General features: G+C 42.6%; 1 protein-coding gene and 2 long non-coding RNA genes across 3 annotated transcripts; 1 reads left to right on the top strand and 2 right to left on the bottom strand.

The window, feature by feature from the left end:
* The first annotated feature begins 68,947 nt into the window (after positions 1-68,947).
* LOC144586427 (uncharacterized) lies at positions 68,948-77,336 on the top strand. Its single transcript, XR_013541248.1, has 3 exons — positions 68,948-70,601; positions 76,838-76,902; positions 77,216-77,336. It is a non-coding gene; the product is annotated as an uncharacterized LOC144586427 (long non-coding RNA).
* BARX1 (BARX homeobox 1) lies at positions 73,018-87,232 on the bottom strand. Its single transcript, XM_072989663.2, has 4 exons — positions 86,621-87,232; positions 78,235-78,523; positions 76,801-76,885; positions 73,018-73,875 (listed from the first exon to the last, which is right to left on the bottom strand). The coding sequence occupies exons 1-4, from the start codon at positions 86,841-86,843 to the stop codon at positions 73,711-73,713; spliced, it is 762 nt and encodes a 253-aa protein (XP_072845764.1). The 5' UTR covers positions 86,844-87,232; the 3' UTR covers positions 73,018-73,710.
* Positions 87,233-103,729: 16,497 nt separating this feature from the next.
* On the bottom strand, positions 103,730-119,815 carry LOC140704117 (uncharacterized). The gene is made up of 2 exons (XR_012083241.2): positions 119,670-119,815; positions 103,730-105,221 (listed from the first exon to the last, which is right to left on the bottom strand). It is a non-coding gene; the product is annotated as an uncharacterized LOC140704117 (long non-coding RNA).
* Between the last annotated feature and the right edge of the window lie 2,081 nt (positions 119,816-121,896).

Consider the following 121,896-nt stretch of genomic DNA (forward strand, 5'->3'; position numbering starts at 1 on the left):
AACTGACTTTCATCCCAAATAGCATAAAAATCATAGGATGGCTGAATAAAATACATTCTCTGGAGATTAAATTGTACTATTATCCATCCATCCATCCATCCATCCAATGTATTTCTTCCCCATTGTTTCACTAGTAAATTTTATAAATATTTGGTATTTTGTGTGTGGAGAGGACAGTGATGTTGTCAACCCTTTTAGAGGGCCACTCCCCTCCCATCTAGGCCTGAAGAACAGACCAGTATAACTTATAGGAGACAATATTCAATAAAAATAATGTATTGTATAAAAGGCAGTACATTTATGAAGAATGCAAGAAGGAAGAAAAAAACTATGTGTACAGAGTTGGCTTCCTTGCTTCCATTCTGAGAAGGTCCTTTGAGTCTCTATGGGAAAACCACACAAATGACCCCAGGGAAAGAAGGAGGAACGAGTGAAATCTAAGAATCCCAGTTTACATATAAATTTTGAAAATGGAGAAAAGACAAAGGGGAAGAAAAAAGTCAGAGCAAAACCTGACTACTCTACCTGCCTAATGCCTCCGTCTGCATAATGATTCAAAACCCTTGTTGCGTATGTTGGTGTTCTTTTCCAACAACAGCAGTCCTATGAGGTAGGTCAGGCAAAGAAACAACAACTACCTCAAATTCACCCAATGCATTTTATGGTTCAGTGTGGACTTGGCCACGCATTTCCAAAGTCCCAGCAATACATTTTAATCACTACACCACCCTAGCAATTAGCCAAGAAGTATTTCACTTTACTTTTAGAAACTAAAACAAATTGGTAAGGTTTTCTTGATTGTGGTTTGCTGGACTCTTATTCTGAGAAACTGCCAACCTAAGTGCTGTGTAATCTCAACAGTAAAATAACTATTTCATAAATACAGAAATTCTACCTTTTCAACTCCCCCACACTCCTGGCCCTATAAAATGAAGTGCAACCTGATGCCTGGAAGTTTCAAGTGGTATAATAATTGCATTACAATTACTCAGTATAAGCCTAATTACTTTGTTGATTATAGCAAAACACTGTAATGGCATGATGACTAAATACTATAATGACTTGTAAGTTAAACTGCACAGTAATTGCTGTACTAAGTCAAATGTTAGGTAAGAGTGGTAATAAGAGGCCAACTGGGTAAAGTGCAGTTACAATCCATGAAAGCATCCAAGATGTTGCAGCTGGTAAAGTGGTGTTGTCCAGACTTTTGAGAAAAGTGAGGGCAAAGGCCAATTTAAGTTGCTTTCTGTTGTGGTTTTCACAATGCAGGGCATTAGTCATCATGAGCTATCTTGGAAGAAACCAGAAAATCTTGGACAAGAAGCCAGACCTTCTCAGCAGTGGCACCAATCTTTGGGAACCATCATCTGACCAAACTACATCTGCCCCCCTCCCTCTCTAATTTTAAGAGGCTTCTGCTGAAGACTCATCTCTTCCAAGAATCTTTTGGTGGCAGCCTCCCCTGATCTTGCCCATCATCTATTCCTCCTCAGTTTCACCGCGACATCTGGGTGTAAAACACCTCATATGTTTTTTCTTGTTTGGTTGGTTGATATTGTGTTTATGTCATTTTGTTTTTCTGTTCAAGTTTTTACATGTACACCAGCAGAATAGTGCTGTACGCTAATAGGAGTGGTATAGAAATCTCAGAAATAAAATAAATAATAATAAATAATATTAAATAATGTATTTTTAAAAATGCAGTTCTAAGATGCTTGCTTTGAAATATGTCTCAGTATGCCTAATCATGTACTTTACTAACAACATATCTAGAACTTATCTACATATCTAGAATTTAGTTTAGAATTTACTTTGTCATTTTGTAGTTTCTTAATTCCTCTTAAATTATTACCAATTAATTTGCTGCTATTCTGCTAATTTAATGGAGCAGTACTCAGTAATTTTAAAAGAAGTAAATTAACAAATGCTGACTAGTGACAGAATCACGACCAACACTTTTAAAAAGTCAAAATAATAACTATTGAACATAGCCACTTACCTGCCTGGGGCATGCATTTGGAGAATATTGTAACCACTGTGTGATCTTAGTTAAATTGAGAAACCCGAGTCTTCTTTTAATTGGCTCCATTTAATATACAATTCCAGCAGAGCTTAAGTGTTATTTAGAATGTCCTCCCCAGTCAATGACCACGACTATAACAATGATGTTACAGTTGAACTTAATGTGTTTTATTTGGACTCTGTCTTACATTTAAGGTTGTTAATGTTGACATGGGAATATGGGCTCAGTAGAGCAATTCACAGAGGATTCGGTTTCCTTAGCAGGCCAGTGGTACATGTGGATTTAATTTACGAGGAAGTATCTGCAAAACATGGGCAGAAGATACTGGAATTATTATTGCAGCAATTTGGGAAGTCATCTGTCCCACTTTAATTCAGTCCAACATGCACCCGTATATGCAGTCAACTTGAGGATTAGAACAGAGGTGAGATGCAGTTTTGTTTTTTAGATGATAGTAGACTCTATTATGTCTAATCACAGGGCCTGCGCCTGACCTGGGGTTACAAAACCAAAATGAGTTTGGACAAGCAAGTTTTCTCCCTGTGGGAGCCTATTGACTATATTTATAAATTTAGTTAAATATTAATCCATTTCAGTCTGATCAACATCAGTGTTGCAAGCTGCTCTCCATAAATCCAGCTGCCCAACAAAAATGTTTCAACCCCCCCTAGACTCCAGTTGGGAGAGAAAGAGAGCTTTAAAAGCTGTCAACATCTATTTCTTGGTGTTTTCCTACTTCACTGCCTTATTGTGTGGAACATTCTTTTCTTAAGCACATTTATTATTTATTATTAATCTATTTATTAAAAGAAACAGAAACAAAGGCATTGTGGCACCATTGAGACTAACAAATTTATTTCAGTATGAGCTTCTGTAGATTAAAGTCCACTTCTCTAGACACATTGCAATCCAGAAAGCTCACACTGAAATAAATTTGTTGGTCTCAGAGGTATCACAATACTTGTGTGTTTTGTTTTTTCTTTTGTGGCTGCTGAAACAGAGTAGCACAGCTGCCCCTCTGAAAATTAAATAAAGGTTTATCACTTCTCAGCTCTTGAGGGCCCCCAAAGCAATGCACACCAAAAGATTAAAAAAGATTCTTTCAAAACAACCATTAAAAAACATTTATAAAGGGATTTTAACTTCTTTACAAACAGATCAGCAATCTAATGACCAGCTTTAAAACTACTTTTACATTCCAAAAGCTGTATGAAACAATGCATGCCAAATCTAGCTATCACAATATGCTTAGAGAAGAACTACCGTATTTGCCGGCATATAAGATGACTTTTTTTGCCCTGAAAAACATGCCTCCAAGTGGGGGGGTCGTCTTATACTTTGGGTGCACTTCAGTTGGGCCAGGAGGGCAGCAGCCGGAGCACTGCCACCGCCATTGAGTGAGTGATGCAGGGCCATGCCAGCCGGGGAGGAAGGCAGGCAGGCGGTCAGTGCAGACGTAGGGAGGGAAGCAGAGCTGGCCATGCCTGAGTGGCCAGAGCCCGCTGCTAGTCTGTCTGCCGCCCCGTGCTGCTGAGCCAGCTGTCCGCTCACCCACCCGCCACCGGAGAGCCACTTTACCTCCTCCGCCTCCTCTGCTGCCGCTGCCTGCCCGGCTGCTTCCCCTCCTCTTCGCCCTCCTTGGGCCTCGTCGCCAGCCATGAACTTCCAGGGCGGGCCCGGGCAGAGCCTGGCCACCCCAGGGGGCCCATTGGGGCCATTGCCAGGTGTGGCGCCGCAGCCACATTTCAGCCTCCCCAACTCGGCGGCCATCTGGGCCAAGATCGGGCGCTTTGAGTCGGTGCACCCCAACATCTATGCCATCTACGACCTGATCGAGTGCGTGGAGGACCTGGCGCTCCAGAACCAGATCCACAAGCACATCATCTCCACCGAAGGTGGTATTTTGAGTGGAAATGTTGGCGAGTCGTCTTATACGCCCAGTTGTCTTATACACCGGCAAATATGGTACTTAGACCCTCCTTTCTCTCTCCGCTTGCATGTAAGCTCTACACATGAGGAAGAACCCTAATATTCCAGGGTTCTTGATCACATGGGGTTTCTTCTCTTCCATGTGAATAAAGCAACAATGGAGAAGATAGGGAGTTAGAATGTAAAAAATATTTTAAAAACAAAGCCAGGTAAAACAAGGATGGAGGAAAAGAGAGAATGGAGTAGGTAAGAGACGACGATGGGCAAAAGGAAATAAAAGGGACTTGATCACTGTCTCCCACCCCAGTCAGCTCTTGGGTTTATTCCATGGAACCAACCAAGGGAATAAGGTAGCAATGCAGCAGATAGTGATGTCTGCAGTTCCCCCAGGATCACATATGGAGGTGGAAGAGCCAGGGGTCATTGGGAAGAACCAGTCCAGAAAATGCAGGGCTTTTGGGGTAGTGGCAGATGGGACAGGATAGGGGAGGACACAGAGGTTGGAAGAGTCAGGACAGGGGAAAGGAGGTATAAACAGTAGGAAAGATGAACCAAAGAGAGGGGAGATAAAGGATGAAGGCACATGATGGCAGAGGATTGTAGAGGCAGAAGAAGAAAATGGAGGAAAGACCTGGGTGGTAGCACCAGGGTGGCTCCAGCAGAAATCACCCAAACAGGTCCTGCAAACCTCATATTTTACTTGGTCAATGGATGCCATAGCATAGTGGCAGTACAACCACCTTCTGAACAGCCCTAATCTGAAACAGCTACTGAGGTGGAGAGAGCAAGGGCAATTGGGATGCCTCCAACACTAAGAAGCAGAGGTGCTTGCCATCTAGCATCTGCTGACCATACTGTGGTCAAGAAGAGCGATGGGACATTATTAAGACTCGGTCTCTTCATAAATATTAGAAGAGGGCGAAGTAGCCACTCACCAACCGGGAACCAGGGAGTGAGTTTGAACTCACGTGCAAGGTTCATGAGCAGCTAAAGCAGTGTTACATTTTAGTATTGGTTTGGTTAATAAAGGGTGCAATAAGGTGGGCATTTTTATCTGCTGCAGATAAATGTTGATTCACTCCTTTTTCTGGTGATCAAACAATGTAATTGCTGGTGCAAACCAAACTGCGTTCATAGCATTCTCCCTCACACCTTTCTACGACCCTGTCAGGGGCTTCTACTTTTTTTTAGTGCAGGTAGAACTGCTCTGTTTTGGTTCATTTCCAGTGTGTGCAATCACTGGGAATGAAGCAATGCAAGTTTAGGGCTATCAAGACTCGTTCTGCTGTAACTTTGCCATATTATGAAGCGGCTTAGGAAGACAGCCACTTCAGGATATTATGAAATTAAACACTTTCTCTGCTCTGTGAAGGGGCAGAGGAGTGAAAAAAAATGCAGTCTATTGGGGCATTTCACTTATTTTAAAAACTGAAAATTTCTTCCCAGAAGTGGGAGGAGACAAGAGGGATGACAAGCAGCACTTTTTCTTTTCTTTGAGCTGTCTTAAAGGTCTAGTTGAGAACCTGCTTGTAGTCAAATCCACTGCTGGCTGGTACCATGTGTGGTTTTGTTCTAATCTCCAACAACAACAAATCATAAAATAACCTAGGATAACCACAGAGTGACCAGAGACACCACAATGAGACCCCAGCATATTGATAACAACTTGATGGATAAAGACACTACAGTCTTGGTTGTTCACTGGAACCTCCTAAAGTATGGCAGAAACCAACTACCCTTAGGATGGAGTCATACGAGGAGCCTGAGACAAGTTCAGTAGTGGAAATCTTTGTGACTAGTAAGACCAGGGTCCTTTTTGGCCCTGAAAGGAAGGAAGGAGGAAGAAACAGAAGCAAGCATTAGGGAAAGACGTAGAAATGCAAATGAGAGAAACAAGTAATGAGGTAATAGTGGCCTCATGACAGGACAGATAGATGCATTATATAACATTACCTCTTTGCAATAAAGACAGTGACATTTAAAGGGCGCAAATAAAATAGAAAATGCACAGGTAGGTAATAAATTTGTAAATTGTGCAAGTGTTCCAGCATTCTAGAATTCTTCATAGGGTGGGACAGTTAAAAAATGGAAGAGGGGCAGGAAAGAGGCATAGACACCCAAAGATTTGACTACGCGTTTTAAGCCATGGAGATCTGCAATTAAACTTAGTCCCAAGGTGGAAAGTAGGAACTAGTAAATCAGAACTACTCTGCTGGCTAACATCTGTCAGGAGAACCACCAAAAAAGAGGCAGAGAAGGGACACCCCTACAGTCCAATTTCCTCATCAATTGGCATTTCTAGTCTCAATAACCAGCTTTGAGACATTAGTTGGGAAAAGAATAAAAAGGTTTTGTTTACTTACATTTGAACATAGGTAAAGGTTCCCCTTGACAAATGTCCAGTCATGTCTGACTCTAGGGAGCGGTGCTCATCCCTGTTTCCAAGCCGTAGAGCCAGCGTTTGTCCAAAGACAATTTCCGTGGTCACGTGGCCAGCGCGACTAGACACGGAATGTTGTTACCTTCCCACCGAGGTGGTACCTATTTATCTACTTGCATTTTTACCTGCTAGGTTGGCAGGAGCTGGGACAAGCGATGGGAGCTCACTCTGTCGCATGGATTCAATCTTATGACTGCTGGACCTCTGACCTTGCAGCACAGAGGCTTCGGCAGTTTAACCCGCAGCGCCACCACGTCCCTACACGTTTGAACATATCAAACAGCAAACTGAGAACAAACATGACTGCCTGAACAATAGGCTGACTCCTTCCAAAAGAGTGACTGATTTCAACCAACAAAGGGGGGGGGGTAGGTCTTGGCAGGGAGGCATGGCTCTCTTTGGATTCAGAGGGAAGGAATGATTGGTTAGTGCTGAATAGACTCATAGTCATCCCAGCCCAGAAATGTCCCTCCCAGTCACACCTACTAGAAACAGCATGTGAGGCTGCAATAACTCCAAAACAAATTGGAAGCTAAATGCTGGTCTGAATGTACCTTTAAGTCTGTCTTTCCACATCACTTTGTGTGTCTTATGTCTGAAAAAGGGACACTTGTCAAGCAATGACGGTTCTCCATATGAGACGGAAAATGTGGAAATAAAGGTTTTGACTTATGTGGACAGTTTTCATAGATTGACAAGTCTTCCTTCTCCAGACTTCACATTACCAAAATGATGACAGAGGAGGCGAGCCAAGCTTACCCTCTCTCTTTGTGCATTTAACTCATGCAGATACTGAATGACTGAAAGAGGGACAAGGAGAAAGGAGTGGTGGAAGAGAAAGAGAGACAGAATTGAGCCAGAATCTAAAATGGAGTCTGGCTCTCTGTTGACCTGTACCACCATTTCTTCTTATGACTTAACTGCACTTTTACACTATTCCATTTTATTCCAGTAAATTGAGGGGCATTTTAAGAAGAGTCTTAAGAACTTTCCAGATAGCATATGTATGTGTGTGTGTGTGTGTGTGTGTGTGTGTGTGTAAGTATGAACATATTTTTCCTATGGAGAAAAAAAATCCCACAGTTAATTAAAAAGCCTATGTTTATTAGATGTGTATTTCAGTGCAGACTGAAATTATATTTGAAGGACACTTTTATTCCAACATACATATTTTTCTGAGAGTAAACTCCTTTGAGTCCATTTTAAATGGTAGCATTTCTGTCATTGCTGCTTCTTCTCCATGAATTAAAGATTAAAACCATTCACATTTCTGTCATTGCCTTAATTAATTAGTGCAATTTGCTTGCCACCAAGCTGATTGTTCAGCTCCCTCTACTGGATCCCTGGGTAACAACTGTGTTTTCATCCTATGTAGTGCATTTGTGCAGGAGCTCCATATAGCCTTGGACAACATTACCTTAGAAGCATCTGCAGTCCAAACATCAGTGCAAACAATCATTTTGCATCGGGTCTTGTTTATTGCCATTTTAGGTACAGATCAGAGTAAAGGAAAAACTATGACTTGGAGGACAAGCTCATACTCATCTACCAAAAAGGCCAGTGAGGCCTACTCTTGGATAAGTCTGTCTAGTAAATCCAAATCCAACTGCTCAATCGATCCACTTATGTGTCTTGCACAAAGATTAATAAATAACCATAACAAGCCCTTTTAAGAAGAAGGCTGGGGTAAAACATTTTAAATAAATAATAAATAGATTATTCCTTATTACAAGAGTATGTGCCCATCATATGATGTTATATACAGTGTAACACTGAAATAATAAAGTTTTGTGTGTGTGCGTGTATGTGTGTGCGTGCATGTGTGCGTGCGTATCTTTGTGTGTGTGTGATTAAGCTTAGAACATGCCAGTAATCAAGGAGCACACTGATTCAGAAGACTTTCTTGTAATAAGATTCACATTAAGGGAAAAGGTCCTCAAAAGAAGTCCAGAGAAACTGCTATATAATAAACACAGGATGGAAAAGGTAGTTCTGTTGTTGCCAAATGTCTTAGTACACTAGCCAGGATGATTAATGTTGATAATTCCTCTCCTGTGGACTCATTAAATCTGGACTTATTTTTATTACATGCCTTTGACATTTCCTACTTTCTTAATATCAGAGGTAATGACAGTGGTGTGATTATATACTTATTCCTTTCCACCTTCAAGGAGTTTTCTTTGGCATGAGCTGCTCTCTCTTTCTCTCTTGTTTTTTAGCTGAAAATCTGCACACGGGGACTCATTCTTTCCTGAAAACTGTTAAAGCTCCATTAGCAAAACTAAATGGTGGTGTATTTTAAACGAAGGCACAACAGCCCCCTTACTTTAGATGACCTTCAAGAATAAAAGATTTTAAAAGGCAGCATAAGAAAGACATTTACATAGGAGTATAATTTGTAATGAGGGGTGTGCGTTTTGGGATACTTTTTAAAAACCCTGTCAAAAAAATGTCCAAGTTAAACAAAGGAGAAATTACAGAATGAATCTGGAGCTCAGCCTTGAAGAATAAGGTTTCAGTCTAATTGAGATCATACGCCGCATGTGCAGTTTTGGCACATAAGTCATATTAATCAGAAACTCTTTAATCGTGGATAATTTCTCTTGTGTGTGCCAGATTGGGCATTCTGCTGCTGGGCCAGCTTTTGAGTCTGTTTAAGAGTGCACCTTTGACTTCATAAACACCCGCTTACAAAATTGGGGTCAACTTCCTTCTAGGAAAGCATGCTGGGCTGGCTTTGCAGAAACTTTCCCTAATGATTAAATTGCATCTCAGATGGAAACCTATAAACTGCAGATTCCATTGGAGTGACTCTTGCTTGTGATTGCAATTTGCTTTGAAAGCAGGCCTTGGACTCAGAGCACAGGAGAGATGGAACGGCAGGGAAGATGATCCCAGCGCTGCTGCTGCTGCTGTGTCAATTTTACCATGATTGAACCAAGCGTTGTTCAAACTACTGTTGTTACATTTCTGCAGAGAGAAACACATGTCTCCTAGGGATAAATCAGAGAAAATCACTCTTTCTTGTCTACCAAGCTGTCTTTTGAGTTTGATGAGATAGTAGTTAAATAGGAGTATGCCAGACAGAGGTAGGATCGCTTTTGAGGAAATATTTGGCACATCCGTACTCAGACGGATGCAGAAGTGATTTTAAAAATCAATGTAAATGGAGAGAAAAATTGCTATCAAATAATTTTTTTTTAAGACACTTCTATTGGGGCAGGTCACCTTCCTGTTTCGAGAATCCCTAAAGACTGCGGCTTCCTGTTTGATCAGTGTGGAAATCAGGTTCAAGAAGGACCAATGCCTTTTCAGTAGCAGGCCTAGAGTTGTGTAATGATCTCTTTCAAAGATACATCTCTGAGTGTCTCCCTCTAGAGTCAGTTAGGTACAGTTCATTTATTTAGGAACTCTTGTTTTGCTCCTTTATTGCTGCAAGAGGTAGATGGTCGAAGAGTAGGAAATGGTCAACTTTTTAACTATGATATGTTTGTGGTTTTCATCTTTATTTCTATCTTTGGTTTTAATGTTGGATTTTAAATTTTGGCTTTGGGGAGAGGAAGACTGAAAATGATTGGAATCAAACAGAAAAAAAAATAGTTGCCTTACCCAAAACACAGCCAGATACACAATTTCTGGCCCCCAAATTTGCTTTTTCAGATTATTTTCTAGATGTGTTCAGTGTATTTTCCCGCCAGTTCATTCCAGGGCATTACAATTCAGCAAGAATCTTGTACCATTTATTTAGGATTAGGTTCCTCTGCACCCACTGTAGATGTATAGATTGCACTGTTAGTCAGTTAGTCAAATGAGTTGTAACTGATCTGTCATTCAATTCCCTGATCAACTCTACATGCGCTTGCATATCATTAAATCAGGTTTTGGTTTTAAGCAAAAACAAGAGCTTTTTAAAATTTCAGATGGAATATATGTCTGTCATAGTGATAGGGCAAATCTTAAAAAAGGAGACATGGTAAGGCATCTTCTAAGACTGTATCTGAAGTACACATTTGCTGTTAAGCACTTGTGTTAAAATAATTATAGTACTTATGCAACTAATCTAATATTTTTAGTTGGAGAAAAAAAGCTTAGATTAATTGTTCTAACCAATTCATCACTTAAGGCTTCCAGCTCTGACTCATTTTCTGATTCTCGCCAGTATTTCAGTGTAACTGAGCACATGCTTATACCTCTCCAGCATGTTCGATGTTGGAGGAAAAAAAGAAGGTTCATGATGTGGAAGGACATTTGGCCATATCAGGTACCACGTGAGGGACCCTAACTCAAGAAACATTTTGGCATTAAGACTCACAGTTTTTAGTTTCAGAGAAATTATATTGCACAAAACTAATGCTTGGGACATGGTCCATGACAGAGTTGACAACAGAGAATATCTTTTTCACCAAGAATACCATCTTTAACCAGATTGCGCATACTCGCCAGGATTCAAGAGAGTCCTTCCCTAATGGGACTGCTTCCATCAGGAGACCTGGGAGCAGCAGCATCTCCACCTAGTGCCTTCCGAACCTGTTCTGGAGTGCGGAAAATTCCTCAGGAATAGGTTTTTGACTGGCTCAAACAACTGCAAGAAGGAGAAGGGGGAAATCCCATGGCATTAGTGGTCAGTTACTAGCAGAATTGAATTCAGACAGATATTTGGATGGACCAACGTCAGTCCAGTAGATTTCATTTTATAGAGCTAAAAATATAAGCAGACTTCAAAGAAAAACAGCCTTCAAAACAAAAGCAATTGTTTCAGCACTGTTTCATTAATTTTCTGGTACTAAAGATTATATGACAGTGTCATAATTATTAATTGTGTATACACTCATACTGATATCACTTCGGGTTTGCTGGCTTTTTAGAATTTTGCAGCTCTTCCAAAATGTAATTTAATTCTTTAGTGTTCACTTTATGTTATTTCCTGTGTTGAAGATTAAACAATGCCTATACAAATTAGATGTTTATGTAATAGTTACATTATTCATTGATATAAGAGCTAGGCAAAATAAAGTGGTCCTACAATTATTCCCATATATGATTCTTAAGCCAAAATCCTATCGGGTGGCAGCAATCTGCACAGCAGGAATGATGTCATCAGCAGTAGCAAATTGCCACTGGTGGAAGGCTTCCTTTCATGATTTTGGGATGTGCACACCTCATAGAATGAATGCAAGGAAGCCACATACATCCTGAAATCACAAAAGGAGGTAATCAGTAATCTGCCACTACTAATGACATCATTCTCATTGCACAAGTGTAGATATGCAACAGGATTTCAGCCTGAATTTAGTAAATATGAAACAATTCTGCTATAGAATAATGTGCTAGTAAATACGTAGAGAAAGCAACCAAAACTTCAAAGCATACTGTAGTCATATACAGTAGTGCCCTGCATAACGAGCGCTTCGTTTAATGACGAATCCGCATAGCGATGTGTTTTTTGCAATCGTTTTTGTGATCGCATTGCAATGTTTTAAATGGTAAAACATCGCTTTGCGATGATCGGGTAAGCGTTTCACTTACCGATTTTCGCATAGCGATGTTTTACGAACAGCTGATTGGTGGTTCCAAACTGGCCACCGGGTAAATAAAATGACCGCCCGCTGTGTTTTTGCCCGGATTCCTCGCTTACCGGACAGCGAAAATGGCAGCCGCATGGAGGATTTTCGCAGAACAGTGAGTTTTTTTGCCCATAGGCAAAAAACGTGTTTTAATGCATTCCTGCGGGCTTTTTTGTTCCGCATAGCGACGATTTTTCTGGAACGGAATATCGGCGCTATGCGGGGCACCACTGTATACTGCAATAAGTTATATAATTTATTGTAGTGAACCTTTAGAGAATATCTATTATATACTTTACTGCTTCAAAAGGCATTTTTCATTTCTAACACTCTCTGTGGCTCTGCTCCAAATTCACTTATGAATCTCAGCTCTTTCTCAGCTGCTCATACTTTCTTCTTTCCTGTCCATATAAAACTGCTTCGTATCTTAATCTTTAGTGCCTGATTCCCATCTGAGCACAATCAAGTTTATGTAGCTATCATGAGACAACCCCATTCCTTCACAGGTTTTCTGATTCTAGCAATTAACTATAAACTGAACCAAGCACAAGAAAAACTTGAATACATGGAGAGAAGGTGCCTCTATTTTATATCAGGATAAGTAGACTAGTAGAAAGTGGAATTGTTTCTAATTGAAGAAATGGGTGCAGGCAAACTTACTTTGAAAGGAGAACTTAATGATCACTCCGCCAGGCGCACGGCTGCCATGGCGGGGATGCTTTGCTCACCTGCTCGGAGATTGGCATTGCAGGCAATGACACTGCTTTCTCTCAGGGGAGGAGGGACGGAGCCTTTAAGACTCAGAGTCTCTCCTGCTGGGCCTCTTTCTTCAATCGGCCAAGCAGGGAAAGGCGAGCAGCTCCATTTAAGCGCTTTTGTTTTCCCTGCATGCGACTGCTCCAGGAAGATCGGATCTTTGAGTTGCGCAGTGGCACAATCTGCAGTTAGGTTTTTTTTCTCCTTGTCTAGGATATTTATTGGGACCCCCTCCTCCTCCTTTGCACTTGGTTTAATTTGATTTTTTTTGAAATTAATTAATTAATTAATTAAGCAGGCAGGCAGCATTTAGTGCTAGGGGCTTCGAGTTCAAATCCTCCCTGAGCCAGGATATTTTGTAGCATAATCTCCTTTTGGAGAGATGAAGTGCACTTGGGAGAGAAGTTCCAGTTCCAATCTGATGCTGCCGGCTCAAGGGGATATGGCATTTACTTTAGGGGCCAATGGTATGCTGGCCTTTGGCCAATGGCATGGTGTGACTCTGAAGGCATCCGTGATTTAATGTTTTTGGAGTTTTTTCCAATTGTGGTAGCCTTATCACTTTGGGTAAACATTTGGGCCAATTCTGCCATCACATTTTGGTGCGACCACATGTTGTGAACACTGTTTCATCCCAGTCACAGAGGGCGATGAGATTGGTGAGAGTGTTTATCTTGCGTTTTCTGAACTATAACATTGTGTTCCAGGCTTGCTGTGTGTCTGGTGTTAACAATGAGCTGGCTGACACCCTGTCCTGTCAACAGATGGATCGTTTCAGGGCATTGTCTCAGGCTCATCCAGAGACATTACTGCAAGAGGTATGGAGGATTGGAGCTAACAGGCAATCAGCTTAGCAATCACTCCTAGCACCAGGCGCAGGTACGCAGCTGCTTGTGAGGAATTTTTAAATTTTTGTAATAATGAAGGTCTGGGAAGACCTTGGCCTATGACGGTCAATCATTTGCAACATTTTGGAGTTTATCTTCACCATAAAGGTTTGGCTCCTTGCACAATTCAAAGTAAAACTATATGCCCTGCCATTTTATGCTAAGGCTCAAGGGTGTCCAGATCCAGCAAGCGATTTCCTTTTTCCGAGCCACCTGTACCAAATTTCTGAGTCTCCCCATTGGGAGTGGTCTCCAAAAAGGCCCAGGGTGAGTTTAGGGAAAATGATTGAAGGATGGAACAAGGAAAGGGGTTGCCAGGAAGATAGGTGCACTCCTATGTCACCAAAAATATTATCTCAACTGAGTCAGGTTTGGTCTGCTGTGTGCAGTGACCAATACGGGGCTGTACTGCTTAGGGCAGTGACGTTGTGTGCATTTTTGGGGGCCTTATTGGTATCCAAAGACAGAGTCTTGTTTCATCTTCATCTGTCCAAAACAGATCAGTTGAGTAAAGGCCAGGTTATAAGTTTAGGCCGTCGTTCTGTGGGTGAGTTATGCCCAGTTAGGGCTGTTTCTGATTATGTAGAGTTAAGGGGGACCTTTAATGGAGATTTATTTTGCCATAGTGATCAATCACCCCTCACAAGATACCAGTTTTGGACAATCACATCCCGAGGGCTTAACAAGGCTGGTGTACTGGGATGGAAATTTGGCACGCATTCCCTTTGCATGGGGGCAGCGTTTACAGCTGCTGCCTTGGGATATGGGGATGAGCAGATAAAGAAGATGGGGCGGTGCTCTTCCTACAGGTTCACTTCCACAATAGATGCTGGTTTTTTGTTTTCTCTTTCAGGCTTCCAGTTGAGAGAGGACCGGTTGAGAGTGGTTTTGTATGGCCACAGTTACATATATTGAGTGGAGGAGTATGCTTTGCGGTCCAGTTGGGACCATAATTTAGGCCTGGACATACAGGCCACTTTTGAATGGAGGGGCCGGAGAGGTGTGCTCTGGATCGAGTTCATAGAACTGGCATCCCAGGGTCCTCTGAGGGTACCTCCAGATGTAATAGTTGTTCACCTGGATGGAAATGACTTGGCTCAAAGCAAGTCACTTATTTTGCAGGTGATCAATGATTTCCAAGTTATAAAGGCCAAATTTCCAGTAGTGAAGTTGGTTTGATCAAATATTATATCAAGGCTGGTATGGTGGGCAAGTTGTGACCCGAGGTGCATTGATCGGGCACAGTGTGGTGTTAACCGAGAGGTGTCCAAGAGCTATGTTGTCAGCCTTGAGATGCCCTGACATAAGAGTCTGTCACCCAGATCTATATAGGAGTGACGGGGTCCACTTATCCAATGCAGGTTTATACCTTTTCTTGCATGATCTACAAGGGGGCCTTGGGGCCAATGTTTTCAGCTGTGTTGGTGGGCTTGGGGCATATAAATAGCCCCATGCCATGGCAGGTAGTGAGAGGGGATGAGCTTTTGGGGGGTTCCTGGTAGGTCACATGGTGCCAAACATCGTATCCCCCTTTTTGGTAGACAACAGGTCTCCAATGAGAGCTGGACTTTTATTAAGGGGATCTCACAGGCTGCAGTTCACCTAGGGTCACGAGGCTCGGTGGGCTGCTGTGGCACTGGGGATACCCCTATCAAGGGGCACTTGAACACCGTGCTGGTTAGAACACAGCACAATTCAGAAATGGGAACTTGCCCTGCTTTTGAATCTGGAGCTAAAAAATACACCGGATTTCTAGATAGATCGCACTACGGTAGGCCCCCTTGTTGAACAGGGTTTTGGTTTAAATAGTTAATAAAGTTGTGGCCCAAGTTTAACCCAACAACTTGTGTCATCTCTTTATTTCCGGGCTGGGTGAGCAATGATCAAACATCATTGATGATAGGTCTGTCTGGTTGTGAGCTGGGTGCTTTTATATTTATGCTCTATGTATATAAGCTGCCCAGAGTAGGGACGCATCACTAGATGAGTGAGGTAAAAGTCAAACAAACAAACATAAATTATATTCAAAATACTTCTCATAAAACACTTTTGAAGATCCTTCTTTAAAAGGGTCACACTCTAATTTGCCTTTTATTTTGTATTTGTTGTATTTGTTTTGTTTTGTTGGCTAGTCATGACTGGCTTTCCATTTTTGTAGCCAATCATTATTTTTGAAAGACTGCCCTATAATTTTTGCTTTGATTTATGTATGATTAAAATTGGAAAATCTCAGACTGCCCACATATTTTTTTATTTCTAAGTGAAAATGTGGACCAAGAAAAAATTGATTTGGCACATTGACTGAAATTTCAGTAAACTAATAAAATGTTTAAAAACAGAGGCAATGTCTATCTTTTCCCTTCAGTTTTCATTAGATTTCCTCATATCTGAAAACTTGGCAATGGCTCTTTTAAAGTCAATCCATTACTCCATTAATTCATTGTTTGTCTTTACTGATTTAATATGGTATTAACAATAAAACCCAATGATAAACACCGATGATAGCTGAATGTCCTTACTTTTCACATAGAGCATCCAGGCAAGCTGGAGGCAAACAACAAAAATGAAGAGAAGTCTAGAATTTAAGGTAATGAACTCAGGTGAGAGTGGACTCCTATATTTATTATTTTTTATTTTAACTAAAACATAAACATAAACATAAAATACACAAACCAAAATACAATTTAACTGTGTTCCCCACCACCGTAGATGGGACCTCTTGCAATAATCTTCTTCCTCCTCCATCTATATTCTTCCTCTTTTATTGTTCTCTTCTCCAGAACTGCATTGATTCTTGATTTGGAGTTTTCCCCTTTCCTCTTGCTAGTACATATTCCAAGAATCTGCCCCATATTTCATAAAAATATTCTTTTTCAACTCTCCTTTCTTAACCTTTAGATTACAAGTTAATTTATCATTTATAGCTATATTCCATATTTCATTATATTACAAGTTAATTTATCATTTATAGCTATATTCCATATTTCATTATGCCATTCATCCATTTGAAATTCAGATTTTGATTTCCATTGCCTAGCTATTATTAATCTTGATGCTGTTAATAAATTAGTTATCAATTCTTTGATCATCTTATCATGTTCCACATTCCCAAATATTGATAGCAAAACAATCTCAGGATTCAATTCTATGTCTTTTTCACATATATCATTTAATTCTTTAAAAATTTGTTTCCAAAATCTTTGTACTTTTTCACATTCACACCACATATGTACCAATTTCCTTCTCACATTTCCAACAAACATTCAGATAACTAGCATTAATTTTATTTAATTTTGTTAGTGTTAAACACCATCTTAGACACAGTTAAAAAAATTTTTCTCTTATTCTCACTGACATAAATCTTAAAACCCTCATATTCCACATCTTCCTCCATTTTTCCTCGTTTATCCTTTTTCCAAAGTCTTATTCCCACACTAGCTTCACCCCTTCTTAATTGCTTTGTTCTTCTTCTAGATCAAGCAGGAATCTGTAAATTTTACTCACTGTGCCCTTTACTGAATCAATCATCTGAATGTCTTCATATGATAATAGAAATTGTTTATACTTCGTGTAATCTCTACCTTTGTTATATCTTTACCCATTCATTAGTCCATCTTTCTAATTGTATATAATTCAACCCTGAGATATTCTTACTCTGAAGAATTTGTTTCATTTGCTCTATTGATCTCATTTTATACAACTAATCTTTCAATCTAATCACTTTTTTCTTTAAATAATTCCACATATACTTTCATATTGACCGGAAAATCATCTATTTCTGTCACTAATCCAAATGGAGAGTTAGATGAGCAAAAAATCTTTCTATATTTATACCATATGTTTAACATTGTCTTTAAGAACGAGTTTTTAATTTCACTTATTTTATATTTCTTAACCATACCAAATAAATATTTTTCAGTATCTACTTGTATGATTCCGTTTTCCACCAAATTAAGCTTTCTGGGTTATATATAATTTCTCCAGGTGAGAATGGACTCCTAGAGACCAGTTATCCACAGATGTAGAATTATAGCCTTCTAGAATGCACTCTGGCCATTCAGTCCTAGTCTGCAGTGGCTGATATTTTCTGCCTGTAGTGTACTGTTATGTAAGGCACAAAATTCCTGTTTTATCTTTCACTGTCCTATTTTGATGTTCTTGTTATTCATATTTCCTCTTGCCTCTTTGTCTCTCTCCCCCCCCCCCCCATCATCATGTCCTCTTTGAATCTCTTCAGCCAATACTTCTTGGACTTCTTCCACAGTTTCTTCAGGAGAAAAAATAATAATTTTTACTCTGGAAGGACAACTTCTAATGGCACAAACAGTCAGTGTTCCAAGCTTGTTGCAGGAAACTTAACAGAACAGTTACTATCACAATTTTTGCATACTGCAAAGAGGCTTGGGATCGCAACCTTAAAAAGGGCTGACATTGACTCTCACAGACATGTACTACCATTGAATTCTTGTCTACAGTTTTTAATACACTATCTATGAAGGGGCTGTGCTAAGCCTGAAGAAGTGGAACTTCTCCATGAAAGCTTGCAATTTGTTTGATTTTCAGTGGTCAAATAAAGGTATTCTATTAGCATATCTCAAGCCGTGGCAGAGATGTTCCGGTAGATCTATTTCTTTACAGTCATAAGAGAGGCAAATGCTACTGTTAAAAAGCTTGGAAATAATCAGTGAAAAAATAGAGTAAGTAAATCCACATGAAATAACATTCTTCTCAAATAAAGAGCATTGGTCAGAATCATATTCTGGATTTATGATGATGCAATTAAAATTATGTAAATTGTGGTAGCAAATTGCTGCTAATTAACAAGTTGCTGTCTGCATTTTTGGTTATGTGCCAAATTGCATGACTACCACACAACAAGGAATGTGAGCACCAACTCACTAATTAATAGCAAATACCTACACACACAATTTACACAGCTACACTTAAAGATAAAGGTAAAGGTTCCCTTTGACATTTAGTCCAGTCATATCCGACTCTAGGGGGCCGTGCTTATCCCCATTTCCAAGCCATAGAGCTAGCTTTTGTCCCTAGACAGTTTTTCCATGGTCACGTGGCCAGCGCAATTAGACACAGAATGCTGCTACCTTCCCACCATGGCGGTACCTATTTATCTACTCACATTTTACATGCTTTCGAACTGCTAGGTTGGCAGGAGCTGGAACAAGCGATGGGAGCTCACTCCATCACATGGATTCGATCTTACGACTACTGGTCTTCCAACCTTGCAGCACAGAGGCTTCTGTGGTTTAACCCGCAGTGCCACCACATCCCTTCCACAGTTACACTTACTTCAGTTTAAATATCCATTGGGTTTCTGTCCATTACAGCTTGAAATGAAGTAATGCAAATTTTGGGAAATGGCTGAAAATAACAGAGAACAGGTTTGTACATTATCATCATTTATTATTTTAAAATAAAACTTTCCCTCCCCCGCAAAGCCATTCCTCAAGGAATGTGTCATGTTTTGTTCTAGCTAAAACTGAATAGGAAGCTTTAAAAAAGAGATAAGCTTAGAGGTTTGATGATAAAGAAATGAGAAGACATTCTTATTTAAATAAGCATTTGGTACTTGATCATAGCTTTTTAGCCCAAAGCAACGGTTTAAACGATATTCTATGAAATCACATGCCAAATATTTTCTTCTTGTTTTTAAGGAGATGTGAAGAGGAAGGGAAGAATGCCTTTTGTGTCATCCTAGTTTTTCAGAATACAATCCAAATCAAATGAAATTATTGGGGTTGGGATCTTCTATGATAACAAGAACTATACAGTATTTAGAAACATTTTGGCTTTCTCAACAATGTGGAGGAGGAATTCCCATAAATGTGTTTTACTATTTTAGCTACTTTGCATCAGATTCCACAATCCAATGTTCATACTAATGGGGCTTTGAGCCAGGCTGCTAGACTGGCTCAAAGCCCCATTGAGTTCAACAAGGCATCTTCCTAGGTAGAAGAGTAAGCAAGGGTGCAAAACATGAATTTTCCCACTCATGTTTATAAACAGCCTGTTTTGTAAAGAGTACTGTTTTGTTGTTGCTACTCCTTCACTCATACGCACTGATCCCAAAAACACATGCTTATTCAGTAACTTCAGCCCTGGAATCAATCCAGCCTTTTGCATAGCCTTTACTCTCCCTTTTCCATTTTGCCCATGCTGTAAAAGCATCAGGAGGCAAAGGCAAGGGTGGACAATATGTGACCCTCCAGACATTGCTGGACTCCACTTTCCCTCCTTTCTTGCCAATCTGGCCAATGGTAAAGGATGATAAGAGTTTTAGTGAGGCCAGTTCTGGAGGCTATAGGTTACACAACCCTGACTTAAAGTGAAAAGTAAAGAAGCCGGGAATGCCTAGGATTTGCAGATTGGGGTGAACTTTTCATTCAGGATGTTCCCTTGTGTTCTCTAAGGGCCCCCCAGTTTTTTCCTTATTTTAAAGGGTCCCAGAACTTCTATTCTGCTTGATCTCACACAGAAAAAAATTAAAGAGAAATTGGCTTGACTTCCCCTTTTTTATATTCATTTTTCTTTAGTCAAACAACTATCTCACTGCACTAATTTTTAAAAAATATGCAGATTAGTCTGTTAGACCACTCTTCTTCCTTTTAACCCTACCACCTTGGGAATGCAGCCCTCAAGCTGCTAGAAAATATGAAAAGTGGTTCTGGGCCTTGCCAAAATCACCCACTCCTTCCCTAGAGCATGCCAGAAGTTGAGCATGTTGAGAACTGACTTGTTATAGACCTCCCCTGATAACAGTCAACTCACTGATGCTTGTAAACGGCCTGGGGCCCGGAGAACTGAAAGAACATCGTCAATACACACCTCCTATTGTGTCAGGATTTTCTCTGAAGGTCGTCCTTCAGGGGCCTGTGGTGAGTTGATGGGGGAGGCTTCTGATGTCATTTCAGAGCCAGGTGTAAATTCTCTTTATTTTTCCACACTTTTTCATTCTTAATCCTTGATTTTATCCATGCTCCTTTACCTTTTAATCGCCTGCTGTTTTATTGTGGCTTTACTGTGTGCCTGTGTAGTTTTCTCCATAAGCAGCTCTGGAAATACTTAAATCAAAGAGCACCACAGACCTCTTTAGAAATAAAAAGAAAACCATTTTCTCTTCTAAGGTTGCCACTACATTTTTCAGCTGTCTTGCCCCTGTTCTTGGTGTCTTGGATTCTGGCTCAATGTACAGAAATTTGCTGTCCATTTATAGCCATGCCAAGAAAAAAAACTTCCAGTGATATTTAACTTTTCAGGCGGCTCTTGAAACACAGGTATCAGACTAGTAAAAAAAGGGTGAAAAGCTTATTCCCTCCTGTGAGTGCACGATGGGTTATAATAACGGATTTATATTGCATTAAGTTGAGCTTCCGTATTTTGTGTTATTTTTAATCAGAATCAAGATCAAAGTCTGGTCAGATTTCCAAGCGATGGTTAACCAGGCTTTTTTGTACTATCTTGCTGCTATTGCTTAGCCTATGTTTTCTCCTATTTGGGAGGGTACCACGCAGAGCCCTTGAAACAGATGTGGTTAGGCTTGTCTTCAGAAATAACAATTTAGTCTAATGACGATTCCCTACATTTTAAAGCCAACTCTACTGAGAAGCCAAAAATTTGTATTTCAAAAGCGGGCTGTGTTTGCAAAATTTCAACCAGATATCATGTCATTTATGGAATTCTACCACTTAAAAAGAAGAAAGTGGTTAACAGCACCACAAGTATTGCGCTACCCACAGAGACTATACATCTCATTATCAAACATAAAGGAAATAACTACTTCATCACATGTAACCATTTTTTATTCTTGTATATAAGTTGCTTGAGATATTTGATTTACTATTTGGTTTTGCTTTGCTTCCACTGCCCGTTCAGAGAAACATTGTTTTGTGTAAATCTTCAGCGCCATCAGGGTATTGGGATTAAAGCACTGGACTAGATCCAGGCAAAACTAGGACCAAATCCTTTACTCAGCTGTGAAACGCATTGAACGTGCCTTATTCTTTTGGACTAACCTACTTCACAGGGTTGGTGTAAGATGTCTCTATTCATGTCAAAGCCTTGCAATATACAGAAAGATTATATTAATATTCACTTATAAGACATTAAAAACCTTACAGCTTTAAAAGAAAGGATACATATAAAGTACAACTATGTATGATTAATTGGTTGAAATCTAGTAGTAAGTCACAACTATGGTAGGCCGATTGGGGATTTGGTGAGTCAACACCTAAGTTCCACTAAATGGACCTATTTCACTAATTGTTTATTGGGTTTCCACCAGTATCTACTAAAAGAAAATGAATTAAATAATTTGTGACCATCATTGTCGAGATCTTCATCCATGCATGTTGTAAGATATAATATTGATATATATGTAGGTCACATGGTCTGGTCTTCTTAACATTCTCATGGTGTTAGTCCAGCAGATAGCCCCATTTCTCATCCAGCCTCACTCTGTAATCTGTTCAGAGACTTCCATACTTCCTATCCAGTATTAGATCCCTGGTACTCTCTCCTCATCTAGTCCCACCCATTTCAATAAATAGGTGGTTCTAGTCTCCATAGACTCAGTCTGGACTCTTCTGATCAAGTTAGTGTTGTAGTGATATTTAAGTAGTTCTTATAAGGTTAAGGGACAATATGGCAAGACTATTGAGGTTCTCTTGAGCTGCTTAGAGGAAAAGAGTAAGAAAAAATGATGCACATGAACAATTATTCTCACAAGCAGGTACATGCAAGCCCACTGAAATCAATAGTTCAGGCATGTGTATTTTTTGATGGATGGTAGCAATGATATTATAACTGATAATACAGTTTTTGGTGAATTGTGTATAGCTTATATTCCCTTACCTGCTTCCAGTGAGCCCAGTACAATGATTGGGCCCCAGCATGCTTTCTAAAGAGAAAAAGGGAAATGCTACATATTTAAAATTGCATGTAGTTTAATACTTGGACAGAAACAGAATGAGCTGGACCGAGTTGGCAGTGGTGCTCTCTAAACTAACAAAATCTGCAGACCTGAAATGTCTCTCTCTCTCCAACATCTGATGCAGAGGAAGGGACTGTTCGAATCATAAACTGTGTGCTGCAAGTTTGTAAATAAACTCAAAAGTTACAACAGACTGTAAGCTTTCGGTGTATTCCTGCCAAAGGAAATCAAATCCAGGTAAGTGCTGGTGGAGACCATGTAACAATAGTATTCCTCTTCTGCCATTTGAAATGGCACAGTCTGTTCTGCCAGTTCATTCTGCATTGGATTTAGATTAAGCAGATTTAGCAAATTATTTTAAGACTAGCATGCCACTTTCATTAAAATAAGAATGAGCTGGGTTCATTTGTTGAGCACCTGGATTGGCCACAGTGCCTCCAGGTGACAGTGTAAGTGACTGATCTTCTTCATTCAAATAGAAATTGTCCAAAGTTTCTTCATTATTTCAAAAGTACATTGTTGTAGTTTTAGCTGTACACACATTTATCAGATCAGTCATTGATTGATTGGTTATACAGAGGACTATTAGTCAACAAGACAGATTTTTTTAGGCCAGCAGCCCTGATCAAAAAACAATAGACTTAAGCAAACATACGCTTATAATAACACCAACTGACTTTAATCAGGGACCCAGTTGTTTACTGCCCTCTAGAACTGTGTCCAATAATATTACAGATTAAACAATAGGGTTGTACTACCTCAAGTATAATTGTACATTAAAAACAATTAAGGTTTTAGCATACTTTTGAATATAGCAGAATCAGTGTCTTAATAAATCAAGGTATGGCAGACTTAAGAGAATCTGACTTTATTTCACTTGGAACAATTTGCTACTTTATATAGTACGTACTTTTTATGAAAAATAATTAAGCAGTACTCCCCTTTCCAGTGACATCAAGCAAGCACTGTGTGGTAGCTCAGCATCTAATGAAGACTGTAGCCCTTATTGCCAGGGGAAATATTGTTCGTAGTAACACAACCCAACAAAATTCCTTCATCTCATCACCGTAGCTTTCTGGCACAGGAACAAGTGGGAGAGATGCTATGACTGATGCAAATTATTTGCTAGTTAAGCGGTTGTCGTTTCAGTGTAAAGTTCATATCCTCCTGACACAATCATTTTATACAGGCTAAGAAAGCTAACAAAGAGTTCAGTTCCTTCAGGCATTTCCTGTAGAAAGAGGGAAATAGAATGAGAGAGGTACTTCGAAACTGATATTATTGAAAAGCAAATTGTTTGAGGGAATGGGATGAAGGAGAAAATTAACTTTTTTTAAAAAAAACTACTTTTTGTGGTTTTCTTTTTAAAAAATCCTTGGAAAATGTACAGGCTTCTCAACATATTGTATTGATTTTGGAGACCATTCAATTGTGTCTTTGTGGGGTAGGATAGATTAACCAAAGATTTCCTCTTCAGTGTTCCTTGCAGTTATATTTTTGGTGATAAAATTATCAGTCTGAACGGCATTTAGATGAAGACTCATTTGATGTACATTTTCATGATTATGATAGTAATAAGATGGAATTACTTCTGAAGGGATAGTAGAAATTCCATGACTCTAAAGCAGGAACCTTGGAGTTCAAGAGTTGTCCAGTAATACCAGCAAAGCTGCTTGCCACAGACATGAAACACAGATGGTTCCATCTAAGGGACTCAACCGTTCCTGTTGGCTTGAGACATTAAGTGATATAGAAGGCCAAGCCAATGTCACCAGCTTCTGCCCCAGCCTGAGCAGTGTCACTCTGGCAAGCTTCTTTTGCGCACTAGGCAACTGGTCTAACCCTCAGAAACCAGCCTTTGGCCTGCCCACTTCCAAGGCATCTTAGTAGTGCCTGTTTTAAAGTTATCATGACAAATGAGAACAGCTGTATTGAGGGCTTATAACACCACCAACCGGCTTTATTTTCCTGCCTTCTTAGAGATGAAGAAGACTAGTCAAAATTTTGTTTATACACAACTGTGTCCAGAGAGCCTGTGTGGCCAACTGCAGAATGTATGGGATGTGCTTTTTGTTTGTTCAGTCGTTTAGTCGTGTCCGACTCTTCATGACCCCATGGACCAGAGCACGCCAGGCCCTCCTATCTTCCACCGCCTCCCGGAGTTGTGTCAAATTCATGTTGGTTGCTTCGATGACACTGTCCAACCATCTCATCCTCGGTCGTCCCCTTCTCCTCTTGCCTTCACACTTTCCTAACATCAAAGTCTTTTCCAAGGAGTCTTCTCTTCTCATGAGATGGCCAAAGTACTGGAGCCTCAGCTTCAGGATCTGTCCTTCCAATGAGCACTCAGGGTTGATTTCCTTTAGAATTGATAGGTTTGTTCTCTTTGCAGTCCAGGGAACTCTCAAGAGTCTCCTCCAGCACCACAATTCAAAGGCATCAATTCTTCGGCGGTCAGCCTTCTTTATGGTCCAGCTCTCACTTCCATACAACACTACAGGAAAAACCATAGCTTTGACTATTCGGACTTTTGTTGGCAAGGTGATGTGTCTGCTTTTTAAGATGCTGTCAAGGTTTGTCATTGCTTTCCTCCCAAGAAGCAGGCGTCTTTTAATTTCGGGGCTGCTGTCTCCATCTGCAGTGATCATGGAGCCCAAGAAAGTAAAATCTGTCACTGCCTCCATATCTTCCCCTTCTATTTCCCAGGAGGTGATGGGACCAGTGGCCATGATCTTAGTTTTTTTGATGTTGAGCTTCAGACCGTTTTTTGCACTCTCGTCTTTCACCCTCATTACAAGGTTCTTTAGTTCCTCCTCACTTTCCGCCATCAGAGTGGTATCATCTGCATATCGGAGGTTGTTGATATTTCTTCCTGCAATCTTAATTCCAGCTTGGGATTCCTCCAGTCCAGCCTTCCGCATGATGTATTCTGCATATAAGTTAAATAAGCAGGGTGACAATATACAGCCTTGTCCTACTCCTTTCCCAATTTTGAACCAATCCGTTGTTCCATATCCAGTTCTAACTGTTGCTTCCTGTCCCACATATAGGTTTCTCAGGAGATGGATAAGGTGGTCAGGCACGCCCATTTCTTTTAGGACTTGCCATAGTTTGCTGTAGTCCACACAGTCAAAGGCTTTTGCATAGTCAATGAAGCAGAAGTAGATGTTTTTCTGGAACTCTCTGGCTTTCTCCATAATCCAGCGCATGTTGGCAATTTGGTCTCGAGTTCCTCTGCCCCTTCGGAATCCCGCTTGTACTTCTGGGAGTTCTCGGTCCACATACTGCTGAAGCCTACCTTGTATGATTTTGAGCATAACCTTGCTGGCGTGTGAGATGAGTGCAATTGTATGGTAGTTGGAGCATTCTTTGGCACTGCCCTTCTTTGGTATTGGGATGTAGACTGATCTTTTCCAGTCCTCTGGCCACTGTTGAGTTTTCCAAACTTGTTGGCATATTGAATGTAGCACCCACCTATTTTTCACAATTTGACACTCACGTTTCATAAGCCAGGACCATCTCTCTAGCAGAATTCTAACTCGCTCCCATGGGAATTCAGGCTACATCCATTTCTTTTGAACTACTGATGGGTGGCAAATGCTGTATTGATTCAAAACATTGCTTTTTATGATAATTTTTTAAATGGGTGTTTAGAGAATATTCTGCCTCTGCTTTTCAAGCATATTTTAAATCTTTTTCTTTCCAAGTCATGTTTTCCATTTGCTCATGGTAATTTGACCATATCATGAATTGCCTTCGGACTCCTTACATGAAGAAAATACTTAAAATAAATGAATACTATTAGTAACAAATTATTGTTGTTGCTGTTGTGTGACATTGCATTGCTTCCAACTTATGGTGAGCCTATGAATTATCAATGTCTGAAAGGCTTTATCATCAACAGCCCTGCTAATGTCCTGCAAATCCAATGATATGGCTTCCTTTATAGAGCCAGTCCATCTCATGTTTGGTCTTCCTCTTTTCCTGTTGCCTTCAACATTTCCTAGCATTATTGTCTTTTCCTGTGAGCCTTGTCTTCTCATGATACATTCTGTGTATTATAGCCTCAGTTTACCCATCATTAGTTATGAGTATTGAGCCTCTGGGAGACTTCTGGGAATGTGATTCTCAAATTTGCACTTTTTGTTTGTTTGATTCTGTTCAGTCCAAAGTGATCAAAGGTCCAAACGGATATTTAATTTGTTGGTTTAATGTTCAATGGGTCTACTCTAGTTTTAACTTACTACTGGATTTTGGCCAAGGTGTTTTCACAATCAGATATGGAACTGACTTGAGCAGTAAAAATGTTTCATTTGCTAGCATTTTTTTGCAGCTTCCCAAATTGCAGCTTGGCTTGCTTTTACTTGGTCATCAGGAGAAAACAATTTGCCCACCCCTTGTGTATGGTATCATGTGAAGACAGAAATTCTTTTCTGTTTGCAGAATCATCAGTCTCCAATCAGCTTCTACATGGTCAAGGTCCATGGGTCCTAATAGTACCAGATTGCTGATTCAAAAATGTGAAGATTTTTGTTGTAGTCCTCACCCATTTGTTATAGTCTGCACTACACCACAATCCAGTGTGATGGAATGGATAGAGTGACAGACAAGATTCAAGAGGTCTGGGTTTGAATCTCTGCTCAGCCATGAAAACTAACTGGGGGTGTAGACCTGGTAAATCCTGATTAGGCATCCTTCAGTCTCGAGAGACTATGGTAATGTGCTCTGAATAGAGGACTATTCTGGTAAATACTTGGTTAATCCATTCCTTAAATATCTCATGTACCTTAAAAGCCTTATTAGGGTTGCTGTTAGACATGAGCACTTCATATTTGTTTCCCCAGGGTGCCATGGTGGCCCAATTCTGCCCCCCAGAAACAGCCAGGCCATTTACAGGGCTCTGCACAGCACTCAGCTCCATCCGCATCCCACCAATCGTGGAAGCAGCCCGGCCAGCCCTTCCTCACCTCCCTGCGCAGCCAACCACTCATCGGCTAAGTAGAGAGAATCCAGGGAAGCAAATACAAAGTGCCCATGTCTAGTTACTATTAAGTCTGTTCCCCTTCTTGGATGTGCACCTTAATGTGGTGAATGGTTTTGAGTGTGTCAGTAAAGCTGAGACCAATGCCATCAAGACACCAGACTCCATTATGAGCATGGGCTCCTAGCAGAGTCACCCAAGGTGGAACGATCACAACTGAGACTCCAGACTGAGATGCACACACCCTTTCACTACCTCCTAATATTCACCTGGCCCCCATGGTGGTGACCTTTAAGGAGTCATTGAAAACCTGGCTGTTTTGACAGGCCTTTCAGCATATTCCATTGGTGGAGACCACTGAATTTTTTTAGCCTGAAATAACTTTAGCTTTTAATGTGATCCACCATTTAGAATGTTTATATATTGTTATAAGGTATTTTGAATTGTTTCATTTATTTTATGTCTACTTTGAATTTTGTTTTATGCTGATATAATTATTGTTTTACTTTTGTCTTGTAAACTGCCCAGAGTGGACATACATACATACATACATACATACATACATACATACATACATACATACATACATACATACATACATACATACATACATACATACATACATACATACATACATACATACATACATACATACATACATTTAAAGTAAGAGACAATTAAACCACTGCCAAACATTCCTTTCCTTGAAAATCCTATAATGAGACCGTCCAGAATGAAACTAAAGATAGTGCTGGAAGATGAGACTCCCAGGTTGGAAGGCACTCAAATCAGTTACTGGGAAAAGCAAAGGACAAGTATGAATAGCACTGTTGTTAACTAGATTAAAGGACATCTTGTGCTTATGTGCACAAAACTGAAAGGAACATCCAATGCTGCACAACACACACTACTGAACATGGAATGTAAGGAGTATTGATCAAGATAAATTGGAAAGCGTAAAGCAAGAAATGAAACATATAAACACTGATGTGCTTTATATCAGTAAACTAAAGTGGATTGGAATTGGATATTTTCAGTCATACAACTACAAAGTGTTCTGCTCTGGAAATTACAAATCTAGAAGAAAAGGAGTGGATCCAATTTATAGGAAAGACAGCACAGACAGTTATGGGCTATAATGACAGAATAATGTCAGTCAGACTCCATGGTAAGCCTATCAACATAAGCATAATTAAGGATTATGCTCCAACTACTGATGCTGAAGAAGATGAAATTAAAAGCTTTTATGCATATATCCAGGAGGAAATTGATTACACACCAAAACAAGATATGCAGAATAGACAAAGCAGAACCAAATATGATTGGAAAACATGGCCTAGGGGACGGAAATGATGCAGGAGAATGAATTATAAAGTTCTGCAAAGCCAACAATCTGTTCATTGCAATTACATCCTTCAGATAATCAAATAGATGAGTCTACATTGGAATATCTCCAGATAATCAATATAGAAATCAAATAGACGGTCATTGGAAGCAAGAGATGGAGAAGCTGTATTCTGCCTGTTAAAATAAGATCAGGAGCAGATTCTGGAACACATCATGAACGGTTAATATCCAACATTAGAGTAAACCTGGAAAAGACCACTAAACAATTCATAGTGCCAAAATATAATATAAACAGTATTCCTGATGAATTTAAAGTCCACAAAGAACAGAACTGCATTACTAAACTCAATTGTCCATAAACCAGAAGAACTGTGGATTGAAACCAGATATATTATTAAGGAAGAATGCAAAAGGATAATTCCTGTAGTAAAAAAGAAAAGCAAACCTAAATGGATGATGGAAGAAACATTTAAAATTGACAGGGACAGGCAAGAAGCAGAAGCAACAGGTAACAGAAGTAGGTTCAGAACCATGAATGCAACTTTTCAACGAATGCCATGTAGAGGCATAGAGAAATATTGCAACAACTAGCGCAAAGAAACAACAAAGTGGGTGGGATGGGGAATAAGAGACATCTTCCAGAAGATTCAAGAAATCAAAGAGGAAGTCAAGTCTAGATTAGGAATACTAAAAGACCAACAGGCAAGCACATCCGTTAGGAGAAAATAAAAAGAAGATGGAAGCAGTATACTGAAGACCTATACAAAAGAGATAAAAGGATGGCAGAGGAATCTTATGATGAAGAACCTACAGTTCTAGGAAGTGAAGTGAAAGTAGATCTGAAAGCACTGTGAAGAAATAAATCAGCAGGAGTAGATGGGATAGCAATAGAACTATTTCAAGTCACTGAGACTGATTCTATCAAAATTCTAACAAGAGTATGCCAACATGACAAAATAATAGCCCACAGATTGGCAATGTTCAATATAAATTTCAGTCCCCAAGGAAACAAGATGCCAAGGAGTGCAGAAATTATGGTTCCATTGCATTAATTTCCTATGCATGCTTAAGATGTTGCAACAAAAACTTTTAGAAGTTAGAACTTTTAGAAATGCCTAATGTTTAAACAGGATTCTGAAAAGGAAGAGTCACTCGAGATCATATCGCAAATATCTGCTGGTTACTGGAGTGCACCAAAGAGTTTAAGATCAGTCTATGCTTTATAGATGACAGCAAAGCCTTTGACTTCATGGATCACGAGAAAATATGGCTCGTTCTGAAAGAAATGGGTGTTCCTCAGTACTTGATGTGTCACATGTGCGACTTGCATTGTGGACAAGAAGCTACGGTTAGGAAAAAATATGGAGAGGCTGAATGGTTTCCTATAGGCAAAGGTGTCAGACAAGGGCACATTTTATCTCCTTATCTGTCAAATTGGTACACAGAACATATCTTATGGAAAGCTGTACTAGACTCAGATGAAGGAGTTTAATTGGTGGAAGAAACATCAATAAAATATAATATACACATTACACCATCCTACTGGCAGAAAGCAGCAATGACTTGAAACAACTGTTAGGGAAAGTAAAAGAAGAAAGTACAGTGGTACCTCAACTTCAGAACTTAATCTGTATTGGGACTGTGTTCAAAATGTTCTTAAGTCGAAGCACCATTTCCCATAGAAATGCATTGAAAACCATTTAATCTGTATCTGCTGTTTTTCGTTCTTAAATTGAGGTGCTGTTCTTAAGTCGAAGCTGGTTAATCCATATATACCACTAGGGGGCGAATTTTTATTTTTATTTTTTCTTCTTTTGACCTAAGGTGAACTTAGGTCAAAAAAGGGCAGGAAAGGGTTGTTTGTTTGTTTGTTTGGTTGGTTTTTTTTTTTTTTTTGGTTCTTAGGTCAAGTCTCCATTCTCAAGCCGAAGCAATTTTGCGGATGGAGCTGTTCTTAACTCAAATCGTTCTTATGTAGGGACGTTCTCAAGTTGAGGTACCACCAACTTTTTGTGTGCTCACAAAGGTTCCAGTCTTTGTTTCCCTCACTGCCACCAGTGGATTGCCTCTATACACACTATAAAAGACATTTGTCCAAACACTTGTCTGGTAAATGCAAACAGAACTTATTTACTGAAGTGTAGCAACATTAATAATAATCACAGATGTTGTTCAGATGTTCATTATACACAAGCAAATCATTCTCAGGTCTCTCTATACATTCTTTCTTCTTGCTATATAATTAATTACCACCTTTTCTATCTATTTATCTTAACCAGTCTCTAACTCTATCTCTTCTGACTGACTAAATCACTCTTGATTCACTCCTGACTGACTCTTGACTGACTGTTCACTGACTCTTGTCTGACTGACTCTTCCTCTCAGGCTCTGCCTTTTAACCTCTCTCTAGGCTCCACATCTCAACCACATTTGCATAGACATGAATAATGCATGACTTATTTTGCATAACAAGGGGTGAACGCTACAGTACCAAAGTAGACTGTAGTTGAGCATTAAGACAAAAATCGTGCGTACAAAACTACACAACTTTAAGACTGACAATGAAGAAATTGAAATAGAGATTTTGTATACCTTGATTCAATCCTCAGTCCAAATGGAGACTGCACTCAAGAAATCAGAAGAAGACTGAGATTATGAGTCAAGAATTAAAGTTAGGAATAGAATAGTAAATATCTCACCTCTTCAGCTCCCGCTGCATTTATCTCCAAGATGGAGTTTGAGAATAAAATATACTCCTGGAAGATTTAACTATGACAGAAGGACAATATTAATTCTCAGTCTAAATACTATAGACATTTCAGAGAGTCACACTGATTAAAGTGCTTCAAAATCTTATTAATCTTTACATTTTGCAAATCAGGAACTGGGGGTGAGAGACAGTTGTTTGCACTGAGTTCATGAAATAACAAGAATAAAATGCCAGGTCTGAAAAGTTCTGGAAAGTGCTTTATAATGATGTTGTTCTTGTTCACAATACTTTGGCTAGACATACATACTGAGATATATTGTAAGATGTCAGGATGAGACTGTAAACCCCAAACCCCAATATTGGTTTGGCTGGAACATTCAAACTACAAACAAACTCTAGACACAAAAGCTAAATCAAAGCAGTCTGGGACAGTTCAGGTTCCGATTTCAAGCTCTTAGGTTTTCAAGTGCTTGAATCTGGAGGGTTTTGTGTGTGGTTTGGGCCCTTGTCCCATAAATCACATCTTTTTAGCCATCTAAGTTTTTTTTTTTTACCAGATTCACAGTAATATATCAGTGCTCACTAACATATTGTCTTTTTTTTAAAAAAGGGAATTAACTTGCCAACATGGAAATGCCATCTAAAAACAAAATGGGAGCTGCAGTGCTAGTTGAAACTATTGCAGATAAGAACAGAGCTTGGGAACAACAGCGTTAAAACTAATTTGTTGCATCAGTGTCAGGTCGGAAATTAATCCATTGATGTTAATGAGAGTTGGGCATCTTTGTATCAAACACATAAAATCCATCAAGTATTTGTAATGACTCATTAGTAACATGATTGTATTCACGAAGGCTTTCACGGCTGGGATCTAATGGTTGTTGTGGGTTTTTCGGGGTTCTTGGCCGTGTTCTGAAGGTGGTTCTTCCTAACGTTTCGCCAGTCTCTGTGGCCGGCATCTTCAGAGGACAGCAAACTGTGCTCTCCTCTGTTTGCTGTCCTCTGAAGACGCAGGCCACAGAGACTGGCGAAACGTTAGGAAGAACCACCTTCAGAACACGGCCAAGAAGCCCGAAAAACCCACAACAACCAGTAACATGATTGCTTAAAATCTTTTTTAAAAATGATTAAAAGGACTAAAAAATGGTGAACGCCAAACCCAAAATTCACTCCAGAAGAATGAGTCAAAGTGATAATGTGAAGGTCCAATATGCATTCTCTAGATAAATTCATATCAAGGCATATAAGTATGTTTAAGCATGTTATCAACTCATGTGAAATGTGCTATAGAAGATGTGCAAACCGTCTCATAAACATATGTAAAGGAGGTTACTTTACAACATGAGGACAATATGATATTTTTTTCTTGCCCAGGATGCAAAGCTTCATGGAGTCTTACACATTTAAACAAATGCAGAAGATTTTATTTGTGCCAGAGGAGCCTTGTCAGAGTCAAAATTCCTTATTTTACCCAAGAATGAAAAGAAGTAGAAACCTTTACAGTTTTCCACAATAGCACAGGGCTTCTATAACTGTTTGTTTCTACAGGATCAGGATACTGAATGTTCTCTGAATGGCAGGTCTAGAACATTTTTAATAGAAAACGCCTATTAAATACCATAAAAACCCAAGATAAATCAATTACGAACTTCTGCCCTAAAGCTGGGCACCTGGAATGTACGGACAATGACCCTTGGCTTTCCTGACTACGGCTTTCCTAACGACCTGCAAGAAATAGACGATGTGCGCAAGACAGCTGTCATTGACATGGAACTGAGTAGACTGCAGATGGACTTTGCTGCCCTGCAAGAGACAAGACTGCCAGACTCGGGATCTGTCAAAGAAAAAAACTTCTCATTCTTCTGGCAGGGAAAACCATCGAATGAGACCAGGGAGTATGGTGTTGGCTTTGCAGTCAGAAACACCCTTCTGAGATGCATTGTTCCACCCACTGTGGGGAGTGAAAGAATCCTGTATCTGCAGCTCCCCTCATCAGCAGGACCAGTAACCCTCATTAGTGCATATGCACCAACACTGTCATCCACTACAGAAGTGAAAGACAAATTCTACGACGATCTGGCAGCTACTATCAAAAAGTCCCTGAAAGAGAGTCACTGTTCATTCTTGGAGACTTTAATGCTAGAGTTGGTGCTGATTACAATTCTTGGCCCACTTGTATAGGCCATTTTGGCATTGGAAAGATGAACGAAAATGGCCAACGCTTACTGGAGTTTTGCTGTTATTATGGTCTCTGTGTCAGCAACACATTCTTTAATACGAAGCTGCAACACAGAATTTCCTGGAGACATCCAAGATCCAAGCATTGGCATCAGCTCGATTTGATCCTCACTAGACGTTCTAGCCTTCCTAGTGTTACGATCACACGCAGCTACCAGAGTGCTGATTGCGTTACTGACCACTCCCTGGTGTGTAGCAGAGTAAAACTGCGAACAAAGAAATTGTATCACACGAAAAAGGAAGGAAGACCACGTATTGACATCAACAAGACTCACGATCAAAGAAAAGTGAAGGAATTTGCACAAGCATTCGAGGAAACCCTTCCAGGTCCAGCTAATGTAAATGCACCTGAACGATGGGAACACTTCAAGAACACTGTCTACAACACCACCTTGTCCACCTTTGGCAAGAAGACCAGAAAGATGGCTGACTGGTTCGAAGCCCATTCGGAGGAGTTAATGCCAGCCACTGAGGATAAGAGAAGAGCTCTAATAGCATACAAAACCTGTCCTAGCGAGTACAACCTGTTGGACTCGTAGCCAAGTCCAACAGGCTGCCAGGAGATGCTCCAATGACTATTGGCTTCAGCTCTGCTCTCAGATACAGACAGCAGCGGACACAGGTAACATCAAAGGAATGTACTGTATGATGGTATCAAGCAGGCCTTAGGTCCTTTACAGAAGAAATCTGCTCCCTTGAAGTCTGCTACAGGTGTGATCATCCAGGACCGAGCACAGCAGATGGAACGCTGGGTGCAGCACTACTCCGAGCTATATTCCAGAAAGAATGTAGTAACCGAGGAAGCATTAAATAACATTGAGTGCCTGCCTGTCTTGGAAGAGCTGGACAGCGAACCAACCCTAGCAGAAATAAATGCGGCCTTGGATTCCCTTACCTCTGGCAAGGCACCTGGAAGGGACAACATCCCTGTTGAAGTGCTGAAATGCGGTAAGGAGATCATCATCACCGAACTGTATGAAATCTTTTGTCTCTGCTGGAGGGAAGGTGGAGTACCACAGGACATGAAGGATGCAAACATTGTCACATTGTACAAGAACAAAGGTGACAGGGGTGACTGCAATAACTACTGTGGTATCTCTCTTCTTAGCGTTGTAGGGAAGCTGCTTGCCCGTGTTGTGCTGAAGAGGCTCCAGGTGCTTGCACACAGAGTCTATCCAGAATCACAGTGTGGATTTTGGGCTAATAGATCCACCACTGACATGGTATTCTCCCTCCGACAGTTGCAGGAGAAATGCAGGGAACAACAACAGCCACTCTTAGTGGCCTTCATAGACCTTACAAAACCATTTGACTTGGTTAGCAGGGACGGCCTTTTCAAAATACTTCCCAAGATTGGATGTCCACCTCGTCTCCTTAACATCATCAGGTCCTTCCACGATGGAATGAAAGGCACTGTAGTTTTTGACGGCTCAACATCAGATCCCTTTGACATCTGAAGCGGAGTGAAACAGGGCTGTGTCCTCGCATCAACCCTTTTTGGGATCTTTTTTGCTGTCATGCTGAAGCATGCCTTTGGAACTGCAACAGAAGGTGTCTATCTCCGGACTAGATCAGATGGAAAGCTCTTTAATCTCTCTAGATTGAGAGCGAAGACCAAAGTCCAACTGAAATGCATGTGGGACTTCCTCTTTGCAGACGATGCAGCCATTGTGGCCCACTCTGCTGAAGACCTCCAACAACTCATGAATCGTTTCAGCAAGGCCTGCCAAGACTTTGGACTAACAATCAGCCTGAAAAAAACACAAGTCATGGGCCAGGGTGTGGACTCACCTCCCTCTATTACCATCTCCACACAAGAATTGGAGGTTGTTCATGACTTTGTGTACCTTGGCTCAACCATCTCTGACACCCTCTCTCTAGATGTCGAGCTGGATAAACGCATTGGGAAAGCAGCTACCATGTTCTCTAGACTCACAAAGAGAGTATGGCTCAATAAGAAACTGACGACACATACCAAGATCCAGGTCTATAGAGCCTGTGTCCTGAGCACACTCCTGTACTGCAGTGAGTCCTGGACACTTTGTGCCCGGCAGGAGAGGAAGCTGAACACCTTCCATATGCGTTGCCTCCGACGGATTTTTGGTATCACCTGGCAGGACAGAGTTCCAAATAGAGTAGTCCTAGAACGAGCTGAAATTTTCAGCATGCATACATTACTGAAACAGCGACATCTACGCTGGCTTGGGCACGTTGTGAGAATGGCTGATGGTCGGATTCCAAAGGATCTCCTCTATGGAGAATTAGTGCAGGGAAACCACCCCAGAGGGAGACCACAGCTGCGATACAAGGATACCTGCAAGCGGGATGTGAAGGCCTTAGGAATAGACCTCAACAGATGGGAAACTGACATCTGATCGTTCAGCCTGGAGGCAGGCAGTACATCACGGCCTCTCCCAATTTGAAGAGACCCTTGTCCAGCAGGCCGAGGCAAAGAGGAAGTCACAAAGGAAGCAAAACCAGGGAGCTGGACAGGGGACAGATTAGTGTGGAAGAGATTGTAACTCTCGAATTGGCCTCATCAGTCACACTAGACGCTGTTCCAAGTCCTCCATACAGAGCATGCTACCATAGTCTTTCGAGACTGAAGGATGCCTACTACTATCTTTTTTTTCCATTTCAAGTATTTTACATGTAACTGGTTGTTAATGTGCTATCAAGTCATTCCAGACTTCTGGTGACAGTGTGGTGTAGTGGATAGAGTGATAGACTAGGACTCAGGAGGCCTGGGTTCAAATCCCCATTCAGTCACGGAAACACACTAGGGGTCTAGAACTGGAAAAACTACACCTAAATATCTCAGTTATCTTAAAAGCCTTATTAGGGTCGCTATACGTTGATTCCAAGTTAATGGCATATGACAACAACAATGAATTAATGACCTCCATAAAGTCCTTTCATTAACATTCTTGCCCAGGTCTTCCAAACTAAAGGCCATGGCTTCCTCTATTGAGTTGATACACCTCATATTAAGCCTGCTTTTACTACTTGTTTCCACCTTTCCTAGTATTACTGTCCTTCCCAAAGAGTCTTGTCCTCTCATGTTGCTTCTGAAATACATACAATGGCCTCAGTTTAGTCATTAGCTTCTAGCGAGGGTTCAGTCTTAATCTGATATTAAACCTGCTTATATATATCGTTCTGCTGGACCACAATATTCCTAAAGCTTTCCTCCACGTTTCAAATGAGCACATGAGCACACAACATATGAAGTCTTAAACTAGAAAAAATATTTTCCTACCTATTGCAAATTAGTACTTAATTTGGCTCTTATGGGATACTTTGAGATGTTTTATTACCACAATTGTTAATTACTTCAGCCAGAGAACAACATTCTCTTTCCAATGCATCCTAATTTCCAATTGCCAAGAGAACCTTGAAGGCGTGCCATATTTCTCCTCATTTCCACAAAGTCTAATCATTACCGCACACACAAAGCTGGGATTGTTTGGTAGGCAAGCTTATTTCATTTTACTTCACCAGAGCCAAACTAAACACCGGTTTTGCTCTTACCAAGCTGAAATAGTGGCACCAGTGGAAGAGGAAGAAAAATAGTTTCACTCACTTGGTTATGCACTTTGCATGAGACTTACTTATTCACAGCTTCTTCTGTATGATTTGCAGTGATTTTATTTTAAAGTCATCTCCCCCAAATTGGTTTTGAAATGAAAAATGTCAATTCTGTCTGCTTCTCTCTCTCCCTCCTTCCCTCTCTCTTTTTTGAGAAAATGTCTGAGTTTGCATAACTAGAGCACACATTTTAAAATCATTTGGTTAACAAGTCAGAGAAATGGAGCATCCACATGGGTTCATTTCATCCTAAAGCTGCTTTCCAGATCGGATGGCTGGCTGCTGGGTCCTTCAACAACTCTTCTGCCAAAGTGACATGAGTTACCGCTCTTTTGCCTCTAGATCTGGTGCATGTCCCCCAGTGTTAGCCACACTAAAAGCATGTTTTATTGAAACCCGCAAAGCACTTGGTTTTTTCCCCCACTAAGTTATAACCAATCTAGATTTTTTAAGAGCTTGAAAAATGTACTTTTAGGAGCTAAAAAGCCCAGAAATTCCAGCCAGAGGGGATTATGGACACTGTAGCCTAACAAGGTTACTATTCCAAGCTCTGCTTTTCTATGCCTCTCTGTGTTTGGGGCTCTTGAAGCAGGGGCCCATTGTGGGTCCTTGCTGAGGCTAAACAAATGTTACTCTTACCTTCAGAGTAATCTGCTGGGTGAAAAACTGTCCACTGATCAAAGGGGTGAAGCATGTGCTGCTATTATCCCAAGAGCTCATTCTTGGACTGGTGCCTAAGGGAATGAGGCCAGGTTACCATTGCTAGTAGTGTGAGAAGTTCAGCTTTCTTGTGCCTTCTTCTATTTCTCATTAGGTGATTCCTTCAGTTTTTCAGGAAGTGAAAGGAATGGGCTGGTTTTATGCTGGAGTGCCAAACTCCAGTGTGGTGCTTACTCCTCGTGCCCCTTGCCTGACTCCCCAAACACAGAGCACACAAAGGCAAACCAATACTCCTTTTTACCCGCTGCCACCAGTTGATCACTAAATCAACATTAATCATGAAAGGATAAAGATGCAGGTCCAAACTTCACTGTCTTTTAAATAAAACTTGTTTATTGATTACAGATGTTTTATTGTTAATCATAGGTAACTTCTGTTATCATCAACCTCAACCTTCTATTTGTCATACAGTTCTTATTCACTCTTCACTCTAATCACCCCTCAGATCTCCCAAATATCACACTCTATCTCTCCACACACTCTCACTCCTCTCTCTGACTCACGGACACTCTGACTCCGCCTCTTTATTACATATCTCTGAGCTCCGCCTCTCAGCAGCATTAGCCTGCAACATGAATATGTATGACCACTTAACATAATAAGGGTGAACGCTACAGCCAGTTCACCAGATCTGGATCGTTTAACTGGCATATTATGATAATTGTTGTTGTTGTGTGCCATCAAGTTGCCTCTGGCTCATAGCAACCCTAGTAGGATATTTTAAATTTATGTGAGATGTACAGTATGTGGAGTCATTTTACCAGTCCCTCTCCCAATGAGTTTCCATGGCTTTGGCATCATTTATATACTAATCACTGCATTAATAGAATCAATATAGCGCAATGGTTAGAGGACTGGATGTGGGACAGGGATAGCCAAGCTCAATCCCATCTTAATTACAAAGGTTACTTGGAATCCTTTGGCCACCAAGTATTTCTTGGTGGCTCTTAGCCAAATCTACCCCAGGAGTTTGGAAGGTTTTTTGGATGAAACGGCAAGAGGGGGCCCATGCAAATTGTTGGTACATACATACAAATAAATAAATAAATAAAGATATGTCATGTTCAAGGGCTTCCAATGGTACTTTCCTCAGTGGCCTAAATCCAATGGTTAGACCCAACTAAAGCAGATCCATTGAATCAATTGGTGAGTCAACACTTATGTAAATCTCATTGACACTCTAGTTGGAATTAACTATTGGCTTTAAACAATCATGTCAGTGCCTAACCACTGTTTCTACAGATCACCTGAAGATCCTGCAAGTCACCTGACCACTAGGTGGATTGTGCATGTACTCCTGTAGACCATTACCCATATGACTTCATTATACATAGACGGGAAGAAGTGGAGGCAGATTCCTTCCTCAGTTAAAGTTAGCTCATAAGTGACAATGATTGCCATATTTACAAATATTACCACAATGGAGCAAAACAGATTTCCTTCAGACTCCGTGAAATGAAATGCAACTCATTTCCACTGACATTTTAGACATTTGTATTGCCACTGAAGCATTTCTGTAGCTGGATAGATATTTATTTATCAAGTATGTCACAAATGATATTTAAAGGAAAGATTTGTTTCCATAAATACTAATCATCTTGATGTTTTAATAACCCCATGAAAAGTTCTTAAAAATTGGAATATGAGGAAACCGTGAAAAGATGGTTGTGATTTGTATTGTTTCAAAAACAAAGTCATTCTTGGGCAAATAAATGTTACTCATAAATGCCAACTCATAGTCTGAAGCCGATGAAAGAGAGTTATATAAACTAATATGCTTTTGTTAAGACCCTGGAAAGGCAAAGCTTTTATGCATCAATGCTTAAACTCATCCTTCTTCAGCAAAATTGCTTAACCACGATGTTTCTCTTTAAAGACAGGACCAAAATTAAGCATGTTATTTGTTCATCCTTTAGAACGACGGTCTTTATTTGATTTCTGACCTGGTGTACTGGAAATAAGGCCCTTTTTGCTTTTGCAGGATCAAGATATTTCCTATCCCAAACAGAGGGGCAAGGAATGCAATAATAATAATAATGCCACATGCGTTTTGAAATCTGTTTGTGTCTTCATCCATCTACTTCCTCCTCTTGATCGGGTGGTATGGGTGAGGAAGATTGAGGTTTAGTCCATCAAGCCCTTGAACAGGTCTCTGGCTTTTGATAGTTTTGGTTAAGTTTTCCAAGGAGTCCTCATACAAATCTAAGAAAGGAGGACCACAAAATTTCCTTTCCTTCTTCCCACTACTAACTCTTAGAAGAAATGTTTATGTTAGCCTATGATTTACCAATAGCAATCCTAATGTTGCCATAGAATTAGAGTTAGTGGGTGGCATTTTACATAGATTTCCTCTATACCTACTTACTTACTTATTACAGAACTTACCTCACCATTCCAGTTGAAGTACACCTCAAGCAGCTCACAAAAATGAAGATAACAATACTAAAAAAAAACTGATGTCAAGAGCCCCCTGCCAAAAAAATCCAAACAAATACAAAAACCACAACATAATTCATATCAAACTATAGTAAAAAAAACTGGCTGCCTCTTCAGACTCAACTTTTTTCTCCATTACTGCCTCTTTCACAACAACAGCTCTTCACCAGACAACTATAGAAAAGTTCCTCACAGTGAGTGGAGGTCATTTTTAGCTTTATTGTTACTAGAAGTCTTTGGGGATAATACTTAATAATGGCATAGGCATAGAGACAATGAGTCTAGTTCAGTGATTCCAAACATTAGGAACTCCCATAAGCCCTCACTGCTAGCTGTGCTGGCTAGGATTTCTGGGAATTGTACTCTAAGAACACCTGGGGACTGACTGAAGGTTGGGAATTACTGCTCCAGTCTATTCATTACATAGTCTGTTATGATACTTAAAGAGATGTGACTTAATTGGGAGTTAATTGGAGAGCTCTTTTTAATAATATTGTTAGTGTTATTTGTAACAGTTATAAATTTGTGACACTTTAGTTGCCCTCAAGGAGACACTCATCACACCGAACTGAAAAAAAGCCCAGATTGGCAGTGGATTATATAAACAACTATAGACCCAACGCCAGTGTTCCTTTTATGAGCAAGCTGGTGGAGGGAGTGGTGGCCGATCAGCTTCAGGCACTCCTGGAGGAGACTAATGCCCTTGATCCATTCCAGCCTGGGTTCAGGCTGCGCCATGGCACGGAGACGGCATTGGTTACCCTGCAAATTACCTTTTGAGGAACACCAATGGGTCAAAATGTCCTTGCTAGTCCTCCTCGATCTATCAGTGGCCTTTGATACCATCGACCACGGTATCTTCCTGGGGAGGCTCTCTGGGATAGGGGTCAAGCTTTGGCCTGGCTCCGGCCCTTCATGGGGGACCATCCCCAGAGATATAGGGAATTTTCAATTAAGTATTTATATATAGATCTTGTAAGTACTCCTGTGAGGAGCTCAAACATTGTTGGAAGGCATGTAATTTGTTGATAATTACTGCGTTCATTGCCCTTCTGATGATATTTTCTTATTATAATTGTGCGGCCTGTTGTCATTAAGTCTTCAGTTGTAGAATTTTGAAGTAAATGGTTAAATTGCACTATCTGTTGATGGAGACTTGTTAGATGCTTTAACCAAAATCCGTGCAGCTCATCTGGACCAGGTACACTCCTTTTCACATCCTTTACTTGCCTCTTAATTATTTCAGTTGTTATTGCAATATCATCCATTTGTTTTCCTTGAGTTTCTTTACAAATGTCTTTAATCCACAAGGTATTTTTGTTATGTCCAGTTGGGCTTTCCCACATTTCTTTCCAAAATTTTAGAGCATCATCTTTAAATGGGCCTAATTTCTTTTGCTCTGTATTTTCTCCTGTTGACGTATAGAATAATTGTTGGTTATTTCAAAATTGCCTGTTTTCTCTATATTGTTTCAAGCGTCCATAATATCTTTCAAGTTTTTTAGCTGTAGCTGTTACCCACTGTTTTAATTCTTTCATAGTTTCAACTATCATTTTCCTTTCAATTTTTTATATTTTGCATAGTCTGGCTTTTACTTTTTCATTTTTAAGTTTTGGATCTTTCAAGTATTTTAAGTTGTTAATGTCTGCGCGTAGTTAGTGTATTTTTCTTTCTAGCCGAATTTTCCATTTTGGGGGTGCCATGAGTTTTTTGCAGCTTATAACCAAGTTCCATGGTTACTATGGTAGCTGTGATATACATGAGCTGGTGTGTTTCCATTAGCATGTTGGTTGGGATTGTTCTGATGACAACATTTGTATCATTCAGTAGATCTTTTACTGGTGTACTTTGCAATTGGTGCAAATTGGGGAGCCTTTGTCTTTCTGTGTTCATTATTGCTGTTGTTGTTGTTGTTGTTTAGTGGTGGTGGTGGTGGTGGTGGTGGTAGTATCTGTCTTGCATGGAGTAAATAAGATAAAGGATATTCAGAAGGAGGACTAAATCGTACAAGGTGCAAAATATTCCTCTGAGTCATACTGGACTTAACTCCTTTGGGATAAATGCCAGTTGTGACTAACACAGGGTTCTAGTTTTTCCCTGGAGGTCTATTAAGTTCTGTAGGACTCTTAGGGTGTCAGACTCCCTGGCCTGACCTGAAAAGCAGATCAACAGTAATTTCAAAGATAGAATATTGTCTTTTTAATGTTTTTAATGTTTTTAAGTTTTAATATTGTTGTACGCCACCCAGAAGCCACTGGTAATGGTGCGGCTAAAAAATTCTGTAAATAAATAAATCATAAATAAATGTGAATGTGAAAAAAAATAAAAACAAATTAAAGTTAAGAGGGGAAAAATGAAAATTGAAGGTAAAGTTGACAACAAATACAGAGAATTAGGGAGGCAGAGAAAGATTCTAGTCTGTACAGAACAGAAAACCTAGTGAAGATCCATAACTCCTTTAACAAGAAAAAGGAAAAAAAAGATGAAGGAGTGTAGCGGTCACCCTGTCATGCATATTCAGGAGTGCATTTGCATGAACCAGTAGGGAGCTGTTAGGAGGCAGAGCCAACTACATAGAAGGGGGGCTGAAGCAGAGAGCGGGGGAGACAAAGAAAAAAAGGAGTGGAGAGTTTGAGGAGACAGAGAGATAGTTTAGGAGTTTTGTGGCAGAGAGAGATTTTAATGAGTGAACAGTCGGAGTGTTATGTGTATTAATTAAGTATAAAAGAGGTTAAAGGAACATACTGAACACTTTGGGTAACCAATAAACCTCTTATTATTTCAAAGTTAAGCACTGAATGGACCTCAGTCTTTCACAGTAAACATACTGTAGTTGGTAAAGATATCAACTGGTGGCGCGTAGTAAAGGATGTGGTGGGTGCCTGAGATTGGGTACATAATCTAGGTACACGCAAGAGGCATGTCAGAGATTGATGGGGAGTGACAGGGTACTGAGACAAGTGGTGTTAGCTTATAGGACGGTCATGACAAGGAGGCAGTGAACACCTTCAAATAATGATAGTGCCCACAGCTTATGAATAGCCATAATTCTGTGATAGCAATATTTCTAAATGATAAAGTGGAGTCAGTACATTAAAGAGTTGTTTAACCAAAACAAATACTGTAGGCAGAATTTATTGCACTAGTTGTTGATGCTGGTCCAGAATATACTGAAATTCAAAAAGCAGTACAGGTAAGACAAAACAACAAATCTAGGCTTTATAAATTTTTTATTAAAATGTCAAATTAAATAGAAGATATTAACTTTCAGTGAGTCTTTTAAATCAAAGCTACAGAATAGGAATCATTCCTAAATTTGGCTGTGGTTGATCTTTATTACATCAAATTAGTCCAACATTGGTGCTGCTGGGGCTTTCGGTAAAAATAAAAAAACTTTGGATAAAGTTTGAATAAAATAGCTATAATTGACAACCTATATTGGCAGCAAAAATCTGAAGAGAAAGTGTAAGATCAGACAACAAGAGTCACGGAGCTACAAGAAGAAGCATGAGTAGGATGCATATTTTACTTTTCAATTTGTACTCCAGTAACATCTTTAGAGAAGCACTTGCTGATTCAAATAATGCCATTCGTTTCAGTGGAGGTTATCAACAATATCTAATATATAGATGGTCTGCAAAGATTACTCATTAAAGTAATAAAAGTAAGTCATGAACATGGTCTAAATATGAAAGCTAATAAAATCAGATTCATGCTAATCTATAAAAAAAGAAGCAGAACAAGAAATGCAGTTCAGTAATACACATGACAGCAAGGAGTGTGTTGCCAAATATAAGTATCTTGGAATTTCGTTAAATGAATATTGTGATTATAGAATGGAGTAAAGGTCAGGATATAGATCGCTGACAAAGGCTCCCATAATATGAAGAACATGATACACAACACAAAATTAAAATAAAATTTGAGAATGCACATTGTACTGTGTTATGTACTGTTGGTTCTGCTGCATGGTTCATGGACTTTAACACTGTTAATAATAAGAATGATAGAGACACTTAAAATATGGATCTGTTGCAAGATGGTAAGAATTTCTTGGATTTATAAGGTGACCCACAAAAAATACTGAAGAGAATTAATAAAACCAGTAACACACATAGTAAAAAGTACAATGTTTTAAGTAATGAAAAACTCAAAATACAATTTATTACATTCCATGTGGAATGAATAGAAAAATAAATACAGAAAGGAAGCTGGAAAACCTTGGATGCTGATTTGGATGCAGCACATCATTTTTATTGTTGCCATTGCCAAAGTCAAAATAGCCATCATGACATCCAACCTCCAGCAGAAGCAACATAAAAAGAATAATACTGATGGGCACATTTGTATGGCACAAGATAACCCTTCCGGTGCTCTAGATGCATATAGTTTAAGAATTTATAAGTCAAAATTAGGAGTTTGGATTGTACTTGGAAACAATTTGGCAACATTAAATTACTGGCAAGATGTGGCCATTAGCCTTTGTGCACACAGCATCCAGCAGAGCTTCCTGCCTGCCTTTTTTCCAGCAAGATGGCCTCTCCCATTCATTCTTGACAATACAGAGCTTTTCAGAGGAATGACCAGAATCTTCCTTGTTATTGTGCATAATTTGTGAGCCTGTTTGCTCAACAACATCTGGTGGCTTGAGACTACAGAACATCACATCTGTTTCTGCAGGGGTTAAAGGAAGCAGATTTGTAAATTTTGGAAATGGTCAGTAAAGGAAAATTAAGACCAAAGTTGACAACTGACTAGTTAGGAGACAGTTTGTGGGCCTGAAAAAAGTGTTCTGTTCCTGAGAAATTAATACCAATAATGACTAGTGTTGTTTACCTCTATAATCGATATGCATATGCTTCCTTTCCAAATAGGCATGTGAGCATGTATCACAAAACTATCACCAATTCAGTATCATTTCCTCAAGGACAAAGGCTACCCTCACTGGCAGCCCACACCAGGAGAGGAAGGCAACTCACTATGAGATGACCCATACTGTTTGAATCATGGGATGTCGTGGTCACACTCAGGGAAATGGGAACCATGAAAAAAAATACTTTAAAGCCCAACTTTCTTTCCTTCATGAATTAAAATTCATAAATTATTAATCTGGAAAATCAGTAGCCATTCACTTGAATTAGCGACTGCAGCGAACAGCCCTGCCCTCACCTGTCCGTCACAGCTGAACAGTGAGGAAGGAGCCTATGAGTGGACAGAAGGCGGAGCCAAGGAGGGAGGGGGCTGGATATAAAGGCTGTTGTATGGAGTCTGAGAGAAAGATTCTGTGTGTGAGAGAGAGTGTGAAACTTAAAAGAGAACTAAGAGTGAGTTAGAGGTCTGTAAGAACGATGAATGGAATAGAGAGTTAAAAGAGGTTTAGAGTTATAGTAGTTTTGATTCAAATACTAGTGATTATCAGCCTGTGATTTACCTATTGAAAATTAATCAAATGTTAACTTCCCTGATCTAATAAATGACTTGAGTTTTAAAAGCACACATGTCTCTATGATTAAATGGTATTAAGGCAGCAATACCTGGTGGCAGCGAAGAAAGAAGAAGAGCGAGAACCTCGTGAAGACCTGGGGGGGATAGGGGCTTCAGAGGAGATCGCCACAGTGACTTAAACTGTTTAAAGGGAAACATGGAAAACAGAGGGTGGAAACCCAAAATAGTCTATCTAACCTCCCAGTCACATATCTGCCATGAGGAGAGGTGAAAACCATCCGCCCTTTACTGTCATACAAACACATTTTACTTCAACACAGTAAGCAGGTGAATACGAGACTGAGTGTGCATGGGGAGAATAAATTAGATGTTCATTATTAATTTTGATAAGTTTAAATTACATTCGAGAATACATTGAATTGTATGATCATATTTTTTTCCCAGTGCTGGAGCAGAGAGAGAAGAAATGTTGCTAGTAAATGAATCCAACTTGATCAACGTGGACCATGGCATTCAATGAAATGGGCTGTGTTAAGAAAATGGGTTGTGACAGATCATGATGAGTGTTGTCCAGCCTTGTGCATTTAATAAAAGGGTTTGCAAATGTGGTATTGGAAGGAAGGATCTGCAAGTGCAAAGTAAGTCTAGGAGGATATTATCTAAACATTTCTGTATGTTATCCTGTCTTATCATTACATAAGTCCATTTCAGCTTTGCTATCAAAGTGTGAAAAGGAATTTCATGCATTGACAGTTCATGATTGTTTTCTTTTTCACACTCCTAGGCGTTTTTGTAAATCTCGGTTTAAAAATGTGTCACTTTCTGCTGTATTGTCTTCTCAGGTTAGAGCATTTGGGAAATAAACAAAGTAAAGAAAAAGTGATTCCTGGCTGGATTGTTCATCTCTTTAAATTCTGGCAAACACCAGCTACAGGAACAGAGCTTGGAAATGATATTTTGGGGGGAAATGCTCCCAAAACCCCTAACCTTTTAGCTGGTGCATTCAGGGAGTTGTAGTCCCAGGAAGATATTTTCTCAGCTTCTACTCTGATTCTACAGAATCACAGGCAGATATTTTTCTCTGTCCTTTTAACTAGAAATGCTCTGACAGTATCTGGGATGTTCTGTATGAAACACACACACACACACACACACACACACACACACACACACACACACTATTACTACGTCTCTGTAATATAACCCTCTATTCCTCAGCAGCTATTTCCAGATGTGGAGAGGGACTGAAGAAAGGAATGGGAGGCTATCTCGGCCCCATACCAAACACAACAGAATGATTATGAATGTTAAATATTGTGTTTCTGTATCCCCACATGCGCATTTCTTCCGTCCTCAAAAATATTGAAAATATATTATGTAGCCCTCCGTGTGAAATGTTGGAGACGCCTGCTCTAAGGTTAACTAATGTTGACATGTTCACTCTACGGAATACTACCAAACCAGTAATGTGAGGAAGAAAGGCTATGTAAGAACAAAGGTTCTCTGAACATGTTGTGTGCATGCTTTCCAAAAGATGTTCCCTCGCCTTTTAAAATTAAAAAGGGGAAATGGGGAGTTTAGCAGAGATTTCACTTGAAACTCAGGTCTAAATCACCCATACTATGTGAAAGAAAGACAGTGAATAAAGACAGGGACAAAAATCGACTCATTTGAAATATTGTGTTGGAGGACAGCCTTACATATACCACAGATAACCAGAAATGCAGATAAGTTGGTGCTGAATCAAGTCAAACCTCAACTATCACTAGAGAAAAATGAGTAACCTGAGGCTATCCTATTGTGTATATAATGAAAGTACAGAATTGTCAATAAAAGATAATATTGCTGAGAGAAGCAGGAAGGGGAGAAGTAGAAAGAGAGGAAGACCTAACATGAGATTGTCTCAATAAAGCAAGTCACAGATGATAGTTTGAAAGACCTGAGCAGAACTTTCTGGAAAAGACAATCTGGATAGTAAAGGGGAGCAATAAGAAAAAAGAACAACCTAACATATGTCGTTGGTTTGTGAGATCTGAGCAGACCTGTTAATGATAAACAATGGAGGCCATTAACTCATATCGTCACCACACATCAGAAGTTATTTGATGGCACATAACATCTTTGGCCTTCTTTTTAAATTGTCAAACAATTGTATAGTGACAAGATGGGTGGAATGATTGAGACTAGGACAGGATATAGGCACCAAAGCTCTGCTGATATTGAGTAAGATCTGCAGCCACAAATCAAAAACCAGTAATAGTGCTTAAAACATTTTTGCAAGTAGGCACAGAATCCCTTAGCAAGCACAAATCCCTTGTTTGGCCAGAAAGGAGTTAAAAATTCAATTGGATCCTTATTGATAAGTTCAGAATTTCAGATTGGTCCAGACCTGGAACCAATTTACCCTTTGAAAACTTGTCTCAAAAACCTGGTTTCAGAAATCTTGAGAGAATGTTTACTGAAAGCACTCATGGCTGTGGCAAATACATCTGCTCTGTACTTTTGAAAGTATTTTGAATATACCTTACAAAATTGGCATAATTCTCTGAAGATACATGACAAAATGGCCTTATAGGCCCTTTCCAGCTCAACTATTCTATGATTATTCTAAATGTTCCCCTTTCTGGAGGATTACCATTCTATTACTTTCTCTAAAGCAACCCTGGGGTCTTTTATTCAAAGAAAATCTGTCCTTTGATTCTGTTTCTGTGACCTTTAATAATTGGCTTAAGCTATCCCAATATCTCCATTCCCAACCCGTTAAGGTTCAATAATATATCAACTTGCAAAGTCCTTGCTGGGAAGCTTGCTTAATGTATGTTCAGTGTGATAACAAATTGCTGTTTCTCTCTTTTGAAAGGCCTTTTTTGAGGATCAAAATTTCAGCCCCTACAGCCTGGATTTTTTCCAAATTAAAAAAAGTGTGTAGGCCAACCATTGTCTTTCCAGATAAGTAAGATTGGTCTTTTCAATTTATATTATCTGTTTTAAATCCTTTGGTAGTTTGTCTATCATGCAATTGATTTTGCAGCCAGTGAACACTGTGCCAAAGGAGAAATCCATTTGCACAGTTGTCATTATGTGCATGGTTTTTCCCAACAGGATTCTGGCCCCAGAGAAATTTTTCTGTACTTAAATGCTTTTTTGTCACAAAATATGAAGGCCGTTTCTATTCCACAGAATGGTAGAAAAGACCAAAAGAGATATCTCGAAAAGGTCTTGGGTTTGTTTGTTTGTTTGTGCTTGTTTTTGTTTTGTTTTGCAACTGGACATACATAGCATCTTGATAGTATCTTTTTATTCATTGCAGAGTGGCATTATAATTTTCACACAGAATCCATTGGAAATGATTCAGATCTGAACACAGACAGTACAACCACTAATCCTGCTTCATTTCTAAACAGCAATACAATGATCTTTCCCTCTCCTTCCATCTCAACCACATATTGCTTTTAATTTAACTAATTCCACCTGTTCTTTCAGCTCTCTGAGTATCTCAATGCCCATATTCAAACTGTTTCAAGCTGTCTTTCTATTTTTGTCCAAAGCACTAATGGGTGTGCAATACCCAAGGCTGTAAAGAGATTTCAAGCCATCAAGGATCATTACACTCTTTGTCGACTATCGGTGCCAGGTTATGCAAAAACTGATGTTAGGCTTCTACACAATAATCAAGAAAGGCAACCAGACTCTTATCACCATATTAGCAGCTGGGGAAGTGGTATTATGCTATAAATCAGAGAAAATAGTGTGAGACAAGCTTCACCGTCTATGGCAATAGCAACACTTTTTTAGAGTAAGAAAAAGGAAACCTCATGCCAATACAGTGGTGCCTCGCTTAATGATTGTCTCGCTTAACGAGGAAATCGCTTGATGATTAGGTTTTTGCGATCGCAAAAGTGATTGCAAAACAATGGTTTAAATGGAAAAAATCCGCTTCACGATGATCAGTTCCCTGCCTCAGGAACTGACTTTTGCATTACGACGATATAAAAACAGCTGATCGTCGGGTTTCAAAATGGCCACTGGTTGTACAAAATGGCTCCCCACTGTGATTTAGGACGGATTCCTCTCTTTACAGGCAGCAAAAATGGCCGCCCATATGGAGGATCTTCACTGGACGGTGAGTTTTCAGCCCATTGGAACACATTGAAGGGTTTTCAATGCGTTTCAATGGGCTTTTTTATTTCGCTTAACAAGGATTTTGCTCTACAGTGATTTCGCTGGAACGGATTATCCTCATTAAGGGAGGCACCACTGTACTTCAATTTGCTGGGGAGTGGACCCGTAGCAATACAAACATTTAAGGCAATAATTTTACATTTAGAACTCCTGGACTAAGCCAATTATCCACTGATAAAATTCCCCCTAACATGCACACCATTTGGGGTATTTTAAATATGCAACACGTTAAAGGAAAAAAACCCCACTAGCAACAGCACAGTCAACCTTCTGTTATAAAGGTATAGTACCATTTCTCACAAATGTTCATAAATAGACTCAGCAAAACTACTAAACACCTTGTGAACCACCTGGCACAAGATGGACCCTTGTGTTTCCATTGTTATCATTATGTGCCACCAAGTCACTTCTGACTTATAGAGATCATATGAATTACAGTACTGATCTACCCAGGGTCATAACATTAATAGCCCTGCTCAGGTTTTCCAAACTCAAAATTTTGTCTTCATTTATTCTTCTTTCTTTATTTGTATCAGAGCACTGCACAATTTAAAATTCTGTCTCTATATGAAATATAGATAAAATTAGAAGAAATTCAAATGTTAAGATAATTAGAACATTTTTCACTGGAGGCTTCATTTATTGAGTCAATCTATTTTGTTAGGTCTTCCTCTTGTCCTACTGCCTTTGGCTTTTCCTAGCATTGTTGTCTTTTCCACTAAGTCTTGCTTTTTCCACTGAGTCTGGAGATCATTAGATGGACACAACAGTTGTTGACCTCAGATGTTTTTGGACTACAACTCCCAAAAATCCTGGCTAGCACAGTGTTGAATGCTTCTGGGAATTTTAGTCCAAGAACATCTGGGGATCCAAGATTGGGAGCCACTGTTCAAGACTAATGGAAGAATTTAAAGCAGAACCAAAATATTTCTGATGTTTTCATATATGAGAATTCAAGCAATCATCATTATTAATTAAGAATGGACTATTTATCATCAAAAATTCCTAAGAATGCAATTATTCCAAATTAGATGTCATTCTTTTTTCTTTTCTTTTACTCATAGCAATTACACAGTCCCAGTCACATCTGTGAAAAATACAATATAAATGAACTAACTGGATGTTAATCTTTCCTGAACAAAACATCAAAAGAACAATTCTTCTGATGTTTTCAATCAGCCTTCAAACATGGTGTGTGGAGTGGAGGGGCAAGAGGGGGATGGACTAGACACCCCATAAAATAAGAGTGTTTTCTCTTCAAATGTATTATATAAAGAAAGAGAAAAGTAAAATCACAGGCCACTGTGGTATATATTAAATGACTTACAGTCTATTGAATTATATTGAATTATATTGAATTATATCCCCACACATGAGGAAAACTGGTTTCCACTTGTGTATAAGAGCCACATCTCACACTGTTGTAAATGCTGCCTCAGATGGTAGACAAATGTGTTCTTCGTCATTACTACACACAGTGCTTCTACCATTGTGTCATATGACTTTCAACTCTTTTCCTATGCTTACCTGCTGCTTTGTCCATTTTTCATTATTGTTGCTATTTTATTCTTTACACTTTTTTAACAACACCACTTTTTCTGAGTCTATAGTTTGGATTTCTCTGCGACTGGAAACCTCTTCTGAGTTATTGTACTTATTGGAAAAGTGAGCTTGAAATGGTAGGAAGGGGCCAGAGAATCCCAGATTAAATCTTTCTATTTCTCTCATAAGTACTAGGCAATTATTGGGATAGAATTACTGTACTTTATTTATTAAATTGTTATTATAGCAATTTTGATTGTTTGTTTATCAACTTATTGAACAATAATTGCTTACTCTATGTTTTTATCATTGTAATTTTTTTATGGTTGTATTTTAAATATTTGACTATTGGAATGTGCTCTGGTATAGAGCTCAATATAAATTACTACTGCTGCTGCTGCTGCTGCTGCTGCTGCTGCTGCTACTACTACTACTACTACTACTACTACTACTACTACTACTAGGCTACACACCACAAATTCCCAGCCTCCACCCACCCACCCATCCCAGCTCAGTGGAAGTAGCCATTAACAGATGGACTACATATGGCTCAGCAGTATTTCATATGCTGTTCATTGTGTACACTGCCCACAGGTGTTTCATTTTGATCTGCTGTTGACTAGATATCTAATTTTTCATTTTTTAAAAAATATCCATTCTCTTTGAAAAAGAAGATAACATTTGCTCTTCCCTTGCCTTCCTTCTCACCTTTCTGCAATTTCACTCCTTTCCTGCTCTGTAAGAAAAGTTTGCCCCCCATTAAAATGGGTAGATTGGGTAATAAAATCTTAAATAAAGGAGAAGATATATATGGCCCAACTTGCCCAAAACATGTTGCCATCTGAGGTGGACCTCCACATTTGTCATAGTTGCTGCTCTCTCTCCATTTTCCATGACCTCTCCTTCCAGCTTCCCTTTATGGTATACTGTACTCCAGTGACAGTGGTTGGAGGCCTTGCTTAAAGAGAGGCATTGGAATGACTAGAAAGATGGTGTTCAAGAATCCCAAAAGAACAGTAAGCAACACCGGCTGTTTTACTGAAATTGGCAGATACAGCTGCAATTTTAACACTCAACCATTTCTGTTGTCATGGCATTGGTCCAGGCACAAAGCAGGCCACCTCACTCCACAGTGCCTCAGGATATTCCCTCAAAGTAAGACACTGTGGCAACCAAGCAAGACAGACATAGAGCACTAAACACTACCAGCTAGTTTTCCCATGGGGAAAAAAACCTCAATTTTAACATTTAAAAAAATTGAATGGTACACATATTGATTTTTAATTAATTTATTAATATAATGATTATTTAATTATTCACTTATTTATTATTTCCTGATTTAGGAATTTGTCTTAGCTATTTTTTGTTACATAGATTTTTTCCTAGTTCAGTTTATAATTTCAAAGATCTTCAGTTTAGTGAGACGTTTATGCATAATATAATTGTTACTGGAAGGTTCTGTAGAACTCAGATTATTCAAAAGGTCAGGGAAAGAAATCATTAGAGACAGGCATGAATAAAAAAGAGGCAATTCATAATTTGTCAAGGTCAACGAGTCATGAATAGAGATGAGAACGACTCACCATTTTGGCAAGTCGTCCCGCTTCATGAGTCATGAAAAGCATGAAGCAGGAAGTTGCCCCCATGAACTGATGAATAACGAATATATTTGTTGATTTATGGGGGTTATTTTTAAAAAAAAAAAAAACACCCACCCATGCCCCCCTGCTGCTGCCACCGCCACCCCCTCCCCACCAACCCCCACTGCCTTAAGGGAATCCAGGCTCCCCTTTGCAAAGATGGCAGCAGCAGCTTCCCTGCCCTAAATGAAGCCATAACCACCATCTTTGTAAAGGGCAGCCAGTTTCCCTTTTGCAGAGGCCTGATGGCCTGATTACGGTAAGAGGGTGCCAGCAGGGGTGGGTTGGGTAAAGTAAGGAGAGGAAGGGGTGGGGGTAGGCTGTGGGAGTGGGTGACTGTGGGGGCGGGTGGCTGCCTATTGGCCACCAATCAGCTGATTGGCGGCCAGTAGGCAAAATGGCTTTTTTTAAATTACGAAGGGACTAATAAAATGGGGAAATATTCAACGGATTAGTGATTTTCCACAAAGATAATGATTCATTTTTTTATTTGTCCCCATGTCTAGTTATGAATCACAAATGTAAGAATTTTTTCTGAGAAAAATCCATGAATTTCTACTATCTGCTTTATTTATGTTAGTCCCATTCTTGCATAAGAAAGCATCTATATGATATGCAGACAATATTTTCTTCCAGATGATGCTGCATCTCCTTGATCTGCCACCTGCACCAAGAGGCCAACCTTCATTGATACCAGGACTCGCCCTGACAGAGGTGGATGATGTAGGAAGTCAGAGATGACCCAACAGCACACATAACAACACCAGAGGTATGGTGGTCTTGTTTTTGGATGACTCTTCATGATTTATGGGACTTAAGCCAAAAATTGAGAGCAAAACCTCTATAACAATTATCCAAACTGGAGGAATGAGCATCACAATGGGAAATGTGGTTCAGTATATGCTGGCATACAACGATGCCTACTGAAGGGGGGGGGACTCCTAACGTCCTTTACATATTGATGGTCAGTGACTGACCAAGAAAGGGATCTTGTCAGAGCATGGAAATTACCATTTTAAACTAATTTGTTTCTCATATTCTTTATACTATTTAAAAATTAATCCATTGCTTTTACCCATTGCATTACATTTGAAATGTGATTTCAAATGAAAAGTTACTAAAAGTTACTAAAAATAACTTATTTCAAGTGACTATATTATTTGGAGATCATTACTTACAACTCTAGATCTTGGGGTTGTGGTGGGTAACTCTATTAAAACATTAGCCTGCTCTGCAGCTCCTGTGAAAAACATATATTATGTGTTTGAAACTCTTAGAAGTGGAATTAAAAATAAAACTGCTAATGCCATGATATGAGTCTGTTTTTCCCCTTGGAATAAAGTAGGCACTTCTACTCATCACGTCAGAAAAGGACAGCCAAATCTCTGTGACAAAGGAGCTGTATAGGAGGAGAATTAGAAGAGGACATAGACTGAAGGGTTATCCTTACTCATGCCACTGGGACCTGGGTTCATAGAAACTGAATGAAACAAGGTTCAGGACAGATAGAAGGAAGTGTTTCTTCATATATTGTCAGAACTCACTGATGCAAGGTATAATGTTGGCCACCTGCCTGGACAGCTTTGTACTGTAAAGGAATAGAACCAATTGATGGAGAACAAGGCTATCAATTGTGAAATCTGTATATAGTAGTGTCTCCACTTTTTCAAGCAGTATAAGTCCTCTCAATAGCAATTAAAAGGGAACCCAAGCAGAAAGCTGCCATTGTGTACATGTCTGCATTGTAACCTTCCCAGCTGGCCACTGTGGGACGCAAGGAGGGACTAGATAGACCCACGGTCTAAATTCAGTAAGGCTGCTCTGATGTTCTAATGTTAGGACAATGATTCTTGACTGACTGGTGTAACACTGGAGTCTCCTTTGCTACAACATTTCAAAGGAAAAGCGACAAACTTTGTATGGTATTCAGAACTTTATAGGGAAAAATGACAGGCCTTCTGGATTTCAGGAAACCTTTCCTCCCTTTTGGAATAACTTATGATGTCCAGCTGAGGAGATCTGTGTGTTGTTTACTCCACCTGGAGGAAAAGTTGCTGCAGTGAAGACGTAAATAGTGAAATAAGCTGGACTGTCTCTCTCTCTCTCTCTCTCTCTCTCTCTCTCTCTCTCTTTTTGGGGGGGGAGGACTATAAGCTCATTTCATCTCAAAAAATAAGTGCTTCAGAGGGGATAGTATAAGAGACATTTCACTCGTTAATGCAAAGTGAATGGTTTGCACCTGGCTCTGGTAGATGAATCTCAGGGTTCTAATGAAAGGATAAAAGAAACTAAAGAAGCTTGAATATGTAGCATAGACTGTTAAATTTTGCCAAGGACAAGATAATGTTTCTCTGGATCTTTGTGCTTATTTATGTGCCCTCATGTGGTGAACAGAAGATATAACAAAATACAAAGTGTTCTTTGACAGGAAGGGGGGGTCCAGCTGAATTTGACGTGGTTCGATTTTACCACATGTGGGTGTGTTTATAAGAATGAGTCACCTGGAAGAATTACAGGAGAGAAGGGTGTGCTTATGCTACCATAGCACATGGCATTCTTGTCCTACAGCCAAGAAAACAACCTACTTCTTCATGGAGGTCCCTGAATCCATCACCTTTTATAAGGAGTGAGCACAATTTAAAAATAATGACAATAAGGTGAATTTAATAAGTAGCATTCAACGATTAAGGACTTTCCAGCTGTATCACAAAGGTTGGAAGCATAGAATGCCTTGCTTTCTGGCATGATCTGCATCCAAGCTCTGAATATTTGCTTATTATAGTGGGAAGAAATCAGATTTTCCAAATGCTAATATGTTGCCTGATGCAAACCAGAATCTTCTTTCACAATGAATTAGCCAGCAGTCACTTAAACTTAAAGCTTGTTTCCACATTGCTTTGTTTATATTGACTGCATTTATGATGCCTCTGAAGTTGCCAGTAAAATATTTATTTAGCAGTTAAAGTGTTCTGCAAATGATTTTGCTGTCTCAAAAGATAAATATTCTCCACAAGCTAAAATGGAACATTAGCATACTTGTTAAAGAAATGGCATTTTGACTTTTTAAAATATATATACAGTATATCTCAGTTACAGAAAAAGTGTCTTTGTATTTGAAATGGCAACACAGAGGTTGGGTAATACTTATTATAATTAAAATGAGGAACAGTAAATATAGTACTGAGTTTTCATCCCAAAATCGAGCATAATAAAAGGTTTTGAAAACATCCTAACAAAGGAAATGTTTGGCCCTGAGGACAAATTTGTAATAAATGTGCAAAAAGAGGATGCAATGGCTGAAATTCAGTAATAAGTTGCAACTAGAGTAGGCCTATCAAATCATTAATGGTTTGCTGAGTCAACACTTATGAAAGTTCCATTGATCCAATGGGCCTACTCCAGTTGTGATTTACTACTGGATTTCAGCCAGTAACTTGGCATGACAAAATATGTTTTAAAATTACCAAATTAAGTTTTTCTAGTGTATTTCACTGTTCCCAGACCAGCCAGAATAGACGCGGAGAGAGTCATGCTTTACTGTAGCAATGGGATGGGGGGGGGAGAATAGGTGGAAGATGGAGAATACAGTGGAAGTCCAATTGATTCCATAGGTCTTCTCTAGCTGAGACTAAGGACTGGATTTAACTCAGTGTTTTTCACAGAGGGGATTAGGATTCTCATGTTGGGTGAAAAGGGTAATGCTTTCTCCTACACTTTCCCCCCTTAAACTATATACCTTCCCACTCCCAAAAGCTGATATATGTTGTAGGAAAAAAGCATATTTATAGTTATACAGATATCTTCATATTCCTGTGAAATGGTTCAAGAAAGCATTTTTATTCAGGAGATAGCATGGAAGAAAAAACTCAATTTTCTCAACACTAGCATTCCGATCCACTTTGTTTTTCTCCTGTACTGTGTGTGAACTTTTCTTTTAAAAAAATGTTAGAAATCTAGATCGTGTTGTATCTAATTTGGCCTTTGGAAGTATTTTCAATTTTCCAATGACAGGCATGTCCTTTTACAGAAATGGCAAAATGTTGAGCAATTAAAAGTTTATGCAGAGATTGTGAACGAAGTGTGTGCATGTTTTTAAAGAAATCTTTCTAATTTTTAATTTTTGATTTCAGGATGTCTTTTGTCAGGACAAGGTTTTTTAAATTACTGATTTTTAGAAGGCACCCTCACATAACAAAAGCTGGCATTTGTCACAAGAGGGAAAATAATGAAAATCTAATGTCATTTTATGGGGGGGGGAATACATCCTTGCTTTGCGATGTCACCCTCTCGTGCTTGGAATGAGGCTCAGAAAACCAAACTTTTCCCTTCAAATGTGGGCAAGAAGCTCCATTCATTCCATATTCATTTCTGAGATGAACTAGATTCTGTAATAGATTTGAGAACATGATAGAGTCCAGAGGAAAAATCTCCCCATACCTGCTGCAGTGATAGATGGGACCAAAGAAGAGAAGAGGGCATTAGGCTATAACCCTATGCAAGTGCATGTGGGAGCAAATACCTTCAAACTGACTTCAGACTTCCAGGTTGTCATCCATAGGTTGTGCTGTTGAATTCTCTACAAGGGTGGGTCAAAATCTTAGCCAAAGGAGAACATTGGCATCTTCGCCTTGAAGTATTTGAAGTAAATCTTATGAACCAACAACATTCACTTTTTCTGGCGAGCAAATGTGAAATGGGATGACATCGCTAGCCTTAAATCATAGATGTTGAATAAAAGCACTTGTGTTATTTCATAAATACAAGTGTATCATTTGAAGACTGTTTACTTGAAGACTGGCAGCTGAATGTGTGAAATGCTTTCATTGGAAATTGTTGCTTTTGGAGAAAATGAGGAAGTTCAGGCTTTCGGGGAGGGCTGATTCCTACCACCTGACAGAAGCTGCACTCATTGCATGTTAAATATTTTGAGTACAAAAGATGCCTAAAATTAGCGAGATTGGTGGTGGAGATGGTGGTTGTGGTGATGGTGACAATGATGGTGAAGTTGAGGGTGATGGGGATGAAGGTGATAAGGGTGAGGTGAGGTTCCTTTTCAGTAGACAGAGAACAGGTTCTGCATATTCCACCATCCCATCATTTACCACAATAATTTAAAAAAAGTATTATTGCTTTATCATAACGTCTTAGACACAAGGATTCTATGGCAACCAAGGTTTAAAAAAAATGTGAATGAGCTCTGCTTCTTCCTAAATAAATATAGTGTCCCGTTTTTAATCTGTATCTGAAATTTGTCATTTGCTATAGCATGCTGACTTTTAAGCATGTCTTATTTTGTATATTCTTCTCAGTGCAGCTTTAAAGTGAATATAATCTGATTGAATGTCTAGCAGAGAGAGGGAAAGACAGTCTAGGTCATGTTTACCAAAAGCACACTAATAAAAATATCATTGGAAAAAGTGAGATCTGTAAACAAAAGGTCAGAGAAGGGAATCCTTGTGAATGTTATATGCTGGAGCCCAGAAAAAACAGCTTTGCACATTTTAAAGGGAGGGAGGACTGTGCCAAAATCTTCCAGTGCAAAGTTGGTAGCCTAGAATGGAGGGCTTTCTTGTTCAAAGGTGGTTGTTTTTTTTTTAATTTTGTACCAGCCCACAGGGGCCCATGGAAAAATTCACAGATTCCCACTATTTGTAACTGAAGCCTTTTTCACCAGATACAAGCTAGAGCTCAGATGGGGAAAGAGAATGAAATCTTTGTATGTGCAAAGTACTTTGATTTGATAATTTTAACAAAATAGGATTTTGAAGCTTTCTGCTAAGTTGATTTATTGAAAGCTGAAAGGGAATTGCATTGTGCGGGCTCAAAGTAGAACGGTGTTTTAAAATTACCTCGTGAGTTACATCACTTCATTCCAATATCATTTGAGAATCTCCTGGTTATCCTGAGCCCTTTAGGTTGTCCACAAATGGTCAGGTTTGCAGGCATATGGGCAACATTCAGAGACAGAAATGAAAATGGAGAGTATTGCTGAATCCAATTCCCATGTCTCTCCTGTCAGTGGTCATTCTGATTCTATATGTGTAAATAGTGACACTGTATTCAACAAATAATGGATACCCACATAGCAACTCATCAAGAGACACTTTCTCTCAGGTAACTCTGCACATTTATTCATTTGTTTAAATACATGTCAATCACTTTTCCATTTGAAGTACTGAGCACAAAGACTTCTGGTATGCCAAGTACATGGAATCAGAACTACTTCTAGAAGACTAACTGTTAGCTCTAAATAGAGCAACCCTGTTGAATTAATAGGATTTAAAATCAGGGTTAACTGAATAAATCAGGTTCACCCAATAAGTCCAACTCTTCTACCTGACATGAATAAGAAGCTTTAGAATGTCAGTCTCTTTTGATCCTCCCTAGTGGGCCCATTTACAGGTAAAATTCACTACCACCATAATGGGGAACTGTACATCATTACTGATTAGTTAGGCTGCTCCGTGGTCATGTGTGGCCCATGCTAGAGACATCAGGGGCTCTGGTTGTTTGATGGCTGAGATCCAATTGTATACCTCAGTATCTAATGCCAGCAAATTTGGGGCTTTCTTCTCCTCCTCCTCCTCTTCCTCCTGCTACAAAGTTTATGGCACAAAAAACTTGCTCTGGAAGATTTCCTTGCAATGGACTTTTTTTAAGAGCTGGAGGAAGAAAGAGGTTTCAAAGTCTGTCAGAAGTGGTAGGATATGATGGATGCCTATCACTGGATTGTGCCCACTGGCTCTGCCAGAAAATGTGTGATCCTCTTCTTACTCCACCTTCATCACCCTGGGTCAGTCTTAGAGTACATCCCTGTTGTACAGTTATACCAGTTTTATGCCTATTTTACTGCTATGACTCCAAATGGCAGAATCTTGGGATTGATAGTTTGGTCATGGAGTTATAGTTCTCTGTCATGACTCACAGTATACACTAGAGGTCTCTGACATAGACTTCTTAGCACCTCATTAAACTATAAATCCCAGGATGCTGTTGTATGTGACCATGGCAGTTACAGTAGTATCAAAGTGCAGGAAATATACTCTTAGGATGTTCCAGCTAGTGCTCAGTTTTTCCAACCAGTGCTGGTGGTAGCCTTCCTCTCAGAAGTTTACACCTAGGCAAAATAATTCCCAGCTCTGAACACAGGATCATTAGAATTGGTCTGCCTTGCACACATATAGGTGTGCATTTAAGATGACCACAACCAACAAGATGCTTGGGAAAAATTGAGAATTGTTCGCCCTCACATAAGGAAATAGCATAAAAGTAATAGATTCATGCTGTAGATTTTAGACAAACTGGCTAGCCCATTTCTCTACCAAATATGAACCAGGTGCTTTGTCCTTCCAACTTTAAAGAGTAGAGGAGTGTGCAGAATGAATTCCAGGGTAAGCTATCAGCTCAAGTCCCCCTCAACTGATCTGCACAGTCAGAAGGCAGAATGAGATGTGTAACTCATTTTGAAATTCCTGCAGATATGATTCTTAGAAATGCAAAGGTAAAAAGTCTGTCATTGGGAGATCTTTTAAAATGTGGGAGTTATTTTTTTAAAGGCTGGCATTTCTTGCTTATCAGCAGTTTGAAGATCAATACTCCTTAAAGTGTTTAGCAGAATTGAACTGGTAGAACTTTTATGCAGTGTTGGTTTTGTTGTCCTTTAGTCATTAAGTCCCGTCCGACTCTTCGTGACCCCATGGACCAGAGCACATCAGGCCCTCCTGTCTTCTACTGCCTCCTGGAGTGTGGTCAACTCCAGAAAAGAACATAGAGAAATGGAAATTAGTGTTCCAAAGTCATAGCATGAATTCAAAAAGAGCAGGCAACTTTTAACGTCTCCAGCTTAATCGAAACAGATTTGAGGTTTTGAGCCTGGAGAAGGGCAAGTAGTTTCTTTACTGTGCCTGTCAACCTTATTCTTTGTCAATATCTGATTCTGCTTGAGTCCATTTGTCTGCATCTGTCAAAATATTTGCACATCTAAAGTTGTGCATTATTTGGGAGATAATAGATTTGAAGAGATATAATTGATGTAAAAAGGCTGTGGGCATAAACACCCTGAATTAAATTGTGGGCCCTTTGGGAAAATATGTTTTGGGCCTGGAAGAAAGGAGAAAATGTGGAAGTTTAATGAAGCATTCTAATAAGGTGAATCACAGGCTATTTCCAGTTGTGTTCACCATCATCTTAGAACTGCAGAGCCAGAGGAAACCCTGTGGAACATTATGTCCAGACCCTGTCAAGGAGGCACAGTGGGGAACTGAACTCTCAACCTCTAAATCACTGAACTATCCAGCAGTTCTTGGTCTATGGACATCAATGGCACTGAGTCTGTATATGTGGTTAGTGAAAGAGTCCTGAGGGTTTTGTTTTGTTTTGTTTTTAAGTTTGTTAGTATGTATTAGTCATCTTAATCTTCCTCAGTCCGTTTTGTTTACTTTTGTGTCTTTTTATCTTGGTGGCATTTCTCTAAGGTTTGGGACACTCTACAGATTATATTTTAGACATGGGGTGCAGTCAAAATAGGAACTGCTTTTTTGACATTGAAAAATCTATAATTGTTTGTGTAAGTAGGGCTTAGAGATCCTGCTTGGGTAGAGAAGAGACAAAGATAAAGTTACAAGTCTCTATTTTAAGCATCTCCTAACACTATCATTTTGGACTATTTCAATAACATTCTCAAATATACAGTAATACTTGATGGAAATTAATGCTGCCCAGATAATAACATATTATTGAATAAATTTTCTTCTGCCCTTTGTTTTCTACTTACAGGCTTGGCAATAAAGATTCAGTCCTTTATCATTCATTACCTCCTTTTATGCTTTTCTCTCTGGAAGGATAATACACATGGACATTCACATCTTGTTAACATAATTGGGGCAAAATGGCATTTTTAAGGCCATTCATTTTACATCTGAACCAGGAAACGAAAGTCGATTGACATCAGAATAGTTGTGACTCTTCTGATGCCTTCCTCTCTTTCCCAAACAATATGAACTCATGGCAGGATTCACAAAATCATAGCCCTCAATTTGTTTTCATAGCAGGGTATAGTTTGGGGATATGGAGGATGAAGGATTTGATTTAGTGCCTTTGAGGGTTTACAGAGTGCTCCCGTCTTCAAAATGCTTCATCCTCAATTTTGTTTCTCAGTGGTCTGTTACACAGTTTTATTGTGAGGACTTTGATGTAGTAGAGAAAGCAGAATAGAATAGTTTTCAAATCTAGTACAGTACTGAGCACTGCACACACACTGCTTTGCTAACTCCTCTAATTCTTTGCCAGGGAGTAGACCATTTTCACATAATTTACCCAGCTGATATTTGAAGACTTAAGTTATTTCTTTCTTTATCCATAGCAGAGCACTGTACAATTTAAAATTACAGACATATATGAAATATAGGTGAAATTAAGAACAAATTAAAATGTTGAAATAATTAGACTTTTTTTAAAACCAGAAGTGGACTACTTCAGTAGCACTATCTCAGCCATTTGTTAGATCATCTTTTTTACACCTGGTGGGGCATAATTTGCATGCACATAAATGCTGCTTTGATTGAATTTCTCCACAATCCCAGAACATTTGTTTTGTATACAAATAGCTCAATTTTATTTTATTATTCTTTGCACTTCCTACTTTGCTTCAAAGTTCTGCAATTCATCCATTCCACCAGGTACACTGGTTTTGTTCTCCAAAGGTTTAGCCTAGTCTCTTCTGGTTTCATATTTAGAGTCTGAGATGTGTACAGAAAACGTTCCCTTGATTTTAGCCATTATCTAGGGCAGTGGTTCCTACCATTGGGTAACCCAGCTATACTTAGACTGCAATTCCCCGGAGCTAGGTTTTCTGGGAGTTGCAGTCCAAGAACACCTGGTTTACCCAAGGTTGAGAACCAGTGATCTAGAGTTTTGGTGTCCATGAAGTGGGTTGCTTTGATGCTGTATTGCCTTATTTTATTCATTATTTGCTAGCACCTCTTGATCTACCTCTGGAAGAGCAATGCCTTGCCAAACAATAGACTTTTTCAGTGGAAGTGGGTTTCAGGCAGCCAGTAAAAATCCTGCCTGGTTCATTAAGAGCTACATCCATTTCTTTGGCACATGCTGATTTAGACACAACTTAAGGTATATCCAACTTAAGAAGCTGGAAGTACCCTGAACTGGCTCACTGGCTCACTGAGCCCAGTTCTGTCCATTCTGACTCCAATGGCTTTGCAGATTTCCGGCAGGACTGTTTCCCAGCTCTCTCTGGTTATTTGGTATTCTGTAAGAGTTCCCCTGGTCCATGGGGTCCCGAAGGTAAAGGTAAAGGTTCCCCTTGACAATTTTTGTCCAGTCGTGTTCGACTCTAGGGGGCGGTGCTCATCCAAGCCGTAGAGCCAGCGTTTTGTCTGAAGACAATCTTCCGTGGTCACATGGCCAGTGCGACTTAGACACGGAACTTTGTTACCTTCCCACCGAGGTGGTCCCTATTTATCTACTCACATTTGCATGCTTTCGAACCGCTAAGTTGGCGGGAGCTGGGACAAGCGACGGGGCACTCACTCCATCGCGTGGATTCGATCTTACGACTGCTTGGTCTTCTGACCCTGCAGCACAGGCTTCTGCGGTTTAGCCCGCAGCGCCACCACATTCCCCTGGTCCATGGGGTCCTGAAGAGGCCGACACAACTTAACGACTAAACAACAACAGCAGAAGAGTTCCCTATTCTAAACAGGTCGTATCCTGTTTAGTTTCCCAAAGCAGACAAAGTTGGAAGCTTTTAGGGTGCTGTGCAGCTTCCCCCCCTCATTCCTCCGCCAAGAATTAATGGAAATAATTAATTCTTCAGGAATAATTGGAGGGTGTCTATAACTGGTACCCATGTGTCATTGACCTTGTTCTACTGTTTGTGTCTGTTGTGTGTCCTCCAGTCGCATCAGACTTATAGCCACCCTAAAAGGAGCTTGTCCCCCACACACACACACCCGAATCCCCAAGGTTCAATGGCCAGTCTAGGTCTCTCCGGTCCCAATTCCTCGCTCCATCCACCGCACCACATTAGAGAGCCCGACTGTAGTTAAAAACAGCTAAAAGACTGTAGTTTTTCTGTACAGTATGTCCATTTTGAAAAAATGCCAAGTTCAGGATTGAGCCCTGGCCCGCACCCAAGCTGGAAGGTCCATAAAATTAAGGTGTGTGTGTATAAGTAACGAATTTGCTTCTCGCCTCACCCCACTCTCTCTTCCTTGCTTCCCCGTGAATGGGTTTCTCCTCTATTTTGGTTGGGTTTCTTCCTTAGGGAAGTAAAAGATCTCCCCTGAAAGGTGATGATGCCCCCGCCTTAGGTCAGCGGGATTCGCTCCAGGGCTAGAACGGCAAGCTTGGGCTTGAAACGAAGACAAACGTCGGCTCAGGACTGGGTTCTCCTGCGTTCTCCTGGCAGTCCTTCCCGGTCGGAAATACAGAGCGAGATGACGCAAAACTGACCTCGCCTTGGTTTACTAGGCGAAGCTCAATTGCCTGCTCTGCAATCATATTCATAACCAGAACTTTATATATATATTTTTATAATTGTAATATCAGTTTTCACGACTTTGTCTGTAGTGACCATGGTTGGAGGCGTTCATTTCAGTAAACGTGGTTGGGTTGCGTTGCAGAGCTGAAGCCCTCCGCGGTTGGGAAACTGTCTCCTGCCTTTCAAAGCAAAAACACAGCCGTGTTGCGAAAGATAAAACCAGGGCTGGGTATTACTTTTACTCTTGCTGTTGTTGCCGTTATCCACCGGACAAGTCAGAGCCACCTTACAGAGACCCTAATACGGCTTTCAAGGTTAAGTTAAATGTTTTACCAATAATTTTGCCGGTTCCGCACCCCTAGTGAGTATATGTGGCCCAGCGGGCATTCAGACCCATGTTTCCTGAGTCCTAGTCTTTCTCTCCATCCACCAAACCACAGTGGGCATCCAATGCCTTTACTACTTTGTGTTTTTGCCGTCCAGTCGGAACCGACTTATAGCGACCTTAAGTGAGATATTTAAGGAGCGGTTTTACCAGTTCCACTCCCCCAGGGAGTTTCCATAGCTGAGCAAGGATTCAAACCCTGTTCTCCAGAGTCCTGGTCCATCACTCTGTCCGCTACACCACACTGACCTTTACCACTAGACAACAAAAATATCCTAAAACAGAAACTCCCTAGTCTTGGAGGACTCTTCATCAGGCTGGGCATTGCAAAACTGGCAAGACAAGGAAATTAACAGAAACCTCCCCAAACTGTCCTGGCAAGATGTTGACGGTGCAAACTTTGGAATTAAGGTAAAGTTCCAGTGCGGAGAACAGCGCAACTTGAAGAATCAGTTCCGATGTGCTGGCGTCCGCTTTCCTCAATCAATCGTCTTTCTCTCATCCCCACAGAGAAAGGATTGCCAGCGAACTCTCCATTGCCTTTTCATGAGACAAGGGGACCTCCTCCTGAGTAACCCTATATAATGTAACGTCACCCTACTGTATCGGTGTTGAGTTGGACGGAAGCGTCGCATAAATTCAGTGACATGCGTTGCAGAGTAAAGGGCAGGCTGCGCTCATTTTTAGGCGATAAAACAGAATCAGGGAAGGAGAAGATCAGAAACAGCCCTCGTTGCAATGATCTGCAGTATCTGGAAAAGAATCAAAAGAATTTGCCTCTCCCAACACCCCACTCCCTCTTTCTTCCTTGCTTCCCAGTGAATGGATTTCTCCTCTATTTTGGTTGGGTTTCTTCCTTAGAGATAATTGCCTGCTTCCTCGGCCACTCTATATTTTGATACCGAAACAGAAAGAAAGAAAGAAAGAAAGAAAGAAAGAAAGAAAGAAAGAAAGAAAGAAAGAAAGAAAGAAAGAAAGAAAGAAAGAAAGAAAGAAAGAAAGAAAGAAAGAAAGAAAGCTAACCGCACAAACACACAGAACTTGGACGCGAAATACCTTCAGAGATTCCGCAACTTTCTCATTTCTGTCAAGGGTCTCCCCAGGAATTTTTCAGGAAATTGGCGAAGCTTCATGGCGGTATCTTCGCGAAATTTGTGTCCCTAATGTGTGCCAGCGCGATCCATTATGTTTGTCTACATACTTTAAAATAAGGAAGCTGTATAGGAGTCCGGGGTTGGCAGGCATCCTCCCCTTGTCCCTCTTTCCAGGCATACTGTCCCCCTGGACAAACAACTTTTGCTCTTTTTTCCCCTTGAAATTCACCCCACTCTTAAGAGCCCTTATGGACTTCGACCATTGCGGGATGTGTGAGTGTGTGTGGATGAACGCCTCGCTTCGCCACCCTCGCTGGAGGGGTGAGAACAAAACAAAACAGAAAGAGAGAAAGGCCCGTTTGTTTCCAACTGGAGAAAGTTAACGGGCAGGGATTGAAAGATCTGTTCCACAAAGGCGCTCTTTTGTTTCAATGCAAGGGGGAACCCGCCGCCGACGGGCCACCGGCCAAGGCCAGCCGAAGCCTCTGCCGTCCCGCGGCCACGCCTTGGAAGTCAGCTTCACGGGTACCGGGCGGGAAACCCATCGGCGTTTGTGCAAATCGGACTCATCTGGGCGGTGGGTCCAGCAGATGGCAGTAATACAGGCGGGTAGGCACCTCCAAGAGGTCGCTCCGGATTGTGGGTGGCTGGTGGGTAGATTTGCGGTCGGAAAAGGGCACTTGCAAAATTGGGCTCCGTGCCTCGGGCGGAAGGTGGAATCAACCGGGGGGGTGGGGGTGGGTGGCGAGGCTTCCATGTAAAATCCCCGCCCGGAGGAGCTAAGAAGGGAAGCAGGGCTTGCGAAGGGGCAGGTCCGACGCTCGGAGCTGTTGACTTCGGGGAGGTCAGCGTGCTTTCGGACTGAAGCCGTGAGGCCTGGTTATCCTCCTCGGAATGTGACGGGCGGGGAAATGAGGAACGGCCCCAGCTGGGTGCGAAATGCGCTCTGTACATGCTCAAAACAGCGGCACCTTACCATTTTCCGGCCCTGGTCCCGAGAAGAAGTCCTGGAGCTGACAGCTGCTTTCGGCTTTAAGTTATGCTTCGGAATTTTAAAGGGCTTGTTGCCTTCAAGGGTGCATTCGAGTTATACACATACACATATATATATAACCCAAATGCACATAAATATAACAGGACACACGTCCGTCGTTCAAACCACAACAAATTATCCTGTGGACCACCCAGTCTCCCCTCTTTCGAATTCTTCTTTTTGCTTGTTCGTTTTCGGGAAGACAAAAGTTCCCTATTAGGAAGGAAAGGGCCGTATCTTTAAAGCGTGGTCTTCTGTACAATTGATGACATTTACTTTTCCGACTTACCAAAAGTGAAGTACAAGGACGGCGTGGGTTCAAACTGGTGGGGGAGTGGAATCGATACGCAGCAAATAAGTCTCAATTTTATACCATTTGTTCTGTGCTGTCAAGTCGCTTCCGCTTGAAGGCGAGTTTACGCGCCAGCAATAGAAATGCTGTGCACTGGGAGATAACTGGGCCTCGAGATGCGTCCCAGTTAAAACAGACCTCCAGGTCATTGTGCTAAAAGGAAAGGCAAAAGACCTCTAGAAATAACGAGAGCCATCCGACGGCCAATAGAAAGCAACGGGAGCTGCGAATGCCCAAGAGAGGTGGCTACTTTCCATAGGAATAAACACACGTTACAGGTAAGATGCAAACAGAGCAAGGAATGACTGCCTACAAGGGAAACTATATCTGAGGCAGGTAAAAATATCACACAGTCATGGAGAAAGAGAGAAATCTACTGAAGCCAACAAGAGTTCCGGTAAAAAGGGTTTCCGTACCAAAATACGGTTGTCATAGCCCTGCACCATGAAAGTGTCTGTCCACAGCCGGTACAAATATTCCACTGAGTTCCTGGAAGAGTCCCCTGGAATCCCGACTCACTCAAAGCTCGCCGCGCTTCCCTTCCAGCAGCTCTCGAACGAAATACGAGCGATTGTCTGCCTGCATCCAGCCCCGCGCAGTGATTTGTTCCCCGGTAACCGCCTTCCCCGCTGCAGACGGCAAAAGGGCGCAGGGGTTTTCCGGGGGGGAAAGGTGGATGGGGAAGGAACGGACTGGATGGCTGCAGTCGCCCCAGTAAACAAAACTGGGAGCACAGAAGTGAGATAGAGACAGAGATCTGTAATATATCTGTTACTCTGAAGGGTCCCATACGACTATAAGAAATCTGTCAGTGAAACAATCTGAGTGCATGTGGACAATTCTTATCTAAAACTCATATACTGTGTACTTGAGAGCACGTGGATAATATCTGTCTTATCTACATACAATATGCTATAGGAGACAAGCTGTGGAAGAGATTTGCCACACTACAACTCTTTTTTGAGTTCTCTAATTACTGCGCACTTTCAGGTTAACTGGCCAGATCTGTCGGAAAGCTAATTCCTTACCCTTTCTCCCACCGCCATATGTTTATTCTCTACCTCCGCCTGTGTTTCGGCAGTCCTGCTTCAGTCACACCAAATCCAAACGCCAGTAGCAGCTCAATAAAACACACCTGAGAAACTACAGTACCAGAATAGTAGCCAGTTTTTGGAGTGTCACAAAATTCTTCCCAAAGCTGGACACTCAACGAAAGTCAGGCAGAGTTCTTTGACATTGGAAAGCCAGCATTTTTCACCAAAGTTTTATGCAGTGACTACTCTGAGAATTTCAATAAGAAATCCTATGGTACTTTTCAGACTAGCAGATTTATTATAGCTTGAACTTTCGTGGAGGACAGCCAAGAATAAATCTGTTAGCCTTAAAAGGTGTCACGGTCCTCTTGGTTGTTTTGCTGCAAGAGATCAACACGGCTCAGTCTTTGGAAAGGACTATGAATTTCTGTTGAGCCTGATGGAGATATTCTGCTACCGCTGTCTTAATTTAGATACCCGCAAGACACGGCAAGCCTGTGTTTTTGTCTGCTTTGGAGACTAATGAGTTTAATGATTCTACCCAACGTGGAAACGTTGGAAATGGAAAAAAGTCATTTCGTCCCGCAATGAGAGACTTTGTATAAAGAGGACACGACTTCCTCTCCAATTTTAGCTATTATTACCCAGTTTTGCTACTTGTTGCTTAATGAATCGGTGATTTTGATAATAGTGGTTACCAAGTTTTTCTTTAGTTCTGTTTTCTTCCTTTCAAAGAACCTACATGTTCCAATCCGTGCTAAGAGCAGGGTCAAATTGCTACTGGCTTTAATTTCGTCCGGTAGAAAACAGCTATTTCTTCAGTACCTCTTGGTTCAACCTTGGCGTTTTTTGCACTGGATACAAACGCAGGTAATTGGACCCCCAGACTCTTCTTGGCTTACTATCTTCGGCCGCTTAAGGCACTGCAAGACAGAACCCCGCCATGCATTTGAACTCTGTCCCCTTTCCTTCTGCAACCCCTCCTTCACTTTTGAGAGAGAGTTGGATGACACTCGAAAGTTAATTCACTGTTTTAACTCCCAATACATTCTATTTCTGGTGTTGTTCGATTAAAAAACAAAAAGCCTTTGAGCATGTTCAAGAAACTTCCTTCTGCCACTTGTTGACCTTTGTCTTAAACCATCCGGCTCAGATGTCTTCCCTTGTTTCACCGAGGTCGACCAAGCGTGACAAAGATGCTTTGTTTCCCAGCCTTTTCTTTCCAAGTTTATCTGAGTTAAGTGTCGCTTTATTTCATTAACAAAGCTGCCTCCATTAAAACGAAACTGTCTGGATTTTAATCAATGGCGTTCTCATCGAGAGGGCGGCCAGCTCTGGTGTTTACTTCCGGTGAAGCGCTTGTCTGAATGGCGTGCCAGTTTCGCCGAAATCTACGGGACCAAAATCATACTCCTTAAAGTAATGATTTCTGAGTCAGCCTTTCACCATCCTAAGTCCTACTTCACAGGAAGTGGGTGCGGTAGAATTCAATCGGACTGCCCGGGAAACGTTCTGGGGATCGGGTTCCAGGCTACCTAGTGGTTGTTGCATATAACATAGGAATATTTCCTATGCAAAATAGACCCAAAGCCAAGCGCTTCGACTTCGCCAACTCTTTGTGCTACAGGCGTAACGCAACTGCAGATCTGTCGAAGGTGACATCAGCCAGTCCTGCAAACTATCCGGTGCGCCGATGCTAGTTGTCAGCAATCGCGTCGACCTTGAGGCAGAACAAGGACAAAGCGTGTATCCTGTAGTTGAGGCCAGCAACGTTCAGGTTTCGCCCCCTAGCCAAAGCTGCACCACCCCGAGGCAAGACAGAAGGGTCAGTAGACTTGCGGGAGAGTTTAGTTTGCAAATATATATAAAAAACAGCCATGTTGTTGTCAAAGCGACGCGAGTTTTAAGTATCATGGCCTGCACTCTTCTCTCTGGAGATGTGGCTGTAACCTACGAACAAGGGCGCAGGAGGGTCTGCAACCAAGGAACATTTTGCTGCCTCATGTTAAGGACAAAATGGCGGCCGTTCTCCGCCCCATTTTCTCCTGCCACCTGCGAAACTCTAGTGTTCAGTCTTGGTTCAACACTGCTAAAACGACAGCGTCTTCAACGGTAAGAGCCTTAATCAAGTTCACGAGGCCGAGGGCACCCGGAAGGAGGTGCTCCCACCCCGGCTTTCTGTCTCGCTAACACGGGCTGCCTACAGTGGTTCTTAACCTTTGTTACTGGGATGCTTTTGAACTGCAACTCCCAGAAACCCCAGTCAGGACACCTGGTGGTGAAGGCTTCTGGGAGTTGCAGTCCAAAACTCCTAAGTAACCCATGGTTAAGAACCGGAACAATCCAAGGACACGTGTATGGCAAGAATAAGCAGCCGCGGACTGACTCTGAAGTAAGCATGCATGCCATGATTTCTCCTACCATCTCTCTTGCCTTTCAAATTACAGTACAAAGGAATTCTGAGTGCCCTTTCTTGGATACCTTAAGTTTAGTCCTGAGTTAAGATGGTAGAGCCAATAGTATTGCAGTGCTAAGAGTATTGGTCGTGGGCTGGAAAGGGCGAGGTTCACTGTCGGCTTTTGTCATGAAAAGACGGTATGAACTTGGGTGGGAAGTCATTGTCTCTCTGCTTACTCTGCCTTGGTTTCCCTAGAAGGAAGATGGGGCAGAAAGGCAGTAAATAAAGTTAGTTAGGTCCAGATTTAGCAATGCCAGCAGTAAACACATTGCTAGCCTTCCATTGCTTTCCATGGGTCAGCTCTAAATATGACTAAATATGGATCCAACCTAATAGAAATGAAGAAATAATGGTGATTAGGATCTGGGTTTAAAGCAAAAGTACGCAGCTGGGAGGCATGGCATCCTTTTGTGTAGTGATATCGACAGGGCCTACTTTGAAAATCAATGTTTTAAAGATTATAGCCTTCATTGTCCACATTTTTGCAGTGTCTGCTTGATGATAAATCCCAATATCCTTCAGAGATGAAATTATTTCATTTGTCTCCCTATACTTCTTGGGGCTCGTGCTGATGATGACAAGAAAGAAGGGCTAGCTTTCATCCATTTCCCAGCATGCCCCACTAGTAATTTTCCAACACAACTAGCTGGCTACTGTTGAAAAAAAAAGGTGGGCCTAGTCTGAGTCAGACGAGCATTTTGCAGGACAAAAAACGTCCCTGCAAAAAATGTGGCACAATAGAGAAGATCTGAACAGTCCCAGCAAGTTAAACATATCCTAAATGCAATTTCTTGGAAAGAAGCCCCATGTGGTCTGATTGCAAATTCTCTAGATGTGTTGGACTACAATTCCTACCATCCCCAACCAGATGGCCATTAGATGTACTCCAAATCATCTGGAGGAATAGCTTTTCTAGTGGAACATAGGCCTAAATATCTCTTCAGGACAACACCTTTCAACAGAGGCAGGGATTGCAACAGCTTAGCATACTGACGGGAAAATCTAACTTCAGATGTTGGATTACAGCCCCACGATCTCTCACCATTAACTGTGCAAATTAGGGATATGAGCACTGCAGTTCACAACAACATCTGGAAAGCCACAGGTTATCTAGCCAGTACGGAACTCTAACCAAAAGTTCAGGACATTTCAGGGCCAAAGACTGAAATGTCCTGAAGGAGAGAGAGAGAGTTAACCAAGTGTTTGCTTTGTCGTCACTGAGGCCCAAGTTATTAAAAACATTGAACTCTGACCATATCTGGCCAGACTGTGGAAGTCAGTTGTACTGATTGACAGTTGGATTAGAGTTTACAATATGTGTGTGTGTGTGTGTGTGTGTGTGTGTGTGTGTGTGTGAGAGAGAGAGAGAGAGAGAGAGAGAGAGAGAGAGAGAGAGATTGGAAACAATCTCTTACTAAACAGTCAAATGATTATGAAAAGGCGTCCTACTGTTCCTGGATGCAGAGATTGGGAATTCCTGCTAATTGGAACACAGAAAGGGAGTCTACTGTGGCACCATATCTTCCTCAAATAAGGAAGCGTCCCATTATTTTAGATAACTATTTCCACCCCTCTGGCAACTGTGCAGTCTCGAGCCACTGAGTGGAGTTCCAGCTAGTTTTCTTCTCCAAAGCAGAAATGCTTAGCCTATTTCCATGGCAGTCAGCCACCTTTAACACCATAGGGCTTATCCTCGGAGTACATATGCATAAGAGGGTGTTGGTGGAGACCCTCTTGGATCATGGTGTTGGCTTAAAAGAGCTGGTCAGAGGAAATGAACTCATTATGTTGCCTGGGCCCATCATTCATAAAATATTTTATTGAAATAAAATCAATGCCTTTTGTGTGAATAAAAACCAATTGGAAAATGTTGGTTAATTTGGGAGAACCTCCAGATCTCAAACAGAAAGAAGAGAGAAAGAAAAACAAAACAAACTGTCTTCTGCTTTGCCAGGCCACAGGAAAAACCAACCAACAAACCTCCACCCTCTCAATCCACTTGCCCACCCAAGAGAGAAGAGAGAGGGCATCATTTTCCCCCAAGGAGGAGGCAGAGTAAGGCAAATGCATAGTAAATACAATGGAATCAACAGGGAGTAATAGGTCCACTAACCATTTTGCCACCCTTCTTCTTCCTCTTCCTTCTTTGTTTTGCAGCGTCTTAAAAACAGAACCTGTGTCCATGGCCCTCCTATACATGTTAACAGCACCTCCTCTGCTATACACACACGAGCAATCCACATGGTAGAAAAGTAAGCAAGAGCCTCAGCAGAATCTAGTTGATTTGCAAAACACACACAAGCCAACAGTATGTATGTGGACGGGATCTGGGTTCTGAAGGATTCACCCTTCCTCTTCCTCGCAAATGCAGCCTCTTAGTCCATGCAAAGGCATTTCAATCCATATAGCTTTGCAGTACCATCAGTCTCCGCATCTGAGGGCACAGTGGCAGACCTGGGCCTCCGGTAGTTTGGGCTTATTCCTCCTGGCTGCCCTGACAAGGGGAATCAAGGCTTTCCACCTGTTTCTCTGTTTCCTTCGTTCGCTCTAGCTCTGTCAACTGCTCGCTACTGGGAATGGAGTTTTTTTTCGGGCGGCCTTTCGGCTTAGTGGGAGATTCAAGCCCTCCACCTTGCAGAACCTGGGAGGGGCAAAAATGAATAAATAAATAAGTCTGAAGGCCTGAATACTCAAGGAAATTGCAAATGAGTTTCCCACCTGGAAAAAGTACAAGCTTACTAATGTAAAAATGTTTTTTTTCCCCCATGAGAAAAACAAAAGCTGTAAATGGTGACCAAAATGGTTTATCAAGGTTTTGACACCAAGCCTGTTGTGAGAGCAAATGAAAACATGTTAAAGCTGCTCTGCCACCCCACCTGACTTACATTACCTTAGCTAGGCCTACCACCTTATATAATTCTTCTTCTTCCTGGCCAAATTCCTGTGTTCTCAATGCAAGCTTGAGATCCAAACATCCAACAGGGAAACTTATTCCCAGACAGTTTTCACTCCCAGACAGTTTTCACCGGGATTCTCCCCATTCATGCTGCAGATTGGAAGTTTTTGTTACAGCAGCTTTGTTGGCAAGTATTGTTATGCAGGGAACAAGGCTTTGGGAGGTGTTTTTTTTGGGGGGGGCAATTAAGTTGCTGGGACTGTATGGTCAGGAAAATAAGCACTCCTGGAGAGCAGGGTCTCCTAATAATGAAGATGAATGATGGCTTGTTTGTACAAGGACTTCTATTAATATTCTATTCTGGGTCTGTTTGTACAAGGATTGAAGAAATTAGCTAAGAATCTCCACTTTACCCATAAGTAGGTACTGAAAGGGTTCCCTAATGATCTGCCTAGTTGTGATATTACTAAGAGGAAAGTCCAATACAATTCTTTGGTGTTTACTTCTAGGTAAGTAAGCAAAGGATGGCAGCATCAAGGATATAAAGAGTGAACATGTCTGTGTTATGTCAGGTCTAGCCAAGGGAGAAAGAAGAGATCCTAGACCTGTTTTCTTAGAATTATGCCCCATTGAATTAAATGAGCCTTACCACCAGGGACTGCCTTAATGGGATGACCACCTATGCCATAGAGTCAATAGCCAGTGCCTAGTCATGGCATATCCCAAAATATTTAGTTATTTGAAAGGAATTCTCATTAGTTTCACCGAGGTTGGTTTCAAATTGATTTCCTGAAATGAATCCCATGTGCCTGCAATTACTGAAAGTCATCTTCTATTACACCTGCCTTTCACTATTCCTCTGTCTTTTGCAGTCTCTAACTTAATTATTATTTTGTTTAAAAAGGCACAATTTTGGAACTATTATTGTTGTTGCTGTTGCTAATTATTAATATGCTACAACTGTGAATATATGTTAAATTGCTTATTTCCATTAATTTTACTTCCACGTATATAAAATGAGCATTGACCTTCTCATTATTTTTAAGTCAGTGTGGGGTAAGAACAACATATAAGGCACTGAATTTGAACAACAAAAATAAACATTACATCATCTCATTAAGACTGGCAAGCGCTATTTAAAGAAGATTGTGGCCTCTCCTCCACCCCATATATCACTGGCAAATTGCTGCATTGTTTTGGAGAATGAACTTCATGTTACTTGAAAAATGAAGTACCTACAAGGCATACAAAAAAGACTACATAAGTCTTTTTTGAAGTAAGCTCCAGATAATGAAGTAGTCCCAGATAAACACGTAGAGGCTTGCAATCTAGCCCTCAGTGTTCCTGCCAGGCAGAGACTGGCTTCTCCATAGGAGAGAAGCTTTCCTGCTTTTTTCTTCCCAAATCCAGAGGTCAGAGTATTAGTCTTTTCAGGGAGTCACAGTATTTTGTTTTCACTTTTGTTTGTATTACACATGCATTTTCCTGATGAGTATTCCAGCCAAGGTAGGTGGAGTTGCTTTTCTCCACTGTGGCTGAACTGGTTCCCTTGAAATGGGGCTTCCATGGAGGAGCACATTTGTCCAGTGATTCCCAACCTTTGGTCCCTCAGGTGTTTTGGCCTTTAGTTTCCAGAAACCCCAATAAACACAGCCATTGTAAGGACCTATGGGAGCTGAAGACCAAAACATCTGTAAGATCAAGGATGAGAACCATTCCTTCAGAGTAGGGCTAAGGGTTCTTTGTCTTGCCAAGGAGATGCTTCTTCCCACTCAGGCTTAACCTGAAAGGCAATAGAGAGCAACTGCCTTGTGTATAAAAGAGACTCACGCTTATAGCTGAACTGTGTCCTGATACTAGCTATCCATAGATTTAGGCAGAATTCTTTTTCCTACCCACATTTGAACCCCAGACCTTCTGGATGGAAAGACCATGCTCTTCCAATTCTGACCAACAGCCCCTGTGCATAGACAAGATGTGTAACATCAGAGCTGGCTGATTTCAAGCTACTTCAGAGGTCTCACTGCAGTCCTTCGGGAAAGCATCCCTGTCCTCCTGGCTTTGGAGATCCTTTGTTTTCCTGACAGCCTGAATGATCCTAGGACAGCTACATATGCCCTGGGTTTCTGCAGGCATGGCACCGTCCATATTGTGTGAAATTTGGTAATTATACATAAATCACAGTACTGTACCAGTTTCTTTAAGATTAGGGGATTAGGTGTGGGAAAACAAACCCTACCCCTACCTTTATATTCCTCAGAGCAGGATTAGGGCACCAGAGGCACTCAAAGAGTTGTTGAACTTCGGCTCCCATCAACCATCAATTAGTAAAGCCAATGGTTAGGATCAATAGAAGTTGTACTTCAAAGATATCTGAGATCACAGGATCCCCTGCTCGTCCTAGATGCACTAAACTTTGTTCCCCAGTTTGATGCCCCCAGATGTGTTTGATGACAACTCCCAACATCCCTAGAAGCATGGCTTATGAGGGATAAGGAAAGATGCCCTCTTTGGAAGACACCAGCCTGTCTGCTGACACTGCAGACTCTGCCTTTTTGGGTGTAGACAAGAAGTTCCTTTTCAGATGAATATTATTACCTCTGCCTTTCTTTGTAAGCATCAGCTTGAAGCAACCTATAATGTGTATCGAAATCCACAAGGCACACTTACTATTTTCTTCCATTTCATTCGTCTATTTTGGTACCAGGTTTTGACTTGCAGCTGACTCAAGCCCAGAGATTCTGCCAGGTCTATCCTGCAGGGGAGAGAAAGGTAGGGCTTGTATGGATGGCTCTGCCACCCCAGCTTCCTTCCCGCATTCAGTACCTGCAGCTTTCCCGCCTCAGTTTCTCTTTTTGATATTTGTCCCCATTGTCCTCCTCCCTTTGTAAAATGGTTACTAATTTTAGTAACACATCACCCTACAAATAAAGAGGGGGATGGGAGAAACCTGCAGCCTTCCACAGGTTGCTAAACACAAGTTCCTATTAGCCCCTTACAGTCTGGTCAGGGTGAATGTTTAAAGAATGGTAATTCATCAGTGGCACATAACAACAAGCTGATCACTTATTCCTTCTTTCTCCAGCCAGAATACCTCACAAGATTTTCTGAAGAGACTGATATTTTTAAAGCATGCTGTTCTTGTAACCTTTGTTTTGATCTAGTAAAGTTATTTCCCTAATACAGTACTGAATTTTAGATTTATTTATTTTTTCCTGATGGTTCTTATCAAGAAGAGCTTAACAAATATCTGGAATTTCGCACTAGTGTGCCTGGTTTAGAGTTAAGAAAAGGTCCCCTCTCTCTTTTTCTTTTTGAATTACAGCTCCCACCCTCACCATAAATGGATTGTGGTAACTGTAATCCAAAAACAAAAATTAAACTTTTCCATCTCAGCTAGGGTAGCCTAAAATGGAGAACAAAACCAAATTTGTTTCTGTTTTAAAAGTCCATCTGGTTTCACAGATCAGGGAGAATAGTGACCCTGCGCATGGGGAAAAAAAGGCTTTTCCCTAACGTGGGAGATGGCCCTGCACAACTGCTGATAAAAGCAGACTTTTCCATCTCAAGCTGGGAGAACCTGGCAGGTAATCGTTTCGGAAGAATATGGGTCGAGTGCACCTGATTCCCAGTTTGTAGCACGGGGGTGGGGTGGGGGCAAGGGATCAGTGGCCTACCCAAGGCAAAGCCTTCTCCGCGGAAGGTCGCGCTGGGTCAGTCCAGGATTTGTAAGAGACAAGGGAAGCTTTTAGAGGCTGGTACTTCTGAACCACCTCCTCCACCCCCCCACCCCCCGCCACGGTTCCTTGGGCAGGAAGGAGCGTTTGGAAAAGATACTTGTTTGGACTACCGCCCCCAAAACCCATGCAGGATGGGCGACACCGGGAATCGGGAACCATAGTCCAAGGGTAGTTAAGCAGGTGGCGCATCCCCCACTCTCCTGCCCTCAGCCTGTCTTGGAGATCCAGGTCGAACCGAGTAGGGGTTTTCCCTGCCCCCCTTCCTGGCTTGCTCCGGGGAGCCACGGGTCCGATCCCCAGGTGCGCGTCCGTCCGTCCGGGGCCTCCCGCGGTGCCCGTGTGTCCCCCCGGCCCAGAGGCCCACCTGTCGGGCGTGGAGAGGTATTTCTGCTTCTCGAAGCGCTTCTCCAGCCCCATCAGCTGCAGCTCGGTGAAGACGGTCCGGCTCCGACGGCCTTTCTTGGCTTTGCTGCCCGCCTCCGGGCCTCCCGGTTCCAGCTTCCCGCGGAGGTGCAGCTCCAGCGGCAGGTGAGGCGGCCCCGCTCCGCCCTGGAGCCCGGAGCCAGCCGCCAGCAGCGCCGAACTCAGGCCGGAGCAGCCCAGCGGCGACAGCGGGAACTTGAAGACCGCCGCCTGCTCCGCTTTCAGCACCGCTGCGGGGGGAGAAGGAGAAAGAGAGCGGGTCACCAAAAAGCCAGCGCGAAGTCCGGAACAGCCCCACACACACACACACACACACACACACCTGCCCTGCTTCCAGTCCTGGAAAGAAAGAAAAAGTCTCGAGGACTACAGTGCCCAGAATTCCCCGAGGCTCAAAAGATCCTGAGCATTGTAGTCCAACAAAGGGAGGTTCTGCAGCCTGCCTGCCTGCCTCTCCAACCGCGGCGTTTCGAGGCCGGGGAAAAGATGGAGGGGAATTCCAGCATCAAGGGAGGGAGAAAGGGCCTTCCAGAAGGGCGCCTCGCTTCGGCGCTTGGCTCTTTTTCCCCTTTCTTTCTCTCTCCGCCCGCACTGCCGCAATCTTCTTCCTCCTCACCAACACGGACCACAGGAATCTTGTGGCGTCCTGAAGACGAGCGGATGGATGGTATGGCAACGAAGGAAAAACGGGTGGTCTTCCGTCTGTGGCTGAACTGCCGCTCCCAAGATCCCTCGCCGGGAACCGGGCTGGCAAGTCCAACCCGAACGTACCGGGAGGGCCACGCGTTCCCCACGCCTGCTCGATGGCGTTGTCAACCAGCGGGAGCTTCTGCTTTGTTGACTCCCCCACTTTCGGGAAGGACCCCCCCTATCGTTTAAGCCGCAGTCTCCAATGGCGGCGGATGTTTGGTTTCTCTCCAACCATCGCTCCAGAGAGCCGAGGATGGCCTATATGGGCCACGCATTTGTATTCCCACACAACAGTCCCGTAAGGTAGACTACAGTGAGACTGGCCCGAGACCTCTGAGTATGCTGCCGCAGATTTAGACCTGGGACTCTTACGGTTTGAGCGACATTCTTTTGCATACTTACCTGGAAATATCTCCGGGAACCCGTCGGTGTAACACACCGTTCATTACCTTGCCTTTTGGGAGTATCACGGGCCAGAGATTTCCCGCAAGAGCCAAGACTGTACAGTACTCTTGAAAGTACTTACTTGTCTTGTCAATTAATCTTACTTAACTAAATGGGGCTTGATTACCCAGTACACGTGGTTTAGATTAGGCGCGCTGGTTCTTCGAGAAATTGTACTGGGGTTTTAAAAGCATATTTATTCGGAAGTCAGCCCCTCTTGGACTTCTTCCTAAATCAACGTGCAAGTTGCACAGCAAAGCCTTGTTTGAGAGTAAGCACTGTTGAAGACTGTGAGTTTTACATCGGAGTAAACCTATATCAGACTTCAAAGGCGCTCTGAAAGAAGCGAGGGGGATATAAAAAGGAAGGAGGTGATGGCGGAAAGGCAGAGATATTGTCCCGATTCATTATTTCGCCAGCTAAAGTTGGAAGAACAGTGCAGTCCCATGCATGTTCATTCGGAACTGAATCCCAGTGAGTTCAGCGCTTCTTTCTCCCTCCCTGTTGAGGGTTTATGAGGTCGCAGTCTTAAAACTACGAAGCCACCTATTTATTTGGAAGCCAGTTCTATAGAATTCGACGCCCTCTTGACTTCAAAGGTGTTGATGATTCAGTTGTCAACAAATAAAGGCGTCTCTTCTACTGACTGCAAGGGTGAATTAGATCCAAGGTTGCAAAAAAAAAAAAAAAAAAAAAAACAACCCAAAAACCCACCACCACCCAACAACCTACATCTGTATGACGTCAGTGGAACTCAGATCTGGTCCTACATTCTATTATGCAAATTATTCTGAAGTTAAGTTACATATTAATGATGTTTTTAAGGCAGTATGTACCTCTATGTATGGCTTTAATATAGTTGCCAAAATTATTTAATTTAAAAGTATTGTTATTAAGTTGTTCTCATCCATCGTACTTTATATTTTGAGTAGAAGACAAGAGATGAAATTTCCAGTTTTTGAAAGTAAATAAAATGCATGAAGAAAGTTATTTAAGTGCATCTCATTGGAAATAAAATATTTACAAAATAAAAGAAATTTTAATGCCTGGGGAACAGGTTTATGGCTGCAGTTCTCTGCATATCTATCTAGAACCAAATATGACTGAACTCAATGGGGTGAACTCAGCAACTAGCGGGAGGCACAAGGTTGCACTGTAGAATGTTTAGAATAGGTAAAAAATACTGGGCACATAATATGGCAAGTAGGCATCAATAAGTCTCTTCAATTTCACCCAAGTTACTTTCATGTTGGTTTCAGGAAATTGGTATTAACTTATTTCCTTCAAGACTGTGTTAGGTACATTTGGTAGGAATTGCCATTGTTCAGGGATTATTGGAATATGCTGTAAAAATACATTATTATAAAATAATGTTTATGTGGCATTGTCCTATAGCTCTGCTTTTGGGAACCTTTCTTCTACTACTTCTAAAGTTCCTTAAACCAAAATTGACTTTCAAGCTGATCTCACTGGCCCATCGATCCCCTGCCCACTGAAAGTAGAAGGCAGCATTTGAGTAATGGAGATCAATCCGTGTATGTGTAACAGATACAAAGATATAGGATTTAGAAGAGGTGGCCATGTTAGTTTGTGCAAGCAAATCAGGCAAAAACAAAAACAAAAATTTAAGAAAAGAATGAATAAAAAAGACAAAAACATTGTGGCACCTTAAAGATTAAAATATAACGGTTATATTTTAATGTGAATTTTCATGGGTAAAATCCACTTCCTTGACGCTGTAACATGGCAAATATTTATACATTTATACATGACATCAAAATACAGAGAAAGTGGTGGACTGGTTGGTTAGAAAATTGCAAATTGCATGAGTCAATGTAGTATTTCACAGCTGGCATGATGGCCTCTAATATTCAGATCTATTCCATTAAAGCGTGGCACTGAAAAAGGGTGTAAGAACCCCTGACATAGAATAACAATGGCAGAAGTAACATGGTTGTTAATTATACGAAGGAGACTGGCTTTTTACAGTTGGTAATGGCCTTTAAGACCCCTGTTTGATATTCAGTTCCTTTCTAGGAGGCTTTGTAAACAACAACAATGGTGGGTGAATTACCCCGGGCAAGAGATGACAGAAAGAAGAACATGGTGATAAGTTAAGACTCTGATTACCTTTGAAGCTGTTAAAGTGGATCTGGTAAAGAGGGAAATGTATCTGGGACATACTGTAGGTACAGTACAATTATTTAGTGTTTTATATTTGGTAGTAGTGCCCTAAGAAGCTTTCACAAATATTAAGTACATTGAGATGGGTATTCAGCGTGTGTATATATTTCATCATAGCTGTCTGTAGGAGAATGTGTCTAGCAGCACGCTTTTTTTTTTGCTTTAGTGGGCTTTTAAGAGGTTCAAAGCAATGTGTCCTCTGCACACCCCCAACAACTGAAAACGGAGTAACAATGTAACCCTCTACAGTGTACTGTATTAAGATCCTGTACCTTCAATGAGACTTACTAGTCAGAAAGTGAAAATAGAAGTGAAGCCTTAGACTCACTCCTGAACAGACGTTTTAGGATTACACTGTAGAGAGATGCAATCCCCGTTACAGCGTTTGTTAGATAGGTGCAAAACCATTGCTTGAACGTCAACAAAACGATTAAAAAAAACAGGGAAGGATTCACTCAAAGCAATTGATGGGAAAGAATTCAGGATGTACCTCGATCTACCTCAATAAAACCGATTTGACTCAGATGGCGTCCAGTCGACATTGTTTCTTCCTTATTTGCTAGTGTTCCCCTAAGCGAAGTAAATGGCATCTCGCTCTCGAAGAATGTGGGGAACCGAGGACTTACATTAACAAGTCGCAAAACTGCTGGGAAATTCCCACCCGCTCCCTTCCTAATGAGAAGTCGTTTTTGCCTATCGATTCTGACAAGGAAGCGCTAGATAAAGGCAACGACATAGCCACGCGGGTTTGGAAAAAAAACAAGTTCATCCGCTTCAGCGGCGCAGCCGGGACCAGAAGGCAGCTCCCTATAGCCGAGTTTCAACTTTTAAATTCCGATCCTAAACCACATTTATTTGGAGGCACATCCGGGAGGACGGTACATCGTGCTTAAATACCCTGCAATGAAATGTGTCTCAGTCTACTGCGTCCACCCCACCCCCGTTTCTCTCCAAATAATCCGGCGAGGGCAGTATGCTTTCAAGCAAAACTAAGCGAAACGCATGTTGAAGGGGGGGGGGGTGTTTGCGCGCAGAGCCCGTTGGGGGAGCCAGTCACCAAATTTCTATTTTTCTAAAACGGATACATTTGGAAGGCACGGTTAGTCTTTCCTGCACTGACTGATCAGAAGTTGAAGAAACAGAGAGAGAGAGAGGAAATCAAAGAATTTCCATCCAGGAAATCAAAGATAAGCTTTACACCTCTCACATGGAAGAACCTCTGATCCAGCTTCTGATGAAATCAAAAGTAGAGAGCCGCCCCCTTCGCCACCCTCGCACTTTCGTTAATTGGGAAACCCAGTCTAATCCAATCCAAAACGTGAGATCAGAGCTCCGCAACGTTTGTTTCTTTTTTTACTACAACTCCCACAATTCTCAGCCAGCACTGAGCACGTCTGAAGAATTTTGGTATCTGAATTTTCGCAGAAAAGTAACGTTGCTGCGCTGTGAGCGAGATAAAAAAAAATCTCAATGCCTTCGGCTGTTACAACGAAACTTCCTAAGCCTACGTATATTCGGGTAACTCCTGCAAGGCTAACTAACACTTACTGAAGAGGCGCCGAAATATTTGCTTCCTTCCAAGGGAACAACTAGCTTCGCTGCCAGAGACTCGCCCGGGTTGCGCCCGGCTGCCCTCCCCGCAAAGAGCAGCACAGGGAGCTGGAGGACCAGCGGCCTTTCGGGACCAAGTGCAAACGACTTGGACACACGAGTAGACAGATGGCCACGGTTATCTGTGGAAAGCCAGGCACGTACGTAACATGAGGGCCTAGTAGAGGCAACTAGAGTAGGGCCATTTGGAACAATGAGATTTACGGAGGAGTTGGCTCGCCGAATCCCCACTACAACAACAGTGGGCCTGGCTAGTTGTGACTTCACCACGCTAAGCAGCACGATTTCAGTCATTATATCCTAGGCCAATCTTTCCAGAGATTTTTGAAAAAAGGGTGGGCGGGCTAGTGGTTAGGACCCAAGGGCCCAGGAGTTTCACGCAACACACACACCCTGCCGCCCCAAGTCAGGACATTGGTCTATGGCTGTGCCTCTTCTTTTTGCCTCGAAGTCGTGGTGGGACGCACAGTCGAGCTCAAAGATAGTGAATGAAGTGCACCCCCCTTTTTTTTAACCCGAAAAGTACTTGGGTGGCAGCGGGAGGGCGGAGGGCGGGGTGGAGGAATTCCGGGCTCTCGTGGTCCACGTTAATGGTGGGTTTGAGACCAAAGGGCGTTTGTAACAAAGGGACGCCAAAGAAGGAAACGGAAAAGTTGCACGCAGGATCCTCAAGGCAGGAAAGGTTTTGGGACCGGAGAAAGAGTGAGACGGAAGGCCGAGTCTGGCTCGGTGGGACCGGAGAGCGGGACTTTTGTCTCGGCCCCCGAAACTTACGCTGCATGAAGGCCGGCCTCAAAGCTGGGGGGGAGGCAGTAAAAATGTGTATTTGTGTGTGTTTTGGGTGCGTGTATGATTATTCATCGTTTTTAATTCCGTGTGGGGAAAAAAGAGTGGTGAAGAAAGCGGAGATTTCTCCTGCCAGGGAAAGCTCTTGAGCTTTTTAGTTTTCTAATCCGCGCGCCATTTCAAGACGCAAAAGCTGGGGAGGGGGGGGGAATAAGATTTGGAGGGGGCGGCAAGAAGATTCACCCGGAAATTCAAGCCACGCTCCTAGGGGAGACTTGGAGGAGGACGTGACATCAAAATTGAGGCCTTGGGAGAGATTCTTCCATTTTGAAGCCCATAGAAACTACACAAGGACAGGACTGTAGGCAATAGGGGTGTGTTTACAGACCGACCGACAGAGACGCACAGGCACTCGCCTGACCGCGCTCAAGAGCGGTATCCTCCTCGCAACCTTTCTTGGACTTCCAGCGAGCGAGAGGGTCTCTTCTCCATCGCATATGCATCCGGAGGGCCCGTCTTTTTCCAAGTAGGGAAACCCCACCCTTGGCGACCAACTCTCGCATGTTGACTCTGAATTCTCTTTGGTTGCCCTTCCTTCTTGGAAGGGCTCCTGCTGAGCCCGCCCAAGCCTCTGAGTGCCAGAAGCTCTGGCCAAAAACGCAGCAACTTTGCCACCGCTACCCTAAAAAGAACTCTGCTGCCCCTCTGGTCTTCCAGAAGGAAAAGATCCCAGTGGCAAGGCGTAACAATACCCTAGTCAGCAGGGAGCAACTAAGAAGGGGTGGAAGAGAGGACTTTGCCCGGCCCCCGTCCTGGCCCTTGCACGCTTGAGGTCCAAGCTGGAAAGCTGGGAGCTCGAGGCCCTGTGTAAGGGTCTCGGGCTAGAAGGGTGGGCGTTCAGCCCCCAAAATAGAGAGAAAGGGTCTTAAGGACTGCTAGAGAACACGCAACGACACGCTCCTTAGCGGCTGTCCTGTAAAAAAGTTCACTCCCAAGCAAGTTTCACTCCCTTCAGGGGAGATTCTACCCCGATTCAGGGGCATTTGGGATCAAAGTGGCCTGAAGTCTATCAGTTTCCTTCGAAAGCTGAAGAGCACATCTGGTGCCCTTTCGGTTGATCTAATCAAAGTCTTGCTCTCACCAGGATTTGTGATTTTTTTTTTTTTTTTTTGGCCAGCCCAGCGACCTTCGTTCTTAGACCGAAGGCCGTGAATTAAATAAATTCTTAATCGATGGATTATTAATACAGGCCACATAATGAATATTCCTCTCGATCATGTAGTCATGATCGTCATTGCTCTAAAGAGGGCTACGGGGAAAATGCATTACTTTAGATAAATTCATTTTGAGTGGTCTTAACTGGATCAATGCCAATGGGTTGTCTACCAGTCTGCTAATATTGTGCGTTTCAAGAACAGCGTTTCTAAAAATGTAAGACTAGTGGCTCCATTAAACTTTTTCAGAATTTGCCTTTGTAGTGTTATCGAAAAGATTTATCCCTGCACCCCCAGGAAGGTTTTCGTCCGTGGCGGCAGAAACAACAGAGTCCTGTGTGGCGCTTTATAGACCAAGGCGCTGCCTTCGGCCTAAGCGTCCGCCGAAGACGATGTCCGATCAAACGTGTTAGCCTCAAAAGAGTTTTAGGACTCTTTTGCTGTTCCATCTCAAAGAGAATGCTGTGGTCAGTTTCAGCCTAAGGCTGGTCGCAGGTTGATTAATAAAACCCGGTTTCGTTTTAAGACTCGATTCGCATGTAAGTGGAGCTCGGGCCTCAGTTTTAAAGCCTGTTCCGTCGCCGTCTTCCCGAAAACATTAACCTGGAAGGAGATCCCACGGCTAGACTTTCGGGGTCAGCGAATGCACGGGTTGAGGAGACGGGGGGGGCGGGAATGCGGGGGCAGACCCTTCTGCAGCTCAGTCCCAGATCTTATTCTGAGAAGCGAGTCCCTTCCGTTTGAGCACAGTTGTTTTCGGAGTCCTAAGAGTTTTTTAATAAGCCGTCCCACGTCTTTATATTTCAAATTAATGAGAGTTGTATGCGTTTTGCGGGGGACAGTTCTTCCCCTGTGAGAAGCTGGGCCTCTGTCTTCAGCTTGCACCGAGGCCTCCCAAGGCCGGATGACCCAATGCCCATCATCCTGAGCGCCCTGAATGACGGGGAAGATGCACTGACTGCCAGTCCTCGAACACCCTACGGACGAGGAAGAGGGCGACGCGCTTCTTTTGGAGAGCAATAGGAGCTGATTCACTTACTTATGTCATGAGAATCCTACCCCATTGGCTTACACTAACTCCTGAGCATTCACTACCGGCAGGAAGGAAGGAAGGAAGGAAGGAAGGAAGGAAGGAAGGAAGGAAGGAAGGAAGGAAGGAAGGAAGGAAGGAAGGAAGGAAGGAAGGACGGTCGGTTGGGCTGGCGCGGCGGCGAGGTCATCTCTCTCCACCAGAAAGTTGCAAATAACCATGATCCTCACCACAATTACTGTACTAACCGGGACTCTCCCCCCCTTCCCCCTCCCCTCTCCCAGCTCCAGCAAAAGAGATCTACTGTAAGGGCAAAGCTGAGCAGCCTCAAGGAGGATGATCTAGCAAAGGGCCGCTGGGAGACCTACCTAAGGGGTTGTGGTAGGGCCGCGCCGAGAGCAGCGCCTTCACGCCGAACTTGAGCAGCTCCCCGGCTGGTGCCGAGCTCTTGACATCTGCGTGATCCGTCAGGATCTCCTCGATCATAAAGCTCCGGTAGCGATGCGATCGGTGGTCAGCGAAGGGGTCGGCGGGGAAATAGTGAGCGGCGGCGGCGGCGGCGGCGGCGCCCAAGTCCAGGGGGTGCTGCATGGCGGCGGCTCTTGCTGGCGGGCCCAGGGAGCGCCTCCCGGAGCGCCCCCCCTTCTCCGCTTTGTTCTGCTCGCTCCGTTCTTGCCCAAGCCTCAGGGCCGTCTCTGGCGGGGAGCTTGGGCCAGGATCCGCGGAGGCCTCGGCCAGGCCGGGGCCATCCTGGCCGCCGCTGGGCCCCGATCCCTTGGCAGGTCTCCTCGGAAGCGAGCGGCGGTGCGGTGGTTCCCCGCCGATGGGCCGCCGCCGCCGCCGCCACACAGGCGAGCCTACCCCCACCCCCGGACTAAGCGCGCCCCGTGGCGCGGAGGGGAGTCCAACTGGCAGCAAGGCTGACCCCCGGCGGCGGCGGCGGCGGCGGCGGCTCGAAGGGGCGGCCTTAGAAGAGCCCTCGTCGTCCTCTTCGTCTTTCTCCGCCCCAGCGCCGCTCCGGACGACCGCCTATTATAGGGCTGACGCTGGCCTGCCTGAACTCGGGGGGCTTGGGAAAGCGGCGGAGGGGCGGGAGGAGGCGGACGCAGGAGCGGCGGCGGGGAGGAGGGGCGGAGTACCTGGGCCTGGGGGGGGGACACCGGATCCTGCGCCCAAGCCAGCCAGTTCGCCATCCCGCTGGCCGAGGCGAGAAAGGCACTCGTCTCTCGCGCGCCTCCCCACCCATAAAGAGAGAAGGGAGCGGCAGAAGCACCTCTGCCCAGCTGTGGGGGCCGCGGGGAGCCCCACCGAACTGGGGAAAGATTACTTTACCTCCACGCCTCCTCTCCCAACCCCCTGTCTGGGGAGAGGAGATTTTAGGGTTCAGCAGAAGGGACCAAAGCTTCCCGCGTGGGTCAGCCACGTTGTTCCACCACCTGGAGCTGACTCGCCCGGGCACCTGTGGGTCCAGGGTGCCAGGCCCTCCAGATTAAACGGTCTTAAAATTTCGGCTGCTGGTGGATAAAGTGGTGCTCCGAATAGAGAATAAAATATAGTCAGTTCCTTGGATTTATTTCGTGATTTCCTAGGAAGCAATGGATTTAAAAATCAAGCACAACAGAAGGCTTGGGTTTGGTTTTTAGACTCTGCTCACTAGTTCGATGTTAATTTAGAAAAGTATCATTCATAAGACATGACCGAAAAAGAACAAGAAGAAGAACTGATGCATAGCTCAGTGGTTTAGGTACGGTTGGGAGTGGGAGTTCGATTCCTCCACTGACTTCTTGACAGTGGCTGGACTCTTATGGGATCATAGGGTCCCTTTCAGCTCTGCAGTCGAGGCTTACTACCCTGCTCCTCCTCCTACCCCTCCTCCTCCTCCTCCTGCTCCTGCTCCTCCTCCTCCTCCTCCTCCTCCTCCTCTTCTTCTATTATTATTATTATTATTATTATTATTATTATTATTATTATTATTATTATTATTATTATTATTATTATTATTATTATTATTATTATTAAAAAAGAAAGGCAAGGAACAGCCAGGAGCTCTTTGCTCTGCTTCTAATTTCAAAAAAGATACAGAGAATATCCGTGACATTCAAAATACGGGAGATCATCACTTAGACCTTTTATTTTTGTTTTGTTTCTCTTCTCTAAATAGCATTTAAAGGACCTCGGAGTGTGATGATGAAAGATGAATCAGACTATTCATTAAATTTATACCCGCTTTCCCCACTAGTGCTGGAGTCAGCGAACAGTAAAACTTAGTAAAGACAGTATTGTTGTTAAAACATAAAGTCACACAACTTGGGAACATCAGTTAAAGGCATATCCCTTAAAACCTGGCCCAGATTCCAGGCATCAAAGGCTTGTCTTGAGCTGCTGCAAAGATCCATCTTTACTTACTGAGCCCACGCGCGCACACACACATAGAGAAACAATTTTCTGGTAAAACTTGCTTGCCTTTTTTTGAGAAATTTGGGGGTGCCATTCCATGCTTCTATACCCAATCATGGGCGAGTGAGTTCCACTGAGAACGAGGCTTCCTATCTGATGGAAAGTTGGAGGCTATACGTTGGTTTTGCCGGAAACAAGTCGCAGAGCAGTTCAGCAAGAGCAAAGTACTGTACCTGAGGATTTCCTTTTGAGTAAGACTACTCTATATCGTCTTACTCAAAAGCAAGCCTCACTGTGTTCAATGAGGCTTAATCCCAGACATGTGAAAAGTAGCCCCATCTGAGGTTAGAAATAAAATTCAGACCGTGCTTAAGTAAAAAAGACTTTCTGTTGTAATAAAGGGAAGCAAAGATACATTTCTCAGAAAAATTGGGCTTATTTCTGAGAAATTCCGTGCGGACTCAAGCGTTCCCTTGGCGTTAGAATCTATCAAATGCGCAGGACTTACTTTCGCTTTCCAAAACTATTTGCTAGCGCACCGCCTCTGAGGGTTTTTCCTGAAGGACACTGCACACATTCGGCAAAGAAGGGGGGGAAAAAAGGAAGGAAGGAAACAGGCCAATTCGTTGACGGGGCCAGGGTGATGCCAAGGCTTTTGGGGGCTTGGCCTTCAGTAGCCCCTTAACAGCCACCGTGGTTTGCCTTATTATGGGGAACTGAAAGCTGCCAGAAGCCTATTCCTTTGATGGTTCAGGGTAGGTGGGGCTCCAGGGCAACAGGAGACTTGCAAAGCAAGAGTCGAGAGCAATGTTGTTGTTTCTAAAAATGAAACACTTCCAGGGCGATCAAGCAGAATTAACCTCCTACCCGCCCCTACTCAGAAACCTTGGAGTAAGTCCCATAGACTTCGGCGGGGCTGCCTTCACGTTGTAAGATTGCAACGGTTTAAGTACGATTAATTTTGGCCGATTTTCAGCATATGCTTAAGGCTGCCACGCTATATAGGGTTAGTTAGGAGGCATCTTTTTTTCTGAATAAACATGCAATGGACTCCTTTGCATCTCCCTTGTGAAGCATGTTACAGGTGGCCAGTTGGAGCTGGGTCTCTTTGCAGCCTGGAGTGTTCTTTTCTGCTGTTTCAGTGGGAGGGTGCTTGCTGTAGGTCCATGGTAATATTAATAGCCAGCCTTGAGCCCCCCCCCCCCCCAAGAGCGCCAGAACGGAATTATTGATCAGATCTGAAGGGTACCAAACCTAAAGAAGGGCTTATGGCCACTTTGAGGAACAGCGACACTCCTGCCACAAATTCCGAGGCCCCCGTGGGGTGGCCCACGTCCAGAGTGGCCGGAAAGTGGGCCTGAGAGAGCAGGACAGACTCGACCGCTTTGGATGCTCTTGGACCTCGGCAATGGGGAAAGGTAGAATGTGCAGATCTGTGGTTTCCCTAGTGAAAGGAGAAAGTCCTAAGAAAGGCGTAGGTATCTTCACACGAATTGCTATCCCGGTGTGAGTTAAGCCGTCCATCCCCCCCCCCCCGCCCAGCAGTCTGGGCTGTCACAGACTCTCAAGCGGGACTTCCTTGGGAATCCGTTCCCCTCAGAGAGAATGAGATCCTGCCAAGTCCCTAAACGATGACAAGTTTACGAGGCACCGCATTAGTAATACTATGGAACTGTACGTTATTCTCACGAGCATGCACCTTTTAGTGATTTTTTTTCCTATTCAAAAGCCTACTAGAATCGGAGGCCCTCCGAGGTAAAGGAAGCTTCTTCCTAAATTTGTCTCTGGCTCCAACTGTTGGCTCCCCATTCCTTGGAGAAAGTTTTAAGCCACGGTTTGAACCAGTCCAGGCTTTGGAAGGGCGACTGGCGAAGGACAAGATGGGAAAAACTCGCTTGCAGTGTTCCAAGAATATCCGGCTCAACCCTCCTTCGCTCGGCGGCAGGGTCACGGCGCAAGCCTCCTCACGTCTGCGTTTCCCTTCTCTCCCCTCTTCTTTGGAAGCCAGGCTGTTCAGTAATATGTTTTAAGCGGGACTAGCGCTAGTAGCTCCTTACCAAAGGGGTGGCTTAAAACGTGGGGCTCTTCTTTCGGCGTTTGGCTGTTCCATTTATTCCCTTACCATTTGAAGGTGGAAACGGACATTGAAGGGATTGCAGGCTTGGACTCGGAGAGCCAGACGTCACAGGAGTCGGAAGTCCTAGGTTGGAAGCCTTCCTCGGCCACAGACAGTCACGAAGTGGTACCCGGTGGTCATGGCAAGGATAAGAGATTCCACATACAGTACCTTGAAACTCCTGGATGGGCCGCTGTAAGTCGGATATGACTTGAGGGCACATCTCTCTCTCTCTCTCTCTCTCTCTCTCTCTCTCTCTCTCTCTCTCTCACACACACACACACACACACACACACACACACACACACACACACACAAGGACTGAACCTCCGACAAAAATGCCCCCTTATTTGCGGGAGAGCCGATGCGCAGTGGATTGGAGGCACCGTCTGAGACCCGGATGGTTACTGCACTCTTTGCACATGTCCAAATTTTCTTTTGAAGGGCGGGCAGGTTTTCCCCAGCCACGGCAATGGAAAGAAGAGGGAGAACCAGGAGGATCGTATTTTGTCTCTCTGTGGGCTACTATTCTGGTTATTTTTACAGTAGGACAATCATCCTTAAACGCTTTCCTCCGCATAACTAGTAGAGAAAATCCGCGGCCCTTTGGGCGGTACTAAGTGAAGCGAGTGACACCCGAGTATTTGGGCGATGGGTCTCAGTTTAACAGTGTTAGAGGGAAAGAGGAGATCTATAGATAAATATAGTCATGTTGGATAAAAATACGAATTACAGTACTGGCAGATTCAAAATGTACGTCTTTCTCAGATTTACTTGGACTTTCAATGCAATCTTATCCGTGTTTACTCAGATGTTTATCCGAGAATCATAACCATACCAGCGGGAATGAAGGCAGGGCTTCCTGGAAACGAGTTTGTAAATTACTAGGAGTACAGTAGTCTATTACAGTCCGCAATCTGTGCTATTTCACTTTAGACAAAAAAAAATTGGCCACGAAGCTCACAGCTATTCAGTTGGGATCCATTTATTTCAGAGGCATCGATGGCAGGTCGGCTCACGATTCCATTCTTAGATATAATCGATCGTGTTAATTTTGTGAACCGCCGTGGTTCCCGGAATAGAGAGGAAAAGGCGGCATAGAAATAAAATAAATCAATAGATAAGTATAAAAACAGGAATTCGAATGCAGTGCAGTTCACAGAACAAGGGATGGCAACAGATGACAACCATAGGGTTCGAGCAAAGGGTTATCCGCACACGTCGGTAGGATACCACCTGAGAACAGATGGTTCGCCACCTTTGAATTTCAAGGTACTGTATATGTTTTTTTTTAAAGCACCAGAGCACACAGAGGTGGGCTGAAGGCTACTGAATCTGATGATCTTGGACAGAGACACAAAACGTGAAGATTCCAAAACAAAAGTACCTACTAAGACAGCATGTCTAAAGCTTTAAAACCCACACACACAGCTGGAAGACCTCTGTAGCTTCAGAACTGCTATATATACGACGTTGAAATGTGGTCGACTGTTCGGCCAAAACGGCTCAGATTAGTTATAGTGCACTCCACCCGGAGTGTTGAAATCTAATAATTGAAAGGGGTGTGCCTAGCCATGGACTTGTGGGTAACCCAGACTTCGGGGAGGGGGGAGCGGCAGAGAGTAATGATTTCCAGTGGGCTTGAGCTTGCTTGCTTGCTTGCTTGCTTGCTTGCTTGCTTGCTTGCTTATTTATTTATTTATTTATTTATTTATTTATTTATTTATTTATTTCTTACTTACTTACTTACTTACTTACTTACTTACTTACTTACTTACTTACTTACTTACTTACTTACTTACTTACTTACTTACTTACTTACTTACTTACTTACTTACTTATCGGGCAGGAAGGTGACTTGACGTTTCCTCCACTATTCATTTGAGAACTCGCTCCCCAGAAGTTAATTCCCAAGGCAAGAGTCCCTAATTCACCAGAGGGTTTGCTAAGGCTGCGAGGAGGCCAGGGTGGGAGTGGTGGGGCTTGGGCATGCGAAGCCCAGTCCGCAAAGGCGGCAGACTGTCTTGCTTCTGAAACAAAACAAAACAAAACAAAACTCTATAGAATTTGAACAAGACAGCCTTCTAAACAGCTTGTGCCTCCACACGGTTGGTGCCTTCCAACTTCTCCGTCAGCGCAGCCCAGAGCGAGGAGGCGAAAAAAGAAAAGGCAGGAGAGACTAGGTAGAGGCACATTTTAGAATTTTTCTACTCCGCCTTTCCATTAAAAAAGAGGACTCAAGGCGGCTTCTGACAACCAAGTCAACAAGAAATAACTGCAACTGCAAGCCAATCGAAGTTCCATAGTCATCAGCCCATTCAGATCAACACGGTGTTCAGTAAATAACTTTAAAAGGCTGGTTTGGGGAGGTGTTGTCTTCACACACTCCTTCGAAGCAGCGAGCCTAGGAATTGAAGGTAGATCTGCGCGGAGTGCAGATCAAAATCCGATTATCGCACTCCGAGCGCAGAGCGCGCCTCTGTCGGGGCAGAGAGAGGCAGACTGCTTCGAATCAGATGATCTCTTGGAAATTTTGCCCACATCCACCCACCGCCAGTTACTTCTGAGTAAACAGACCGGAAAACAGCGGGGCTTAGTGTTTATACTTCGTGGTGGTGGGATAGAGAGCAACCCAGCCTAGCCTCCCAGAGCGCTCCCCCGCAGGCAACAAATTCTACAATCAGCCTCCCTTAATCATCTTCGGAGCCGCTTTCAGAAAATGCCACGGAGAACAATGAGATGACTTTACCCACCCAGCCACCACCTCTTCATATCCACAAAACAGCCTATCGTTAATAGGGATTCAACCGGAGATTTGTGTCTCTCGGAGTCATTTGCCCGGAACAGCCCTTTTTTGCTTGCGGAAAAGAGAGGCCAGGGCAAAAAACCCTTCCGTCCCCCACAGTATTTCTCTGGGTGGGCAATGAAGGCAATTCCATTTCTTAGGAAGAAGGGTTGGTGCTGGTCCTGAAGAGAGGCAGGAAAGTGATGCTCAGCAGAGAAAATACCCCCGAGAGATTCATCTCTCCCAAAAAGCCAGGTCGATCCAGTGAAGTGTGTGAAAGGATCTATTTCGTTCTAGGGTACAAAGCAAGCTGATTTGATATTTTCAGTAGCATAAAACGTGGACTGACGTTCGCGCACATCCTTTATCCAAGCTCCCCCCCCCGTGCTCTAGCTGCGCACCATCTGTAACGTTTCAAGTGCAACACCTTATAATAAGAGTCCTCGCAGGCGCAGGTCCAGAAAACTAGATAGACAGGTGCTGCTTTCTCTCCCTGGTACTGGAAAGGGCTCTCGGCAGATCGTGGGTGCTCTTCTGTTTTTTCTACTCCGGGGAAATGTCAATCCGATTAAAAAATCCATGGAGAAACACCGGCATCCAGCACAAAGATGTGCCCGATCTATGCACAATCCTGTACATAGTTACTAGGGAGTGCCACTGAAATGAATGGCACTTATTTTGGCTGCACGGGTTCAACTTGGGGAAAAAAAACACTGAACTTCAACAAAACTTCTTTGCTACGGTTGAACAAAGCTGAAACTCAGACTTTAGCTTTTTAACTTTAGAAATGCAAACAACGTCGCAAAGGAGCAGCCCATGGAAGAAACGGAAAGACCATCCAGCTCCTGCTTACTGGTTTTCTTCTTTCTTCTCTGATTTTCTTTCTATGGTAATTGAATACAAGCAACAGTAGAACTTAGAAGCTTCGTGATCACTTCAACCACCTTCCAAAAGAAGAAGAGTCAATCAAGCACCTTGGACAGACAGACAGACGGACAGACGGACAGACGAACAGACGGACGATAGATAGATAGATAGATAGATAGATAGATAGATAGATAGATAGATAGATAGATAGATAGATAGATAGATAGATAGATAGATAGATAGATAGATAGATAGATAGATAGATAGATAGATAGATATGGCACACACTGGGAAAACAAAAGGAGTTCTAGCAAGTGAGACCAGGTATCCTTAATTATTATTATTATTCCTTAATAATTATTATTATTCCTTAATTAGCCGCCCCGAGTAGACATGGTCTAGAGGGGCGGGGTAAAAATCAAATAAATAAATAAATAAATAAATAAATATTAGCGCCAGAGTGGAATGTGGCTGAATTTAAACTCAGCGGATGGTCCTGTTTATTTCCGGTTAGTGAAAGAAAGCATATGCAGTGGGAGCAACCTGACCCTAAACGGAAGCGAAGTATACAGAAGTCCTTGTTGTTTAATGGAGGAGGGGCGTTATCCGTTGTCGGAAGCTCATCTCCTGAAGATCTGGTAGGTCTTCAGAGAGGTGAGGCAGCTGTTCTAATAGGGCCACTCTGGGGATGTCTGCTCTAAAGTTAGGTCCTACTGAGTTCAGTGGATCTACTTCCAAGTAAGAGTGCTGGGATCACTCTGTAAGTTCGTTTAGCTAGAAAAGAAGACGTTGATTCGTGTGGGGCACTGGGATGATGGAATTAATTTGCCTGTGGCCTATTAGAGAACGTTTCTTCCAGATCGTCTAGCAAAGATGTTTAGGATCGGATTAGCTGAGAAGTTTGCCCGGATTTCAGATCCGTACTCTCATTTCATTGGACATTAATTCCACTGAATTTGTCACTTCCAACCAATTATTCGTCCATGTTAGCCTTCTGTTTCAAAGGTAATTGGATCCACTACACGTTCAGACCCAGGACAAATCTCCCCCACCCCGCCTAATCACGAGCCAAGGCCAATCTACTTCTAAATAAAAGCCCGTTGACGCTCATGAAATGTCCTTTTGAACCAGAGGGACCACGCCACCAAGATAAGAGTAGTAAACAAAGAAATCGACTATAAATAATTGGATGGCTTTTTTCGTAGTCAGGAATGCGAAACACACGCATACAGGGGCAAAACTGAACTAACTGAAAACGTTCCTCCTTTGTTTCCTTCGGTGGATTCGCCTCTGTCAGCCTCTAACCAGAAAGAAGCATCAACCCGAGGTCGATACGGCAACGATGAAATCTTCCCAAGCGCGCGATCTCGTTTTCATTCTGAAGATGCATCTTCCCTCCATAGAGTCAGTCTTCCACTGAGTCCTCGGCGTGCCTCTCCTACGGGGGCTCCTGGGAAAATAGACGAGACCCCCCCCCCGGGAGGGTTTTCCTCTGGGAGCGATCAGCCTAGGAAAACCTCCGGTGCAGGTGGATCAAGGTGTTGGACCAGGCCCAAGGATCCCGCCTCACGGTCAAAGTTGCACCACAAGCCAACCTGACTTCTCGGTAAGCGTGCTTAGGATGGCGCAACATGACTTCTTGCCCAGGAAAAGAGCGGATCTCGTCTGGAGGGCATCTTCCCAGGGTCACCGGGCTGCCGAGAAGGAAGCGGAGTGGCGAGGGTGCGAGGGCGGCGGTGTCGCCTAGGCGGGCGTCCGGTGCGACTCCGCGGCCTTTTGCGCTCTTCCGACTAAGGGAGAAGCAGCCAGGCGCGCCGGGAGCGCGCAGAGGGCCGCGCACAAATGCATTAGCACCTCTGAGAACGAGCGGCTCCCGCAAGTGACCAGGACTGTTACTAGAACCGAGCGGACCCGAAAACAAGCCTCTAAGACGCCAAAGCGACCAACGCAGCGGGCCGGGGTGCCGGCGTGTGAACAGGTGCTGGGGAAACCGACGCGCTGACCTCACCGCTGGCTGCAAATTGGGGGAGAGGCAGTCGCCTCGGGCAGTCGCCTCGCCTTCTAGCGCGGGGGGGAAAGCACGATGTAAATAAATGTCACACATAAATAATAAATACACGCAAGCACCTTTCCCTCAAAGGAAGTCCCTCTGAAATCAAAGGGAACATTAAATACACCCCAGGGTGTTAATTCATGTGCCAGGAATACTAGTCTGAGGCACGGCCTTGAATGATGGCAGCGGTACTCACAGGCGCTGGCTAGCTAGCCTTTTTTTTTTAAAAAAAAAACACACACACACACACACCCGGCGGGACCTTTATGTGAAGGGGAAAGCTGCGAGCAGCGATCTTGCAATCCTGGGCGAGAAGTTAAACCCCTTTGCAGGTTCAGGGAGACTTGTCTGCTCAGCAATTCAATTCAGCCAAACGTATTAGTTGGTCGGCTGCTGTTGTTTTCTTTTGAAAATGCTAAGGTTGGAGCTTTTAAATTTGTTTCTATTTGTATTATCGTTCTTCCTAACAAACACGTGGAAGGCCTGGGGAATTTATTTCGGGACACATTTAATAAACGAAAGGGAGGACAGAATGAGTAAACGAAGTGAAGGTCCCACGTGCAGCAGCTGCCATTTCATTTATCTCTTGGGACACAGCGAGACTTACTTTCCTGTAGATGGGTATGTGTGCTGGGGATCTCAGCTGCTTGGTGCGGTCCAACCCTGTGTGTGTTTTACTGGAAGTAATTCCCCCCCCCCAATGTGTATATGCGAATTACAACTTTGGTCGCATTCCCTCTGGTCGCATTCCCTCTATCTATCCATTCAATTTTTTTTGTAGTAAAAATGATAATAATATTCTACCATAGCCAACCGATGCCATAGACATCTAGTCATATTTTTTTCTTAGGATGCTTTCATTTTTCTTTAGTACCGCTGTTGCTGCGACTGAGAAAGAATTTAGTCTCTTCAAAACAAGAAAACGGGTTGCTTGGAGATATATATATTTAAAAGGGAAGAGAACCAATCTGCTATCCCACGTGACCTTTGCTGTTATGTGCCATCATGTCGGAACCAACTTATAGAGACCCTAATAGGGCTTTGAAGTTAAGTGAAATATTTAAGGAGTAACTTTAACAGTTCCACACCACTAGTGAGTTTCCATGGCTGGGCAAGGATTTGAACCCAGGCCTCCAGTACCAGTCCATTGCACTACATTACACTATGCCGAATAGCATATGTAGCCTGGTTTAGAAATAAGTCCTGACTTGGGAATAACTGGTCTCACAGAGTTCAGTGAGATGTGAGGCCTTAAAACTGAACTACTTACTTTTGCTTTTTGTTAATAAATGTTCATCAATTCCACTGGCCTTTATTTTGCATCAACAAGTTTGGCTATTGGGCTATATTGTAGCTCATGTCCTCATTTTACAACGTCCCTGGTTTGGATGAAGATAGCATTCTGTTCAACGAATATGATTTCATCCAAGCTCATCTCAGCTCTCCCACCATAATTTTTGAATTAGAATCAATTCTCTCAAAAGGGGGAACAGTACTGGCTTTTCCCAGGAATAATTTGTCATTTGATCTGTTAAAATACAGAAACCACCTTTGTATGTCTGAATGTGGGAATATACGCACCACCTATAATATAGATATGCTTGTCCACATTTACCTTTCTGCCACTGAAGAGGTAGAGTATGATTATCTGTATGTCCCCAATTCAAATCTATTTTTCAGATACCTCTTTCTGTTGCTGCTCAGTGTGCCGGTGAAGCTGGAGGCACTGTGTCCTCAAAACCATGGTCAAGAGAAAGAAAATGGCGTCTAAAGAATGATAAATAAGTTTGAAGCCTTATTCCACTAAACTGTCTGTATCTCCTGCATAGTCCAAATTCCGGTATATTACACTACCTTAAGGCTTTCTGTCAGAAGATGTAGACATTAGCTGAGAATGTCTTTGGCTGCTCTGTTGATGAAATTGTTTCATCTTTAACAAATTTCTTCCTTTAGGTCCAATTTTCCTCCTGATTTTCTCCTTTGCCACTCGCTGCTTTTCTTACTTGCTTCATGCTTCCAGAATGAAAAAAAAAATCGGGGGGAAAATCCCAACCATCTGAAGAAAATGCCTATTTTATTTTCTGCAGTCAATGAGGTTTTATTCAAACAAACACAGAATGAAATAAAGCTGTTTATTCGAAATGCCAGGTGTGCGCACAATTATCTGGGAGGAAGTCCTATTGAAAACTTACTCTCGAGTAAACATGGACAGGATTACGTCGTAAGAGACAGAGTTCCCTACTTTGTCACATGTTCTCTGTCTGTGTGTGTGTGTGTGTGTGGGGGGGAGCTCAGGAAGCTGTACCAAAATGTTTTTCAAGAATTCACCTTTTTCTCCCCTATTGCAAACATTGCTTCAAGCCTTAAAAAAGAAAAAGAAAAAGCAACCGACTCTTTCAGCCCCTCCCTGATGAATTCCGGAACCGAACTGTCTTCCTCCCCATTATCCGGATCGTCTGTCCCTTTCTAGCCAAGCAATTGAGAATGGTTTTCTCATTTAAAACGACTCAATTATCTTTCTCGCTCGCTCGCTCTCAAAAAAGAGCACAAATTATAAGACAGAAACGAACCCAGAGCTATTTCCAGAAGATCGGAGCGAAGCTGCCTTTTTTTTTAACTCTGATCTCCGATTCCCGAGAGGGAGGGCGAGAGAATGCGAGAGAGCGAGAGGTGCAGGATTGAGGCCTCGTCCTCCTGCCGCGGCTGCAGCCTCAGCCAGCGGGGCTGGCGCTGTTGTGCCCTCCCGTTTCCGACCTGGCCAATTTCACTCCCGGGGGCGGTTTAAGAAGAGCGAGGTGCCCATCCGGGATCCTTTCCGTGGCTCGTCGTTCCTTCCCCTGAAACGCGTTTAAGAGCATCTCCCTCGCTCTCCGAGCCACCCTCCCCCCTCCGTTTTTTTTTTTAAATTGTGCCTGATGAAGAGGCTGGAGGAGCAACGCCTTCTGAAGATGACATCCGCCCTTTGATTCGCCTCAAACGGCTTCCCCACGACCGTCGGGCCGGATGAAGAACAACAACGCAGAGCGCGCACGGGGGGGGGGGAGAAGAAGGTCATTTGGAAGGAAAGGTAGCAATTTGCAGCCTTCCTGAAAATCCTTTGCAGATGCAAAGCCGCCTCCCTGCTCGGCGCCCCCTCCCCGCCGCCCTTGCCTCGCCTGGCGCAGCAGCAGCAGCAGGGCTGGCTTCAAATTGCGGGCACCCTTTGCCCGGGCCCGGGGAGGCTGCCCGCCACCGGGCGCTTCCTCGGAAAATGCAGCCCCCTTTCAAGTCGGTGGGAAGGCCGGGGAGACTCAGGCGAGGCTCTTTGCAGGGCGAACCCCCGAAGGACCTCCAAGACCGGCCCCTACACACGGAACGAAGAAGGAAACACCTGGCCGAACGTGCAACGCGAGCCAGTTTCGGGCACTGGGGAAGAGGGCAGAGGCGAAGCCGGGGGGGGGGGTGGGAATCAAGCTCTCCTCCCCCCACCGAGCCTTGTCAGCAAGCCTCCCCCGCCTCGGTAAGGAGAGCAGCCCCCGCCGTGTGAAACCCTCCGAGGATCCCCGGGAAAGGGAGGCACAGCTGGTGAACCAAAGGGCCCAAGGTTTGATCGGATACTGCCTTTTGGTACCTTTCCCATTTCCCGTCCCTTCTATCCTGCCCTCCCCGCCCAACCCGGGGGTGTCTGTCCGGCGACGGAGTGCGGAGCGGAAAGCCTATCTAGGGATGCCGTGAAAAAACACACGGACGCACGAAGCCCGGCGAGTCCTCCGCTTGCCCAAAGACTCTCGTTTTCACACGGACTCCTCAAACCTCCGTGTACACCATCAACATGAACATAAACATCCTTACACACACACACTCACACACACACACACACTTGGTACAGTATTTGTAGATGTGTAAACTTCGATCTAAGGGACGTGGTGGGCGCTGCGGTTTAAATCTGCAGCCTCTGTGCTGCCAGGTCAGAAGACCAGCAGTCCTAAGATCGAATCCACACGACAGAATGAGCCCCCATCGCTGGTCCCAGCTCCTGCTAACCTAGCAGTTCCGAAGCACGTAAAAATGCAAGTAGATAAATAGGGACCACCTCGGTGGGAAGGTTAGGGTGCTCCGTGTCTAGTCCCGCTGGCCACGTGACCACGGAAACTGTCCAGGGACAAACGCTGGCTCTACGGCTTGGGAATGGGGGGAAGGGTGAGCACCGCCCCCTAGAGTCAGACACGACTGGACTAAATGTCAAGGGGAACATTTACCTTTACCTTGACTTCGATCTGATTTTGATCGGCAGCTCGTGAGTGGCACAGGGCCTCCCCAGTGTTGTGATCAAATTTCTATTTTGAAAGGTTTGTGCCTTGTTATTTTACATTGTTCCTTTATGGTGCGTTTTATGATTTGTGACAGAAAAGGGGAGGCCGATCAGAGGTTTTGTTGGGCATTCCTGTAATACACTTACAGTACGCGGCATTTAATTATTTAAGATATAAATTATTTATGATCGTCGTTACACCAGTCACTCCATGATTTTCCACCGTAACTCTGCCGTTTTTCATACCCCGCCAGAGACGGGTCCTGCCTCTTCTCCAGAGACATCCATTCTAAGGCCTGTAAAGATAAAGTGGGAAACTAACAACACACAAGATCAAACCAGAACGTGGGAAGTGTTACAGGGTTTTTTTTTGCCCTGAAGAGGCCAGAATCCTCCAGCCAGCAGGGCGGATTGTGATCCCAAATACTCTGATTATCAGGGTTTTGGAATATTTATTTATTTATTTATTTATTTATTTATTGATTGATTGATTGATTGATTGATTGATTGATTGATTTAATTTATATCCTGCCTATCTGAATCACATAGGACCACTCTAAAAATAGAGGCAGGAACTTCCTCTGTCCCCATCTACGCCAAGAGATCCTGGCAGACGTCACTGGAATCAACAGGGCTGAGACCAAGAATAGGGGTTTCCTGAGGCCAGTTCCCTAGTCAAGCGCTCTCCCCCCCCCCCCCAATCGATTCAGACTAGGACCTGGAAGCAGGCAGATCTTGCCACATTTTTTCAGAGGATGACCAGGTGGTTCTCAGTCGTGTGAACAAGCCATTCTGTGCGAACCAAAGGTGAATGGAAGCGAACAAGAAAGCTAGAAAAGGGACTGGGAAGCTGATGCTTCTTTGTTTTCCCCCTTTCCTCCTCCTGCCTCCCCTTCTAGGAGCTAAAGTGGAGGCCTTGGACATCGGAGTCCTGGATGCAAATCCATGTGTTTACTTAATGCCATTTGCCCAGCTGTGAGCATTGCAATTATGAGGAGGGGGTATTAATGCTCTTATTAGCTACTTTAAGGAAGAACAGTATGTGAGATACAAATACTGAATTTGCACTGGTGGTACCAGCTACAGGGACGTTAGCAGATCTCATATCCTGGTTAACTGGGCAAACACTAGAAATAAACTGCATGCCTGATATCATGTGCATATCCTCTTATTTATTTACTCGAGAATAAATACCACCCATTAGCACCAAGACAATGAGGAATTATTTTTTAGCCAAACTTTAGTCACTCCTGTCAGCAAGAGTATGTGTGCATGTCTGCATATGCATACACACAGACACACACACACACATTGTGCCACATTGCAGGATGTGTATGTTTTTCTCTCTGCATTACTCCTTACGATGCAGTAGGTGGGCCCACTACGTCTCTAGAGAACTCCAGATGTTTGCAGGATGTGTTTGGTGTTGACAGTCATCAAGGTAGCTTATCTGGCCAATGTCTGACCAAACCCATGGAAATGCTGCAGAATGTGTGAGAATTTGAGAGATGATTGCATAACCTTATGCACTTGGATAGACCTCTGAAAGCGAATGCGACCACATCAGCCCAAAGCAACAAACATCGCAGGCCAGTGTTGAGAAAGCAAGCAAGAGGGTCTCTTCTCCCATCCCACCCTTTTCTGTCTTTATATTTCCCCAGGCTTGGGAATCATATGGTCACCTAGATACCTTTCCTCCCATTGCCATCAGCTCCAGTCAACTTGACCAATGGTGAAGAACTGAGGGCCTTATTATTTGCCAAAACTTGGAAGGTCACAAGTGCACGTGTCCCAAGGGACTTGATTAGCCAGTCTCTGGGAAAGCGGTGTTTTATGAACTGCTAGGCACACTTTGCTTCCTAAGCGCCTTGCTCCATATGTTCGCTATGCTGTCTGCCAGCTCCATAAAACTGTTCTGTTCTAATTCCTTGTTTTCACTTTTAGATAATTATCCTTTAATTTAGGAACGAGCATCTGCAGCCCTCCAGATGTTTGGGGGATTGCAACTTCCGTAACGCCCTGTCATTGGCTGTGTTGGCTAAGGTTAGTGGGAACGGTAGACCAAAAGCACCTGGGCAGCCACAGTGGTTTGCCCATGCTTCAAATAGTATGCAGAGCTTGACATTTTTTACTTTCTCAAGCTCTTAAAAGTCACAGATTTGCTTTCCCAAGCCCAGTCAGTTTATGACCTGTTAGGATCAGAGGGTGTGAGGATCAGAAACGTTTATGCTTCATAAGTCAGATCCCCTTCTTGGATGCATACCCTAACAGGGTGATGGGGATTGAGTGTGTCAAGGAAACTAACAGCAATGCCATCAGGAGACAAGACCCATTTGCAAGCCTAGATTCCTAACAGGGTTACCCAAGGAGGAAGGGTCAACCCTGAGATGTCTCCCCCTCTGCAGGATTTACTGGCCACCTCAGAAGATAACTGATAGTTCCAGAGGTAATGGTGATGTAAACCTTATTGAAGGGAAGCCAGTGGGTAGCAGCAGTCGTGGAAGGTGACACTGGCAGAAGACAATTTTAAAAATGAAATAAGAGATAGTGGGGGAAATTGAGACTCCCAGGTCCAAGATAATCATTTTGCCTTAAGAAAGGGCGAAGATGAGTACAAATTGCATTGTTACCAGTTAAGTAATTGGACTAAAGCCGCAGCTCTAATAGTGATGCAGTGTAAATGATTAGGGAATATGATACACAGTCTGACCTAATAATATCAACCAGATTTCTTGAATAGCCTATCCACATAACTATCATTCAAGCCTGTGCTTCAGTTACAAATGCTGAAAAAGAAGGGACTGACAGCTTTTAGGCAAGTGTCTAGGAGGAAACCAGACACACAGCAAAGCAGGATGTAATGTTAGGTGACTAAAATGCATTTTAAAAGGAAATAAAGATGAACCAAATATTGTTGGGAGAATTTGGCCTACAAATGAGAAATGAGACAGGAGAGTGACTCATAGAATTCTGTGAAGCCAACAATTTGTTTATTGTAAATACATGCATCAGGCAATCTTGGAGACAACTGTACCTATGGATGTTGCCAAGCCAGTGTACATAAGAGGGACTGGTTCCTTCCCACTCTACTCTGGGGCTTATACCAGTCTTCCACCACTTACTCTTACTCCTCCTTTCTGTTAATCACCTTCTTGCTCTTCCTCAGTTTCCCTGTAATACTGTTCTTGGTGACAGATTCCCAGAGGTGAGTCATTTCCCCATGCTTTTCTTTCCTGCCCTTCTTGCTCTCTCCAGTCTTCTTGCTTCAGTGGAGATTTCACTCCATAGTAAAGCCCTGGAGAAGGGATCCAGACTGTGCCCACCAGATACCCTGGGCAGAGACTCATGGAGGCTGGTTGGATGTGGAAGCAGATGCTTTCCGAGTGTCCAGGCTCACCTGGATTTAATGGTACTGAGCTCAACTGACCATGAACCAGAAGAACTATGGATTGAAAGCAGATATACATTCAAGAGAAAACTGGACAACCATCTGTAAGATTTGCTTTGCTTTGAATTCCTTCATTGAACAGGGGGTTAGACCCGATGGCCTTACAGGAACCTTCCAACTCAATCATTCTAAGATTCTATGATCTGGGCTGAAATCCTGTTGCACAGCTTTGTGACACAATGGCAATGAAAGCATCAGCAGCAACAAATTACTGCTAATCAAGAATGATTCTGGGGTCGTATGCACCCCAAAATCACCAAAGGAAACCTTTAATTAGTGGTATTTTGTCATTGCTGATGACATTACATTGTGCTGACAGAGCTGCACAAGGGATTTTAGCCTAAATCTTGGACAAATATAAAAAGATAATTCCAGTTGTCAAAACAACAGAACAAAAAACAAAGAGTCTTGATGAATGCCACATTCATCAGACATTCGTCAGAAGGGCTGACAAGAAGCAAAAGTAAAAGGTGACAGAAATAGAGTCAGAAATCTAACTGCAAGTGTCCTGCAACTTGCACATAGAAGATGAATATAATAATCCACAACAGTCTTATGAAACCATTCAAGAATATTTTTTCATAGAATGCAAAACTTCTGCAGCAGTTGAACAGGAAGAAAGTGTTATTGTGTCTTTTCCTGCTAGAGCTACTTCCTAGAATCAGCAACACAGACTAGACTAAGGTGGCAGCTTGAAGGCTGAATCTACTTTGGGTGTGACAGAATCAGAAGCTCCAGCATGGAATGGATGGCAGAGAGAGATGCAAGCAAAGGCAACACAGAAAGCAAAATAGGAAGACTATAATATTTAATGGAGTAATCAGTTTTTTAATTTTGCAACTATACGGAAAGATTTCCTGCAGACAGGTGCACAGACAACAATATTTATCTAGAATTTCATGCAAAGCCAGTTAGAAAGTGTTTGGGTAGGAAAAAATATCTTTCTCTTCTCATGGAAGAGGGATGTATTTTCTTAAGATGATGTATGTGTTTAAATTTGTTCTGGGATCATCTGAAAAGGAAGAGGAAATGGAATTAAGATTGTTTTTTTTTAAATCATACAAACAGTTATGCAAATACAATCAAGCCATTCTTCTGTAGATCCAAACTCAGACAATTGCTTGAGTAATATCTCTTTATCCAGGTGCAAGGGATTGTGAGGTCTTTGAGTGGATCCTTTGTTCCCATCTCCACACTCAAAAGAATTCTGATTGACTCCTCACATAGGTTTATTCTACTTGGATTGGAGGCTATCTAGGACATCCAGCTTGTCTAGGTGTGTGTGTGTGTGTGTGAGAGAGAGAGAGAGAGAGAGAGGGGGGAGGAGGCACTTTTCCTTAAGCCAACCTATTTAATCATTACCAAATCATTTCTCACTCAGAGCAACCCCTTCCAGGGTTTCCTAGATATACACAACTCAGAAGTGGTTTACTTATGGGGGTTCACTTATCCCCTTCATATGGGGATACCCTGGGACTGTGCCACTTGGCCAAGGCTCCACAGGCGGACATTTTCTCCTGGGAGGCAGAATGGGGAATTGAACCTCCAACCATTGTCTTAGCAACTAGATACCTATCTCACTGAGGTATTCAAGCTACATCAACTTATGGGAAAAATTAAAAAGATACTCTAGTCTGCTTCCCCAAATCTCAGTGTGAAATAACATGGTGCTGCACAGCACATGGGCAAGACTTGGATAAGAAATTCTAGAGAACTGCCTTTTAAAATGGGTGCAAACTAGTTTATTGGGGGAGGGAGAGAAGGGGGGGTGGGGGGAGGAAGGCATCAAGCCATGCACACCACTGACCAAACCCAGACTTATTCAGACTTAGAGCAGATCCAGTGGAACCAACGACTGTGATGAACCAACAACACTTCATTTGTTTCAGTGGGTCTACTTTAGTTACTGAAGTGTAGGTCCAAACCTTTCAAATAAAAAAAAAGTCAATCTGCATTTCTATTTACAAAAGGTTGACAAAGATCAGCCCCCACCCACACCTCCAGTGTTGGATTGTAACTTCCAGCATTTCGCAACATTGTTTGTTTGTTTGTTTGTTTGTTTATTTAATTTGATTTGTATCCCGCCCATCTGGTCTGGTCGACAACTCTGGGCGGCTTCCAATAGAAGTATTTGTCATAAAACATACAATATTACAATCAATTAAAACACATACAATAATAGAACAATAAGGAAAGGGGAAAAGAAGAGAGAGAGAGTTAAATATTGACAGGAGGGAAGGCCTGAACATATAACCATGTTTTTAATTGACTCTTGAAAGTGCCCAGCGTAGGGGCTGCACGAATCGCCGGAGGAAGGTTATTCCAGAGGCGAGAAGCCACCACCGAGAAGGCCTGGTTTCATGTCCTTCCCTTCTGGGCCTCCCGCGGTGTTAGGCTCCTCAGCCTCACCTCTTGGCTCGCGCGAGTGACACAGGTAGATCTAGGTGGGAGTAGGCGTTCTGCCAAGTATCAAGGTCCTAAACCGTTTAGGGCCTTATATGTAAGCATTAACACTTTGAAGTCAATGCGGAAACGGATGGGCAGCCAGTGCAGCATGGCCAGAGTAGGAGAGATATGTTGGTATTTCCTCACTCCAGTGAGGAGTCTGACTGCTGCATTCTGCACCACCTGAAGTTTCCGCATCAGCTTTAAAGGCAGCCCCACTTACAGCACATTGCAGTGGTCTAATCTAGAGATTACGAGCGCATGTACCAAGGTGGTGAGCGCCCCCATGTCTAGGTAAGGCCGCAGCCGGGCAATCCGCCAAAGATGGAAAAAGGCGGTGCGGACTACCGACGCCACCTGTTTCCATGGTGAGTGTTGGGTTCAGGTGTACCCCCAGGCTGCGGACCCCACTCTTTGCGGCCAGGGTGGCCCCCCAAATGAGAGAGAACCCCCCAAGCCGCCAGCCACAGGGCCACCCACCCTCAGAACTTCCGTCGTGTCCAGGTTCAGCCTCAACCCATTCTCCCGCATCCATTGCAGTATGGTCTCCAGGCAGCGCTGGAAGGAACAGGATGGCATCACCTGCAGTTGGTGAAAAGGAGATGTAGAGCTGGGTGTCATCAGCATATTGATGACACGATGCTCCACACCCCCTGATGACCCCACCCAACGGACTCATATAGATGTTAAACAGCATTGGGGAGAGATTCGACCCCTGTGGAACCCCACAATTGAGACTCCATGGGGCCAAAATACTCTCCCCAAGCTACACTCTCTGGGGACGGTCCTCCAAGAAGGAGCGGAACCAGGCCAGAGCCAAGCCACCGAAACCCAGCTTGGAGAGCCTCCCCAGGAGGATACCGTGGTCGATGGTATCGAAGGCCGCCAAGATGTCGAGGAAGACCAACACAGATATTTTACCTCTGTCGGCCTCCCTCAACAGGTCATCGTACAGGGCGACCAATGCTGTCTCTGTACCGTGGAGCAGCCTGAAGCCCGACTGGAATGGATCCAGGGCATCTGTTTCATACAAATGTGCCTGAAGCTGGTCAGCCACCACCCTCTCAACCACTTTGCTCATGAAAGAAACATTGACGACGGGCCTATAATTGCCAATTTCGTCCGCCGCCAAACTAGGTTTCTTTCTTATGGGCCTAATGAGTGTCTCCTTGAGGGAAGAGGGAAACCTGCCCTCAAGGAAAGACCCATTTATTATAGCAGTGGCCCATTCTGTTGTTATCGGCCTGGCTGCTTTGATTAGCCAGACCGGGCAAGGGTCCAAAGAGGTGGTGGCTCGACAGCGGTCAAGCACCCTGGTCACAGAGTCAGGTGTAATAGGCTGAAAGGAATCAAAAGTCACCAGGCAAGACGGAGCGCTGGACATCTCTGCTCAACTCACTGTGTTAAAAAAAGGAGAGAGGTCCCGGCGGATGGCCTCCACTTTAGATTTTAAAAAGGCTGCAAACTGGTCAGGTGAAAAACTAGGTGGAGGCCTATCACCCAGACCAGTTCCGGATAGGTCACACACTATACGGAATAACTCTGCCTGCTGGTTGGACGCTTCGCTTATCCAGTTAGCGAAGTAAGTTCGGCAAGCAGCCCTTACCCTAGACAGGTAAAGGTTAATTGCAACCCTGACAGCTATCCAATTGTAATCTGTCGGGTTCTTCCTCCACCTACGCTCTAGCCTTCTCCTGTGTCGCTTCAGCTCTCGCAGCTCCCAACTGAACCAGGGTGCTGGGCGAGCTCGATGATGGAGAGGGCATTTAGGCGTGATCATGTCTATAGCCCTGGCTGCGAAGGACAGGAGCGCTAGCCAGGTCAGCCATGACCCCTCTCATGGCATCCTGGAATCCAGCCGGATCCAGTAGCCTTTGAGGGCGGACCATAGAAATAGGTCCTTGCTCCCCGCGAGGGGGGAGAGCCACTGTGAGGTTACATTTTATCAGGTGGCGATCTGACCATGACAAGGGGACCGACACAAGGTCAGTCACCATCAGACCACACTCACTCCAACTGGTGGAACAAACCAGGTCCAATGTGTGACCAACCACGTGGTTAGGGCCATTGACATGTTGGGACATGTTCAAGGAAGCCATGGTTTCCAGGAACTCAAGGGCTGGCCCAGTAGCCTCTGCCCCCGCATGCAAGTTGAAATCACCCAAGACCAAAAGCCTTGGTGATCCCAACAATGCCGCGGAGACAGAGTCGGCCAGCTCCGGAAGGGAAGTGGCTGGGTCGCGGGGGGCGTGGTAACACGGCAAAATCCCAATACCATCCCTGGCCCCAATCGACACGTGGAGTGCCTCTAGACCGGGCTTTACCACCGAGGAGCACCTGGTAACCCGTAACCTGGATTTGTAAACAATGGCTACTCCCCCCTGCCCCTCCAGTCTACCCTGATGCTGGATGGCATAACCGGGCAGACAGACCAGGGCCAAGACAGGACCAGCCTCCCTGGTAATCCACGTCTCGGTTATGCATGCCAGGTCTGCATCCTCCTCCAGGATAAGGTCGTGTATTACCTGGGCCTTATTGGACGCAGACGTGGCATTCAACAGCATCAGGGATACAGTGGAAGACTGGCTGGGCTGGCTACCTCGATACTGGGGGTTGGACACAGTCTCAGAACAATGAACAGCCATCAAACATCTGTTCACTGTTCTTCTAACACGAGTAGGGGCTGTGCCAATGCCATATCATCCTCTACCTGTGATCACCGGAATGTTCAAGGGCCCCTCGCTAGGCAGACAGGCCTTTCCCTCCATGTCAAACTAAAGGGGGGGGAGAAAAAGAAAAAGAAAAAAGAGAAAGAAAGAGAGTACACTAAATAATATCAGACTTCTGAGACAAACACTACATACACAAAATACCATGTTACAAAGGAAAAAAAATGAATAACAATGCCCTATAGAAAACTTAAATTAAAAGTGAATAAATAAAAATTAATAATAATAAATAATTAAAAATATGAAACACCCAAGTGCTAACTCCCACATAAAGTCCACGTCGATCCTTCTCCGCCTCGTGACATTGTCCTTCCGACTTTTGCCCAATTTGATGTTGCTTTTGGGCTTAATAAAACTGATGTTAACTGCAATAGAGGTGTTGGAGTGAAGATGTTAATCGCAGGGTATCAGGTCCAGAGAAATAAGGTCCGGGTTAACAGTGACACAGACCCTGGCGTTTCACCTTCGCTTCCCTGGAGGGAGGATAAGGCGAGAAGCGCAGGCTAAACAGTACATTCCTAGGATGGGTGCCGCCGCTGAAGAATCCAACATGGTGACCGCCCAGCTGAGCCCACAATAGGTAGCACTTTCTTCTTCTTACAGCCCAGATCTTCCCACCAGCTTTCTACTTCCAAGCCTGGGTTGGTCCGTTCCACCTCACCAAGGATCCAAGGCTTACAGGGCCTTGTTATGTTAGCTAGACCTTATGGGAGTCATAGTCCAACATCTGGAAGGCTGTATTCTGGCTACTACTTTTATATACATCACAGATTGTAATCAGTGGGTCTTAGTTCTGAGTAGAAAAGTATGGGATTGTTCTGTTAAGCAATTATATTTTACTTACTGGGGTTCTAGAACATATGCAGAGGTCTTGGCGGGGGAAAAATAATTTGAGAATGCATGAAATCCTGTTGCTTAGAGTAGTAATTTGCACTAGAGTAGGGCTTTAGAATCAGTGTGTGTACTCTTCCAGATGTTCCACTGCTTCCAAGTGAGTCTGCTCCACTTACTATAACAAGCAACAGGATTTCAACCATTGTGTCAATCCCTAGTCAGATCATTTCTAGTCATCTGATGCACATGATTTTAGAGGAGATGAGGGAATGGGGCGATGCCCCTCATATATCTATTTATTATATTTATTTAAAATATTTTTACCCCACATTCCTCCTTAAAAAGAACTCAAGACAGCTTACATTATGTTTCTGTACTTATTGTTTCAAAAAGCTAAAAAGCTAGTATACAAATATTCAAAAAGTATTAAATAATATTATATTAAAAACAGGTAAAATCAGTTCTAAAAACAGTTTTACAAACAACAAAACACAACAATTGATCTAGGAGAGTCCAAGCCAAGACCACCTTTTCAAAGCAGGTTTCTGTGAATGATTAGCAAAAAACAAAGAAAAAGCTCCATCTCAGATGTAAGTGGTATGTTTACTTAGATGATGACTCTATTTTATTAATCCTTTTGAGACTATGTGGCAAAAATGCTGGTTCGGACCAGCCTAACAATTGTACAAAAGTGATTCAACAGATAATATGATTCTTCAGTAAGACCAGGGGTGTTGCTCTCATGCCGGGAGTTCTCAGCAAGGGCCCAGAAGCTCTGACTGGTTCTGCAGGACCTTTTCAATCATAAGGGCACAGTGAGGCAAAGTTGCCAACCCTCCACTTAAGGTTTCAGTAGCATGCTGATTTTGTCCAATTGTTTTTTCCCTACAGTGGCCAGTTTAGAAGAGCCAATAGTCTAATTCTGAGCATATGCACTGCATCATTTCAGTGGCATGCGTTTTCTTCCATCAGTTGGTACAGATTTTCAGGATTAGTGTAAGGTTGTCCCTGGTTGCAAAGGTTTCCTTACGATTGTCCTACTATGGGCATCGCCAGGGTTACAGATCCTTCTGTTCTGTAGCAGGAAACCTGGGTGGCAGAAGGTGGGTTTTCACTTCCTCTGGTTGACCTTAAGATGCTTTCAATTGGAGGTGACCCTTTTCAGAAGAAACTATCGCCTTTTCATTCTTACCCCTCCCTCTGCTGTAGTATAATTGAAAAGGGGAAAATCAGCTGCTCTGATGTTTGGCTGGCTAGCTTTTTATGGCACTTAGAGGTTCAGAAAAGTCACCAGATTGACATGGAACGTGTGATATCATGCTCTCATTTCTGCAAAGCATTCCAGCTGTTGAAGACATAATTCCATCCTGAGTCATATGTTACATTTCGTGGTTGAATAAAATTTCATCAGTGCTGAAGCACGCATCTCTCCCCCACCCCCAAATATGCTTTTTCTGCAAGCACCTGGCTTTAGCAGGCCACTGAACACGCAGCTATCTTTCAAAATGTGCTGTGAGATCACAGATTTGGCACGCCATGTGAGAGATGTCCAAATGTAGCTTGATCTAATCATTTCCTCTCCAATTAAAGTGGATCACCTTTTCATCACCATTAGTCTTTTTAGATTCTCCAAAGCAGGAGATTCCATTTCTCCTACAGATTTCCACATCCTTATCCCCAAAGGGACTGCACAACATGAACAGCAGTGGAAGTATATGATGACTATGGTCCATCTGCAGCAGTTATGTACGACTTATCCACTCGTCCCTGACCTGACACCTTCCAGATGTGTTGCACTACAATTACCATAATCCGTTTTCAAACTACATGATCAATGACTATCCTATCTTGGAATGAGGAGGATTGTAATCAACAGATCTGCAGGGTTCTGGGCTGGGAAACAGCTATTGTACTCCACAACCGTTCACATTCTTTCAGTGCATTCTCTGCTCTCCACAAAGTAAAGCAATGGAACTGTCATCAATAAGGGGTCATGGTGGAGAATTAACCACATATGCCCTAATCCTTGGACACTGGCTTAATGCAAAAAAGGGAATGGCCATTACTTGACATAGACCATTTACAAACAGCAAATGCTTACAATCTGGGTTTCCTTCCAGTGATTTAGGTCAATGGTTCCTAACCTTCTCTTTACCATGTTGTTGTTTAGTCGTTTAGTCGTGTCCGACTCTTCGTGACCCCATGGACCAGAGCACGCCAGGCCCTCATGTCTTCCACTGCCTCCCGGAGTTGTGTCAAATTCATGTTGGGTGCTTCGATGACACTGTCCAACTATCTCATCCTCTGTCATCCCCTTCTCATCTTCCCTTCACACTTTCCCAACATCGGTGTCTTTTCCAGGGAGACTTCTCTTCTCATGCGATGGCCAAAGTATTGGAGCCTCAGCTTCAGGATCTGTCCTTCCAGTGAGCACTCAGGGTTGATTTCCTTTAGAATGGATAAGTTTCTTCTCCTTGCACTCCAGGGGACTCTCAAGAGCCTCCTCCAACACCACAATTCAAAAGCATCAATTCTTCAGTGGTAGGTTTCTTTATGGTCCAGCTCTCACTTCTGTACATCACTACAAGAAAAACCATAGCTTTGACTATTTGGACTTTTGTTGGCAAGGTGATGTCTCTGCTTTTTATGATGTTGTGAAGGTTTGTCATTGCTTTCCTCCCAAGAAGCAGGCGTCTTTTAATTTCGGGGCTGCTGTCTCCATCTGCAGTGATCATGGAGCCCAAGAAAGTGAAATCAGTCACTGCCTCCATCTCTTCCCCTTCTATTTGCCAGGAGGTGATAGGACCAGTGACCATGATCTTAGTTTTTTTGATATTGAGCTCCAGACCGTTTTTTGCACTCTCCTCCTTGACCCTCATTACAAGGTTCCTTAATTCCTCCTCACTTTCTGCCATCAGAGTAGTATCATCTGCATATCTGAGGTTGTTGATTTTTTTTTTCTGGCAATCTTAATTCCAGTTTGGGATTCCTCCAGTCCAGCCCTTCGCATGATGTATTCTGCATATAAATTAAATAAGCAGGGGGACAAGATACAGCCTTGTCATACTCCTTTCCCGATTTTGAACCAATCAGTTGTTCCATATCCAGTTCTAACTGTTGCTTCCTGTCCCACGTATAGGTTTCTCAGGAGATAGATAAGGTGGTCAGGCACTCCCATTTCTTTAAGGACTTGCCATAGTTTGCTGTGGTCCACACAGTCAAAGGCTTTTGCATAGTCAATGAAGCAGAAGTAGATGTTTTTCTGGAACTCTCTGGTTTTCTCCATAATCCAGCGCAAGTTAGCAATTTGGTCTCTAGTTCCTCTGCTCCTTTGAAATCCTGCCTGTATTTCTGGGAGTTCTCGGTCCACATACTGCTGAATCCTGCCTTGGAGTATTTTGAGCATAACCTTGCTAGAGTGTGAAATGAGTGCAATTGTACGGTAGTTGGAGCATTCTTTGGCACTGCCCTTCTTAAGATTGGGATGGTCCTCTGGACACTGTTGAGTTTTCCAAACTTGCTGGCATATTGAATGTAGCACCTTAACTGTGTCATCTTTTAAGATTTTAAATAGTTCAACTAGAATGCCACCACCTCCACTGGCCTTGTTGTTAGCCAGGCTTTCTAAGGCCCACTTGACTTCGCTCTCCAGGATGTCTGGCTCAGGGTCAGAAACCACACTATCTGGGTTGTCCGGGATATCCAAATCTTTCTGGAATAATTCTTCTGTGTATTCTTGCCACCTCTTCTTGATGTCTTCTGCTTCTGTGAGGTTCCTGCCATTTTTGTTCTTTATCATGTCCATCTTTGAACAAAATGTTCCTTTAATATCTCCAATTTTCTTGAACACATCTCTGGTTTTTCCCTTTCTATTATTTCCCCCTATTTCTTTGCACTGTTCGTTAAAGGCCGTCTTGTCTCTCCTTGATATTCTTTGAAAGTCTACGTTCAATTTTCTGTCACTTTCCCTATCTCTCTTGCATTTTGTCTCCCTTCTCTTTTCTGCTATTTGTAAGGCCTCATTGGACAGCCACTTTGCTTTCTTGCATTTCCTTTTCTTTGGGATGGTTTTTGTTGCTGCCTCCTGTACAATGTTACAAGCCTTTATATCTAAAGTTCTTCAGGCACTCTGTCCACCAAATCAAGTTCCTTAAATCTGTTCTTCACTTCCACTGTGTATTCATAAGGGATTTGGTTTAGGTTATACCTGACTAGCCCAGTGGTTTTTCCTAGTCTCTTCAGTTTAAGCTTGGATTTTGCTATAAGAAACTGATGATCAGAGCCACAGTTAGCTCCAGGTCTTGTTTTTGCTGACTGTATAGAGTGAAGAGGGATGGCTTGGCGGGCCACACCGCAAGCAGTAAGTGGATACCATTTGAGAGGGAGGGTCCAATCGGACTGGCCACCTGTAGTGGCGAGGTTCATATGCATCTCCTTCAGGAGAAAAATACGACACTCCCATCTCTAGAAAAGAACTATTTGAATCAATGGGACTTGGATCACTACATATCTATTAATTCAATGGGTCTACTTTAGTGCACTAAGCAACAAAATTTTGGCCACTGTTTTCTTGCTTTTTTCTTCAGGAAGGTTTAGAATTTGTATGCTACATGTTTTCAGTCCCTACCTACCTAAGCAGCAGTTAGGTCTAGGGCTAGCTGACTAAAAATAAATTCACTCATCATGATTCATTATATATTTAACAACTTTTTGTTTTCAAAAAAATATATTGTATTAATTGTTTTTATGTCAATGGTGTGAATTTTGGGAGTAATGGCAAAAAAATTCACATTAACTTAATTTCTGAGACAATATGGTGGATGGGACTATTTGGTCATATTTTTACTCATTTTAATTCATTTTATTTTTAATTTTCAAACAATTAATGTAATAAACAGGGCTGGACACTGGCTCCCCAGTTCAGCTCATGTGACAACAAAGGACATAGAAAAAGGCCCAGTTCCTCCTGTGCCCTTTCTGGGATACACCCATCCTGTTCGTGTTCATGTCAGTGCTAGCATTTGTGTATTACTGAATCTCTGGGGAAAACTCTGCTCCGGCAAATGAGGAAATGCAAATGGCTGTAATTTGGGGCAGGGGTATGTTGCACCAGCACCAGAATTATTTTGCCAACATGAAACCCAGAGGAGTCCCAAAAAGGAGAATAAAGAGAATAGCTATTATGAACGATGGTTGTGACACATCACTGTACCAACAAGGAAAAAAACTAAGGGTAGGGGCAGAAAGACAGACGCTAGCATCCTGAAGCAAACAACCTCAAAACCGTGCAAGAACACAAGCCTTTATCCCCACACAAATTCACCCAGTCCCAGGACTGTAGTGTTTACAATAAATGTTTTAAGACAAGAAAATTTGTGAACACAAGACCCAGGCTGTATATAAACTGTATATAAGCTGTTTAACTGTAGTGTGTGTCATGTGTCATTATGTGCGAACTAACTCATAGCACCCATAATAGGGCTTTCAAAGTACGTAAGATTTTAAAGGAATGATTTTACCATTACTATTGCCCCTCAGTGAGTTTTCATGGCAAAGCAGGAACCATGCTGGGTATTACTGTATAATTATGTGCCGTCAAGTCAATTATGACATATGGTGACGCCTTCCATGGTTTTCTGAGAGTTCAGTGGTGCCTCGCAAGACAAATGCCTCGCAGGACAAAAAATTTGCAGGACAAATGGTTTTGGTGATGGGGTTGATGACTCGCAAGACTATGGCTGTTCCTATGGCCGCGCTTCACAAGACAAATGTTTTCCGTTTTTTGTTCCTGCCTCATGTTTGCTGATTTTAAAATGTTTTTCTATGATGTTTAAAAAGTTAAAGTTTTTTGATTGAAATTTTTGAAATCATCTGCACAATATGTATGGCTTTAAAGAGCACTTAAACCCTTGGTTTAGACTTTGTTCTGACTTTTTTTGCCCATAGGAATTCATTACAGTGGTGCCCCGCATAGCGAGGTTAATCCGTTCTGGATTAACCTTCGCTATGGGGAAACATCGCTAAACGGAATGGGGAAACCCCGTTTAGGGCCCCAAATGAGCCCTAAACTCACCCTTCAGCGAAGTTCCTCCATAGCGGCAGCCATTTTCACGCCCTTGGTAAGTGAGGGCAGGGCACGAAAACGCTGCGCGCGGCCATTTTGGGGTGTCCAGCGGCCATTTTGGAACCGCCGAACAGCTGATCGCCCGACGTCGCAATGCGAAGATCGGTAAGTGAAACGCTTACCGATCGTCGCAATGCGAGTTTTGCCCATTGCAGCCGTCGGTATGCCTTCACATTAGCAATCCCAAAAAAGGGATCACTATGCGAATTCATTGTTATACGGTGCGCTCGTTATGCGAGGCACCACTGTAATTAGATTTCAGTTCATTCCTATGGGAAAATGCATTTCGCAAGACAAATTTTTTGCAAGACGACATTAACTGCGGAATGAATTCAATTTGTCTTGCGAGGCACCACTGTACTCCGAAGTGTTTTACTGTCCCCTTCTTCTGGGTACATTTTTGGGACTATGCGACTTGCACAAAGCTACATAGGCTGGCTCTTCTCCTGGAATGCACAGTGGGGAATTGAATTCTCCCTATTACACAACGGTCAGATACCTACCTTGCTGAACCATAGTTATATATAGTTTTCATTTCCCCTTTGTCTAGAGCCTAACATTTGAGCATTCAGATTTGAAACCTTCAAGTAGCAATTTTCAAAAATATTGCCACCTTATCATGTTTCAACCAGGCTTGTAGCACCTTCAAGACTAATAGACTCATTTCAGTATGAAGTTTTGTGGATGATAGTCATTTCTTCAGAACACCCAGTACAAGATTATGGCCAAAGGGCTTTTACACAGAGGACAAAATCCTACTCGGTTTCACTTGCAAGTAAAGGCATTCATGCAATATTTCTCTCTCCTCTAGCAGGCTTCCCTGAGCAAGGCTGGTTATGCAACCAACTTTGCTGAAGTATGTCTAGTTGAAGTAAAGATGGTCTACTAGAAGGAAACAAGTGTTTGCCATTGTCCAATCATGTAAATGAACAAAAATTTAGTGTATAGGGTTGTGTGGTGGGAACATAATGAAATAAGATATAGAAGATGATGATTGCGTTAATTCACACTGGCAATGGCTATTCAGAGTGCATTAGCTGGTAACAGGTATGCTAATTAGCTAATGCAAAGGGTCTGCTGGCTAATCCACAAGTTTGGCTTCAGTCTTTAAAGCACTGAAGTAATGAGTTCTGCTATCGGGGAAAAGGATTAGGCCTAAATTTTATCAAGAAAACAGCTCTGTAGCTACACACAAGACTGTTACAGGAACCAGAAAACTCAGATACTGTGAGCTCAAACAGGTCTGTTGAGATACAAAGGGAGGGAGGTACAGTACCAGTATTCCCAAGAAAACTCAAAGTTGACCCTTGGACCAACCACAGGGAGGGAACTCATTGCTAAATCCGAAGATGTGTGCCCATACTTTATAATCTCTTAGAGGGCATGGCTGGCTTAGAACCCCAAACAGAAGCACCTGTTCAGAAACCCTGAACAGGAGATGGACATGTATCATATCATATAAATCTACTTCCAAAGATCACATCACCCAATTTGCTTTTATCAGAAATTATCCTGCCACCTGACCAAAACTCATCTATGCCACATTTGTGGTTTGAAATGTTATCTGAACAAGCTGTTTGTAAGAATTCCCCAAATAACCACAGAAGCAATAGTCACACCACTGTTTTGTGTCTCTATTATGACATTAATATAATAATACAGTATTTTGTGTGTGTCACCAAGTCAATTCTGATTTATGGCTACCCTTGCCAGGGTGTTCTAGTTATAAAGTACTCAGAGAAATGGTTTACTACTCCTTTCTTCTGGTGGAAATCCATATAACTTGTATAAGGCTGTCTTTTCTCCTAGAATCAAATTCCAATCCCTGGCTCGACTCATTGAGTTATCCAGCCAGCAAACACGCTCTGTATTCATGACAATACAATTTCTTTCCTTGTTCTGCAATTGCTCCACAGATTCATTATTTAGATGTACAGTTACAATGTCACTGTTTCTTAAGCTGTTTCTTAAATTTAGTTAAGTTAAGTGAATGAAGGAATGTGTGTGTGTATTTGTGTATCAAATGCTGAATTTAGAAATAATTGTACATTATAATCATTTTGGTATACATATTTTTTTAAAAAAATCTGTGAAGGCATTCCTAAAAAAGCAAAGGAAATAGGTTGAGTATAATATCATGACAGAAGCACAAAATGTAGTGACAAAATAATAGAACAACCTTTTTGTTGTGGCTGTCATTGTCTTATTCTGACTCCTATGATCAATTTTATTCAAGTCAAGCTGCTCAGTTCAGAGCAGAGCTGATGGAAGGGCTATCTGCAATTTTTCATGGACAAGACTACCCTCTGCTGGCAGTGATAGTCTATAACACTAGAGTTGGCTAACCATCACTTGCCAAAACTGAAGCTAAATCTTGTCTTTCACACATTTGCTTTTGCACTTTTCCAGTCTGTTTATTCCCTCAGCAGTAGCAGTGAAAAGTGTATCATTGTTTTTATTTATTTGCATTTATGTTTTGAATTCTTAATCAAGTTGCTCTCCTGAAACTGGCTTGCAATAAATATAATTGTGACGGACAGGTCAGTAACCACTCCTGTACATCACAACAGAACCCTGATTTAACAACCAATGGTTGAACAGAAGAGGCGGAACTAAGGAAATATAAGAAGAATGGAAGACAGTTAAAGATCAGTTAGGGATGAGTTAGGGATACAAATTAGAGTTAGGGACTTCAGTTAAGGATATTAGAAGCAGTTTAGGCAGTTAGGACCAGTCTTGTGTTAGAGAAGAATAGAGAGATAGAGAACGAGATAAGAAATGAATAAATACCTTGATTAAAAATGATTTTACCTAAGCAAATAAAAATGTTACCAAAGTACAAGTTGTTAAATGAATAAAATAAGACAATCCATGATTCACTTTACATGATTTACTGATAAACACATAAACATTGTTACATTGGAGAACTGTGATTTAAGAGTCATATAGAGTGAGGAATAAATCCTCTCGGGGTAGCATAAAAGGGTTGAGAAATAAATGTCATACCCGAAAGTGAACCTGGGTTGTGTGGAAGAACAAACAGGGGAACTGGGGGTGTGTAACAATAACATACCCAAAGCTAAACACATTTTCCTGCTGAAACCAACAGGATATAAATGCATTCAACTTCCACTGGATCATGGTAATCACTGCTATTTCAAAATGGCCACGAAGACTCCAGAACATATTCAGGACTTATGGAAAGTGCATAGCAAAAGAAAAAAAATATTGGACATTTTAAACTGGGCTTTACATGAACTAAGAGAAAATAAAAGATTTATAGGCAGGGGAAGAGGGATAAAGATTGAGGAGCATTAAAGGGATGTACCTCACTGAGTATTTTTACTGATTTGTTGTCTCTCTTTCCCATCTTTCCCCCAATAAACCCAAGATGGCGCAGGTGTCTCTCTTCCTCCTCACTTTTTTTCCTCCTCGACAACCGTGGGAGGCAGGCCAGGGCTAATAATAGAGTGGGCTGGCCTAGGGCCACCGAGCGCATTTCATGGCTGAGTAGGGATTGGAGTCTGGTCCTCCTGAATCCTTCTCCAGCATGTTGACCAAGTCAACAGGCTGGTGATGTCATCAGAGTGGGGAGCAAATAGATCAGCCCAAGCCTTCATAATGTATTCACAGACCTGAAAAAAGGAGCAAATGCGAGAACACAAACACATGTATGTATACATGTCCACATACATATAAGAATACTGATGATATAAAGATATAGATATAAACAGTCCCGTTCTCATGTAGAGAAATTGGGGGTGTTATTTTCCCGAGTAATCTTGCGTGAGGAGGTAGAAATGTCCTGCCTTCGGGGAATGATTAGGAAGAATAATAATTTTCAAGAATTTTCTCTTCTAGGGACTTTAGTTCCAGTTAATATTTACTGAAACTATATGACTAATTTGTACAATATAGATGAAAATAGCAACAGGCTAGGAGAAGAGGACTGGAAAGAATAAAGCCAAGCCTGCTGCTTCCTTCAATAACATTGGTCAAAATCCTGTTCCTTAGTGTGAGAAACCACACCAGAGTAGGTCTATTAAATCAATGGGGATTTAGTGAGATGATTCCTCTGTATGTTTCACTGATTGTAATAGAACTATTCTAATGGCAACTTACTATGGTAAGGTAGTGCTATTTATTATAATTAGTAACAGAATTTTGACCTCTAAATAGTATTTTTTTAAATAAAAAGTTATTGTATTTATTTATTAGATATGTAGCTAATAAAATGGGACCCAATGCAGCTTGAGGACCCTCAACTATGCTAAGAAATACAGTGGTGCCTCGCATAGCGATCGCTCCGTATAGCGACGAAATTGCTTTGCTATGGACTTTTTGCCATTGCAAAAGCGATTGCTTTGCGATCGTCCCTATGAGGGAAATTCGCTTTGCGATGATCGCAGGGAAGCGATCATCGCAAAGCCCCCATTTTCGGCCAGCTGATCGGCAGTTTCAAAATGGCTGCTGGGTAAACAAAATGGCCGCCCGCTCTTTTCAGGCACGGATACCTAGCTTTAGAGGCACCAAAAATGGCGGTGCTATGGAGGATCTTCGCTTAAAGGTGCGTTTTAGCCCATAGAAACGTATTAATCACGTTTTAATGCGTTTCTATGGGCTTTTTATTTTCGCTTAGCGATGTTATCGCTTAGCAGTGATTTTTTCTGCATGGATTAACATCGCTAAGCGAGGCACCACTGTATCTCAGTGTTATTTGCTAGTGGTGAAATTGGATGGAGTATATCAGAGAACAGGAAAAAATCCTCTAAATGTTTTGCCTCCCCCAAAAGGAATATCTTAGATTCAACCGTACTCTAAATTTCATACTTTTTCAATGATACGAGAAAAACAAGTATATGCTTTAATTCACAACTGCTCAGTATTTGAAGCACTGTTTGTTCTAACAGGGACTGCAGCTTATCACTACTGTCATCTACACAGCATTGCTAAGGACAGGTTGCTAGCATCCACTTCTCTGGGCTTATAAATTCCTTCTTTGCTGAATTCTTACTGCTCAGATTTTCCCCCTTTCCCCATTTTTGTGGTTAATGAAGATGTAATGAGAAGCTTCCAAACCAGGAACCTTTGATGGAGAAATGAACTCTGCATAGGAAGCGTTGTAGATCTATGCTCCACCTCTAAGACAACAAAGGAATTAAAAAAAAAAAGAATCATGGAAAGTAGAAGAAAAGGCACAAATCTGACTGCAGTCAGCCTTGCATCATATGTTCTGTAGGAAAAATAACAGAAAGGAACAGCACTGAACCAACAACTTTTGCTTCCTGGTGGACAAGTCAGATTCTACATCTTTTGCAGCATAGCCCGCTCCGGAATTTAAGTAATGACACCTCCCACAGTTATTACATCCAGCCAGATGAATTTTGAAAAAAAAAGTTTTGTTTCTCTACCCACCACCAAGTTTTGTAATATCCAGAAAACACGATGAAGAATTCTGAAGGGCTTTCTCCCTGTGTGCCTTATTCGCTCTCCATTATACAACATGGTATTTTGATTTTATTTATCGACAGCACTGCTGAGGGGCTTCCTTATAC

Source organism: Pogona vitticeps, chromosome 2, assembly GCF_051106095.1.
Source record: "Pogona vitticeps strain Pit_001003342236 chromosome 2, PviZW2.1, whole genome shotgun sequence".
Classification (NCBI taxonomy): Eukaryota; Metazoa; Chordata; class Lepidosauria; order Squamata; family Agamidae; genus Pogona; species Pogona vitticeps.

Coding starts and splice junctions, on each gene's coding strand:
- BARX1 (XM_072989663.2), bottom strand. CDS start 86,843: ATGCAGCACCCCCTGGACTTGGGCGCCGCCGCCGCCGCCGCCGCCGCT. Junction 76,886..78,234: donor TACCTCTCCACGCCCGACAG/GTGGGCCTCTGG, acceptor TCTCCCCTGCAG/GATAGACCTGGCAGAATCTC. Junction 73,876..76,800: donor GAATGAAATGGAAGAAAATA/GTAAGTGTGCCT, acceptor TGCCCCTCCCAG/GTTCTGCAAGGTGGAGGGCT.